Here is a 144179-nt window from a genome sequence, read left to right as displayed (position 1 = left end):
ATTTGTTTTACCAGGTGGCTACAGAAGTATCAAGGTGCTTATCTGAGCGGTAAAGGGTGAAGTAAAAAGATTAAGATTTGTATATTCTTTGGCTCAAAATGTGTAACATATCAGTTGATTTAATTACTTTTTTGCTTTCAATTGTGTTCCATGTTGCTTTATTTTTACATATAAACTCTAGACCTAAAAGAAAAAAAATGTCATCATGGAAAATCTGTAAGTACACTTATTAAAACCAGTATACACCCTATATAGGTTCTTCATCTGGCTGGTACGTGGGAAGTGTGTTCGGCTACGGCAGTTTCCAGACTTTTGATGGTTCCATGTACAGCAGCAACTCAATAGGCCAATACTTGCTGACACAGCTGACTACTGCAACGTCACAGACACTCAACATTAACATACTCAGGGTAAGTATTTATTGGTGGCCTTGTTAGGAGTCAGGAATTGGGTGGCTTTTTTGTGTAGGTAGCTTATCTGCAGACCTTGTTGCAAAATTATTTTCATTCCAGTGAATTTATAAAAGTTTGGTAATCTTATTTTCTGGAATGCTGACATTTCTTGTTTTAATTTATGAACTTCCATCTTCTGGTTTAGATATACTATACAAACGAAGTTTAGGGGGGTATATAGGAGTGAGCTTGTCAGTCAGGCTGTCTGTTGGTCTGTCTGTCCGTATTAATTATCAGCTCTCTAATTCAAGTTGTTTTCATCCGATCTTCACCAAACTTGGTCAGATGTTGTATCTAGATGATCTTTAGACCAAGTTTGAATATGGGTCATGGTGGGTCAAAAACTAGGTCACAGGGTCACTTAGTGCATTTGTTAAAATTCAGCATGGTGTCCGCTCTCTAGTTCAAGTAGTTTTCATCTGATCTTCACCAAACTTTGTCAGAAGATTTATCAAGATGATCTTAAGGCCATGTTCGAACATGGGCCATGCCAGATAAAAAAACTAGGTCATGGGGTCACGTAGTACATTTTACACATTCAGCATGGTGTCCGCTCTCTAATTCAAGTAGTTTACATCCGATCTTCACCAAACTTGGTCAGAAGTTGTATCAAGATGATGTGTAGGCCAAGTTCGAACATGGGCCATGCCGGGTCAAAAACTAGGTCACGGGGTCACTTAGTGCGTTTTAAACATTGAGCATGGTGTCTGGTGTTTTTTGTGAAGACAACATGCAAAATATTCTGTGTCAATGCGGCATGTAGGGGTATTCGTCATGTCTGTGACAAAGCTCTAGTTTTTCCAAACGTGAAGGGCTCTGGCCCCATTCCCAAAATATTATAGAAAGGTAAAGCCAGTGACTTTTAGAATAATTCAATTTTGAGTATGCATAGAAAGGTATAAGTTAATGCTTCAATAAATTTAATAGAGTTTGTCAGTTGATTTATCATCATTATAAAGTTAAGTTTATAAGCCTTATACTGTAGCTTACAGTTATTAATGTCAATTATTTTTGTTCATTTTTTGTGACATCTACAACAGAGGATCGCCATGCATAGCTTTCAAAATCAAGTAATTTCTGCATGGTGTATTGTGATTTTTCTTCTTTTTGATAAAATCTTGACATAAGGCAAGCATGTCATTTACACCTGTATGCAAGCATAGGTAATGATATATACCTCTGAAATGCAGCCAATAATGTATGGTTGTACTTTGTATTAAAAACCGTTAATTATAATCTTGATGCCTTGAAGAAGAAGTCTCATGTTGTGTAAATGTATCAGTACTTTCTAAGATAGGGGCAATTATTACATGTTTCAGGACCATTTTGATAATAACAAGGATTGTAAGCAAATTGCTGCTATTGTTCCATTTTTATAACAAAAAAGCAAACAATTTATGTAATATTGTTATACACTTTATAAGCGCTCATAATAGTTTTGAAGGAATGATTCGGTACAAGTTATTTACAATAAAATATAACTCATATTTTTTACCATCCATAACAAGGTAGAGGGAAGTTTACTTGTTTTATAATGTATGTCTTTCCTGTCTGTCTAGTTTGTTTGTATGGTCTTATTTTTCTAGTTTCTATGTTATGGGTGTATGTATTTACTTGTCTTTTCTTGTTGATGTCATAGTTATGATCCAAATGTCAGGCTTATATAATAATAATAAAAGATATGGAATTTAACTTAAAAGGTAGATAGATAGAAAGTGCAGTGCACAAAAAACACAACTCTGGTTTCGTAATTGCACAGTTATTAACCTTTTTAAATTTTCATGCAAACTTTTTTCCAGGCCTTATTTTGAAAATACATGAAATTTCATTTATGGGTAGCATGCTTTGAGAGTAAATGTTGTGCACAAGCATCGTAAAATTTAATTCTATAATTATAACAGTTATTGCCATTTTTAAAAACTTGTGACTGTTTTTTTTCCATTTTCCATAAAATGCAACCAATTCTTCAAATTCTAAAAATTCCCTTTGACAATTCAGCATGGAGGTACATCGGGCACAAAAAACACTATCCTAGTGTTTAAGTTAATTTTGAACATAGAGAAATCAGAGTCAGCATTTGTTTTACCTTTCACATATACACCATAACTCAAAAAAGTCTTTTCAACTTTTGTGAATTTTTTTAGATGTTCGGATCCAACGAAGCCCCAGTTGCCATCACCAGTGCCATAGGGTTCACAATCAATGGTGTTAATGTGGTGATACGAGCAGATGACATTGGCTCTTCTGGAACAGTCTACTACAACGACAAGGTTACAACAGTTGGAACAGGGATAATCCTAGCGCCTGAGGTTACACTCTACATGACCTCACTCTCAACTTACAGACTTGTCTCTGGGACAGACCTCTACCTTGACATCGACATGAAACAGAGCTACATGAATGTTTTCGTGAAAGCCAAACCCTCTATTTGCTCCACAGCAAAAGCTCTTTTGGGATCCTGTAACAACAACAAAGATAATGATTTTGTCACAAAATCTGGTGACCAACTAGCAGTAGGAAGCACGTCATTCCCTTTGACACAGAATAATGTTGAAAACACATTTGTAACATCGTGGCGGACCGATACCAACATATTTGAGAATGTGATACCAAATTATGATCCCTCTGGAGGGGACACCTGTCTGGAGGTCCATAGCAGTCCTCTCATGAGTGAAAAGCCTCAAACCCTCTTCACAGAGAATGCAATAACTGTTGAACTGTCTTTCTACCTGCAACAGATAATTGGTGAGGCAGCAACTATTTGGTCATACAAGAATCCAAATCAGAAGGTATTCTCGGCGCTTGTGACACGTGACAGATTCATTGCATATTCCATGTTTGACCAGACGAACCAAGAGACAAGGTACACTGTAGAGACAGTTCAAATAGAACTGCAAAAGTGGTACCAACTGTCCATCATCTGGTCAGGGGTAGAAAATACAGTGAGGATTGTCGTGGTAGGTGATGACAGATCCAGTAACAATGCCTTCAATGTGGATCCCAATATTAAAGGTGCATTTGCACCAGGCGGTTATCTCATGCTTGGTATGACACACAACAATGACCGCTTCCCATTTAGTGGCTACATAGACAATTTCAGAGTGTGGAAGAATGCGCGAAAGAATGATGACGTCATTACACAAGCATTTACTTACGTCTCAACAGCAACAGAAAGTGAGCTGGCGTTCTTATGGTTCTTCAATGAAGGCAATGGATATACAACAACTGACAGTGGAAATAGCCACATTCCATTAACCTGGGCGTCTGGTGGCTGGTCAAATGTTTCATGGACTGTTTGTACATACAAAATATATTCAATTTCAACTGCGAACATAAAAGATGTCATCCTTAAAGACGTTCCAGACACAACTGAGACATCTTGCACCACTATTATCAACAGTATTCCAGGAATTGGTGAGATTGCTGTAGGAGCTAAGAAAGTGTATTATGAACAATGCCTGATACAATCCATTCTAAAAAATAATACAGAGTCAGGTAAGGACATTCTTGGTCCTATTGCCGACACACTGGAGCCAAACAGAACCGATCCAAACTATCCAACAGCTCAGCTCTGCAACAAATACCCAGGCTACTCAAACTACTTTGGGCAATATTGTACCATTTACTGTGTGAAGAATGCAGGGGATTATAATCCTGATGATGGCCTGTGCCATTGCAGAGATTCCTTCTGGGGATTTGGTTGTGCAAAATCGTGTCCTTATGCTCGAAATCAGGTCTGTGGGGGCGGCGTATGTGACAAAGAAACCGGATCCTGTACATGCTCCTCAGAGAAATTCGACCCTGCAACAGGCTGTCAAACATGCTCTGAAGGATACATGGGCATCGACTGTTCTTCAGTAGCTGCTGTTTTCCCGAGTTCTCTAACTAAATACACAGCTTCATGCTTTGGTCAAGGAAACTGCCAAATGTTTGATGGACAAATGTTCCAGGTGACATCAGCTGGTGAATATCTGTTCTTCGAGGCACCCTCTGAATCCTTGAAGGTTTATGTGAGAATGCGACCATGTGGCTCATGCAAGACATGTATCCAGCAAGTGTGGTTTAGGTTGAATAACAATTACTTCACTGTTAAGGTTCCATTCATGGCCAGCCAACCTCTGATTCTTCAACAAGATGGTTCAGCTATTACAATGCTCAGTCTCTCGTCACATACGATCAACAGTCAAGCCACAATCACATGGATCGACAAAGTCACTTTGCAGTTCACCAAGGGATCTGTCAATGTGGATGTTACCTACATAGACTCCTCTTCCTACTTGTCTGTATCCGTTCACACAACTTGCACATCTACATCTTCATTCAAGGGAATGTTGGGAAATTGCAACAAGAACATGGACGATGACTTTAAAGATAGTTCTGGAAATAGCGTCCCATACACTGATGTCAGCAACGACGTAATTGATCACAAGTTTACACGATTTCTATCATTAGACAATTCTGTGACCAACAGGTTCATCTACGACGTATCCAGATATCAGTCTAACAGAAACAGTGGACATGTCTCGTGGCTATAGTATTTTCTTCAACGACAGTGGTTCGATGACAGCCAGAACAGTGGCCGATTCATTTGCAAACAAAAACGTTACAATAGAAGTGAAATTACAACTCATTAGTGATGATGGTTTAATAGCTGGGTACTACAAGTCTGGATCCAATAATAATTTTAGTTTATATCTGAACAATGGACAGCCAAGAATTTACATTTACGGACGTATTCATGCGGTAAATTATGATCTTGCAAGCAACACATGGTACCATATATTTGTAGCGTTTGACATCGGGAACAAACATATTGATGTAGCCATTTATTCTGCAAATACCCTTGCTCATTACCAGCAATTCATAAGCACAACATCTTTAACATTCCCACCTGAAGGCAACTTACTTCTTGGAACATGGGAAATGAGTCCTCCATTACAGTTTGGCAGCTTTGTAGGCCTTATTGGAGAGCTTCGAATATGGAACATATTCCTTGACAAAGTAAAGATTTATTCCCTTATAAGTAACCCAGGACTCACCGGAATGAATGGTCTCGCACTTCAATACAGTTTCTTAGAGGGCCTAGGAAAAACCACGTATGACTCAGTCACAGGGTTAAGCATGAAATTTTCAGACTTTGGTTCAAGTGCTTGGATAATCTCTGATAAAACAGGTGTGTCAATTAGTGATCTCCCATGTATGGCGCAGATAAATACTGAAAGAATTGCCGAATGTGAGCGAATGTTCCAGCTTCCAGTAGTCACACAGTCATGCAGTGGTCTTGGTCAGTTTGGATCAAGTTTCTTCCTTGATAGCTGCAAGAATGATGTAAGTTATGTCCCAGCACTGGCAACGTACTTGGATCTCTGTATCTCCATATTCAACCCTGTTCCCAGTCCCGTGGACCAGCTCTGTAATGACCCAGACAGTGAACATTACAACATACTGTGTGGCCACATGTGCATGCAGGGAACACCCACTAGGGACGGCTGTGTTTGTCATGAAGGTTTCTGGAACTGGAACTGTGATAAGGAGTGTCCTGACCGCACATCCAAAGGCAAACCTTGCTTTGGAAATGGAATCTGCTCTAAGACAAGTGGAAAATGTATCTGTAACACAGGATTTAATGAAACAGCAAACTGTCAAACATGTGCAAAGCCATATTCAGAACCAAATTGCCTATCATATGTAATTGACTTACCTGATCCGCCACCTATTGATCCAAAATTAATAACTGTAAATGTTACAACAACACCTACAACTCCTTTGAGTATTTCAACAATCAGTCCAACTGGTAGCACAGAATCAACATCTGCTACGTCAGTACCAGTCACACAAACGCCACAGTACGCCATCGAAATGAAATCTTGTTTGCTGCTTGGCAATATAGACATACTTCCATTCACAAATGAAGGATACAAACTTGTTCAAGCTAATGAATTCTATGTTCTACATCCAAAGACTTCAAACCAAGTAGAAGTTAAAATACGTACAGTTCAATGTGGAACTACCATCTGCATGAAGAGTTTATACATTCGCTACCAGACAGAAACTGTCATTATTGATGGTACTTCCTTGCATATCGGACAGAGAATCATGGTGAACGGTAAATACAGTCAGTCAGAAGCGCAGTACTTTATCATCAATGGATTGTCTCAACTGTCCATAACAGTGTCTGCCATTGGCACAAAGTTAGGGTACAGCCTGGACATGAACGTCATGTTTGATGCAAGGGGTTACATGGCAAGCATGGGAATTCAAACTAGCTGTCCACAGTGTACTTATAATACACTGTGCAATCCAAGAACAGATTTCATGAAGAACTATACTGTTGATGATCCATCCACCTTCCCAGAACTGATTGTTTCTGAGGAAAAGCAGACCCTACCAGGAAAAACCAATGAATCAACTAGCACTGCAAAAGAACAATTTACTTTCGGATCTGTTAAGAACACAACGGTTGATGATCAAGCTGATACTTCAAACACAGGGTACGTAAAACCAATTGTGTGCACTGGTGATTCGAAAACTGAAGTCGTCTCTTATGCTATTTATGACGTATTTGATCCATCACTAGAAACCAGATTCGAAATAAGCAGTTAGGCCTGAAGGAAATCTAAGCACGGGAGGCATATTCCAATACGTCCAGGATACAACACTAACAGTTTTCATAGAGAATAATGAAATAAAAGTACAAGCAGACAAAGAAATCATAAGTACTGGTGTAAAATGCATTGGTGGTGTTTATAATGACATAAGTCTTGTGTATGACCCAGCAACTGAGAAAATGACCTTGACACGTATCGGTCCATCAGTAGGAATGACAGACAACCCACCGCAACCAGGCACCATCCAGACTACCAGTTTTATTGTGTCAAAGGAATGTTTTAATGATGGTGGCCGAATATCTATAGGAAAACCTATTGGCCCTATGGATGCAACAGTTGGTGTCGCTTGCACAGGTTCCTTCAGTGGAAATGTAGATAACTTCAAAGTCTTTATTGATGGAAAATCAACACCATCGGTCTCCTACGATTTTGATAAAGTTATTGACGGCTCAGTTCTAGTGGACTCGTCAGGAAATGGCCATGACTTAAAGATAATCGATCCATACAATAAAGGAAATTCCAGCTTAACTCCATCTGTACTACCAGCTCCAGAAATAAAACCAGAAGTCAGTATTTCATATGAAAATGAAACTTCAAAACAAATAATTGTTGAATACTGCACTTCTCTGTTCACTAATATCAAAATACAATCGGAATGCAGCGGCCTGGGAGATTCGACAAGACAGGTCTTTAGTGACAAATGCACAGAGAAGTATCTGCGAGATGGAAAAGACAGTGCAGTGTATACTCTGGCATCTTACTTGGATCTTTGCTACAAACAGCTGAAGAACAAGACTGCAGAAGAAGGCACCACACGACTGCTGTGTTTCCTAAGACCAGACTTGGCTGGATATGTTGGAGAAAATTGTGATATTCCATGTGTTAATCCAGATATCTCAGATCCGACCACATGCTCATGCCGAGTTGGATATTTCGGCCCCAAGTGTGACCAAGTTTGTCCAGGTGGTGCAGACAACCCATGCAGCAATAACGGAAAATGTCACAATGTAACTGGCCTTTGCAGTTGCACAATTAACCGGGCAGGTGCTGACTGCTCACAATGTGCTTCAGGCTATTCTGGAGCTGATTGTTCGGTTACAACAATAACCCCACCAACGACATCAATAGTCAGCGGTTCCTTCTCTGGAAACAGCTATCTGAAAACTCCTGATGGTGCTGAAATCCAAGTAAACAATTATGACCAACCAGTGGTGCTGTACAACCACAGCAGTATGTTAATCGAAGTACAAAAGGGACCAACTGAAAACTACGAGAGTGGAGTTAAAGCAATTGCCTATTCAGCAGGTGGCACCAATGTAACCATCTATCCACATGACTCGGGAACTGTAAAAGTAAATGGTGAGATTGTTCCTTTAGGAACAGTTACTCTACCTGGCGGTTACCAATTGAATAAAACCAGCTTGGAAGTAATCACATGCACAGGGCCAAATAACTTCAAGTCAACAATTTTTTTGAATGATGATAGCATGAGCACCCAGCTATCAGTCTCCAAGACATCATGTAACCAGGCAACAGGACTACTGGGTTGCCAAACGTTCAGCCCCAGCGTCTGCGCAAGCACAGACATAGCTTGCATCATTCGAGCAGTTGGTCTTTCTAAGGCATCAACAACTTACAATATAACAGAGGAAGATATCAAGAAATACTTACAGCATTACAGTAAGCCATTTGAGAACACAGTATTCAAATCTGTTGGAGATGTTGAGGTCACTGCTGGATATGCATTAGAGGTGTCTAATCGAGGATCTGTCCAGTTACCACCATTTGATGCTGAAATGTTAAACTCCAACTCAACAACATATTCTTTTGAAACAAGAGCTAAATTTGAAACCAAAACTGATTGCACAGTTCTCAGTGTATCAAACCAGAACACCACGTTAGGAATCATAATGAAAAACGGCTATTACTATGTGAAGTATGGCGAGTTTGAATATCCAACAAACTGCCCTGTAACAAATAACACATGGACAAACGTTGGCCTCTCCATAGATCAGAAAACTGGTATTTGTTTGTTCCATGAAATCCATGATGGTGGAAACTCGATTTATAAACAAATTAACATGACACAGTCAATACTCATTTATGGACCGCCTGTGCAGGAGGGTGGCAAAACTGTCCTAGGCAAATGGCAGAATGTTCTCACAGGACTACCCTACATCTGTTTCCGAAGGGTCTACCTCACCAGTGATTGTGTATGATAGAGTTCTTATAACACCAACATTTAATCAGATCCATGACTATGAGAAGAATTTCAAAGCAAACGTAGATAATTCTACCTACCAGTCTACTACAAATAATGAACAAACATCAACTGCCTCTACTTCTACAAATAATGAACAAACATCACCTGCATCTACTTCAAACACTCCTGTTAAACCCATACTAGGTTACAACTTTGATGAAGGGTCTGACAAAACTATAAGTGATTTCTGTACAGGGCTTCCTGCTCAGACAGGCTTTGAAGGGACGTATACAAACGTGCCTAGCAATCCTAAAATAACAACAGATAGTGTTGTTGAACAAACAAATGGCAGATGTCATTCCTGGTCTGATTAATACAACATTACTGGCAATGTGCAAGAATATCAGTTCAACACTCGTATTAAACAAGTGCAGCAGTCTGATTTCTGAGACTGCATACAAGAACTGTCTCCAAATTGTCTCAAAGTCTACGTCTACTATGGCAATGGTCATGGGTGTAGCGTATGTGGCAGCTGTAAGTTGTAAAGAAGAGCTTGGCCTAACAGTTAATCCAGCTGATAATCTCTGCAACCGCTTTGGAGTTTCGTATCCTAACATAGGCGGTGAAAATTGTGATGTAGTTTGTAAATTTGGCCAGGTGGTGAAAGGCACATGTCTATGCAACGCCGGGTATTGGGGAAAAACTTGTGACCAAGAATGTCCTGGTGGTCACACAGCACCTTGCGGCAATCATGGACGATGTAATCAAACATCAGGTGTATGCCTTTGCGATCAAGAATGGAATGGAGATAGTAAATGCAGCTCTTGTACAAAGTTTTTCACCGGTGAAAATTGCGACCTCTTCAATTCCGATCCTGAAGTTGGGGTTGTTACAAGTCCAGCTACAGTAGGCAACTACAGCAAGCAGTGTTACCACATCATCATCAGGCAGTGGAACAACGCAATCTTCAGGTTCAGGATCCGGAACAACGCAATCTTCAGGTTCAGGATCTGGAACAACAAGCTCACCCAGTGGAACCACCGATGGTGATGATGACACAGTCACTGAAACACCCAACGTTACTACTGAATCTCCAGACGATGAAACCACCACGATCACCCAAGGCGGTTCTGGAGGTGGCTCTTCCGTCAAAAAAGTCAGGTGTGTCGCCAGGGGAAACAGTGGTTTTATACGCATGTTCAATACCAAAGGAAAGAAGATAAAGAAAACCTATAACAAGGCTGTTCTGCTGGAAATGACTGATCTAAGAGTTTTGGTAAGTTTGTTTGCCACCGATGCAAATAATGTAATGAAACAAACATTTAATAAGTAAAGTTGAAAATATTATGATTAATAATGATAATAAATTGCTGATAATTAAATTAATTTTAATACATTCTTGTCATTTTATGTTTGTCTTTTCTATGCAGATACGACAGAACAAGCTTAAGAGAAATGGGAAACGACGGCTAGTTGTGGACAAAGTGTTCATTACCTACAAGGACAAAACAGTAACATTTGAACTACAGAAGGGAACCACACTCCGTGGAAAGAAGAGCAAAATCCCACAATCCAAAATCTTAATCGGAAACAATAAACCAACAATCTGGAAACAGAAGACCATTATTGATAAAACATTAGGAAGTCTAATTTTGAAATCATTAAATGCAAAGACAATCTCTTTATCAGTTAGTCAACTTGGTTTCACAATGAAGGTCAAACGAGGAAACATTTTCTTCCAAGTTATCGTTCTTTTGAACAATGAAAAGTCTCAACATTTTGGTCTATGCAAGTGGGTGCCTTCTAACATGAATGAAATGATGTTTAGCCAGTACCAAACATATACGTCGTCATCTCCGATAGCCATAAAGGATCCTGGAACCAAGGTAAGCTGCTAATGCAAGAAACATTAATATTGAACTATACAATATGATAATGAGTATCAACATAGTTTTCGTTGAGACAGTGTATAATTCTTATTTAAAAAGTATCAAGTATGTTTGAAAAAATACCTAGCTACGTTTTACCTTAAAACCCTAAAGTGAGCATCTGTAAACCTAATTCATCATATTCAAACCTTTACCTCATAGATACACATTAAGATACGTTTGAAGTACCTAAGAAAATTAAATTAAATTTTAAAGTTTTATTACCACATTCAGGTTTTATAGCCTTATTGCAAACTCTTAGATATGGATGAGCAGTAAACAGCATAAAACCTGAACAGACTACGAGCAACCTGCAGGCTTTTCTAGTTTAATGCTGGTTGCATAATAGCCATTTTCACTTTTCTTCTGAGCGGAAAATAGTTAATGTAATTTAAAATGAACTTCCACTACTGTTTGCAGTGCACTCTATCAGCTGACTTCAGTAATGAGGATTACTTTGACGACTCTGACATAACCAACAAAGATTCGGGTTATGCACTGTGCTGCAACAATGCCAGTATGTACAAGTTTTGCTTTAGACATTTTTATGTTTAATGTTCTGTAGTAAACAATTTTGAAATACTGTATAAACAGGTCTCTTGGATTAAATTTAAGACTAGTTAATGTTTATATGAATTTCTATCATGATAATATTCCTGGAGCTTCATTATTCCTTAATTGTATATTTCATGATCATGGCAATTGTGATGGTGAAAACACATGTAAAAAACATGTAATTTTTTTTATTTGATTAGAAAAGGTATACTTTGCAAATATTGGTAATATATAGCAATGGCTGCAATTATTTTACACATTTACTTAGAACAATATTGATGAACTAATCAGGTAAACAATTTAGCATAAAAGCATGTATATAAACTCTGTTATGGATATTTTTTTACATTTTAGCTATAAATAGAATAAAAAACAATTTCTTTTACTTCAGATGTTGTTTCCAACAACTTCAAGCTGTTCAATGGCAAGGAAACCACAATAATGTTTTACTTGAAGACGTGTACGGGTTGTCATGGCGTTGTTTTCTCCTACAAAGTGGAGGAAAATGCTCCTATAAGTCTGGACTACATAGACAATGCCTTGGAAATATCACACGGACAGCAAGACACCTACAAGTCTAACATCAAACTTGATGACAACGTTTGGCATTTTGTAGCACTAACGTGGTCCAAGAGACTGAAAGAAATGAATCTCTTTGTGTTCAGAGAATCTACTGGCACTGTGCCTAAAGTGTATTCAATGAAACAATTCAAGAAGGAACCGTTTATGACCGGAGGTCAGCTATCTCTGGGAAAATTCCAGGTCAGCCAGGCAGAAAAGAAATGGAAGAAGGCAGACTCGTTTGTCGGCTGCTTTGATACTCTGGGATTCGCTGATGCGTATGTATTTTGACATTTTGTTTTTCGTTTGAATCTAATAATAAGGTTGGATGCAAATTTGAATCTACATTAAATGCCTTATACTTAAATGAAATAAGTCTCTTTACGATATTCAGGTCCATATATCTACTATTTCTTATAATCCTTGAATAGTTGATGATATAATTGTACATTTTATTTCAAATTGAATTCCAGTGCTGTGACTGTGGAGACGTTACAAGGCCTGTACAAACAGCACCCCAGCACAATTAAGACATACCTTAAGACCACAGGGTACCAATACTATGACTTTGATGAAGACCCATATGACAGTAAGTTGCCATGACGATACAAATCATTATTGTTAAAATTTGTTAACTTTTATGTTACATATAACAAAATAACATTTGAATATTCTTACTGTTTGACAAATCTATTAATATATTTGAGCCATGCTCTGTGAAAAGGGGGTTTAATGAATGTGCGTAAAGAGTCATCCCAGATTTGCTTGTGCAGTCCGCACAGGCTAATTAGGGACAACACTTTCCGCCTAACATGGATTTTTACTCATTAGAGACTTTCTTGAAACAAAAATATTGTAAAAGTGGAAGTGTCGTCCCTGATTAGCCTGTGTGGACTGCACAGGGTAATCTGAGATGACACTTTAAGCACGTGCATTAAACCCCCTTTTCACAGAACACAGTCCATATTTTAATGTTATACTTGGGCTTCTTTGATGGCATCTGTTACTGAAACATGATCTTGATTCAAATGATTTAATATAATTTATACAGATATTTTGTTAAATTATAATTGAACAATGGAACAGTTGGTGTTTGCTTCAATTCCTGTTTTTACAACACTTACCACAGAATGTTTGTTTTTGTATTTATACAATTTGAGCAATTCTTTCATAAATTAATATAAATACGTTAATATTTAAGCAGAAAATAGCTTCTGACATGTAGTATACCACTTACAATTTAGTGTTAAACATTAAGAGAGTATCAAGAAATCAATAAAACTTATTATTGGGTTATTTGTATGTTTAGTTGCACTTACAACAACTTATAACAAATATATATATTGTTATTAGCAAAAGGATATCTTCAAAATGATCTGACAACCACAGAAGTGAACTCCTTCTATGATGGTAAAGACTCCGGTCTAAAGCTTGAGAACAATGTGCCTCTACGCAACTGTTACCTACGTACATCAGATGCGCCCATCGCTGACACAGGCACTGAAGTTAATGATGCAAGCGCTCGTAAACGAAGATCAACCAGCGACGACATTGAATCAGATGATAGTAGACAGTCCATAGGGAGCCATTCTATATCGAGAAGAGCTGTGGTTTCCTATAATGTAAACACAATATGTGACAACATCTTTACATCCACCTCATCAAGTTCGCTGGCACGGTAAGTTTTTTGAGTATCACAATATGTTTCTATAATTTGTAAACATTTTATAATTGATAATGTAATACTACCGTCATTATGTGCAACTCTGCTCACTGTTAAATCAAATAAGCACCTATTTTATTCGATACATTTTCATATTATTTTTAGAATTTTTTTTTGACACTGTTTAACTTATGTTATTTAATATGTGAATTGCACCATCAGAAATATTGTCACAACTATTGTTGGTATCTTGTCTACTGTAACTGTTGTTATTATGTTTTGAAACTGAGTCGCTGCAACATAATGTATTCATTATGAAGATAGGTCATCTTTATTTCTTCACAGTCTGCTTTTTTTCAATCACCTGAATGTTATCTGTATTATTATGTCGATTGAATATTTGGTGTTTTCAGAACATGTGGAGTTAGCGCTATGTCTCCCACTCAGACAACTTCCCTCTGGGAATGCTATGATGCCAATGGCGATTCAGATGATATTGCAGACTCCATTGAAAGTTTCGCCACCCAGTGTCAAGATTCGCTGGGTTTGTCCTTTTTCCCAGCCAACCAGACTTGCAAAGAATTTGAAAACGTTTTTGATCTGTACCCTTACCTTGGCGAGAGCTGCGAACCTGAATGTAAATTTGGCCAAGTAACATCTTCAACAAGCGGATGTAAGTGTGACACCGGCTACTGGGGGACAACTTGTAGCTCAGTATGTCCTGGTGGATCATTGAATCCATGTAACGGATTTGGAACATGTGATACAACGTATGGCCTTTGTGATTGTCCCATTAGTCACATGGGCAGTTCAGACTGCACTGTGTGTTCTTCTGGTTGGTATGGTGACAATTGCCAACTCACCGACAATGGACAGATACCAAATACCAACGGTTACAGTCTCGTTGGGCAACTGGGCAGTGTGTATACACTGGATGGTATCACCTACACTATCAATACGCAGGGAGAGATCCTACTTCTAGCAATCTCAGATAATGTAATTTTCGAAGGAAAGTTTATAACATGCTACACAAATTATTCCTGTGCCAACTTCCTTGCAGCAAGGATCGGTGACAGCGCTAGTGGCCATATGACAATAACAGTGCAATCACAGAATAATTACAACTCAAAACCCATGGTCTATATAAATAATGTTCGCAACACTTTAGACAACACCCTATACTTCAAGGGATTAAAGGTATATAGATTAGACCAATTTGAAATCAAGATCGAAGTGAAAAATATTGGCAAATTTACAATCAGAAGTGTTGGTCAGTACCTGAACTTTCAATCAGAATTAAGCTATGGCTATGTTACCATGACCTCTGGACTTCTCAGTGGGAATGCAAGCAGCGTATTAAGTACACGGCTGTACCATTTTAACAGGGCCTACCGAAATTCCTTTGCAATTTGCAATCAAGCATCAAATATTTTGTCACCCTTACAAAGTGAGAGTGCATATACCCTCTCCCCTTCATCATTTAGCCAGAGTTACGCAAACGAGACAAGTTTTGATATTACGAGACATAGCATCACATCTTGTGATAACTTTATTCACTACCCGAACGAGGACTACAAACTTCAGAAACAAGGAGGTTATATATTGAAATTCAGTGACTCAATTCTTAATAAAGACTTTTCACTTGATCCAATGTACCCAGAAGTAACATTTGAAATGGTTGTGCGGCCAGAAACTTCAAATACAAGTGGCATTATTTTTGGGTTTACAAGCTCAGACAGTTTTGGCATCGTGATCTTTAATGATTCATTGCAAATCCATGTGTACACTAACAAGAGCACTACAATTTACGAAACAAATGTATACATAGATCCAGAATTATGGAACAAAATAGTATTTACATATAACTCAACCTCAGGCAGTTCAGTTATGTACACTATTGACGATGCTGGCGCAATCTCTTCATCTGGCGAAATGATTCTTAAAGCTAACATATTTACAGAATCAGGAACACTGTCAATCGGGCACTGGAGCATTCCTTCTAATGTTAATCAGTACAATATTGGTGAGGGCCTCAAAGGCGATATAGAAAACTTTATGATCTGGAACAACTTGATTGATGGCAGTCAAGTTTCGCAGCTCCACCAAATGAACCCAGCTCTTGCTGAAGGCAGTCTTATATACGCTCTCCTGTTTAATGAAGGTGAAGGCGAATCTACAACAGACAGTGTTAACAACAACAAAATTGTTCTTCCAAAATACCCCTATAAAGCTCCAGAATGGCACATATCAGATGTGTCCTACGTTGAGACAGATCTTTCCCACCAACTGTTTGCTTATTTCAAAAATTCAACATTAGAAACTTTTGCAAATACCCAATGTCAACAAGGGATATTCCAGCAATCTCCCTGCACAGGAGTTAACAACGCATCATTGGAATTCTATTATCTTAAATGCAGACAAGCAATATCAGCAACTTTGGATTTAACTTCGGGATATAACGTTGTTTTGGACGCATATGAAATGTGTATATCTCTCAATAATCAATCAACGGGATCAATAGTCAGTTACTGTGATTCAATCAGCAGTGAAGATAAATTCGGCTCATCATGTCCAACCACCTGTCCCTTTGGGCAAAAGTATGACAATGGCACATGCGTCTGCTCCAGTGGATACTATGGCACACTGTGTGACAGCGCATGTCCTGGGGGCTCTGAAAATCCATGCAATGGCCACGGAGATTGTCTATCGAATGGAACATGCAAGTGTTATTGGAACTGGGCTGGAGACACCAGCTGTGGAAGTTGCAGCAACATGGTAGGTCCAGAATGCACCATTCTGTCTACAACATCCCTTTCGAAAGATTCTGACAAGATAGCTGCTGTTTCTAGCAATGGCTTCTTCATGACCTTCGGTGGACAGCAGATATCATTCATCGGGTACATAGGTGTATTCGTTCTGTTTAAACAAACCCAGTTGGGAGTAGAAATTGATGTGTACCAAGTAAACTGTGAATATGGATCATGTGTAGCGGCCGTGTCGCTGCAGACTGCAACAAATAGTGTAGTTATTGCCCCTCAAGGACAGGGGTATGCTCCACAAATCTATATTGATGGACAAAAATACACAATGAGCAACAAGTCAGTAACTATAGGCAGCAACATTCGAATTGACCAATCATCTCTCACTGAAATTTCTGTTAAAGCCACAACCTTGGGTTCGGTTACCATGACAGTGTTGGTACAAGAACTGTTCTTGCAAGCTTCAGTACATGCTGTTCAATCAGTTTGTAATACTGCATGGGGAATATTTGGAAATTGTAGTTCATCCATGAGCTATGCGTCGATGACCGAAGATCAAATAAACGCACACATAGTCAGCAATTTCCGTCTAGATGACAGCATAATCCTTACTGCATTGGGTGTACCATCACAAAATTCTCCAACAACAATTGGGTTTGCTCTCAGTTTCAACCAGACCTCCATTCTGACAAAACCTGTAACCTATCCAGCAAACAAAGAATTTGGTAATAATGATTTTAGCATATCGTTATATTGGAAGCCATCTTCATTCGGAGGTTTCATAATTTCTTATGGAAAAGATACTTCTTTCACCATTCACAATTCTGCTCCACTTAAAATACAGTATGGTAACAAGATCGTCACTACCTCCACTATGCCAGAACAGAATGAGTGGAACCAACTTATTCTGACATTCAATTTGACAACAAACAATATAGATGTGTACCACTTCAGCATCGAGTCTCAGATAACTCATGGCATCGTTAACCTAGCGTGTCCCGGTATATTCCAGTCAGGTGGAACTGTTATGCTGGGTGAATACATTCCTGTACTGGAAACAAGCTACCGGTACAATGCAACTCCTTTTGTCGGATTGATTAATGAATTCTCAGTCTGGAACACACCCATTCCTCATACGTTAATTTATCAGGCACATATGCTAAACGTCAAAGTGTCTGGTTTTTCATCTGAACTGTCCATATTGGCCACCCTTACTGAGGGTGTAGGAACAGTAGCATTTGAGGATATTTATGGAAATAATCTGATGATGCCTAAATCACCCTGGACATCTCCAACCTGGATGACATCAGACCTTGAGTTGAAAAATGTCCGAGTGGTTGAGAAAGTACGATACACAACCAATGACATTGACCCAGTTGTTGAAACACTATGCACCACATTCTTTGAGGACACTGCTGTTCGCTCAAGTTGTCAACACATCTCCAATGTCATCAAGTGGTGGTACAAGAACAACTGTATGATAACAGCTTCCATCTCTGGTAATTCCTCTGACACAACCATGTCAATGGTGGACTTTGCTTCTGTGTGTAAAGTCACGGGAGGCGATGTGTCAAGCCTGTATGACAAGATAGCCAGCCTAAACGTCACACTCCCTGGATGGCTCAGTCAGAAATGTAGTGACTGTGCATTTGGTAATTCTGATGGGAATGGAAATTGCGTATGCCACTATGGATATTATGGTACAAAGTGTGATTCGGTATGCCCTGGGGGAGTGATTAGCCCTTGCAGTGGAAAGGGAGTTTGCGATACCAGTGGAGCATGTCAGTGCACAGGCAGGTTTAGCGGCGCCAGCTGCAGCACATGTCAGGAAGGATGGACCGGTAACGATTGCACGCTTCTGAAGCAAGCAGGATATGATCCCTTAGGTAACAATAGCAACATCCTTGTCGCACAGGTGAATCTTCTAGGACAAGTATTCATGTTTGATGGCACAGCAATCGACGTAACAGACCTTGGTTACTTCCGACTCATGATGGTACAGAGTTTAGATATTCATCTGTATGCAAGGTTCGCTGTTTGCTCCTCTCAAACACTCCTGCATTCCTGCCTAATTGGAGTTGTCATTGAACATCAAGGAAAGTCGTACTACATAAGCCATGAGGCCTACAACAGCATTGGGCCAAGTGTGGAGATAATGACTGAAGATTCACCATTGGTTTTGTACAATAAGTTAACTTTAGGAAATCTGCAAGTAAACTTGATGTCACAGACAACGCTGCAAATAAGTATAACAGGCTCTGCTATTGGTATAAAGATTTCATCTATAAGTGAACGTCTCCTTGTGACAATCTCTCTAACCAGAGTCGAATGGGATGCTCTACAGTCCGAACTAGATGGCATTGTAACATCATGCAAAACAGAGACGTCAATCACTTCAACACTGTGCAGTGGTGTAACAAGGCAGACAATATGTACAAACCAGCCTGTGCCTGCCAATTGTCAGCTTCCACATACATCAGAAACACTTTCTGTGTACTTACAAGACTCCAGTTATACAAATACAAACTTCATGAACATCATTGAGGAAATATACATTTCACCACTCTCAAAGAATTGCTATGAATTCAGCAAAGGCCAGGGCATATCTGTATCAGAAATGTCTCTACCCCAGACGGATTTCACCCTTGAACTGCATGTCAAGCCTAAAGCTAAGGGCGGTGTTCTATGGACATTTGATAATGGAAATGACTATGTGTTCTTACTCAACCATGACCTTACCAACCAGTTGGTTGTGCACACCAAATCAAAGAATTACTTCACCGGTCTACCACTTGTGATCAACGTTTGGAACCAGATCAGTGTGGCCTGGAGAAATGAGGCACAGATCATGGAGATCTATCTGCATGATAATTCAGGTGAGTGGCTATACTGTTCACATGTTACCATTGTTATATTTAGAAGTGCTTATGTTTGCATATTCCTAGAATGTTTTCTGCAAGTTTTTCTATAAGATTTGACAAAATTATGGTTTAGCAATCAAACTATAACTTTTGTGTATGTTTGATGATTCCTGTATTTAACTGCAAATATTTTTTGTTCTTTATGCAATGAAAATAGTTATTTCTAAGCAATTAATCTATATTAAGATCTGAACAATTGTTTTAATTGTTAATCTTATCTAATTTTAGTTTGTAAGTTTTGTTTTTGAGATGTATTGTCATTTCATTTAAGAAATCTGTACGTTTGTTGATTCCCTGTATGTTTATTGCAAATATTTCTCTCTTTATGTATTGGATAAAGGTATTGGTAAGCAACGGAACTGTATCAATACCACCTGACCAATCTGTAAAACATCAAAACCATACATTTTGAATATTTATATTTTTAGGCGTAGCAACAGCGTACGTGATCAAACTTGCCAACATATTTGGGTTACCAGGCACATTCACATTAGGACAAGCACCTGCTCATCTCTCATCAGCAGTGTCTGCTGGAGACTTTACGGGCCTTATTGATGAGGTCAGGGTATGGGACCGGACACACAATCCCAATGTCATCATCAGTAATTTCCGCATGCGGGTGGATAAAGAAACCGTGAACCTTATGAACAACTGGAACTTCAATGAAGGCACTGGACTAACCGCGTATGACAGGATTTCAAACAAGAACATGATGCCAGTGGACGTAGGAACGCCACCAAAATGGGTCAAATCAGACTTGGATCTCTCAGATAATGATGCTTTGGATGTCCCACAGATGACAACGACAGACAAAGAAAACGCTGAAGCGTTAACAGCAGCCAAAGCCACTTGTTCTAACCTAATCAGCTCATTCTCGCTTAACTCTATTTATTCAAGCATTTCAACTTTATCTGACGTGTTTGAGGCCTTGTGTGTTCAGGAAATAGTTTCCAGCAATGAAACCACACAAGCCGAAGTATTGCTGGCCAGCATGTCAGAGTTATACACAAGTATACATAATACAACTGATTCACCAATCGACTCCATGTGTAGTGATCTTACAGCAATAAGCACATACATTGGAGCCCAAGGTGCGAATTGCACGCAGTGTAATTTTGGGACAGTTAATGAGACAGGCGTTTGTGTTTGTCTAGAAAACAGCTGGGGAAGTACCTGCTCCAATTTCTGCCCAAGCGACAATGGTGGTCCTGCATGCAACAGCTTTGGCCTCTGCGACCAAACGTCAGGTCAGTGTCAGTGTCACCCCCGACATTACAGCACAGCTAACACTGTGGAAAACTTCTGGAGGAAATATCTCGCCAAAGAAAGCATAGTTACCCAGGCTCAGTACACATGTCAAACGTGCTCGGGAGAATGGACAGGGAAAGCGTGCGAGTTTGCCAAGGTTACCTCGAAATCAACCACGACTGTGACTGGAATGGTATATGGATCATACATCACTAACTTCTTGGGGATTCTGTTCATTCACGTGGTACCTGGTACATATGTGCTATTCAAGACAGACACTGTGGATGTCCAAGTTCTTTATATTCCATGTCCAGGGGACAACCTGTGTCGAAAGTTGACAGAAATGACTGTCGTTACTACGACAGGATCTGTACATATTCAGCATAACCCTGATGGTGGAAACCTCACCGTTCTCCTCAAAGAAGGCAGTAACTTGAAGGAAAGCATGCTCTATCCTGTTGAAAAGACTGAATTCAATATACATATAAAATGGACAGTTAATCCATATATAGAAATTGCAGTAGCTGGTTCATCATTTGTTCTTTATGACTCCCCACTCGGACTTGTCATCAATGCACACCTGCCTACCAGCCAAGGCAACACTAACAACGGTCTGCTGGGGAACTCTGGTCAGGACTGGATCAGTAACTTTAGGTGTCCAAATGAGGCAGATACTGTCACTGAAAACAGCATTACTTTGGACTATACTGGAAACTGTATAAGAAGTAAATACCAGCCGACAACAAGTGCCATCCATGACGAAAATGGTAAAGAAGCGCTGTCTTCAGGTGGTTATGCTCTGTACTTAACTAACAATGTGCAGTTTGAAGCTACCGGGCTAACTGTAGAACATGGAGCCAAGAAGCTCGCTCTCTCATTGTGGATGAAATATGAATCAGTCTCAATGAAACGCAGCACATCATCTTTCACTCTGATGTTAGTGGATGTTGGATCCAGTGAAATGGTATTCATGCTTGAGAATGACATCCTTATGTTTGAATGGGATGCCACATACAACACTGGCCTACAACTGAAGCCTGACACATGGTATTACTTGCTCTGGACTTGGTCATCTGTTACTGGTGAGGCATCTGTGTTTGTCGTCACATCAACGACGGTGGAGTCTGCAGACCCTATTGTTGGCACGATGAAACAAGGAGAGGCAGTGAATGTTGAAGAATTGAAAATAACTGCCTCAACGTACAATCCTGTCACCATAGATTGCCTAAGGATATGGAAAGCCAAGAAGACTGTGGACGCTGCGTACGAAGATAGCAAGTCCTACTGTGGTTCTACAGACGCAACCACTGACAGCCCCTTGATGATAGCTGTTCTGTTTGATGAAGGGAATGGAACTGAAGTGGAATTGACAACATATGGTTCTGATGGCAAGACAGTCTCTGGCAACATGATCATAAGTGTGACTGGTAAATAAAACAATTCTCTTTTTTTTTGGTCACATTTTAAAGAATATTTAAGATGTTAAGGAAAATACTGAATCTATGGCCATGTCTTCAAATTAAAAAAAAAGTCAAGTACAAGCATTAGCAAAAGCACACCTATCAGGTTTCTCTTTTTTAAACACTGTTTACAAAATGGTTATTACAATAACTAGCTAAATGCAATAATTAATTAGATATTAATTGCATACATTTCATTATATGACCATTATGCTTATTAAATTGTTAAAATCATTTGCCTCTTTTTGTAGTTGAGTAGCTTTTATTATTTGCGACATATTCCAGGCACAGACCTTACTCAACTGTGGAAGCCCTCTTCCATCCCAGTGGACAACAGGAACTCCCCAAGAACACTGACCACGTACAGTCGAACAACCAACGACGACTACAACACTGCTGCAACTATCTGTCTGGAAGTTGTCTCTAATGAGAACCTAACTGAACACTGTTCCTCTCTGCCAACTGGCGTCATAGATCACTACCTGGAGGCTTGCATAAGAGAATATAACAGGATCGGAGAGACAGAAGCTCAGACTATAATGCTTCGGTCACTGATTTTCTATTGCGGTACTGCTACCGAAACATCCCAGTGTAATTTCAAGGACTATTTCTACTTCTGTGATGACATGCCATCAGAAAGTTCAGGCTTCCCGCTATGGGTCATAGGAGTTGTCATAGGCATCGTTCTCTTAATTGCCATAATAATTGCAATAATCTGTTTCATTAAGCAAAAGAATAAGAAGAAAGAGGAAGATGAATTTATTGAAGTTGACCAGCAGTATAGGTTATTGAATAATCGAATAAGGAACACACGATTTAATCCATCACGACTGGGACATTCCGGGCAACGTGAAACATCTTTTGCGGGAAGTGAAAGTGCCTGGTCAGATTATGGTCGTGATTCACGCTTGTCCGTTGACTCCCATGACAGCTTAGCAAGCGTTGGTTCTCGGTTCTTTGAATCTCCGATTATGTTCATGAGTGACCCACCCACCAGCACGCAAGGATCTAGGGCATCGTCCCCGTCAAGTGGCTTCTTTGGGATGTTTGGTAAAAAAGCAGTTGCTCCAACTAAAAGCATTCTGGTCGAGACACCAAGTGACATGCCGGAACATTTCAAGAGTAAGAAAGACTTTTCACAAGCTGACACGAAGAAACCAACTTACAGCACCGTATCCAAACTGATAGGCCGCGCGAGACAGGAAGCTGTCCCAGAGTCTCCACACCCGACACCTGGTCCCGTCGGTCAACCAGTCCCACTTGGAACGCATGTACCAAGGTCAAGTCTCTTTGGAAAACAAGTTTCCAGTAAAGAATCGACCAGTCCCACACGAGATGCAGCAAGTCCTACCAGTAGACTGGGCAGCTTCTTTGGTTCTGACAGCAGAGCTGGTAGGCAGACTTCCATGTATTTGTGGCATGGCTCAAACTGACTTGATTTATCACAGGCTTGATTAATTGACAGATCCCTTGTGCCGAATTACTCCTAATTATTCCAGCATTGTTAACTCATAAACATATATACAAACACATCTGATAGTCCTTTAGAAATCATTAAAATTTCAATAAGAAATACTCAGAAAGTTAAACATTTTAGTAAGATATTCGACTTCTCTACATGGTCACTTTCAGAACTCAAGACTTTTGATACCTCAAGTATTTCTGTAACCCCAGAGCCACCAAGAATTAGACAGTATTTATTATCTTGTTTGTTTTTTTTAATGAAAATAACTCGCTTAAAGCTTTATGCAGTCAATTTTAAATGTTCTGCTGTTTGTTTCGTTTCAGACGTAAAAGGCAAAACAACTCCGAAACCAGGCTTCTCGCCAATGCCTAGTACCAACGCAAGTGCTCCTACAAGTATATTCGGTGTTTTCGGTGGCAATAATTCTCGTGAAACACCCAAACCAGTGTTTGGTAAACGAGAAACCTCCCCTGAGGCTCCAAGAACATCCCTAGAAACATCCACAAGAACCCAGCCGACGCACAACCCGATATTTGAGAGCCGCGAAACTTCCCCAATGAGCCGTATGTCAGTGGAAAGTGGCACTAGGTCGGGCCTGGATAAAATGCCGTCGCCATTTAAGCAGACCGTTGCCATTCCACGCTTGCCTCCACCCATGAACCTAAACTCCAGAAAAAAGAGGGATGAACAGTGAACACTGGACCTTATGAACTGAACTGGACTTGACATGAAAACTTGAACAAAAAGATTTACTTGAAGATAAAAGAATGGAAATTTATTGAAAGTTAAAGATATGAAATTGTTAAAAGAGAAATAACTTTTGAGAATGTTTATACTGAATATTTCTACATCAACAAATACATTTGAACATTAAATCATGAATGTTAAATATGCTTATTGTTTCTGTGATATAAATCTGTGATTTGTATGTATTTATGTATTTGTGTATTTTTCTGTGTTTTATACTGCTAATATACAATGATCTGTACTAATCATTAACACAGTTTTAATAAAACAAAATGCACCTTCGTCAAAAATTTAACAATACATGTTTGAAACAAAAAACAAAAAAGTTTTAAGTGTTTACAACTAAAAATGTCTTCAGTTAACAACTTTTATTATTGAAAATTCTCGGAAAAACATTTTTTTAAATCATATTTATGAAAAATTTTCCTCACAAAACATTTTTTAACTTTTATCTTCTGTATTAACAATTGTTTAATATTTGTAGAATTGTTTAATATATCTTATTTACTGTTGTTATGTTTTATCTCAAATCTGTTATTTGTAGATACAAGAATAGGAATTTATTAAAAGGTAAAGATATTATCTCATTAATTGACAAATAATTATTGTGAATGTTTTTGTTTAATTTCTACATAAACTATGTTAAAACATTGAATCATGAAGAACAAAAATATCAATTTGCTTATGTGATATAAATCTGTGATTTGTACGTATTTATGTACCGTGTATTCTTCTGTGTTTTATATTGCTAATATACAAGTATCTGTACTAATCATTAACAAAGTTTTCATATATAACAAAAAATTCTTCTTAAAAAAACAAAATTGAAAAAAAGTGTTATAACATTTTATTAATTCTTTTTATATGGAAACCATTTTTCTTTATTGAAATTTTTTTAACAAAACTTTTTTTTATTATTAAAATTCCCACTACAAAATGTTTTAGCAATCTGTTGTTATTACAATATAATGATATTATAAAAATTGTTTTATGTATCTTATTTACTGTTATGTTTGTCTCAAACTTTTGCTATCTTTCAAATAAAGTCTTAAATAAATATGTTGTTTTACTTTTTTTCTTACAAAAACTCATCAAAAACAAGTAATCGTTTAGAGTTAAACAAAATGCCTTAAAACATTGAGGCTTGCTTTATCATCAATTACATGTATATTTCTGGAAATGTCCAACAAAATGTACACAATTGTTATGAATGAATGCCTGTTTTGAATGAAAGCTTGCTCAATCATGTGCAAAAGCTATTGTAAACATTTAACCATATGATATAGACAGATGACAACAGGTTCACAATTAGACAATCAATTGAAAATACTCCTGATAAAAACAGAGGCAAAAGAGACTGGGTGCAGTTGTTAGTAATGCCAACTTGCATTCAACATTACACTTCGCATGATATCATGTATTCATCTTCATTGTACTCAAGTCTGCATTTAATACACTAATATTCAATAAATGAACATCAGTTGTGATGTCAACTAGGTTGATGAAGAAATTGGCGCTTTTACAAAGTTGAGCATTAACATAATAAAGTCATTCAATGATAAAGCTTTAACAGTTTCGTTTGTGTGTGTTGAAAACTTATTGAAAAAGGAAATCATTGCAATCTTGTGTTCTGTCAACATATACGCAACACATTGGTTTATTGAGAGAGTCAGTTTGTATAATCTACATTCTTAAGATTTGATAAACATTATTTTCAATGCACATCATTACATTTACATCCCTTAATGTATGGAATTGAAGCTTTGTCACCAACATGACTAAAACCCCGCACTACTTTGTCATCAACATTACTAAACACCCACACTGCTTTGTCACCAACATGACTAAACACCCGCACTACTTTGTCACCAACATTACTAAACACCCGCACTGCTTTGTCACCAACATGACTAAACACCCTACATTGCTTTGTCAGCTACATTCAAGGTCACAGTAATACACCCATTAATGTCTTAATCACTGGGAATGAAGTGTCCTGCAATTCTGCATTTATGGTGATGAAATGGCAGTTTCAATTTGATCGCTTGAGAAATGTGGCAGAAGTTAGCTCCACAAATTTACAACATTTATGCCTCCGAACCAAACCATCGAGAAAATGACCTACCGACAGAATGACGCCAATACACCCTTCAAAATTGTTATTTGCTGGTGTATTGAAAGATTTGATCAGCTGCAATGGTGGATACAATATTGCTGTTTATATTGTCCATCATGCTTAAGCAAGATAAAAATATGTAACGTGAATGGATACAAGTATCTCTGAATAACAATGAGAAAATTAATTTTTGTAGATGCAAATAAATTAATTTTAACATCATCTGTAAGCAATTCTGTACATGTTTATTTAAAAATATATATAGTTCTGAAGATTTAATGTTACCATCCTTGTAATTTTGCTAGCCATAAATCTCCAGCGCAAAATATCCATTATGTTATTCTGCATAATATAATAATATTACCAAATTGAAAATTTTGTATTCATCATCTCAATGGAAAATCCATGTCTTCATCAAAGAAAACATACCAAATTGATGTCCTGAGTATGGACCATAGCTAGACTCTCAATAAAAATGTGCATACCATTATTTTGGAACAACAATAAAACATCGAGTACCTCACCTTAGGGAACAACAATCAAACCATGAGTAACTCACCTGAGCTTAACAACAATAAAACCATGAGTCACACACCTGAGCTTAACAACAATAAAACAATGAGGAACTCACCTGAGGGAACAACAATAAAACCATGAGTCACTCACATGAGGGAACAACAATAAAACCATGAGTCACTCACCTGAGCTTAACAACAATAAAACCATGAGTCACTCACTCGAGTTGAACAACAATAAAACCATGAGTTGCTAACCTAAGCTGAACAACTATTTCCAAAGTTACAATGCTAAAAAACTCTTAAGGTGGCTGTTTTACAAGGATTTGGAGTAAATTAAGACATGAAAAACTGACAAACATAATCTGATACCAAAATACAAAAATAAACTTACTTGTACAAAAAAATAAGAGAAGCTAATTTATGGCAATTTTTAAGAATTATTATGCCATTATTATTTATGGCCATTTTGACCTTTGAACTCTTGAATTCTTTCGCATGACACGCTGTCCAATAACTGTGAACAAAGTTAATGTACAGAGTCATTTTAAAATCTCATAATGAATACATAACATAGTTATGGCACGGACAAGCTCATTTATGGCTTTTTTTTTACTTTTGAACTCCAAGTGTGACCTTGACTTTGGAGATATCTACGTAATTCTTTCGCATGATACACCTTCCAATGATTGTGAACAAAAAATGTACAGGGTAATTTTAAAATCTCACTATGAATGACATGGGCATGTTTTACCTTTGAGCTCAAAGTGTGACCTTGATGTTGCAGATATTGACGTAATTCTTTCATATGACACACTGTCCAATGATGGTGAACACTTGTGCCAAACGATTTTAAAAACCTCAAAATGGTCAACATAGTTACGGCCCAGAAAAGCTCATTTATGGCCACAAAACTATGGACAAAAATACTGATGGACCCTAGCATTCCTTGTATCCCCCTCCGACTTTGTCACAAGAGATTTACAAAATGGTGTTTAATGTATGTTCAATGTCTGCAATGCAAGTTCACTTTATTTATTATTACCAGTATTTTTTGGTTTGGGGGAATATCTTACAATATTAAGATACAAATTCATCAATTTGTGAACAGGCCTTTCAAGATAGCACGTTTGTTAAGTGTTTTGACTTTTAAAAACTCTTTTTTTACTAAATGGGAGTAGTTCAAAGTTTGATAAAAAGACAATTTGAATTTTTCTTTAAATATATTCTAAAACAAATGTATGCATTATATTTAGAAAAACAAAATTACACTCCTGACAAAGAAAATGAAAAAATTTTGGAAAAAATAATGACACACGTGTACGCTTTTCATATGTAATGTGGCAACTATGTAAACATGAATTACTAACATAGAATTTATAATACCTCTTATTTTTAAAACAATGACTGGTGCATGGTGGTGAAGATTGAAGATTCAAATGAAAAAGAAAGAAAGAATAAGTGTTAGTTCTTTATTTAATGCCAGTTCGAGTAATAATGGCAAGGATACATTAATATTGCACAATTTCAACAGACAAGTATATATTTCTGGACTATATACAGCCATATAAAAACAGATATACAAATTCAAAACTGCATTACAATACTTATCCTCAAAGAAACTGTATTAGGTCACACATTAAACAAAACATGTATACTTAAAGTACAGTAAATGTGAACAAAATTTTGATAAGAATTGAACCAATGAACAAACGATACCTTTGTGTTAGAAATGAACATATTTTTTGGTCTTCCACAACATAATTTAACAGCAGCAAGAAGCTTACCGCGTTTAATATTTTAAAAAGAGAAATGTGGAAATCCTTTGCTCCTTCCACTTTGAACATCATTCAACCAAATACAAAAAGAATTGGATACACAAATGAAGACAAATTGTTGCCCTCTTAGTGTTACCATTACCATGATCATGCGTTTCTGATTCACGCCTTCTGCACACTATCTTAATAATCTTAATATTTGAATAAAGTTCAATAAAAATCTTTAAAAAAAACATTGTGGCTCAAACTTTTGAAGTATGACATTGACATTCAGTCGGCATGTCTGACTATATATGTGCCTTCTGTTCATTATCTCACTGACCTTAACATTTTAGGCAAAAGTCATCAAGCAAAGGCTAAAGAGGATATAGAATGGACACAAAAATGATACAGAAAGACTTACCAACTGATGAATACATGTACAGGGATGGATGAATAGACAAATGGGATTCCTATATTAGCATCCCACTTGGAAAGGGTGGATTAAACATGTAAACAAATATGAGTTGTAACAAGTGTTTGAGCAAAATTAAGATAAAACAACCAGTTCATTTTAAACAATATTTAAGTATGAATATTGTATCTTATACTATTACAGTAACACAACAATATCCACAGAAGGCAATTAAATAACATGAAATAATATCAGTTTCTACAAAACCCTTGCAACAAATCTAAAGTTTACCAGTATTCACACAAATTATGAAAACATTGATGATTATGAATCCAATTGTAAAACTTCAATGAGCAATTATTATGTAATTACATTATCTGTTCGATTCCAAGTAAACACTTTTCAGCTTTCAATGAAACTACCATGAAAAAAACTCTGCCATAATTACAATGCGGGGAATCACGTGGTCAAATTTGAGAAAATATGGCCGCCGATGCCTCGAATTGATGGAGAAGTTGAGTCTTCAAACAGGTACATCTACCTTATTAACTATCATAGGGCCAACCGGAAGCGGTTTCAGCGAGTATCAACCGTTTTCCGCTGGTTGGTCTGAGTGTGGAGATAACTCATGGAATATTAGGAACTGTCAGGAAATCGCGAAATATTCCATGAGTTATACATATACCTTTCCAATCAATAGTGTGAACCTGAAATTATCCCATTGACGGATAAGAGGCAGTCGGTCAAGATGCATATATTACTTTTATGCCAATATTTTGAGAATGGATCTTCAGGTATGACTTTGAACTTTGAATCATGGACACAGCTACTATTTTTAGCGTGTGCTGTTGTTCACTGTGACGGCCCTCTTGAGGGCACCCAACATGCCCTCAGTCAATTGTGAACATTAGAGTTGGTTCATTTAAAAATTAATTGATGAATTTAGACGTTACAGTCAAAACAAGCTATGACCAATATGACCTTTAAAAATTACCTTGACCTTTGAGAAAGGGATATGAGTCTTCCACGCTACGCAGCATCTGAACATAGTGAACATTAATGGTAAGTTATTTTAAAGTTGCATATATAGATGCAGCCTCCATAAACATACGTGTGGTACAAAAACTTGACCTTTGACCTGTTAGTGTGAACTTGACATTAAAGCTGGTGAATTGGGTCTTGAACAAAACACATCGTTTTCAGTGTTTCATGATAATCATTTATTGTGACTTATTCAAAAATATAATCATAAAGGATTAACTTCCAGTCAAGACAAACTCATATGGACTACTGAGGACAAGCCTCTCTCACACTCACATACATTCAACCATTACAACAGCTATATCAAGCTTTACACAAACAGTCGAGGCATAAATAGATTTATAAAGATATCCCTTTAAAATACAGTTAAACAGTGTTATTGACATTTTGCCTGGCAGGCGATCGCTCCACCCACTTAGTAACATGGCCTTGCTGTTATAAAATCTAGACAGGCTAACTAACGCAATTATTTTAATTAAAAACATGATATTATTCAAATTAAATATTGCTAATATGACATTATAAATCCCAAATTGCCGTCATCCGAGTTAAGTCAACCCCATTGACACTGTTTAACCATCCTTCATTAACATCTTTTTCTTTTAAAGAAAATAAACAAAACTCATTGATAAAATGAGAATCTAGATATTCGGCTTGTCTGGAAAATTGCGGAGAGATCAATAGCAACTGGTGCACCTGATTTCTTGATTGCTGATTGGTCAATTAATATTAAGATAAGAACTTGATTGAAATGTGGCAAGATGTCAAATAACATGTGAAACAGTAGCAAGAGCAAAATAGGGTTGAAATTTAAGAAACAATTCAAGTAACAGAGTTTAATGTTCACGAGTATGTGTTTACAAATGTTTATTACTGAACAATGGAATGTGTTTAATAACATGATTTACATGGTGGCTAAAATGACTTATTTTTATTTCAAGCACATCTCACAAAAATTTTCTTTTTGCACTATGGTAGCCTTATATTTTAATATGTGATAGTTTCACATTCTGTGACAAATTTTCAATTATCTGAGCTCAATTTACAGATGTAATATTACAAGCCGGTTAGTACTAGTGAACAATTGTACTGAGCATGACAGCAAGTGACATTGACTGAGTCTTCATTGCTTTTCCACAAATTTGTGTAATTTGTCTCGATGCATGATAGGAACTACTTTCAAGATGGAGGCAAATACGCAAGAAATCTCTGTCCTTAGATGCACTTTGGTGTGCTCCGTAAATATTCTCTATATGAGTCTTGATCTTGGAAAACTGGGTTTAATGCATGCGCATTAAGTCTGCACAGGCTTATCACAGATGACACTTTCTGCTTGTATGGTATTTTTTGTGTGAATATCCAGTTTAGGCAGAAAGTGTTGTCTAAGATTATGGACTGCACCGGCTAATCTGGGACAAATCTTTACACACATACATTAAGCCCAGTTAGTCCATAAAGCAGCTAATATTTTTACAACTTGGGTCCACTCTTGTCAACTGTGACGGCCTTCTTGAGGCCTCCCTTGCTGAAGCCAGTGATGGAGCTGAGCAGGGCGCCCCGACCCCCAGTTGATGGAGGCTGGGCTGACATTGGTGGAAGTGGAGCTGGGCCAGGTGGCGCTGAAAAGCAGACAGAATAAACAATTTAACCCTTTGCCACTCAGATCCGCAGCTAGATGGGTTTTTAATTCCCTTAGAGAAACAAATTAAATTGAAGACCTATCTATTTAGATTCAAGTTTAAAAGGCTTTATTTTTAACTCTTTAATACTGATGACCAGCAAACAGACTGAACATCATGTGAGTTACCCGCAGACTGTTCTTGTTTTATGCAGGTTGCATATTGTCATTTTCACTTTGCTTCTGAGTGGAAAAGGTTTAACATATGCTGAGGGAACATAAATAATATAAATTACAAGGCCCTACCCGAGACCTAAAGGAGCTAGACTATTCTGAAAAAGTGCGAGCTTATTCATGAAGATGTGAACCACAAAAATGACTTCTACAGTATAAACATGTTGATTTTTTTTACATGCAACCAAGTTTTACAGCTCACGTGACCCAGTTGCAATCTTAGTTGAGATTTCATATATAGCGTCGACAACTTTTCAGTACATAGAATTTTCTATATCAACAGAGAGGTCATAAGAACAAGTGTTTTGACGAATTTTCATTTAGGCTGACTACTAGATATTTAACTTGGTTTTACTACAGCCATATAAGGAAACATGGCCTGCCCCATTGCATCCATGTTTTTAAACGGCCCAGAACCATTTTTGAACTCAGCCCAGATATCATTAGAACAAATGTTCTGACCAAGTTTCATCAAGATTGGACTATAAATATGTCTCCTAGAGTGTAAACAAGGTTTACAACAGCCATATAAGGAAAACTTCCCCGACCATTTGTGGCCATGTTTTTTTAACCAACTGTAATCATTTTCAAATTCATCAAAGATATATTTGGGACAGATGTTCTGACCAAGTTTAATGTAGATTGGAATAAAAATGTGACTTCTAGAGTGTTACAAAGATTTTACTAAAGCCATATAAAGAAACATGCCCAGCCCCAAGGCTACCATGTTTTTCACAAGACCAGAATCATTTTAATACTCATATAAGATATTATTAGAACTATTATACAAACTAAATTTCAAGAAATTGGGTAATAAATGTGACTTAAAAGGTGTAAACAAGGTTTTACTTTAGCCATATAAGGAATACTGCCACGCCTCCTGGTAGCCATGTTCTTCAACCAACTGGAACCATTTTCAAACTTGTCTAAGATATCATTGGGACACATGTTCTGACCAAGTTTCATGAAGATTGGACAATAAATGTGGCATCTAGAGTGTTAACAAGGCAAATGTTGATGGCGCAATATGCAAGATGCAGGCCATCAACTGACTTAAGGTGAAAATATAGGAACAAATATAGGAATTTTTGCATCAAAATATAGGAGGTTTGGGCTTGTTTAGGGATAAAATATAGCTATTTTACGGTAAAAAGTAATGTTCTAGAGATATGTAGAGAACTTCCTACTTACTTGTTTTCTGTCAATAATCATTAAATTCATGTTTTACTTAACAAAACAGTTCCTCATCTTCCCACCAAGGCAGATATGCTGATGCAGCAACACACTGTGGTCATCAATGTGGACACCTGAATTTTGTTTATTAAAATAGTTAACAATCAACAAAACACAAAACATTATTAAACATAGTTGTACAACCTATTGACATTACATAGAGTGCAACATCACATTGATAATGAAATTATTGAAACCGAAAACATGAATCACATACATGTAGTATCACATCATGGTATATAATATAAATTCTGTATTTTATGCACATTAAAATTTCTATACACTCTTCCATCAAACATTTTAAGGACATGAAAAAAACACTAAAACATCCTATATGATAAAATTTACATACAGAATATAAGATTGCTCTGGCAGCTTCTGCATATAAAAATATTTGAAATTGAACATCAACATATTTAATTGAACAAAATTGCACTGTGTTATTAATACCACTTGTAAAACAATCTAATCTCATTGGTATCAGACACACAATGGTAGATGCATATCTTAACCCTTTACCACAAAGATACCTATTTTCACGCATTGGTAGTCCCTAAAAAGTTATATTTCATTTAAGACCTTTCTTACTAGAATTAAGTTTTTAAGGTTTCATTTCCAACCTTAGATACGGATGAGCAGCAAACAGCATAAAACCTGAACTGACTGCAAGTTACTCACAGGCTATTCTGGTTTTAAGCTGTTTGCAAAAAACATTTTTACTTTGCATCGGAGTGGGAAAGGGTTAACTAGAAATGGCGCGGCAGAGGCTGACGCATATCCCCATGCCGCATGTTGTTAGTAAAATGAGTGAAAATCTCTGACCTCGCCCCACCCCAACCCCCATAACTTTTGACCCAGAGGTCAGATCAAAATTCCAAATAATGCACTGTTGCACATGTGCTCATAGCTACCATGTGTGTACATTTCAAGGTTCTAGTGCTAATAGTGTAAGAGATAGTGGCCAGGATGGACAGACGATGGAGATAACCACATAATTGTAGAAAGTGTGGGGATAAAAGCAAGAATAAGATGCTATGGTTTACATGACAAAATGACAATTAAACATCTCAATAATCTAAATTATTCTACAAGACTTCCAATGCCCTAAAATAATATTCAATATTCAAAAGAATTGGAACCCTGTAGATATGCTAAATTCCATCTAAGATCAGGAAGAGCATTAAATATCTCCTCAGCAGGGCATCCCTGGGGAAAGACCTGTTACAACTATTGGTAGGATTTGTTCTCACCTTTGAAATGATTTTTTTTGTTCATCAAAGGTGTCCATATAGATATCACAATGGTGTACAACAGCACTCCTGCAAGATGGTGATGCTTTGGAAGAGGAGGGACTGCTTTTTAAACTGTAAATTAAAATATCTAAAAGCAGTATTACTTCTTAAAAGTATTTATTTTAAAAGAGGAATTTTTTTCAGAACAATATATAGGAAAAATGTCAAGAATATAGGAAAATATAGGAAATATAGGAGGTTTTGAAAAATATAGGAAAATTCTCCAAAATAAAGGAAAATATAGGAATCAGTTGATGGCCTGAAGATGTACGACAGACGACTGATAAAAGGCGCTCACAAAGGCTCACCATGAGCATGCTTAGGTGAGCTTAAAACAGGACAATATGCTAAGCAATCCAATGTCTGATTCAGTATTTTAGTAAACTTTAAGCAGAACTATATTAAATCATAGCAGCTACACATATGCAATAGCTGTAATGTCAAAAGCACTAAACCACACCAATTTTAAACAACATCAACAAACAAAAGAAGTTTTAGTTAAAATTATTACAGGACTAAACAATGGGCCCTTATGTTATCTATAAAAATCTTAGAAACAAGAGATGTGTATGTCAGAAACACAATGCCCCTAATTGCGCCGCTGTGAAGCCTTATATTTGACCTTTGACCTTGAATGATTACCTTGACCTTTCACCTCTCAAAATGTGCAGCTCCATGAGATACACATGCATGCCAAATATCAAGTTGCTATCTTCAATATTGCACAAGTTTTTGCAAAAGTTTAACCAAGGTTAAAGTTTTGGAAGCCAAATATTTGACCTTTGACCTTGAAAGATGATCTTCACCTTGACCTTTCACTACTCAAAATGTGCAGCTTAACGAGATACACATGCATGCCAAAAATCAAGTTGCTATATTTAGTATTGTAAAAGTTATTGCAAAAGTTTAACCAAGGTTATTGCGTTCTGCATAAATGGACAATATTGATGAGTTGTCTCTGAAGAGAAGGACATGGTGTTCAACATTTTTTCTCTCAATATTTATTAAACAATTGATTTGCTTACAAAGATTTAAATTCACTAATATATCAACAGTATACAAGCTTTTAGGTGTTTCCCAAAATAGAGTTCCTTGAAGAAATTACGATCCTGTATGGAAGTAAAAGCAGTGTTGCAGTCTTTTTTAATGTTTTAAACAAAATATAAGGGTCTTGTTCTGTGAAAATAGGGTTTAAAGCATGTGCGTAAAGTGTGACACTTTCCGCTTAAATTTGATTTTTGCTAAGAAGAGACTTCATTTAAACATAAAATGTCATAAAAGCAGAAAGTGTCGTCCCTGATTAGCCTGTGCAGATTGCAAAGGCTAATCTGGGATGACACTTTATGCACTTGTGCATTATGCCCAGTTTTCTCAAAACACAACCCGTGAGATAAGAGATTCCAAGAGACTGCTTCAACCATCGCCAGATTTTTTTTAACTTTAGGTGGTGACCTTGTTTTTGAGTTAGTGTTATTGACTATTACTTCATCTGAATGATATTTCCTTTTCATGACAATCATTAAATGGGTTAAAGAGATATGAAGATATTGCAAAAATAATCAAGGACACACTAATAACCTTTGAGTGTGACCTTAACCTTTATTCAGTTTTTCTGACTCATACCTTCTCCACATCATCTTCATCACAGTACCTTTGTTGCCAAGTTTAAAAATCCTTCAATGGGTTAAGATCATAATTTCCAGCACTCACACAAAATAATGGCTCAAACATTTGGCCATGAGGCCTGACCTTTCCTTGAACTGGCATGACTGATTCATGCCTTCTGTCAATTGTCTCAATATTACATGTATTAACATCGTGGCAGAGTGTGTTGAAAATCCTTCACAGGGAAAATAAGAAATGGGAGCTCTAACTTTTGACCTTGTATTTTGACCTTGACCTTGAGCAGGCCTGTCTGAGTCGTGCCTTCAGAACTTCGCCTTATTGACGTCAACTACTAGTATATAGGCAAGTTTCATGAAAACCCTTTATTCTGTATAGAAAAGAGGGAGCAGACATAAAAAATAAAGTCTGTAATTTTTACCTTTAGGTATGCCCTTGAACTGGAAACAGCATGACAGACACATTCTATCTGCACATTGTCTCTATGCCTTTAACATTTAAGCCAATTTTGTGTTTGTTAAAATCCTTTAAAGTATATATGAGATATAGAGTAGACATGAAAATTGGGGCTCACACTTTTGATCTCAAAGTATAACAAGAGCCCCACAGTAAGAGACAGATGCCTCCCCCAAACACAGCATTGACACAGGATTTTGTGCAACAAAACTGACCATTAAAGTGAATCTTATCATATTAGTTTGACTTAGCCACTTAAATAAGTTTTTAATTGCCACAGATTTATGCACTTCTGTTAAATCATTATAGTAAATGGGTTGAGAATATTATAGTATTATAACTAGTGACATTGACCTTTGACCTATAGTGACCCCAATTTCGATAGGGGCCATAAAATGTCCAATTTCAATGCACATGGAATGTATCAAGCTAATCAGACAGACAGACATCCAGCAAAACAATAAACAGGAGGGCATAAAAAAAGGAAGTTGAATTGGCAAGACCAATTCATTCCTTCTGCATATCATCTCAAATCCCTTAACATTTGAAGCAAATTTTATGAAAATCTGTCATAAGTTAAAAAATTTAAAAAGTGCACACTCAAGTGTTACGGACAAACTGACAAATGTCATTCCTATAATCGCCCACTTACTGTGAGGTCATTCATAAAATGAGATGACACGGAATTTGTGCATTTATTTACATGGTTTATACAAACTATTAAAAACAAAATCAGTATTTTTTTCTATCAAAGTTTAGTTTTCTACAATATATATTATTTTTCTGTGTTAATACCAAATTACAGCAAAACAAAATGCTCATATTAATGTATTTTTAACACAGGTAAATACACTAGTTCATACATCCATACCTCATTGCAATATCAGTCTGCCCAGCATAACTGGTACACTTTTGATTTTGATAACCAAGGTGTTGCACACAAAGCCATAAAAATGTAATGTATATATAATGACTGTTAAAACTGTTAGAAGTAATCAGCATGCAGTTTAAAACGTGGTTACACAACAATAGAACAAGAGCACCGCATAGCGAGTGCCATCGCTTGGCTGTGGGTGCAGTTTTGAATAAATGAAAGCTTGTCAGAAGGTTTTTTTTTATATTAGAGGTCACAGTGACCTTGACCTTTGACCTAGTGACCCAAAAACGGGTGTGGCGTGTAGAACTCATCAACGTGCGGATACATATGAAGTTTCAAGTTGTAGGTGGAAGCACTTTGATTTTAGAGCCAATAATAAGGTTTTAGCACGACGCAGGCAAGCTGGCTATGACAATGCCATGGGTTTTCATCGAAAACATTCCAGCTAAATATTAATGTTAGTCAAGCAAACAAAACACAGAACAGTTAGTAAATAACCATGAGAAAACATTTGTGAGGAAAGTTTTAATTGATTTGAACATCAGAAAGCACTTTTTCAGCTCACCATTAAGGCTTTGACAATCAAAAGGTCCAGAAAATGCATGACAATTTGTTTTAAAATATAGTAAATTCTTGACCTTTCATACTCAATCTAAGATTTACAGAGGAAAATATTTTTTGTAAGTGTATAAGTGTTTGTCAAAATGTTTAAAGCCACAAAATCAAAGACTTGAGAATTGACGATTCCCAAACTTGTCACTGATTTAAAACAAAAATTGCATCGAATCTTAAATTTAGAAAAAAACATTTCTGATATTGGAATATGCTAAAAGTAATACACTTTATATGAAAAATATTGACTTGTATCAAACATGTTATTGCGTTAAACATGCTTTAAATAGACCAAGTCACAGTAGTCACAAATAACCACCGGCATAAAACGTTGTCATTGGCAACAATAATGCTACACAAATTAAAAGTAGAATAAAGGGCATTATTAAAGAAATTTGTAACTTAGAATACTAAAAATTGCCAATGCAGAGCTGAATAACCAGAGGAACAATAAATGCAAAATTTCACATCGTTAAGTGAAGAACTTCCCCACAGGAAATTTTCATTGCGTTTTTTTACAAAGGACAGGATTTTTTGTTTTAAAGCTTTAAAAATTAGTTCCGATATTTTACAAATTATTTTGTTCAGAAATTTATTGAGACATGTCTTAGAATCACAAAATTCTGGGAACAAACTCCTTGAAATATGATTATAATGTGTAGTTCTAGACACTTTCAATTAAAACGGTAGAGTTTAGTAAGAAAATTTGCTGATGATTCTGAACACACGACAAGCAGATAAAAATCATATGATAACTTTTAAATAAGAGAGAGGAGTTACTGAGACTAGAAAGACTTCTAAGTTACTGTAAAAGTTACATGTTAGAGAATACAGGCAGATACTTATACAAGACATCATTCACATCAAATGGCATGGCACATACATCAAAACACCAGCTATGAGTGACATTAGTTTAAGATAAGTATAGAGCGACTATCAGAAAGAATATGTTGCCTACATGCACATGCTGTTCACTAAGCCCCCAAGGCACCCATAAAGTAATTACTAGATAAAAACAAACAACATTTATAAGTGAGGGCGTATTGGTTATTCAGGTGTGATTACCTAAACGCAGCTAATAGGGGGACAAACATGTCTAGGATTCCACACCATCTGAAGTAACAGAGCACAATTATATTGCATACAAACACCGTAGTATACAATCCATAAAATAAAATTCCGCTGCATTTCCAACAGTCACTATTCAAACGGTATTAATTTTAGATTTCAGGTTTTAAACTTTCATATTATTGACTTCAGCTTCATATTATTATTTTTTTAACATGTTTATTTCATCAGTATTTTGTCATTTATATGTAAACACTATAAAGATGTTTATTAAAAACAACAACAGAGCTTAATCAGGACACCAACAATTTATTTTGCATTTGTGACATAATTTGTGCCGTTTACATGACACAATGGCATGGCATAAAAGAAAAAAAACAATATAAGGTGAGTATCAGATAAAGAAGAAGTTTTTCATGCTAAGCAGGATCGAAGCCTTTTAATTGCTAGGAAGCACTTGGGTTCTCATTCATTAAAAAGCCTTGCACGATAAACTGAATTTAAGCCTGGCTGTGAAAAAAAGGTTTAATTCATGTGCGTTAAGTGTCATCCAAGATAAGACTGTGCAGTCCGCACAAGCTAATCAAGGACGACACAAACCGCCTTTACTGGATTTTTGCTAAGAAGATACTTTCTTTGAACTTAAAATATCATAAAAGCAGAGAGTGTCGCCCTGATTAGACTCTGCACAGGCTAATCTAGGACTCTGCACAGGCTAATCTAGGATGACACTTTGAGCACATGCACATGCATTAAACCCCCTTTATCACAGAGCGAGGTTCATTTTTTACATGTCACACAGTATTCTCTTCACTCAAGGGCACTTCCAATGCAACACTTTAATAAACTGTATTTCCCAAACAGCTCAAGACATCAACTTGAATGTTCACACATTGTTTGAGAACGTTTTCTGACTCTTCTGAACTGGGTTTTGAAAGCAGGCTACTGATTATGTCTATGGCTCTATGGCTGAGTCTAATGCATCAAACAGTGCACAAAATAGATTATTATTAGTAGTAGTATTATTGCAAATCACACAACACAGACTTCTCATTTGTCTTATGCTCTCTTGCAGCAAGCACCATTATTACTTCTCAAGTCTTCAATAAGCAGTAGTTTTTCAAACATCATCACTTATTTGTTTAAGCAACAAGAACACTAAAATAATGTGATTTACAGACTTTGACTCTAACTAAGCAATGACTTATTAAAACACAATTACTAATAGTATACATGCAGAAACGTATAAAAGCAAATATAAGTCCCTTGTCTTCTTCTAGACTTGCAACAGGCAGTCCAAAATGCTTGGCTTAAACTCTCGCTACAGTTTCTAAAATTTGGCTACAAAAAAATCTATTTGGCGAAAATGTTGGCTACAGAATTTTTTTTGGCCAGGGGAAGCCCCGTGACTTAAATCTTTTTGAAGACTTGAAGGATCAGATCCTTAACATACAGACACCAAAACTACAGGTAACTGACCACTTATGTAGAAGGTTAGTGTCACATTATTTTAGTTGACAATCATAATCCATGCTCAGTTGTAGCAGATTAGTTTCATTCATGTTGGCCAATATGTTAAACAATTAATTGTAGTTTGTTTGTATCACTCTAATTGGTGTACAGTCTTATGGGTGTCTGCATACAATAATCGATGTATTTATAATCATACGGATATACATGTATATATGTGAACGAAATTTGTCTGTGGGTACATGCAAAGAGGAAAGGGCACATAATGCTGAGGTTTGTTGAACATCTGTGGACAAAAAGATCAATATCTGTGCCAAATAAAGCTGTGCCATGATGTATGGGCCCAAACACATAGATAATATAATTGTTCAGTATACGTATAGATAATATAATTGTTCAGTATACCTATGAACATGTGAAAAAAAAATCAAATAAAAAAAGCCTCTTTCTAGGAAAACTGGGCTTTATGCTGTGTTGTCCCAGATTAACCAGTGTACCCCATACAGGCTTATCAGGGATGACACTTTCTGACTAAACTGGCTCCAGAGACTCCCATTAAACAAAAAAATACCATCAAGAGGAAAGTGTCGTCCCTGATTAGCCTGTGTGGACTGCATACTAAGACCAGCATTAAGCCCAGTTTTCCCAGAATGGGATTCATATAATAATGATTTGGATCAAATGTTACCTGGTGGAGGTGGCGCCCGTGGGGCCCCAAGGTTGCTGGGAGGGGGTGGTGGGGGTGGGGCACCCAGGGGGGGTGCTGGTGCTGATGCCCCCTGGCTGTTGTTGCCGATGGCTGCAGCTGCTGCTCTCTCACTCTCCAGTGCTTTCTGTGATGGATGACATATCATGAAGAACCACTAGATGCATGCACACTCCTTACAACATCAGGCTACATCAAAGTGATCAGTTGTGCGCAAAATTAGGCCCCACAACATGTGCATTTCTGCCAAACTCTTTTCAGTTTATTAAATGCTGCCATTTTGTACAATTAGCAAATTTAAAAAACATAGCCATTATGTGGTGCCAAATATGTAGGCTTAACTAAAATGAATTGAAAAAAAAACTCTGCTTTTTTTAATCTCATGTGTGGCAATATTGACCATAAGGGAGCAAAGACAAATGATTTAATTTCACGCATTTTAAGGTGCAGCAAATCTGAAAAACATCTCATCAGTTTAATGTGGCCTTACTTTGCTGCTCTATAATGCTCACTCAAGTTTTTCAAAGTCATGACTTCAAATCTCACATGAGATGTGTATAGAAAAAAGTAAACATTTTTTCTTCATGATAATATTTAAAAAAAAAAGAGCATAGTTGCCAGATAAATATGTGCTTGAAAAGAGGTAATGAGCAAAAAAGTATAAAACACTTCTTTAATAAAGAGGAAAAACATTCAATTTGCTTCTTTAAGTGTATATCAGATACACCATTGCATGCAAAATCCAATCTTTTTTGCTTAAAGAAGGATATAAGACCAGAACTCGGGTTTTAGGACAAAACAATGACAGCAACTCTACGAGGAACAAATCAAATTGTGTTAACAATATAAGGAGTAAAGGTGCATAATCTTAAACAAAATATACATGGCTATTATGCACAAATTTTTGTTGCATAATCATCATTTCTTGTAAATTGTCCAATAAGTTACTATTTGTTGTTAAGGTGCTGTGCTATTAAACAATTCTAATAACCCCATGGGGTTTTATTTAAAAAATCAAAAGTTCTTAAAACTATTTAATGGCCAATTGATGAGGAAACTATTTTTAAATGAAAAACAGTTGAGTGGGGTTGGGTGGTGCAGCATATAACATATTTCAGTGAATTGGAATGGGGTTTTACAAGTAGTGTAAAAAACTGGACTGCAATATACTCACGCTTTTTGGACCCTAGTATCAAAATCAATACTTTAAATTTATTATATTTAAAAGTCGATGAACAGCAAACAATATAATAAACCTCTGCCATCTTTAAAGAACAGTTGGTTTGGGATGGCATGAGCCTAAAAAAAGCAAAGGTAGGTCAGTGAATTTTTTTTTCTTAATTTTATCAACATTAATATCTTGATGATTACACAAAAATTCTGTGTATAAATGAACCCATTCATTTTAGACCAGCCCTTAACATTTTTGAAGCAATTCAATTTTAAGAGAAAAAACTTGTCTTTAACAGCTAGTTGCAGAACAGCAATCTATAAAAAAAAGTGTGTTGCCAAAAGGAAGGATCATGAGTGTTAACACATGACTATGAACTTCTTCAAAAATCAATACCTTACACAAAAGATGGGGCAATTGGTCCCGTCGTTTGGGTTATCCCTACAAACAATTTTTCAACAATGGCTCTAACAAAAGTGACCACCATGTTTGTTAATAAAATTGATTGTGAATGCCTGTTATGAATTTGTTAAGCTCAAAATATGGATGACACATATACACTTGTGTAGATTTTTTTTTTCAAGATCTGGTTCTGTTTTCTTTTTGATATGCATTAAAACGATGCTCTAGTTTGACATCATACATAACATTTTTCTTGTAAATCACATCATGCAAACTTATTAACGAAACTTAACATTCTTCAGAGATAATGTGCACAAAATATTTCGCATGATAATATGATACTCTAAAACAATTAATTATTTGTGTAACACAAATACAATCTTCATCAGCTAGCTACTAGTACAAGGCTAAATTTGCATCCTCATGTAATGTTTTCAAGGTTGTATAACTACCCAAACACAAAATCAATTGTTTGCTTTGAACATTTGTCTTTGGTGACAGTGACGTGTCTTGTTTGCATAACAGTTGTCTATTGACATGTTGATAATGGGTTTCTGTCCCCAACTTGGTCAAACTTGATTCAAACTTGGACTAGATAAACTCCAGATTAATATTCTGACCAAGTTTCTTCAGGATTGAGTCATAATTGCTACCTCTATGCAAAAAAAAAAAATTATCAGTGAAAACAATGATGAGTCAAAATGCTATACAAAAATGTATGATATATGAAAAATGTGGTTTGGGAATTAGATAATAAATGAACAATTTGATATGTCAAAAAATATAATGCAATACAGTGGCTTCTGTAACATATATTTCAACTAGATGTTGTTGAATATTTCATAAATAAGTAAAGCAATTTGTGATACAGTGCTGGCCAAGAGTCAACAATACCTTTTTTGATTTTCTTCGTTCTTTCTTCACATCTTCTGACATGTGATACTCCTTTGCTTTTGAGACCTTTTCTTTCTTGTAAATCTGAAATCAACAGAGAGTCTACATTATTTCTGTTAAGGGCTTCAACAGGCACAAACCCAACACATCATTATTGAACTACCAAATATCAATGAAACTGGTGGATAATCCCCAAGGCGATTGATTGTATGCATGGGTATCCAAAAATAAGAAATATATAAATGACATTTCAGCAGACCAGATTGGCTTGTCACAATGTGTGAACTATAAATTGTTAAGAAAGCTGTCTAAAAATGATATTTAAATTGTTGAATCATTCCAGAGCTCTTCCACAGAAATAACATGTCTTACTTGACACAAAAGCTCATGCCCTGAACAAGAGTCTTGCACTTTGATAATATAATGTACAGCTTTTTCTGCATATATGCTTGTAAAACACCAAATTTAAGCATGAAACATCAAAGTAAAGTCAAGTTAAAAACATTTTTTTAAGTTTTAGTAACAGTGACATTGACCTGACTGGCCCCAAAGGCAACCCCAGCTAGGTCTGCATGTACATACCTTCACCCAGCTAGGTCTGCATGTATATACCTTCACACAGCTAGGTCTGCATGTACATACCTTCACCCAGCTAGGTCTGCATGTACATACCTTCACACAGCTAGGTCTGCATGTACATACCTTCACCCAGCTAGGTCTGCATGTACATACCTTCACACAGCTAGGTCTGCATGTACATACCTTCACACAGCTAGGTCTGCATGTACATACCTTCACCCAGCTAGGTCTGCATGTACATACCTTCACACAGCTAGGTCTGCATGTACATACCTTCACACAACTAGGTCTGCATGTACATACCTTCACCCCACCTAGGTCTGCATGTACAAACCTTCACACAGCTAGGTCTGCATGTACATACCTTCACCCCAGCTAGGTCTGCATGTACAAACCTTCACACAGCTAGGTCTGCATGTACATACCTTCACAAGGCAATCCCAGCTAGGTCTGCATGTACATACCTGGCAATCCCAGCTAGGTCTGCATGTACATACCTTCACCCCAGCTAGGTCTGCATGTATATACCTTTACACAGCTAGGTCTGCATGTACATACCTTCACGCAGCTAGGTCTGCATGTACATACCTTCACCCCAGCTAGGTCTGCATGTACATACCTTTACACAGCTAGGTCTGCATGTACATACCTTCACCCAGCTAGGTCTGCATGTACATACCTTCACCCCAGCTAGGTTTGCATGTGTATACCTTTACACAGCTAGGTCTGCATGTACATACCTTCACACAAAATAATACTAAAATTCCTCAATCCAAACTATAGTTATTCAAACCAATTCATTTATATGTTTTTAGCAACATTGACCTTGTACACAGTTAAATAAAAAAAATATCTCCATCCTAATGATCCTACCCTCTTCTGTTCCTCCCTGAGCCTGGCCTCAAACTCCTCCTTGGCCTTCCGCAGTGGCTCCTTCAGCTTACTGGGGATCTTCAGGTACGGCTTCTCCTGGGTGGTCAGACTGACGTCAGCAAACAGCCTGCAGCAGTAACTACACTTTGTGGTGCTTTTTAACCCTTTCCCTCCAAAGTGAAAATATCTATATGCAATTAGACTAAAACCAGAACAGCCTGCGAGTTATATACTCACAGTCTGTTCAGGTTTTTTGCTGTTTGCTGCTCATCAGCATCTTAGGACTGAAAATTAAGCCTGTAAAACTTGAAATTATTGTGAATGGTCTTTCATTTTATTAGATTTTCTGAGGATTGCAAACAGGTCACCATGCGTATTTGAGCGGGAAATTTTTAAAGATGGAATATCAATAAAATCGATGACATGCCATCCTTAAAATTGCAGCAATGTTTTAAAACTTAAGGAGCATCCTTCTTATTTCAGCTACATAATGTCTTGTAACCACATGGATGAAAACTGAAATAATCATACACTCACAAGTAAATTAATTTCTAGGTAAACTTTTAAAATGATAAAATCCTGGTTCTTTCTTTTTGTCATTAAATTAAGGGAGGGGGTGAAAGTTGGCTTCTGATGTACCATTCACTTAACAAAAATGTCTATCTACTTTTGGTGTGCTGCCATATACAGAGGACAAAAACGAATTTCTGCAACTTTGAAATAAGTTTTCCAAAAGATGTAAGTTTAAGTTTTGTGAAAATCTGCCAAAAACCAGAAAGAGAAGTTGTTTGAATGAACAAAAACAGACATTTAAACAGAGACTGTTTAAAACCTTATAACAAGCTGTGAAGATACATACGGATGAGTTAGAAGATTCTGCACAGAGGGGAGACCGTTTTTGCATGCTTCTGTTGTCAGTATAGATTCCAGCACTGACCCTGTAAGTTACAAAGGTAACACCATTACTTAGATAGATAGATTTATTTCAGTATATAAAATACATATGGCATGGTACATAACATAATTAAAAATTACTGCATAACTCGAAATACAAATATCACAGATCAGCTAAAAGACAGGAGCTTAAAAGCAATTAGAAAGCTATCATTTAGTAAAAAAATACATAAATATTGCTTCTTGTTATATCATTTAGAAAAAAATAATTGTTGCAACACATATTAAATACTATCATAGTGTACCAGGGCAAGTACTTAAATACCCAGGATAGCACAAAAAAGGAAATGTGAATTTCCTTATTTCCATTCCTATTTAAGATATATACATAAGCTGTTTGTGGCGGAATACCATTAGTTAACCCTTTCAGTGCGGGAACCGAATTTTGAAGGCCTTTGCAAACAGTTTGGATCCTGATGCAAACTGTTTGCAATTCTGATAGTATTCTTTGAAAAAAATCGAAGAAAATGCTAATTTTTGAAATTCAGCAGACGACATTTTAGCAGAAGACAAATTGCCCAGCATGCAAAGGGTTAAAATATTGAGTCAGCTGTAAAAGAACACCATCAGAATATATTTCCTAAATTTTTTGTGAAATAACACCATCAAAATAGTATTCGCCTACAGTCATTTGTGAAATAACACCACCAGAATAATTTGTGAAGTAACATTTCAGAACAGTCATTTGTGAAATAACACCACCAAAATAATTTGTGAAGTAACACTATCAGAAAGATTATCTCCTTCAGGATTTTGTGAAGAAACTCCATCTGAAAGGTTATCTTTTAAAGTCATATTTGAAGAAACTTAATCAAAAAAGTTATCTCCTTAAGTCATACTTGAAGTAACACCATCAGAAAAGTTATCTCCATGGGTCATACTTCAAGAAACTTCATCAAAAAAGTTGTATATCTCAGTAATTTGTGAAGAAAGTTATCACCTACGGACATTTATGAAATAACACCATCAAAAAGGAGATTATACAACTTACTATCATACCTATGTGGTAGTTAGTACCAGTGGTACTAGCTTACTCTAATAGTTAAGTAAACATACTAATATTAATTCAAGTAAGTGAAATTAATTTCACTTAAGTGTGCTTGTTTATATTAATATATAGAACAACTGCTTCTTATATGATAAAATGTTCCTCTCAAAACCACATTCTCATGGAAAATTTGCCATTTTTTGACTGTGTGTTAAAATGCCCTTTTTTTTAATGTACTGCGCCATGCCCCTTAGCCCTCCTGGGAAAAACATTATTAGCATGGCGGTCAGTTTACCACCTCACACTTTTCTTGAGATAACTGGGTTCAAGGGCACATCCCTATGTAAGTTACTGACAACTGCCCAAGTTGAATCATAGGTTGGGGTAGAACAGCAAAAGAAAGGATGACCTCTGTCAGCATAACTTATGTGGCCAGGCCAGGGATAGAACATGGAATTCTCTGATTTGTAGTCCAGCGCTCTACCTTCTTAGATAGCTAGCCAAATTTTAGCAAGTTTAGTCATGGAAATGATATACACAAAGATGTCCTTGACAACTGCCACCTTCATTTAAGAAAACAATCTGATCAAATAAAGCAATGTTTACAAACATATAAAGAATTTACCATGTTAATCATTTTTGTGGTGTTGCTATGCTTTTAGACAGATTTTCAACAATAATTTTGGTAACCCAAAATATTTTGGCACTGTAATTTCATTAAGAAACACAGTGAATCCTTTCCTACTTAGAAGTAAATAACAAATGGCTACATGAATATGTAATCAACCTAAAACCAGAATAGCCTGCAAGTAACTAAAAAAAGCCTTTAAAACTTAAATTAGAAAGAAAGTTCTTTAATTAAAATCTATTTTCAAAGATCACAAACACATCAAAGTGCGTATCTGAGTGGTTAAGGGTTTAAATAAGGTAGTTGCCCTTACGTAGTTGAGCAGGGCATTGTGGGGGAAAGTCATTACAGCTGTCAGCCATTAGTTCACTGCCAAATGTCATTTCATACAGGACGTGGCCGAAACAATACACATCCATCTGCTCTGTGGTCTGAAAGGAAATATACTGTCAGTTTTAACAGACAAATAGACATTTTAACAAGACAAAATAAAGAAAAATGATTAGAATACATATATCAAACAAAATGATGTTTGCAAATAAACTTGAAGGGTAAAGCTGAAAACCACTGTCTGCAAACCACAATCAACATCTTTGGGGTTATTGCTAAAATAATTATATCAGATATCAAAACAAATAAAGAAACAATAAGCAGATTAGACTAAGGTAAGTTCCAAAATCAATACTGCTAATACTGTATCAGAATTTTAAAGGTGGGCACATTTTTTTGCAGTTCAATGTTAAAGGTGAACTGTCGATTTTATAACGAAAAATGCATTTTTATAGATATGTATATTCTAAAACGAGTGGAATCATCAAGAGCTATGGCAAACAATATTGCGATACTAAAAAACGATGTTTTTGTTTTCCGTAAACCGCCCGGGTATTTCCGCCACCTACTTTGGTTGTGACGTCACAGGCACTCAACGCGCATGACTCGGATACACGTCCATTGTTATTACGAATCGAAGCGTGAACAAATCGCGCTTAATGTCAAATTTGACACTCAATAGATCTATCATGTTAGCATAATACAATTCTTTAACACAAGTTTTATTGAAATCGTGTGCTTTCTCTGTATTTTTTGCATGACAATCGTTATTCGATATGGTTCAGTGTGTTGCTTTCGGGTGCAAAGAACGTGAGGAAAAGGGAAAGAAGGTTTTTTTCCGCTTTGCGAAGGATGATGTTACTTGTAAGAAATGGATAAAGGCAGTAAATTCCAGGAGCCTATTCTAAAAGGAACCGGTAATTATGTTTCTAATGACTAATCTATGCTTGTTTATTTTGATATTCACAGTGCTAAATAATGTTAGTCCGATTAGTCAGCATATTATTACAAATGATTTCAAGACATTTGTATTAAAAAATGCGTTGACATCTGTTTAGAAAATAATGCACAATAGTCTCTGATGTTTATTTCAAATACTGGTCAGGCTAATACAAAGGAGAGGAAGCTGTACTGTAGAAATATTGTTTGACCTCTAGACTATAGTATTCTCACACATTGTTTTGTCAAACATTTGAATCCGCAAACAACTTATAAGTATTTCTTCACAATATTAACCATGCATTATATTTAAATAAATTATATTAAATCAATAACATAAAGGTGGTCTTATAAGCGCAGTGGTTGATATGTGTCCTTCTCAGCTAGGTGACCTGAGCTCAAGGCCATTTCCTGTATATTGTTGAGTAATGTCAGAGCTGTTGATGGTCAACATACAGGATGGATTAGGTTTTTCTGGATAATGAGCCTTCCACTCAGAACACATCCGCAAAAAATGGAAATCTTTCTGTACCAAGTAGCTGGAAAATGCTGCTTATATGATAATTCCAATTTCATCCACACTTTAACCCTTTGCATGCTGGGAATTTTGTCGTCTGCTAAAATGTTGTCTGCTAAATTTCTAAAATTAGCATTTTCTTCGATTTTTTTTCAAAGAATACTATCAAAACAGCAAACAGTTTGGATCCTGATGAGACGCCACGTTCTGTGGCGTCTCATCTGGATCCAAACTGTTTGCGCAGGCCTTCAAAATTCGGTTCCCGCACTGAAAGAGTTAAAAGTCTAGTCAGTTTATAAGCTATGCTGGGGCACACATGGGTTCGATCATGTACAGCCTTATGCCCAGTATGGATATGCCTAATTATTTTACCTTTTAATATATATTTTTCAAAATTTTCTTATATTTGTATGCATGTATGAATTAATGGCTTAGTGACAAACAATTAATTAAAACACTTCTCTTATTAATAAGGAAAAATAGGTTAATCAGTGGAACAGCTTTAAAACTGACAAAAACATTCCATTTGATAAATAAATAAGACTAGCTAACTCACCAACAATATTCAAAGTATAAAAATAATATTGGGCTTATTTCAATTACATTTCCATAAGATAAAAAAATTATGAGAGAATCCAAGTGCTGGTAAAACAATAATTATGTAAACTTTCTTATACTGATTTATTGAACAAAATAAAAAAAGTACTGTCTATTACACAGATGATTAAAAGACATTGTAAAAGTAAATTTGAATAGTATTAATAAAAATATTAATAGTATTTACTAACACCATTTAGCATGCTGTATTGAATTATTCAGATAAAAATGTAAATTGAGAAGGGTTTTGTGCATGGACTGTAATTATTTGTACAATTTATTATTTCTTAAACAATGAACAGCTTGGCATTTCTCTGAAATAATATTCTCTAGATTCAATTAAATATAACAAAGCACATGATTGCTTTCTTAGTTTCTTAAGTTTCACGAATGTCCATGGTTACCAGTCAAATTGACACCAGTTACCAGTGTTGTATATTAATCCATACAGAACTGTGTCATGGAGTTTATGGCTATTTGGTTGTTGAATAGCGCCTTATCTTTGGATATATCACAAGATTATGGTAGAACACAGTATGGTTTCAAGATAAAAGATTATTCCTAGCCCAATTAAATCAACAAACAATCATAAAATGTATTACTATCAGACCAGTGCCCTAGCTTAGCTAACCAAGGGGTGCAGTTCCAAGTCCACCCAAGGTCTCACTATGCCCTACACCATGCTCTTGTTTGGATTTTATCATATGATTATAAAGGAAGTTGTTTTTATCAATAAATTAATATAAATGTTCAAACTGAAACTAGTTTTATTTATAATAGAAATTGTGTTTTCAATTAACAATCATGTTATTAGAAATATTTACTTAGTAATTATAATGAAACACATGCTTTTATATTAAAAATATGCAAATGAGATAATATGGCTTTGTGCACTGAAGAGCTCTTTTAAGAATTAGCACCCTTCAATTTCAAAATCCAAAAAGGAAACTGATCAGACTATCCCCACTACCACTCAAAGGCTAATGATTGCAATATATCTGTCGCGTTCTGAGAAAACTAGGCATAATGCCTGTGCGTAAAGTGTGACTGTCGTCCCATATTAGCAGTCCGCACAGGCTAATTAGGGACAACACTTTCCGACTTAACAAGATTTTCAGAAAGAAGGGACTTCCTTTAAACAAAAAATACCATTCCAGCGGAAAGTGTCATCCCTGATTAGTCTGTGCGGACTGCACAGGCTAATCTGGGACAACACTTTACGCACCTGCATTATGCCCAGTTTCTCAGAGTGCGACTCATATTATTTCAAAGTTCAAAAGCATAGTTTGGCTTATATTAAGTGATATAAACATTTGTGTCATTCTGTCATTATTCTGTTTGAATTTATAAAAAGTAACATGAAAATTATTTGTAGGACCCATATTCATCATGTGTGGAAGAGTCTGTGAAGAAATGTCTTGTGAACAGTCGCCTGTTCGGATCAGTTATCCTGAATCACATTTTGATAATGTGTATTCGCAGTCATCACAGACATCTGAGGTTCGTAATAATGTCAATTAATAATTAGTTTGTTTAACAATCTCCAAACAATGTCAATTATTAATAAGTGTGTTTAATTATTTCCAAACAGCCTGTTTTTTATGTGATAGGAGTTACATATTTACATTGGCTTGAAAAAAAATCCTCTATTCTTGTGATATAGTTTTTATTCTTTATTTTCTGTTTCTATACATGGCTAAACTTTCTATTTTTTTATGCTCCCAAAGGGTTGCATATAGTTTTTGAACTGTCCATCAGTTCGTCAGTCTGTCAGTCTGTTAGTCCGTCCGAAAACTTTAAAATTGGTCATAACTTTAGCAATATTGAAGATAGCAACTTGATAATTGGCATGCATGTGTATCTTACGGAGCTGCACAATTTGAGTGGTGAAAGGTCAAGGTCAAGGCTATCCTTCAAGGTCAAATGTCAAATATATGCTTCAAAGTGGCGCAGCAGGGAGCATTGTGTTTTTATGAAAAATGCAAAATGTTAATCATTTCAGATGGTTGTATTTCGGCCAACAGAACATAAGGGATTCACTGTCAAACCACAGGGAAAGGACTCTCCTATCCTAAGTACAAGGCTGGACACCATGTGGTTAAAGCAGTTAAAGAGAATTGCACTTATGGTAATGTATTCATAATGAATTTTATTGTATAAATAATAACCACAGATAGCAATATTGAATTATCTTGTTGAAGAATTTTGTTTTTGCACATAAAAAAAATACATTACAGCTTAAAGAAATCACCTGAACTTGTCCAATATGTTGAAACAAAATTTAGAAATTATAATTCTAAAATCTGGTGATTATTCTCAATGTAAAACAACATTAAATGTATTTGCATGTTGAACTTGTTGAGTTTTTAGAATAATCTTGATACAAGTCTCTTTTTCTGAACAGATAGTGAAATTATCTAAAATATCAAAATAAATACATGAGTTTACATGCAATCTTTTATCAAAATGTTTGGTTTCTTAAAGCAATAGATTTCTGTAATACATGGTTGAAGACAACAATACAAAAAACATTCATTGTTTATTATTCTCTTATAAGAAGGAACAATTTATCAATAATTATAATTTATTTTAATATAACTTTCAGACTATGTTGATGAACTAATGGCAGAGCTGCTTAGGATGAAAGAGGAGTACAAGAGCGATGCCAATGCAAGTGCTGCCTCTGGCAACATTCTGTTTTCACCGCCACCCCTGTCTTCATCTGCAAACAGAATCCTGAAGTCAGAGGCTGTGCAGAACCATCGTTCGCGATTTAATTAGCGAACAGGGATGGAAATTAGTGGTTGCCCGTTTTGTTGTATAGTTATCTATTACTTTTAAAGAAAGTATTGGTTACACATGACACTACATGTACATAGTACTGGGCGCGTTGAGGCTTACGATGGGAAACCAAAAAACTATAGATGGTTGTCCATGTGGGCAACTAACTGTAAAACGTTAGTTTCCATCCCTGGCGAAGCAAAATCCAATGTATGAGTCGGACGGAAATCTCTGGCTGCCACAGTGCATGACGGAAGAGGTCGTCGGTCCTTCTTGCTCAGACGGTGCCAAATCCAACGAGCCAGTCTTCTATATGCAATGAATCTGTATACTCTGAAGTTATAAATGTATAAGGATACCATTATGATAAATATTAGTATGTTTAGTAAAACAAAGGTACTTTTCAACTTGACAATTACACAAGCCATGCTGTGGCAGATTCTTACTTAAGTTTACAGTTTAACAAACTTATTCAGCTTGAATATAATATTATATAATAATATTTTACTGAAAATATGTCAGAAATCAGATTTTGTAAGCAACTTCACATCATGTTGTAGCAGGTTGTTATTATAGTGTACTTTTTAAAAAATTAAACAGCTTGTATTTATATTTTTATTTCAAATGTTGAAAAATAATAATGAACTGGCATTTGTAAGTAACCAAAAATCATTGTATAGCAAATTGATACTTCATTTTACAATTAGATAACCCAGTCATCTTGTATACTCGCGTATTTTAATGTTGATTAAAATTGTTGTCTTTTTTATGTTATTTATCCACCGCCAGAGGCGGAGGGATATTGTTTTGGCGTTGTCCGTCCGGCCGGCACTTTTGTGTCCGGAGCCATATCTTGGAAGTGCTTTGGCGGATTTCATTGAAACTTGGTATGAGTATATATATGCATAAGAGGATGATGCACGCCAAATGGCATTGTACACCATCTGTTAAAAACAGAGTTATGGCCCTTTGTATCTTGAAAAAATGCTTTTTACTTTAGGCACTTTTGTTTCCGGAGCCATATCTTGGAAGTGCTTTGGTGGATTTCATTGAAACTTGGTTGAGTATATATATGCATTAGAGGATGATGCACGCCAAATGGCATTGTATACCATCTGTTAAAAACAGAGTTATGGCTCTTTGTATCTTGAAAAAATGCTTTTTACTGTATGCACTTTTGTGTCCGGAGCCATATCTTGGAAGTGCTTTGGCAGATTTCCTTGAAACTTGGTACGAGTATATATCCCCCGCCAGAGGCGGAGGGATATTGTTTGGCGTTGTCCGGCTGTCCGTCCGGCTGCCCGTCTGTCCGGCACTTTTGTGTCCGGAGCCATATCTTGGAAGTGCTTTTGCGGATTTCATTGAAACTTGGTATGAGTACATATATTGATAATAGGTTAATGCACGCCAAATGGCATTGTACACCATCTGATAATAACAGAGTTATGGCCCTTTGTATCTTCAAAAAAATGCTTTTTTAGTGTCAAATAAAGCACTTTTGTGTCCAGAAGTATATAGGCGGGGGATATCAATTCAACGAATTTGCTTGTTTTATTATTTGTATCAAAACATATTTACAGTATGAAATACAAATGACAAGTTCACACAAAACATTGTGTTATTTAATGTCTACAGTGTATTTTCTTTACAAACAATCTGTCCTGGTTTCATAAACATTTTTAATAATTAATGACAACTTACTCATGTATTGGTTCTTCATCACCGATGGGACCATTTACATCAAGGAACTCATAAAACGAAACATCAATGACATCTTGATGTAGACAGTTAGCTTTGAAGCCAGTGTGCTCAGTTATGCACTTTACCCCTGCCTCGTCCATCCTTTCCATCAGCTCTGGGTATTCTGTGCAGCATTTGCACTCAATCTGCACACGATATGGTGTGCAACATGAACATGCACACCTGAAAATAAAAGAAATACGTCGAATTGCAATACAGACATTCCTTCCTAATCAGAACAGGTTCAAGTATCCGTTCTAATTATAATAATTAGACCATACAACCTAGTCATATTCAACAAGCTTGTACTGTAGAATAACAATCAAAGAATTTTTTTATTTTTGCCGACACCTGCATGTAACAAAATTATATATTTACCAATCCGTATTCCCAACACGATGGTCGTCTTGGGCATCGGCAAAATTTTCCTCGCTGTCCGAGTCAGAATCAGAAAAATCTGATTGACTGTCACTAAATTCTGGCTCAAACATATACGGTTGAACGGAAAACTCATCGTAATCGCTATCATCTTCCATTTTTCAACATTTTTTATCTAAAGTTGCAAGATATAATACATCCGAAGCCATTTATTATGCCGGCTCGTAATTGAGTCGTTATTGAGTGCCTGTTACGTCACTTCCGGTTTGAATGAAAATGGCGAGAACATCGGAATGTGTGAAAAATCGCGACTTTGTTCTATTCGTTTTCGCTTATAACACCGTATTTGAAATGAAGTGAGGAGCGAAATAGTTTAGATATGCACTAAATTCGATAAATAAAGGTGTTTTACGGGTTTTTAAAACCGCGGCAGGTGAACTTTAACATTTTCAGGGCAAATTTTTGTTGGTTACTGACTCTGGAATCATCACAATGGCAAGCACCGTGTACAAGTAACCTATTGTAAAACAGGTATGATGATAGAAATTATTGACTTACAGAAGGTCTTAAGTTATTGAGGTGAACATATTGTGAAGTTTGAAATTCCCATTGAAATGTTTTACCAGAATACTTATAAGAGGGCGATATAAATACTTAAAATGTTCACTCATCATTGTGTATTCTATCTATTCCGTCTATAAATACAAATGATAGATTGTCACTATTATTCTATGTTTTAAAATGCATGCTGATATTAAAAATAATACATTATAAAAACTTACAAAACATCCACTTTTTTTAAGTAGGCTTATATCATGTTTCTAATTGACAGGTTGACAAGTGACGTTTTGCCAAGACATCCCTTACCGTAATCTGTTTGCAGTTATTACAAGGTGTAAACCATTTGCCTCTATCAGTCAGTTTTCACAAAGAGGTGTGGATAGCCTCTTTAGAATTATGCATGGTAAGTTTCAACATTGCATAGAACAAGGGACCAACACTTGTATTCCATTTATAGAGTTTTTAAATTATGGAATTGAAGACAGTCATTTCTAATCGAACTATACATTATTTTTCCAGGATTAAGAGTTGTGTTAGATTAAACACAGGTTTACAATGCTCCAGTTAAATACATTTTTCTATATACATTAATTCAACGTTTGAAAAAACAATACTGCATCAGTCAACTACCACCGCACCTGAATTTTCTTGAACTGTAGAATGTGTTGCCTGTGGTAACCAGGTAACCCTAGTAACCAACTCTCCAATTCCAGGACCTGAATTTGTCCTCCTATCACAACCAGGTTGCCAGTATGTAAATTACCTAAAACAGATACCTCATATGAAGTTCAAAGTTTGTACTTCTCTCTTTCTGATGCAACAGCATGGACAGTATATCATTGTTTCCCTATTGAAAATATAAAACTGATGGACCAAATAAGTTTAAAATCAGTGTACAAAATAGTTAACTAGAGCTTTGACATACACATTGTCACAAAGATTATTCCAAATCCACTTTGTCACAGGCATACATGTAGAAGCATAATTCACAATTCAATTCACATAAAATCATGTTGATCACTGCAAGTGACAATTGTGCCTTCAAGATGTACCATGGGTACACTTTCATGGTGGTGATATATTTAAAGATGCCATTCAATGGTTTTAGCAATTTAGAAGAGGTTTGCTAAACAAACTCAAAACAATGTATGCTTCTGGATCACAGAGCACAAAAGTGTCTTGCACATCAACACTTCATAATGGTGAAATAATTCAAGTTTCATTTGTTTGAGAAACGTAGAGGTCAAAAGTTTGATCAGCAAGCTCATGGCATTTTATCACATGCCATACCTTGTTTCCCATGTAATATAACCATTACGAATATTTTTTATCTTTAACATGTGCTATATACTTTTTAAGCGTTTTAATTGGCTTATTTTCGTTCGATTGACCAATCGCATTTTGTTATTTTGCTGAAATGACGTTGCAACCTCAAATGACGTCACGAAATGTAAACAACATTCAGGATTTATCATTATGTTTGAGTAAATATTTATTTAATTTGCTCATTTAAAAGCATGTGATAGAAAAGATCTGACACTCTTTGTCTTTCATACAATATTTTAATAAACTCGTCCAGGATTCATTAGTAAGTGAGCCTTTTAAATTCCTGAATAATAAAATATGGTATAATATGAAAACTCGTGCTAGATCCTATATATGCAATAAACTGATTGGACAAACAGAGTGACTCCTTCTGTAAGTCGAGGCTTAGAAAACAAAAAGCACGAGCCTTGGCAAGTGCTTTTTCGTTTTCGTGCCGAGCATGATAAACCTGATCTATAATCAACACTAATCTATTATTCTATTTATCCCACTTTTTATTTTGTAAACCTTTTTGTTTAAACAAAATTAGTTTGACTGGATAATTTTGCTGGATTTATGACGTCATTTCATCAAAATATTGACGTCATTTCCTGCTGTTGATTATAGATGATATTTAATCAACGGGGCTTTAATCAACCGAATTTGCTTTAAAAGTGGGATAAAAAACTTATTTCTACCATATTTTCAAATCAGAACTCTATGTAATTGTTTATTTACCTATAAATAGATCATCTTCTTAATTATAGAAAAATAGTTGCTGATTTTATACACACAGAACTAAGTCATTGACGGGAAACCCACTCATCAAACCCATTGACTAAAGAAGAATTTTAATGTCATTAAAACATGGTTGATTAATACAAAATCATGGAAAAATCTAAAAGCGTTATAAACACTGCTTTGTCCCTCTGAGGTGTGTGTGGCTTTTATATATCCATCCCATCAAAGTTACAAATCAGTGCTTATCAGCACATAAACAATCATAAATAACATGTTTATAATTATTAGATGCACTTGCAGTTGTAGACAGCACAGATTTGTACTGTTAATATACAAGATAAATAAATATTTCACTGATTCATATATACTACGAGTTGTTGTCTTCATGTTATTGTTGTCTTCTTCTTGTTCCTATACACTGTATATGTCGCTAATAACGTAATAATGACCTGCCAATCCTAATTGTTGCCTACATGAATCCATCAACAGGTTTTAACACAATATTAAACAATTATTGAAGGTTACAATATCTGATATCACTCAATGTATGTCTTGAAATAAACTGACTGTCTGATTAATTATTTTTTATTCAACATGTAAAAAAATGTAAACAAATATTAATCATATCTTGACAGTCACTAAAAACATTCATTAGAAATTATGATCTGCAGGAATTCTACCAATTTTACAATCTTACCAGAACACACTATTTATATGATTGATAATGTATAAATAATGCAACAGAATTATATTATTTGTCAAAAAAATACAAGTTTGTTTCTAAATTAACAATTTTTTTTTTAAATATTAAAATGTGCTCCTATGTTATTAAAAAAGCCTGAAATTATAATTAACATACATTTTGCTTGTGCAAAATAAAATCAAAATCAACAGAACTAATTCTTACCATATGGCAATCCTTTTTCATGTAACAACCGAAGAGTTTCTAAAATCTGACGCCCAAATGTTCTTACTGCATTCAAGTCCATCCTTGTAATTTTGACAGGTGCTGTGGCATATTTTTTTAAGAAATGGTTTTTTGGTTTACTCTTGCATATAATGTCTTTTAGAGTTCCCTTTTCACCAAATGGACGAATAACAAGACCTCCACTCTCGTTGGACATGGACAAAGATGGGGACATGATGTGAGGATGCTGAAAAATATATTTGATAACGTCTACAAAGCAGGGCTCGACATTAAAGGTAGTCCGACTGTCCGGGACAACCAAATTGTTAGTCCGGACAAGTAAATAAAGAATTTGCTAGTCCGACGGGACAAGTGGTCATTATTATTGTATAACTTAGAAACAATGCCTTTAAAGCCATTATTTCTGTGGAGATATCACTCAACTTTTCCAAGTATATTTTGTATACGTTTAATCGTCAAAGCCAGAGATATTCCGATAGTTCCATGTGATACATGTACTACACTTTACTGTTCACAAGGGAAGCAACCCTTAACATTTTTTTCTTTGCCAAGATAACAAGAATATTCTCCCTTGTAAAGAATATGCATTTTACGACACTGGTACACACCAATCTTACAGACAATTAACGTCGTGACGTCCTCTCTTTGTATAGAATGATTTATTTTTTTTAAATATCAGTTAAGTACTGTACATATACATCACTTTTAACATTTTCTGTTTGATGTTGGCAACACACAAGTTTTTGTCAGGTATTATGGCTTTGTATAATGTTTAAAAATCAATAATCTTGAGTTTTCCTGTTATTCTAGTCAGTTCTTTTTGTATTGAAATTGCCTACAATTATGTTTACATGTATTTTGAATGATTCAAGTCTTTATGATTTGAGCATTTTGTATTATTTTATTATTTTGCAAAGAACTGAGCAGAATAAGATATAATGGTCAGGACAAGTTGCTTTTTGGTCAGGACAAGTGAAATTATGTTCTACTTGTCCGACTGGACAAGTGGCTTCAAAAGTTAATGTGGAGCCCTGCAAAGTATTCTTGTGAGCATATTACTTGCATATTTTTCTAATGACAGGACACTTCACGTGTTATTATTTTCAGTTTCTGTGAAGTGTCTTTTAAAAAATATCATCTCATCCCTGATTGGTTAGCCTATAAATCTGAGGATTGCGGGCTCAAATGCAAGTGCCAGCACCATGTGTGGAGTTTGATTGTGCAATTCGCCACGCTCTTGGTAAATGAGGTTAACCCTTCAGGCCTTTACCACTTAGATACGTATTTTCACACATTTGTAGTCCCTTAGAAAGTTAAATTTAATTTAACAACTCTCTTACTAGATTCGAGTTTTTAAGGCTTCAACTCCAAACCTTAGATGCTGATGAGCAGCAAACAGCATAAAACTTGAACAGACACTGAGTTACTCTCAGACTGTTCTGGTTTTATGCTGTTTGCACATAGCCCTTTTCACTTCACTTCTAAGTGGGAAAGTGTTAGTGCATGTGTGTAAAGTGTCATCCCAGGTTAGCAGAGATTTGCAGTCCCCACAGGCAAATCAGGGGCATCACTTTCTGCACATGCAATAAACCCCATTTTCACAGAGCAAGGCCAAAATTATTTTTTTTAGCCAGTCTCCCCTTAAATTGAGACAATTAGGGCAGTTATTGGTTGCTGACATAAGTAAAGTATATAAATACAGGTAAACCAGCTTGAACAATGTATGAACATGCGACTTATTTTGAAACACGTAACTTTAGTCCTTACCAAAAATAGCAGACTATTACTGAAAAGGGCAAATGTCATGTGTTTTTGTTGTATGTTGGACAGCCTATCTAATTGATTAAAAAATAACAATACAGTATTTAAAAACATTCTTAAAAGCAGACAGTACACAAATATGCGTTTCTGCATTATTTCCTAAAGCTGGGCAAGAATACTCCGCTGGTCCTCAAATCCTGGTAATTATTGTTCATGGTTGAGCTAAACATTTTGGCCAGTTGTCTTACAGGCTTAGTGATTCTCTTGCTATTTATTCAACCCTTTACGTGAAAACATATATAAACAAGAGCACCGTATAACGGGTGCCACGCTTGGCTGCGAATGCTTGTCAGAAATATATTTTTTTTTTAGAGGTCACAGTGACCTTGACCTTTGACCTAGTGACCCAAAATGGGTGTGGCGTGTAGAACTCATCAAGGTGCATCTACATATGAAGTTTCAAAGTTGAAGGTGGAAGCACTTTGATTTTAGAGGCAATGTTAAGGTTTTTGTTTAAGTGTATATTAGAGGTCACAGTGACCTTGACCTTTGACCTAGTGACCCAAAAATGGGTGTGGCATGTTGAACTCATCAAGTTGCAACTACATATGAAGTTTCAAAAATGTAGGTGGAAGCACTTTGATTTCAGAGCCTATGTTAAAGTTTGATATTAGAAGTCACAGTGACCTTGACCTTTGACCTAGTGACCCAAAAACGGGTGTGGGGTGTACAATTAATCAAGGTGCATCTACATATGAAATTTCAAAGTTGTGGGTGGAAGCACTTTGATTTTAGAGCCAATATTAAGGTTTTAGCACGACGCCTACTGCGGACGAGCTGGCTATGACAATAGCTTGGGTTTTCTCCGAAAACAGCCTCACTAAAAATGAAGTAAAAAACATCTTTATCTTGTGTTACTTCATAACAAACACAATTAAGAACTCACATACTAATTAAAACAAAAAATAATAAACACACATTTTTTAACAAACCCTGCTTTTACATTGGACCAGTACATATCATAATAGGACAAGTTGATAACCACTGAAAGCTGTCCTATAAGACAAATGCCTTAAAATATCATGTTCATGCCCTGCCTTAAGAATGTTTGCGACCTTAAGACCGTGTGCCCTGCTCATACTTTGATATCACAGAGAAGATTCATGAGAGCCGACAGTTCCTTGTTTGGTAGATACCGGTAGGGACCAAACTCGTTCTGAAATGACAAACAAGTGATTACTCTGACTGACAGAGAAAAAGCTAGAAACTACTATTTATTTTATGCTTCCCCGTGGTCCATAGGAAAATATTAGGGGTTGAAGATTGTTTTTCCCAGTTTCAAATAGTTGAAAAAAATAGTGAAATTTTGCATCTTCTTTTTTCTATTGTGATGTGAAATGCTGGCATTATTTTGACGTCATGACAGTATTATTTCTGTAAAAAAATCAAAAAGCAGCCAGAGGATCAAAACAGAGAAACCATATAGTAGCTGAGTTTAGCACCATGCTATTTTGCTATGGATTTTTTATCTATCATAACACAAAAATCACATGTAAATTGCATAAAGCCTAGCCAACTCACCCATGACAGGATGTATCGCAGTTTGGGATCGTGTACTGGCTTCACAAGTATAAAGGACTTCCGGATTCGCCAACCTATCATGAACGCAGCAGAAGACACTGTTTTCATGCATAGCATTTCTCTGTGATTTTACTATATAAAAGGCAAACAACTCATACTTTAAATTAGGGTGTTGAGCCAAGTCATGCTTGATTCCTTGCTAAAAATCTGGCAAGTACAAAAAAAAAACAATAAAACAAAAATATTGCACAATCATGCCTTAAAAATTACTGTTTGCTTTCAAAGAAGCTAAGCAGAGGGAAATTTCTTTGAGCAGAGTGTCACAGGAAAGATGATCATGTCACGAACAAGATAAGAAAATGAATCATTTTAATTTGTTTTTTCAATGTCTGATTTTACATACGTAATTACATTTTAATCCAATGAACCCCTTTTTCTCTCAAAGGGCCCTTTCCCCTGTATGCAGAAAATTTGCACTGTTTTAAACATTTCATGTGCATAGAAATGTAAGCATTTTAAAGCACATCAAAATATTGACTTTTTTCCACTGGGAAAGGCCCATTTGCAATTAATGAACATGTACATTTTATTTTAAGGATTAACATTGCCGTATCATCTTATGTACAAATATTGTTGCCAAGAAACATTAACTGACAGATATATTTTAAGGTAATAATTGTCTCTTGATAATTTACTGGTAATCCAAAGCATTCATGTCTAAGATAATTTGTTGAAAAAATGAAATAAATATTGTTTCAAACAGACAAAACTGCAAGTAAACTCAATGTCAAAGCCAATGTTTACAAGGCTATAATTTGAATCAGTTAAATTGGTATCAGTCCTTAAAATCATACATGAATAACTTGAGAACCTATCAAAATTCAGGTAAATATTGAGCGTCTTGCAAAATTATCAGATAAACTACATGTAATAAACCTTAAAACTCATGCATCAATAAATTGTTTACATCTTGCAATCTAAAATCAAATGTGTCACTGGTTTTTTACCTAAAGGATTCTTTGTTTGATTTGCAAATGGGACCCAATTCATTCAATAATAAAAATAATTGAACAAAAAGAAGTTTTATCAAGTGTTAATAATTTTATGACGGACAAGTGTTACCTATATGGGTCTGGGATTCAACAACTAAATTAAAAAATGTTTTATGACTGACTAGTGTTACTTATATGGGTCAGGGGTTCAACTACTAAATTACAAAAGGTTTTATGTTTTACGACTGACAACATTTATCACTGAAAAATGTTACCTATGTGGGGCAGGGTACAACCAATATAAAACATCAAGTTTTATTACTGAAAGAGTTACAATTTTATGGCAGGGGATGACCTGCACTGTAAAGCATCAAGTTTAATAGTGTATACAACATGTTTTAAAGTATATGCATTATTTATCTCACAGCTAGCTCCTATATTTAGAGGCTGTTCTTATTTATTGCAGTAAGATTTTACAAAGCCACCCCATATACATTTTTTTATCTTATTTATCGGATAAGCAAACTCACGTTCCACTCTCCTTTGTTTGTCTTACCATAAAGCAACAAAAAAAACAAACAACTTATTTGATAAATCAGCCAGCGTCCCTTCTTTTGCAAACCAAGAGATTATCAAGTCTGATGACATTGGGGTATTCCCATGAAAATTGTTACCTATATGGGGCAGGGATTCTACCACTTCCCAGCTGGGCTCTGACCTCAGCACCATGGACACATGCTGCAGGGCCTCCTCTGTGAACACAGAAAGTAAATACATGTGCCTCGCTCTTTGACAAGGGAGTTTAATTCATGTGCCTCGCTCTGTGACAAGGGAGTTTAATTCATGTGCCTCGCTGTTGACAATAGAGTTTAATTCATGTGCCTCGCTCTGGACAAGGGAGTTTAATTCATGTGCCTCGCTCTGTGACAAGGGGAGTTTAATTCATGTGCCTCGCTGTGGACAAGGGAGTTTAATTCATGTGCCTCTCTCTGGACAAGGGAGTTTAATTCATGTGCCTTGCTCTGTGACAAGGGAGTTTAATTCATGTGCCTCGCTCTGTGACAAGAGAGTTTAATTCATGTGCCTCTCTCTGGACAAGGAAGTTTAATTCATGTGCCTTGCTCTGTGACAAGGGAGTTTAATTCATGTGCCTCGCTCTGGACAAGGGAGTTTAATTCATGTGCCTTGCTCTGTGACAAGGGAGTTTAATTCATGTGCCTTGCTCTGTGACAAGGGAGTTTAATTCATGTGCCTCGCTCTGTGACAAGGGAGTTTAATTCATGTGCCTTGCTCTGTGACAAGGGAGTTTAATTCACGTGCCTCGCTCTGTGACAAGGGAGTTTAATTCATGTCCCTTGCTCTGTGGACAAGGGAGTTTAATTCATGTGCCTCGCTCTGTGACAAGGGAGTTTAATTCATGTGCCTGGCTCTGTGACAAGGGAGTTTAATTCATGTGCCTCGCTCTGGACAAGGGAGTTTAATTCATGTGCCTCGCTGTGGACAAGGGAGTTTAATTCATGTGCCTCGCTGTGGACAAAGGAGTTTAATTCATGTGCCTCCCTCTGTGAGGGAGTTTAATTCATGTGCCTCGCTGTGGACAAAGGAGTTTAATTCATGTGCCTCCCTCTGTGACAAGGGAGTTTAAATCATGTGCCTCGCTCTGTGACAAGGGAGTTTAGTTCATGTACCTCGCTCTGTGACAAAGGAGTTTAATTCATGTGCCTCGCTATGTGATAAGGGAGTTTAATTCATGTGCCTCGCTCTGTGACAAGGGAGTTTAATTCATGTGCCTCGCTCTGTGACAAAGGAGTTTAATTCATGTGCCTCGCTCTGTGACAAGGGGAGTTTAATTCATGTGCCTCGCTGTGGACAAGGGAGTTTAATTCATGTGCCTCTCTCTGGACAAGGGAGTTTAATTCATGTGCCTTGCTCTGTGACAAGGGAGTTTAATTCATGTGCCTCGCTCTGTGACAAGAGAGTTTAATTCATGTGCCTCTCTCTGGACAAGGAAGTTTAATTCATGTGCCTTGCTCTGTGACAAGGGAGTTTAATTCATGTGCCTCGCTCTGGACAAGGGAGTTTAATTCATGTGCCTTGCTCTGTGACAAGGGAGTTTAATTCATGTGCCTTGCTCTGTGACAAGGGAGTTTAATTCATGTGCCTCGCTCTGTGACAAGGGAGTTTAATTCATGTGCCTTGCTCTGTGACAAGGGAGTTTAATTCACGTGCCTCGCTCTGTGACAAGGGAGTTTAATTCATGTCCCTTGCTCTGTGGACAAGGGAGTTTAATTCATGTGCCTCGCTCTGTGACAAGGGAGTTTAATTCATGTGCCTGGCTCTGTGACAAGGGAGTTTAATTCATGTGCCTCGCTCTGGACAAGGGAGTTTAATTCATGTGCCTCGCTGTGGACAAGGGAGTTTAATTCATGTGCCTCGCTGTGGACAAAGGAGTTTAATTCATGTGCCTCCCTCTGTGAGGGAGTTTAATTCATGTGCCTCGCTGTGGACAAAGGAGTTTAATTCATGTGCCTCCCTCTGTGACAAGGGAGTTTAAATCATGTGCCTCGCTCTGTGACAAGGGAGTTTAGTTCATGTACCTCGCTCTGTGACAAAGGAGTTTAATTCATGTGCCTCGCTATGTGATAAGGGAGTTTAATTCATGTGCCTCGCTCTGTGACAAGGGAGTTTAATTCATGTGCCTCGCTATGTGACAAAGGAGTTTAATTCATGTGCCTCTCATTGGAAAAGGGAGTTTAATTCATGTGCCTCGCTCTGTGACAATGGAGTTTAATTCATGTGCCTTGCTCTGTGACAAGGGAGTTTAATTCATCTGCCTCGCTCTGTGACAAGGGAGTTTAATTTATGTGCCTCGCTCTGTGACAAGGGAGTTTAATTCATGTGCCTCGCTCTGTGACAAGGGAGTTTAATTCATGTGCCTTGCTCTGTGACAAGGGAGTTTAATTCATGTGCCTCGCTCTGTGACAAGGGAGTTTAATTCATGTGCCTCGCTCTGGACAAGAAAGTTTAATCCATGTGCCTCTCTCTGGACAAGGGAGTTTAATTCATGTGCCTCGCTCTGTGACAAGAGAGTTTAATTCATGTGCCTTGCTCTGTGACAAGGGAGTTTAATTTATGTGCCTCGCTCTGTTACAAGGGAGTTCAATTCATGTGCCTCGCTCTGTGACAAGGGAGTTAAATTCATGTGCCTCGCTCTGTGACAAGGGAGTTTAATTCATGTGCCTCGCTCTGTGACAAGAGAGTTTAATTCATGTGCCTGGCTCTGTGACAAGGGAGTTTAATTCATGTGCCTCGCTCTGTGACAAGAGAGTTTAATTCATGTGCCTCGCTATGTGATAAGGGAGTTTAATTCATGTGCCTCGCTCTGTGACAAGGGAGTTTAATTCATCTGCCTCGCTCTGTGACAAGAGAGTTTAATTCATGTGCATAAAGAGTTGTCCCTAAAAAGCCAGTCCAGTCTGCAAAGGCTAATGAGGGACAATACTTTCTGGAATCTCATGTGCCTCGCTCTGTGATAAGGGAGTTTAATTCATGTGCCTCGCTCTGTGACAAGGGAGTTTAATTCATGTGCCTCGCTCTGTGACAAAGGAGTTTAATTCATGTGCCTCTCTTTGGACAAGGGAGTTTAATTCATGTGCCTCGCTCTGTGACAAGGGAGTTTAATTCATGTGCCTTGCTCTGTGACAAGGGAGTTTAATTCATCTGCCTCGCTCTGTGACAAGGGAGTTTAATTTATGTGCCTCGCTCTGTGACAAGGGAGTTTAATTCATGTGCCTCGCTCTGTGACAAGAGAGTTTAATTTATGTTCCTTGCTCTGTGACAAGGGAGTTTAATTCATGTGCCTCGCTCTGTGACAAGGGAGTTTAATTCATGTGCCTCGCTCTGGACAAGAAAGTTTAATTCATGTGCCTCTCTCTGGACAAGGGAGTTTAATTCATGTGCCTCGCTCTGTGACAAGGGAGTTTAATTCAAATGCCTTGCTCTGTGACAAGGGAGTTTAATTCATGTGCCTTGCTCGGTGACAAGGGAGTTTAATTCATGTGCCTCGCTCTGTGACAAGAGAGTTTAATTCATGTGCCTCGCTATGTGATAAGGGAGTTTAATTCATGTGCCTCGCTCTGTGACAAGGGAGTTTAATTCATGTGCCTCGCTCTGTGACAAGAGAGTTTAATTCATGTGCCTCGCTATGTGATAAGGGAGTTTAATTCATGTGCCTCGCTCTGTGACAAGAGAGTTTAATTCATGTGCCTCGCTATGTGACAAGGGAGTTTAATTCATGTGCCTCGCTCTGTGACAAGAGAGTTTAATTTATGTGCCTCGCTCTGTGACAAGGGAGTTTAATTCATGTGCCTCGCTCTGTGACAAGGGAGTTTAATTCATGTGCATAAAGAGTTGTCCCTAATAAGCCAGTCCAGTCTGCAAAGGCTAATGAGGGACAATACTTTCTGGAATCTCATGTGCCTCGCTCTGTGATAAGGGAGTTTAATTCATGTGCCTCGCTCTGTGACAAGGGAGTTTAATTCATGTGCATAAAGAGTTGTCCCTAATAAGCCAGTCCAGTCTGCAAAGGCTAATGAGGGACAATACTTTATGGAATCTTATGTTTAAAGGAAGCCTCCTTTACAAAAAAAATCCAGTCTAGGCGGAAAGTGTTGTCCCTGATAAGCCTGTGCAGACTACACAGGCTAATCCGGGATGACATTTTACGCACATCAAATTAACCCCATTTTCCCATAGTGAGGCTGACTCATGTATATAGGTTGAGTGCAGAACTGTTGTAACTTATGATAGACTTGTTCAGCAGACAAAACAGAATTACATTTAAAGGCATAGTTTATAAGCTTCTTTATTTGCCGCATGTTTCCAATCCTGTGTATTATATTTCTGTGTACTGGCACCCTGCTTTGGTCCCAGTGCAGAGAATCTTATCAGCTGGTGATCAATACACAGGTGCTGAGGAAACAGTGCAGGAAACCATGAATAGGGAACCATGGATAGGGAACCATGGATAGAAAAGCTGAGATTTAAATGGTTACATTTTATAATCGAACAAGCAAATTTGTTGTTATCCCTGTCAAATAAATGTTGTTTATTGATGGGTGCAAATCCCTTGATATAAATGAAACGGTATAATAATACAAACATATGTGTAAGGCAATTGTTTTTATGCATTAAAATTCTCCTCATTGATATTTATACGTCCACAAAGTTTCATGTTGAAATCAATAGGGGTCATCTGCGGGTCACGATCAATGTACCTATGAAGTGTCATGATCCTAGGCAAAAGCGTTCTTGAGTTATAATCCGAAAATCATTTTACTATTTCGGGTCACCGTGACCTTGACCTTGTGACCTCAAAATCAATAGGGGTCATCTGCAAGTCATGATCAATGTACCTATGAAGTTTCATGATCCTAGGCGTATGCGTTCTTGAGTTATCATCCGAAAACCATTTTACTATTTCGGGTCACCGTGACCTTGACCTTTGACATAGTGACCTCAAAATCAATAGGGGTCATCTGCGAGTCATGATCAATCTACCCATGAAGTTTCATGATCCTAGGCATATGCGTTCTTGAGCTATCATCCGGAAACCATTTTACTATTTCGGGTCACCGTGACCTTGACCTTTGACCTAGTGACCTCAAAATCAATAGGGGTCATCTGCAAGTCATGATCAATCTACCCATGAAGTTTCATGATCCTAGGCGTATGCGTTCTTGAGTTATCATTCAAAAACCATTTTACTATTTCTGGTCACAGTGACCTTGACCTTTCACCTAGTGACCTCAAAATCAATAAGGGTCATCAGCGAGTCATGATCAATGTACCTATGAAGTTTCATGATCCTAGGCCCAAGCGTTCTTGAGTTATCGTCTGACAACCACCTGGTGGACGGACTGACAGACCGACCGACCGACATGAGCAAAGCAATATACCCCCTCTTCTTCGAAGGGGGGCATAAAAATTTCAAAGGGCCATAACTCTGTGAAAAATCATCCAACCAAAACCTGCTGATAATATGCATATCTCCTCTTGGTAGTGAAGCTTCCCATAAAGTTTCATTGAATTCCGGTCATTAGTTGCTGAGAAATAGCCCAGACAAAAATTGCACTATATGTACAGTGGAAATGGAAAAATGGAAAATTTCAAAATTTCCATTAACTGTACATATAGTGCAATTCAGGGTTGCCTTAAACATGGACTCAATACTGTTGGGTAATTGTTATCTTTGCAACGCTTTCCAAATGATTTTTTTCAGGCGCCCTTGGGCTTATAGGTTTTTTTTTAATTTAACGTGTAAATTTACGTTCTGTGGTGCGTTATAATTCTAAGAAAAACAGTGTAAAGAGACGTCATTTGGTGCGCTATGACTCTTCAAGACCCCCCCCCCCCCCAGCTATAGTCATTTATAAAGATATTTTTAATAATTGTTTTTAACCTTTCCCGCTAAGAAAGTAACATCCTGACTCGAACAATTCCCCAATACATCAGTATCAACAAGACCCTATTACTGCGTACTTACTACTTTTCAAGTTGCTTTCATTACCTGATAATCCCATTTTTAAAAGCACATTCTGGTAAATATTGACCTTTTTTTCTCGGTATAAGTCATTTATAGATTTGATGAAATATATATATAATTTGCCACTGAACATGCATTAATCGCTTGACGTGGTGCGTGCTTGTTAATACAACGCTCGATACACCCACGCTTTTTATGCACAAGACGCGATGCTGTACATGCTGCATAATTTTTGCGCCCTTTTAATTGAGACAAAGGTCTGACAAAACAAATTAAATTATCAATGTTTGTTTGAAGCAAGAATCTGTTAACATAGAATTTACATTTACATTCGGAAGTGGGTTTCGGATTACAAATTTAATTATGCTCATCTGAGACTTCAAGAAAACATTAACAGTTTCGTAATGAATTCAACCATACTTTGTTAAAACGCATTACGAGTCAGGTGAATGTATTGACAGTATTATTTATGAAATTCACAACTTCAAGAGGATTACAGCCATCATCAGTCTTCTATGTAACTGGCCAAGATTTCTGTTGCAATTACATGTACTTCACGAGTCGTCTACATGATTTAACTGCAGGTAGTGCCTGCCTACTAGTGCTGTCGTTTAATCAAAGCGAACGCTCTTATTGGCCAATATTGAATTTCCAATACAGCGACGCTCGGCCCTTTAGATGGGTAAAGCGTTAGATGTAGTTGACAGAGGATCGTAAATCAGCTTTAAAATATTCAGCGATGTAGATATTGCTATGATCTTAAGAATGGCTTGTTGCAGTAACAGCCAAAATACAATGATCGGAAACTTTCAGGCGCCCCGCGGACTCTGATTTTGAAATTCATGCGCACCGGCGAGGGACCGTTAAATGGCCTGTGGAAAGCCCTGCTTTGGTATTAAGTATTAAAATACGAAATGGCAAAAGAACTATGCTAATTATCTAAAAATGAAAGAGCATGATTTAAATAGATTTAACTATGGTTGCCAAGCAAAACATAAACTTGAATTGTTTGTGTGAGTTATCTATTCAACAAAAAGTTAGTCAAGCAGTTGCACCTACCAAGGAAGTTGACTGAGTAGTTATCAGGATCAAAGAATCTCTTCACAGGCAAGCAGTTGGCCAATATAGGGCGCTTAAGCAGATCACTCACAAACGTCTGAAACAAAGGTAATTTAAGCAAAAAGAGAACAAACTTGTCTCCATTAAAATGATCAATGACATAACATCAGTTCACCCATGCGTTTTTTTCCCTATCCTATAGCAGATGGGGTAATTACGTGATAGTCAAGATGGCGACCTCCATGCTGAGACAGTTATTTTTCCCTGTTTTACACCCTTTATTACTTTTGTTTTAATTTTAAATGAAGCTCACTCTGCAGCCATATCAGTAAAAAGGTTTATATTTTATTAAAATTCCCTTTCTATCTAAACTTTACTACCCGCAATAGGATTTGTTGTATGTGTATCATGACAATCTCTGTCCGGCGTCTGTCAGTCATCGTGCAGAGTCCCTACCGCAATCAGATGGTCTTTGGCGAATGTATATGTCCCTGGGAAATACCTTAATTTTTGCCGTTACATGTACAATGAATCTGATGTCTCGCTATTGCCAAGTGATAACTGTTTGTAGATCGTCTGAACTTATTTTTAGCTCAACTCGATTCCTTCCCAGGCCCGACGTTGGGTAAAATTGTAAGTAAGATAAATCCGGATCTGCCAGAAGCTAAAAAACGACCCAGCGTCAGTGCGATCATCAGCCGGGCGCCAGCCCAATTAGCAGAAAAATACAGCGTTCGCTGCTCGGACAGTGATCAGTCTCTATTTGTTACTGAGGTATGATTGGAAACAGGCGATAATGCATACATGCACATACACTGAAAATCCATTTTGACAACTATATAGTTGGGCTCAAAACAAATTTAAGAAGAGGCAAACGTTTTTGATGCAAAACACTATTATAATACATAAGCAACTTGTCATTGAGACATTGCAGAATAATTATTATATTTATTGTTACAAAGCTGACATTTTTAAATTGTAAATGATGAAACAATTCATTTCTGCAAAATTAAATTCTTGTTCTGTTAAGGAAAAAACAGATGTAGGCAAATAGTTATTTTAATTGTCTATATACTTATTAATAACAAAAAAGAAAAGTTGAATGTTTATCAAATTGTAATGTTTGGAAAGATTTTAACTGAAATCTTTACTTGATTATTCATTTACTTAATAAACCAATTTAACAATAACCACATGTATCTTTCTCTGAATCACTCTACATATAAGCTTATGAGGCAAACATATAAGTTACATGAACCCCAATTAATTTATTATCAAAGATTCCACTTACCTGTAATGCTACTTGCCTCTCTGCAATAAACTCCCTGTTGAAGTTGCCGAATGCCTTCTTAGGCGGTAGGTTAAGGTCAATATTGGACATGCGGAGATCCGAGTCAAGATTCACAAAGTCTGTATAACGTTTTCTCAAAAGCCAGCACTGATCTACCAGCAGACCTCGTTGAACCTTCAGTGTGTATTCCTGCAAAGAAAATTAATAGACACACTTGCAATACATTCTTTTACAACTTTCAATCATATTCTGATAATTTGATGTAGCATTTGACAGTATGGTCCTATGTTTGGCAATCACAGATGTTTAAAAAAAAGAAAAAATACTTGTCAATAGTATATAATCGAATAACTATGAGACAACATTCTGTGATAAGTTTACATTTTTTTTGCAAGACTTGATCACTTGATTAAGTGTGCCTCTGTGGTCCTTCTCAGATATTCCCAAAAGTATATTAAGTCCACAGGATATCCGGTCCTATAAACTTAGATAACGTGCAGGATCGGAATGAAATTCATAGTCCTGACCGAAACATCAACGTACAAATGTATATGTTCCATTGTTACATTAGCAAATTTAAGTGTTATGTGATTTGGCAACAAATCAAGTGCTACGTTAAAACTTAGTGTTGGCTGTTTTCCTGAGCTGATAATTTGTATAGTTACATATTTGTTTTGATTAATTCACACCAGCCATAGTCTTTGTCTCAATTATAACCAGTTCTGACCTGTGTTGATGCACACTGTGTATCAATTATTCCTTTCAATAACAGACTAAGTGAGAGTATAAAGTATAGGCCCACAGTCTACATATCAAAGAATTTTATTATCTAGAACAACACGAAACATGAAAAAAAAACGTTCTTATCACCAAACGATTATTTAAATCTCAGAAATTGAGATATTTTTTGCTTTTGGCAAATTTGGCGAACGACAGTGGAAGCCATGCATCAAGTAACTGACTAAAAAGTATTGCAATAATGATAATTGGAAAAATGAAGTGGAAAATGAAAATAAACAACACAACAATAAAATATTGAAAACCGAACAATTACAAATCACAACATTCTCACAGAATTAGAAATAAAAAATATTTAAACCACAAAAAAACACAAAAAAATAATTATTAATAGAAAATTCCAGAAATGTATACTTCTATGCTTATTTATTTTAAAACCAATGTTTTCATGAATCTGATAGTAAAGTGTAATAGTGACAGAAAAATTTAAATAAAAATTAGCACAAAACACACATTAATTCTGGTTAAAATGACAACAAACTGGCCAAAAAGATACACAAAACAATTTACAAGCACTTGTAAACATAAATTTGAACACAAATGAACTGTTAATGCCCCGATTACATCGATCTGAGATGCAGAACAGGTTTTCGTTCAACTGAAAAAACACTTGCTCGAATTGGAGGAAGTGTTCTGATGCGCATGCAAATAACATATATCATGAATGTAAACACAAATACAAGGTCATGTTAAATGCTGGTATTTCATTTAAACTCGTTTTTTCTTTTCAAGTTTCAATTCTATGAAATAAATATTCTTTTTCTCTTGAATTTTTTCCCAGAAATTTGGACCGGCAACATAGTATTTTCATTCTGACCTGTCTTTAAAATGTCGGTCAATCCGATACTTTTGGGAATGTCTGCCTTCTGAAGATGTTATTTATAAACTTAAACTGTTATTTATTTAAAAGTTTAGTCTATATCATGTCTTTGTGTGTCTTTGAGTCTTTCTAAGAAGTATTTAATAGTCCTGTTCTTTGCAGACTGGTATAACGGCTCAGAAAAAGTTTGGATTAGCAAATAGTTGCAATAATTCAACTATCAGCTTTATAACCCAATGGGTTGCTGATAGTTGCAATGCGCTCTCTCTTGGCCATGGGTGCAAAATGTTATCAACAATCAAGGGTTAAGGAACACTGAAACTGCAAGAACTTATACAACTTTACCTATCTAAACCACAAACTCATCCAACTGGTACCATTAAAGCATGAAATAATTGATTTTATTGACTTAGGTTTTGTTTTGAACGCTGTATCCGCCATATTGGAAAATTAACCCAATATTGGTTAGGTCGCAGTACACCAATATTTTGCGCGTCGGGTTATGTGCTCCAGCCTATAAAGTCCATAAAGATGTGGTATTCGATACAGAATACACTGTTTCAAATTTAAACATAAACATGTCAGCGAGAAAAGTGTGTTGAAACATCGTCGTGTTTTTATAGGGTGCATGCAAAGGATGACATCCGTAGGTTGCCATTCAGGTAAATTTAACATGTTTATGAAGTTTATTCATTATTTCTCCCAATTTGTCTCGAACGACGTCTGTTTAGTGAAGCACGGATTCGCTGCGCTGAACTGCACCTATGTTTATGAAGGGGTGCATATGGACTGCCAGAGCCACCATACCAAAAATTATCAAAGGCTCTGGGAGTCCGTTTATATGGACTAGTAATGTAATATACAAACAGACATGTAAAATAATAATCGTATGTTCATTGTATAAAAAAATGAAAGAAAGTTATTATAAATCTATATGAAACAAGTCAGATTTGTTTCAAGCATTATTTATAAAAGCTGGATACTTACCACATGATCTTGTATTTTCTCTCCACTGTCAATATGACAAGAAAGTGGAACTGTGTCATCGATGGAGAGTTTTACTGCCTTCTGACCTTCGAATAACTTGTTAGCCATATGATTTGCATACAAATAAATCCGTTATAAAGTCATTGTTTGTTTGTGTTCTCGGTATATTTAAAGGTAACGTTAAAACTAAATTTAAAACTAAACGAAAGTATCAATTTTTCAGTGGGCGTACATTTTGCGGTAAATCAAGCCAATGTCGTAAATGCATGGTATTTACTAAATCCCGCACATGTAGTACAGTCGATTGGTGTATAACGGATAGCTTAGGACTTCGAGTCTTATTTCAACGTAAACACCATGCATTCAGTAATTAAACCATTAAACCTGGATAGACACATGTCTCTCCTATTGAAACATGCCAGCGGTTTTAAGTTTCCGAAAAAATGTTATTTGTTTACAGCGCGAATTTCATAGTACACTGATTCAGCCATTACCAGATCGCGTAGGTCTTAATCGGATTACGGGTGTATCGTGTTATTACTTGAAATTTGACACAGCATTTGTAAAAAAAAATAATTGCAATATATGTACATTTCCAGAAAGGAAATTCATTTCTGCGTTTAATAAGACCAAGTTCATGGAACTCGCTGCACAATTGATGAAGCAATGGCTGCTAAAATCGATGCACCCTATATTCGGGTCATTTTGAGTTGAATAACTTGTATATATATAGATTTGATAGTGAAAACTATGTTTTCAGGGAAATCGATTTTTAGTCATAATTTGATTATTTTTCATTAAAAATGATGTTTTCATTAATTAATATCATAGCCACACGCTAACCACATGTGTATTGGACAACTTCAATTGAGTTTATATTTATTTTGAGACAATCCCCACATTCCTGAATATGGGTCACCACATGTCCGTTATTCACTTAATCCCGAATTGCAGCTTTCATGCTTATTTTATATGGTACGCATCGATTTGGTTTCTGAGCATTCTTACTTTTGTAAAAGACACATAATATTAAAATATTACATCAATGAACATTATGTTTAATAAACAAAATCTGCAAAATTCAAGAAACCATTCGTCTGCACTTTTCCTGTCGTCACAAAAACGTTGCGTACATAACGTGACCTTGTTTTGCTTTCGAAAAAATAAACAGTTGTAAACATTGACGCACGTCAACAAAAACATGAATCGATTTTACAATTATAGGTTTGTTGTATTCAATTTATAGAAAACTATAAATCTTAACATAAATAAAAGTATTTTGCAAGAAACGTTTAACCTATCCGTTACTTACTAAAATCCGCTAGTGAGCCAATCGACTGTAAAGAATATTTAATTCATAGAATTTAAACTTGAAAAGAAAAAACAAGTTTAAATGAAATACCAGCAGTAAACATGACCTCGTATTTGTGTTTACATTCATGATATATGTTATTTGCATGCGCATCAGAACACTTCCTCCAATTCGAGCAAGTGTTTTTTCAGTTTAAGACAGAATTCAGTATAGAGTCATACGTCAAGTGTTCTACGATAAGTCGGGCACAACGTAGTGCCTTGGCAAAATTCCGCTGTGGCGTTGCACCTCTTCGTATAGAAACAGGACGATATGAAGGTGTACCAGAAAATGAACGATATTGTTTTATCTGTAAGACGTTTGTCGAAAGTGAAGAACATGCCCTAATGATGTGTCCGCTATAAGAAAATATACGATCCAATTTAACAGAACGTGCTCTTCTGGTAAACCAAAATTTCAACGCATTAAACCCAAGAGAGACAATGAACTTCTTGCTGTCAGATGACCGCATCATTAAACCCAGTGCCAACATGTCATGACATTTTAATGAAGCGACGCAACCACATGTATATATAATCCATTTAATGTGTGCGCATAGTCATTTTCGTATCAAATAATAATATACATTGTACTACACAAGTACAAAACTGTTTATAATGTACAAATTGAAATTTTCTCTTACTGTATTGTTTGATGATATATATTTTTATTTATTTTAAGAAAACTAATATTTTAAACCGAATCAGGATCTTTTTATATTTCTAACAGTTGTAATTTTTATTTATTTTAACACTTATCATTTTAAATCGAATTTCCTTAAGAACCTTTTTTTTATATTTCTAACAGATGTGAAAGATTCTATGATGTATATAATCGCTGAACACTTTTAGAATTTTTAGAACTATCGTCTCTCGTAACTCTTTAAGAGTGGTTTTGCACACACACACACACACACACACACACACACACACACACACACACACACACACACAACACACACACCACACACACCACACACACACACACACACACACACACACACACACACACACACACACACACACACACACACACACACACACCACACACACACACACACCACACACACACACACACACACACAACACACACACACACACATCACACACACACAACACACACACACACACACACAACACACACACACACACACACACACACACACACACACACACACACACACACATACACACACACACACACACACACACACACACACACACACACACACACACACACACACACACACACACACACACACACACACACACACACACACACACACACACACACACACACACACACACACACACACACACACCACACACACACACACACCACACACACACACACACACACACACACACACACACACACACACCACACACACACACACACACACACCACACACGCACGTTACATTGCGCATCAATTTAAGTCTTTTGTGTTTAGTCCATATGGTTTGAACGTCCTCAGTTTGCGCTTCCAAAGTTGTTCGATGGTCTTCCGGTACTCGTCGGTTCCATTTAATTTTTCGAGTCCCATAACCCGGAAGTCTGCGACGCTGTGGCCGTTTGTGTAGAAGTGCTCGGCTACCGGGTCGTTGTGTCGAGTCCGTATCCGGGACAGGTTAAGAAGATGTCGCTGGTACAGGGTAGCTCCCGTTTCTCCTACGTATACGAAGGTTTTACACCGTTCGCAGTGTACAGCGTAGACTACATTGGTGGATTTGCAGGTGACCTCGTTCCGCCCATTGTAGCTTTTGCCGGTGGTGTCACTGAACTTTTCAGCCTCCATCATGTATGGACAGATTGCGCACCTCTGTGCCCCATAAGGTCCGCTCCTGTTGTGAACTCGGAAAAACATCCGGTTGTGCTTTTTATGAACCAATATGTCTTGAAGGTTGCAGTCTCTTCTGAATGCTGCTAACGGGGGTTCAGGAAAAACGTTTTTCATATGATCTGAAATGTGGAGTGTTGGCAGGTGTTTCCGGAGGATATGGCCGACATTTGGTAGCGCTCTGGAGAAAGTGATAACGAGCGGTACCCTGGAAGTACTTTTGAAGGCACTTTCGTATGCAGCAGATTTTCTCGCTTCTTGCTATCAACTTTCTTCAGCTCTGTCTCGACGAATCGGCCATTGTATCCTCGCTTCTGTAGTTGCTCTTTTATCTCATCTCTGTTTTTTTTTTAGTCCGTCTCTTCCGAACATATTCTTTTCAGCCTCACACCTAAGCCGTACGGAACGGCCTTCTTCGTAGACTCGGTATGCGACGAGTCCATGTGCAGGTAGAGGTGCCGATCAGTTGGTTTGGTATATAGGTCTGAAACCAACCTTCCTTTTCGAATAGACGTCATGGTGTCTAGAAATTCGAGCTGCTCTGTGGAGTAGCGGAGCTCTAGCTGTATTCGTGGATGGATTTCATTTGCAACCGCATGGAATGTCTTTAGTGCCTCCAAACCATGTGTCCACCAGCCCCAAACATCATCAACAAACCGGAAGTAGGCTATTGGATGTTTATTTGAATTTGAAAATAAATCTGTCTCCCAGGCTCCCATGTAGGTCGATGCGTAATTCATTCCTAAGTGCGATCCTATAGCAGTTCCTTCATTTTGCATGTAGTGGTCTCCATTGAATGAAATGGTGTTGTTATTTAGAACAGTGTCCATCATTGTGATCATGTCGTTGGTTGGTACTTCCGGTTGCACTCGCCGATTGAGAGCTTCAAATACTGCAGCACGGGCTTCTTCTCTTGGTACGCTGGGGTAAAGAGCCTTTACATCCAAACAAAATATGATGGTACCGTCTGGTAACGGCTGCTGTATCTGTGTTATTTTGTTTAGGAAGTCGGTTGTGTCTCTCACATACGACGGAAGTGACGTCACATGATCACGTAATTCATTCTCCACTATTTCCGCCATCTTCTCTGTCGGGTGATTGCGGTCGTTTACAATAGTGCGGAGAGGCATCCCAGGTTTATGAAGCTTCGGGTTGCCCTGAAGCTTACCGGAAGTTCCACCGCCGCTGGTGAGATTCCTTTTAAGGTCACTGTCGATCGACCCCTTATTGTATAGGGTATCGGCCACTTTCTTCACTTTGTTTTCCACAATCCTTGTTTTATCATCCGTCACCGGGACGTATGTCTCACTGTCCGACATTTCACACTTCAGCTTCTTGACATAGTCTTCCCTGTCCATTATCACTATCCCCGACCCCTTGTCGGCAGGGCGAATTACTATGTCATCGTCGTGGAGTAATTCTTTGATTGCCTGTTCTTCCGATTTGCTTAGATTATATTTAAATTTTCGTTTCAATCCGCAAATGATGTCGTCTTTGACCGCTTGTATATATGTGTCCAGCCATTTGTCGCGACCAGCCTTTGGAGTCCACGTCGAGGTCTTCTTTTTGTATTGATGCTCAATTTCCCTGGTTCTATGTTCAGCGTCTTTTGAATAGAAATATTCTTTTAAGCGCATACGGCGTTCCCACGCTGACAAGTCTGTAAGTAATTTTCCTTTGTCTATTGTTTTTCTAGTCGGTATGAACTTCAGTCCTTTCGACAGCAGGGATATCTGAGCATCAGTTAACGTCTTCTTTGACAGGTTGGTAACAACACTCATTTTGTTTTCGTCAAGTTGCCATCGCTTTGTTTCATGCAGCTTATGTGTACATCGTAATTACCATCAATATAGTTCTTGTAAGTGGATTCGTTGTCCAGCATGTGATTAGTTACAGAAGTTCTTACAAGTAATGTTTTGTACTGTTTTTTTTGTGTTTTATGTACAAAAGTGAGACGTTAATAAACTATTCTGTCTGTCTGTAGTAATCGTCGTTTTCTAAGGGAGCTAGTCAAAACGACCCCAGGTCAAAACGTTCTCTAGGCTAAACGAGTCAAAATGTCCCGAAAAGTCAGTTTTAAAGTCGGTCAAAACGGCCCCAATGTGTAACTAAAAACTTTGTTCAATATTGTATTTATTTGACGATATACATGTTACATAATCAAACATAAAAATTAAAGAGAACGAGATATATGAGTAAGAATATGAGTTATTTCTGTGTTTATCAGAATGAGTTAATTCTCTTTTTATCAATTTGTTTCCAATAGTTGTCAAACATAATAATTGACAAGAAAGAACAAAAATGAGATATATGAGTAAGAATATGAGTTATTTCTGTGTTTATCAGAATAAGTTAATTCTCTTCGTATCAAATACTTTACAATAGCTAAAAATGTATAAAAACGCAAATCTAAGTCGATATCTGAATTGATATCGTTACATAAATAACATCATAACACATCCATTTTTTATCGATCAAGACCGGCAATGTTGAAATATCATCCTAATTCACTATTCACTATTTCTTCTGGTCTCTTGGTAACCACTGTTTTGTAGAAAGTACTTGAGTAACCCACTCGTCGACAGCGTCCCGGCAATGTATCTATAAAAAAAGAGTTAGAAGTTAAACCCATGAAACATTTCTTTAAACCATTTTGAACGAATAAGTTACAAAAATATACGAGTTCTTGTTGACGAACGGAATATCGCTTAATGAAATACTGTTATAAACAAACGCAAAATTGTATTTTGATATCTTATACACCACACACTTGGGACTTGTTCCTCACTGAACACCGCCATATGGTTGTTGCATTCCTTCGTTCCTGTATGTTTGTGTTTGTTCATGTTACCGTTTTCTACGGCAAAAATTCATTAAACGTTTTTATTTCGTGAATCCATCGGTTGTTAAGTTCCATAGTTTATTAACATCAACTTGTAAATTTGAAATATTTAACGTGTGTAAATATGTTAAGGAAGCATTATCTGTACGAAATGCTATTTTAAATAATACCACTGAATTATAGTTTGACTTTCTTCAAAGAAGTGTATGTATCACTTTGCAGTCACTGATAGTATTTGTAATACATTGTCCTTACTGTCTTTAACATTATTATGTTTCTCCTTGTCAAAATCGTTGTTTATCTCGGTTCTTATTTTGTTTAGAAATGTCATTTCATTGAATTTAGTTCTGAAATGTCATTTTACTTACTAACATATATACATCATTATATTGATTTGGTTACCTACTATAGTATAAGGATACGTGACATTACTTTATTTATAATTATATGCATTAAAGACGATGTACTTATGTATAAGTCTTAATAAACTGTCTGTTCTGTTCTGTTCTATGTAAAAAAACATCGCAGTAAGTAATTATTGTCATAACCAGGGACCTATGTATAGGTCCCTGTCATAACGGTTAAAATGATAAATTACCAGATATACCGGTATTAACTTTATTTGAATCTTGCAATCTAATTTATTAATATCAGTATAAAACACCTTTCACGCGTGACAAACATTTAAGTAAAACTTATTATTAATTAACATACCAATTAACTTTAGTTGAATAATAAATGACAATTTATTAAAGTAGGTGGTAGATAACACCTATCATACCTATTACACATACAGATATATTACCCGTGAAATATACCGACCGCAAGTGTTAAAGAGACGTTTAAAGTGACAACCGTATATTCAGATAATTAAAATTAGACATTATTGCCATGATTTATACTTATAAATAAATAAATTGATAATAAATATATAAATTATATTTTAAACTAAATAAAAGTTAAGAATTGTTATAAATTAGTTATTTACCAAATTTTTGTATCAACGGAACATAACTGTATCAATTTTTTACGGACACATACCTTTACAACATATGAATATCCATGTGAAATGCATCACCTAGATATGCACCTATTACACTAATTTATTTATTTAACATTCTAGGTCAAGCGCATATAACAATATCACAATACATAAACGCATAAAAACTTAGTTACACAACTGTTATTATGACAGCTGTAGTTAGCAAATAAAATATAAATATTTAAATAAATTCAAATCAATATATATTATAACAGTTATAAAAATAGTTATCAATTGTAATGCAATATTTGACCTATGAATAACCCATTAAGCTGAAAGCTTATTTCCAATGGGGTCCATTAAAAGTCACATTAAGCATCGTTCATATCGTCGATTATTATATTGAGTTTGAACATAAACTAAAAAAGAATACACATATGTAGAGCTATATTTATAATTACTAGAAATCTGAATATCAAATGATATAATGGATACTCGCTTACCTGATTGCATGTTCTTTGTTGCCATTTGTCACATAGGTAACAAGAAATTCCTTGTTGTCGCGGTAGAACTGCTAACGCACACTCGATACACTTATCTTCCATCATCAGTATATGCAGATTATGCTCAACAGTTTGCTTTAAATAATACATCTTTAGCTAGTTTAATTCCTTTAAAGTAAACTTCATCAACGACTTCAAATGTGATCAAAAGTAATCAACTTACTTATGATTGTGATAAAACTTTGATATCATTATAAATATAATTACAATTAAATACGTTTCTAAAGATACATAATTATCATAACTAACTTACGCTCATTCATCTACTCTCGCATGCAAACAAATTATTTTTAATTAAGTACCGACGCAATCAGTTATTTGTGAGATAGTAAAACGATTAAGAATTACAAAACGAAACGACGCAATCAATGTTTGTATGTAATGGTTGTATGTGTGTTAAATAAACTAAATCCTTTAAAGTTGACATTTCAGATTTAATTAACAAAATAACGAATTTATTTAAAAAAAACCCACCAGGAATATCATTCTAAGCACGGAGTGTATATTGATAGAAGATGAATCGAGTATTTGACCCTTACTGTAGTAAATTCAATCTTATGCAAAAACTATTCATCCGATTTTATTGGTTTATACGTTATCTTGTTGCTTATTAATTCCTCTTTCAAAAAAAAAACGTTTAGTATATTCCCGTTGTTATTAATGGATTTATAGCGAGTTAAACACAAGAAATACACATTTTATGTTTTACCACCGCGCGTTTTAACGTGTTGTGGCTATCGATCTTTTACAACTAACGTACAGCGAAGCGCCGAGGTTATACATTTTGATGTACCCACACACGTCTTTTGTTAAGTTATAGTTTCATTTCTCGGCCGATTTTGACAAATTATATATCATTAGAAAGCTTACGTTACGTAGTAAACAGATATATAAATATATATTAAGTTTTTCTTCTGATTTCGACAGCCCGGCGAGTTATAACTTAACTTTTGCAAATATCATACCGTTTTGGAGTTTTAGAATCTAGATTTACGGTTGACATGTTCGTACTTAATACCAATTTGTAGCGTTTATATTTGGAGTTCAGTTTTAAAAAGAACATCTTGCTTAGGAGAATAGAATTCTGTATACGATAGAAAAAAAATGTTTAAAAACGAAAGTAATTAAGGAATGAAGGCGGAAAAAAGTAGCGCGTGCCTAACGCACTGAACTGATGCTATGGTCTTGGCGATTATGCTTTTGTTTAGAAACCGGCCATTGAATTTCCTTTGCCATATTATTATATTTTTATGGAATATATTGTAGTATTTTGTTCACGAAACATATCAATAAAGCTTATTATAAATGAATCTTAATAAATTAACAATTTCAGCTCTTGTTTATAACACAGAAAGGGTGTTAAATTTATGATGAAACAGCGCATATAGCGGACCCTCTCGATATTATTCGGCTTTGCATGCATACTTGAAATAAAATTGGTGTCAAAAAAATTCATCGTTTGCTGTTTATTATCAGCGAGGTAATTATGTATAATTATTTGAAATGTTATTTACCTAAATTATCAATTTATTAAAGATTCTTGAAAATCGGTGTTACGCGGGTCATTTCGTATTTTGCCATCAACTATTCAAAATCAGATTTTTTTTCACCGGGACGATGACGGCTTAGATTTAGACAGGCAGACAGATAGTTTATTCAGACTTATACAACAGTACATCGTCTTCAACTCAAATATATAAATTATTTTAGACGAATTGTAAGGTGATTACACATATAGCAGTGATGATTCTGAGAATGTTGCCATGTTTCTTATCCGTGTAATCTAGAGTCTGTGGTTTGAGCATTTTTATCGCGGTGTTCAATAAAAGATATCTCAATAATCTTGTTTATTGATAGATCTGTGGTTTTATTACCCCTGTGTTCAGCACAAACCAATTATCTCGTTATGATCAGATACTGTGCCGACCAATACTAAATAACACTATGGTGTCATACGCCACACAGGGACCTATACTTGTATATTGGTCCCTAACTACAGGTGGCAATGTCTGGTCAGTTTACACGTTTTGTGATACCTCCATGTCTTCTCGTGGTATTAGTGGTCATTTCTTGGAGTAATGTAACGCCAAATACTAAATTTTGCGTTTATAAGATATGTAGCGCATTGAAAACATTTATAGTCATCTGCCCATACAGATTGCCATAAACTAAATACTGTATAGATGTCAGCCAGCTTAATCATAATAATTATAAGTGCTTAATACCTATACATGTACATTTTAAACATTTAAAAAAACTAATACTTAACATTTAACGTATTTAGCGGGTACCGGTAAAAAATTCCGTAATTTCGTAGTCCTATAAAGAGTGTATGGTAGTGTACGGAACAACATGATTAAAAACAGCATTCTCATTTGACCACAACGGGGTTAAATAATCTTTCCGAAAAATACAAATAATACAGAGTTTTAATTAAGAATTCTATATATTTATAACTCTGATAACTTATAAAGATATTTCAATATACATGCATAGACAGTTGACCGTGATTTTCAAGAATCTTTAAATAATTTTAATTAATTGATAATTTATGGTTAATAACCTTTCATATAATTTGACATAATTACCTTTTTGATAATAAACAACAAACGATGAATGTTTTGACACCCATCATATTTGAAGTATGCAAAGCCGAAAAATATCAAGAGGGTCCGCTATATACGCTGTTTCATCATAAAATTAACACCCTTTCTTTGTTATAATCAAGAGCTGAAATCGTTAATTTATTAAGCTTCATTAATACTTAGCTTTATTGATATGTCTCTAGAACAAAATATTTCAATATATTTCATAAAAAATATAATAATCATGGCAAAGGAAATTCAATGACCGGTATCTAAACAAAAGCATAATCGCCAAGACCTTAGCTTCAGTTCGGTTCGTTATGACCGCGCGCTACTTTCTTCCGCCTTAATTCCTTACTTGCTTTCATTTTTAGACCATTTTTTTCTCTATCATATACAGAATTCTATTCTCCTAAGCAAGATGTTATTTTTAAAACTGAACTCCAAATATAAACGCTACAAATCGGTATAAAGTACGAACATGTCAACCGTAAATCTAAATTCTAAAACTCCAAAACGGTATGATATTTGCATAAGTTAAAGTTATAACTCGCCGGGCTGCCGAAATCAGAAGAAAAACTTAATATATTTTATATATCTGAAAACTACGTTACGTAAGCTTTCTAATGATATATAATTTGTCAAAATCGGCTTAGAAATGAAACTATAATTTAACAAAATACGTGAGTGGGTACATCAAATGTATAACCTCGGCGCTTCGATAAAAGATCGATAGTTACGACACGGTCACGTGACTTAGACACAACAAGATATTTGGCGTAACAGTCCCGTTTCTTATCCGTGTAATCTAGAGTCCGTGTTCTAAGATAGAGCATATAACAGAAGTACATTTAATATATATGTTTTTCTTTTCTCCTCCTTCCGATTTTCGAGTATGGCCGTTTTGACCAACTTAAAATCTGACTTTGGATTGTTTTGACCAAAGTGGGGCCGTTTCGACAAAATTTGGGGACGTTTGGACCAACTGTTGGGTCGAATTAACTAGAGGACGTTTTGACCTGAGGCCGTTTTGACTGTAAACCGTTTGCGACTACTATCGCCCAAATAGCACAAGCCGTCAGGTAGTGTTTTATTTCGAACTAAGACTCTGTAAAAACCTTAGAAAGCTATGGTCTGAATCTTGCCAGACGTGTCAATCTGTTACATACGTATGCTGTTAGACAGATTTTGCGCGTTGAGGACGGTAATACGAATACTGTGGGTTTTATCCAGGGCCGTACGCAGAATTTTTTACTGAGGGAAGGGGGAACCGCTGAGGGTATGATAGGAGTCTCTTTTCCCTATTTTTTTTTCATTTGGCGCTAATCAAGGTTAATTTTAATGGTTATAAACCTTTATTTGTGATATAAAAATAAGAAGTAAATAAGCACCTTGCTGAAGTTAGCAACCACCGCACCTACCTAATTAAGGGGAGATAAGTTTTTTGTATATTCACGAAAACCGACCCCACTCAAAGACCTATATATAAGATTATGTATTATAGGTCTTTGCCCCACTGTAGGTTGCCAAAATACGCGTCAATTATCCTCGTTGAAAACGTATTTTTAGCAAATAAAAAGTACATGGATTTAATAGAACGATGAACAAACTTGAAGAATTTGACCAACATATTTCGCGATCGCGTTGATTTCTTTGCCGATTTTTTTATAGTAAGTTTTCATTTTGAATTATTTATTTGTATTACGAATTCTAAGTATTTAATGGTTTTATTTAGAAGAAAATTTATACTTTACATAATAAAAAATAAAAATCTGAAATATTTTGCGCGTATATGTAATGTTCGCTATTTTATAATTACCTGGTAAAACACAACAAGGGAGGTAACTGTTACATTGTAAACAAACAACAACAACAACTTGGCTGTAATACTTGAGAAGTTTATTGGTTTGTTTAATAATATAATTATAATACTTACACCTGTGTATCTTTTTTTATTTGTTTGAACCCATTGAAGTTGTTTTTGTGTAAACATTAAGGATAACAATCGAATATAACTACGATTTGTACCAAACTTCATTCGTACCAAATTTCATTTATTTTAAATAATTATTGAAAATAACATTGATACAGATAGTCGTACCTATTGATTGAAATTTTGTATATTTTATAGATTACACAGTCACTAATGAACTATAAGTGAAGACCTGTATGAGTATCATATGATTCTGAAGGAACTGATGGCAGTTATAGAGGTACAGACACTTGCAAGCAAGGGGAAAGCAAGGATTACTTGAGAAAATCGTTTTATTAATAGTTTAACAATTTGTACAAGTGCTATGTTTTAAAAGCAATACAATTTATGTAATATATATTTTTGGAAGGTATAATTATTTTATATTCTTTAAAAGATATAAGATTATTAATTTAATTAAATGAGCAAATAAGATATTGATTTGATCATAACATTCACACATAAATATGGCATATTTAAGATGAAAGGAAATTTTTTAACGCATTGACTTGTTTGTGTTTGACATGAAACAATAACTTGTTTGTATATAAAATAAAATATCATACACATTTTCATACTGTTTAAAGTAACTATATACAATGTACAACTAATAACTATAAATAAATACATGTGTTTTAATACATTTATTACAATGTTATAATACTTTTTTTAAAATAAAGATTTCAGATTCAGACGAAACTTTGCCGCCATCTGACAAAGAAACACAGCCACCTCTGGAGGAATGTGGTCAGGAAGTTGAATGGTCCCAGTCGCCATTAGGATATTTTGTAAGTCAAGGTGAAGGTAAACATGATAAATAGTGTCAAGTGATTTTTATCAGGACTACATTTTTATGCCCCCAAAGGTGGGCATCTAGTGATTGCATTTCCGTCTGTATGTCCGTCATACTTTTTCAAATGTCTGCTTTGAGGTTATATTTTACTTTTTACATAGAATGTCAATGGAGAAGGATTAGCAGATTGCAGATTGTAAGCCATCATCCAAGTTATAAGACTACTTCAATGTTCACTTAATTTTCATCAACACACAGCAATAACAGTATTGTGGTCTTATTGGAGCAATTAAGCACTGAAATGGATAAACATTTTTCACATTAACATGATATACTAAATGCGTTTTTCATTCTTTCTAACTATCGTCAACAAACGTTAAACTAACAGTTCAATATGTTAAATAATTCAAAATAAGGTTATGGTTGTTTTTCAATGTCATTGTTTGCAAATACATGTATTTGGTAATCATATAGTATTGCTTATACATATTTCATCTCTATCATTAGGGCCACGTTTTTCGGAGAAAAAGTGGGAATATTGTGGTGATGTGCGTCTGTCCGTCCGTCCTGGCCACCTGCTCCTCCTACACTATTAGCACTAGAACCTTGAAACGTACATAAGTGGTAGCTATGAGCATATGTGCGACAGTGATAGTGACGAAATTTTGATCTGACCCCTGGGTCAAAAGTTATGGGACGGGGCCGGGTCAGAGATTTTCACTCATTTTGATCAAATTGATACTGAGCCTCTCGTATGACAATACGGTCAATCTCAACTATGCATGGCCCCATTACCAACCCTGGGGCGCCCCGACCACATAGGCCACGCCCACGTACGTATGCTAACCATGATATCTATTTTCTGCACTACTGTTAACTGGTATTGCAATAGGTTTTGAAAACAATTAATACATTTTGATAAAAAAAACAACATGAAAAACTAGAACACTTAAAGTTCTTGATCATATATAAGTCGTTTTCCACCTGCCACTTTTAAGTAATGCATTATTTGCAGTAAACACTGAATTGTAACATGTTTTGTTGTAAAATTGCAAATTTTAAGGTAGCGCATCCATAATGATTTCCCGCGATTTCTTTGAAGATTGAAGAGTTAATGTAAAGTTGCCGTGGCCGAGTGGTTAAGGCGATTGATTAGGTTCGAATCCTGCCGACAACGCATACTTTTTGCGATGCGTTTTATTTCTTTTCTAACATAATTTGATTTAATGTAGCATATAAGCTATGTTTATTATACCCATGTTTTTTGGAGAAAAAGTGGGGATATTGTGGTGATGTGCGTCTGTCCGTCCGTCCGTCTGTCCGTCCTGTCCACCTGCTCCTCCTACACTATAAGCAATAGATCTTGAAACTACATACATGGTAGCTATTACCATATGCGACGGTGACAGTGACGGAATTTTGATCTGACCCCTGGGTCAAAAGTTATGGGGGTTGGGATGGGTCCGGGTCAGAGATTTTTACTCATTTTTAAGGTTATTTTACATTAACTTCTTCATTTCTGCACCGATTTACTTCAAATTGATACTGAGCCTCTCTTATGACAATACGGTCAATCTCAACTATGCAAGGCCCAATTACCAACCCTGGGGCGCCCCGGCAACATAGGCCACGCCAAACCAAAATTGCCTTTTACTATAATTTCTTCATTTCTACACCGATTCACTTCAAATTGATACCGAACCTCTCTTATGACAATACAGTCAATCTCAGCTATGCATGGCCCCATTACCAACTTTAGGGCACCCCGCCCACATAGGCTACGCCCACATAGGCCACGCCCACCCAAAATTGCCTTTTACTATAATTTCTTCATTTCTTCACCGATTCACTTCAAATTGATACTGAACCTCTCTTATGACAATACGGTCAATCTCAGCTATGCATGGCCACATTAGCAACTCTAGGGCACCCTGCCCAAATAGGCCACGCCCAAATTGGCCACGCCCACCAAAAATTGCCTTTTACTATAATTTCCTCATTTCTACACCGATTCACTTCAAATTGATACTGAACCTCTCTTATGACACTGATGACAATATGGTCAATCTCAGCTATGCATGGCCCCATTACCAACCCTGAGGCGCCCCGCCCACATAGGCCACGCCCACCCAAAGTTGCCTTTTACAATAACTTCTTCATTTCTACACCGATTCACTTCACTTTGATATACGACCTCTCTACGTACGGTTAATCTCAACTATGCATGGCCCCATTACCAACCCTGGGGCGCTACGGCCATAATAGGCCACACCCGCCCAAAATTGTCTTTATCCCCACGCTTTTTGAAAAGCGTGGGGATATTGTGGTTATCACCGCCGTCCGTCTGTCTGTCCGTCGGTCCTGGCCACTATCTCCTCCTACAATATTAGCACTAGAACCTTGAAACTTACACACATGGTAGCTATGAGCATATGCGCGACCCTGCACTATTTGGAATTTTGATCTGACCCCTGGGTCAAAAGTTATGGGGGTTGGGATGGGGCCTGGTCAGAGATTTTTACTAATTTTTTAAGGTTATTTTACTATAATTTATTTATTTTTTATCTTCATTTCTACACCAATTGTCTTCAAATTGATACTGAACCTCTCTAATGATAATACGGTCAATCTCAACTATGCATGGCCCCATTACCAACCCTGGGGAGCCCCGCCCACATAGGCCACGCCCACCCAAAATTGCCTTTTACAATAATTACTTCATTTCTACACCGATTCTTTTCAAATTGATACTGAACCTCTCTTATGACAATATGGTCAATCTCCGCTATGCATGGCCCCATTACCAACCGTGAGGCGCCCCGCCCACATAGGCCACGCCCACCAAAAATGCCTTTTACTATAACTTCTTTATTTCTACACCGATTCACTTCAAATTGATACTGAACCTCTCTTATGAAAATACGGTCAATCTCAACTATGCATGGCCCCATTACCAACCCTGGGGCGCCCCGCCCACATAGCCCACGCCCACCCAAAATTGCCTTTTACTATAATTTCCTTATTTCTACACCGATTCACTTCAAATTGATACTGAACCTCTCTTATGAAAATACGGTCAATCTCAACTTTGCATGGCCCCATTCCCAACCCTGGGGCACCCCGCCCACATAGGCCACGCCCACCCAAAATTGCCTTTTACTATAATTTCCTTATTTCTACACCGATTCACTTCTAATTGATACTGAACCTCTCTTATAACAATACAGTCAATCTCAGCTATGCATGGCCTCATTACCAACCCTAGGGCACCCCGCCCACATAGGCCACGCCCACATAGGCCATGCCCGCCCCAAATTGCCTTTTACTATAATTTCTTCATTTCTTCACCGATTCACTTCAAATTGATACTGAACCTCTCTTATGACAATACGGTCAATCTCAGGTATGCATGGCCCCATTAGCAACCCAAGGGCACCCCGCCCAAATAGGCCACGTCCACATAGGCCAGGCCCACCCAAAATTGCCTTTTACTATAATTTCTTCATTTCTACACCGATTCACTTCAAATTGATACTGAACCTCTCTTATGACACTGATGACAATATGGTCAATCTCAGCTATGCATGGCCCCATTAACAACCCTGAGGCGCCCTTCCCACATAGGCCACGCCCACCCAAAATTGCCTTTTACTATAACTTCTTCATTTCTACACCGATTCACTTCACATTGATACTGGACCTCTCTACTTACGGGTAATCTCAACTATGCATAACCCCATTACCAACCCTGGGGCGCTACGCCCATAATAGGCCACACCCGCCCAAAATTGTCTTTATCCCCACGCTTTTTGAAAAGCGTGGGGATATTGTGGTTATCTCCGCCGTCCGTCCGTCTGTCCGTCTGTCCTGGCCACTATCTCCTCCTACACTATTAGCACTAGAACCTTGAAACTTACACACATGGTAGCTATGAGCATATGAGCGACCCTGCACTATTTGGAATTTTGATCTGACCCCTGGGTCAAAAGTTATGGGGGTTGGGATGGGGCCGGGTCAGAGATTTTTACTAATTTTTTAAGGTTATTTTATTATAATTTATTTATTTTTTATCTTCATTTCTACACCGATTGTCTTCAAATTGATACTTAACCTTTCTAATGACAATACGGTCAATCTCAACTATGCATGGCCCCATTACCAACCCTGGGGCGCCCCGCCCACATAGGCCACGCCCACCCAAAATTGCCTTTTACTATAACTTCTTCATTTCTACACCGATTCACTTCAAATTGATACTGAACCTCTCTTATGACAATACGGTCAATCTCAACTATGCATGGCCCTATAGCCCACGCCCACCCAAAATTGCCTTTTACTATTATTTCCTTATTTCTACACCGATTCACTTCAAATTGATACTGAACCTCTCTTATTACAATACAGTCAATCTCAACTATGCATGGCCCCATTACCAACCCTGTGGCGCCCAGCCCACATTGGCCACGCCCACCTAAAATTGCCTTTTACTATTATTTCTTCATTTCTACACCGATTCACTTCTAATTGATACTGAACTTCTTTTATGACAATACGGTCAATCTCAACTATGCATGGCCCCATTACCAACCCTGGGGCGCCCCTGGGTCAAACATGCGGCGTGGAGATACGCGTCGGCCTCTGCCGCGCCATTACAAATTGTATTTAAATGAATCTAAACGTGTTGAATGTTTATTTCATTTTCAATATTTGTCATCTAAATTAATGCAGCAGTACTGTGGGACAAAGTGAAACCATGTATTTTTTATTTTTTATCTCTATTTTAGGATTGTTATTTTTAAATTCCATCCTATGGTGATCGGAGACTAAGAAAACAGTGTAGACAAATCAGGAATTATGATATATGTAGTGCATATTATTTACATTAGTATTTTCACAGTCCCAATTTTCGAATTATGTACACAATGTTATTATTTAAACAAAAAATTATATGAGCCTCAATCTGGGAAAATGAGCTTTATGCATATAGTGTCCTCCCAGATTAGCCTGTGCATAAAGTGTCCTCCCAGATTAGCCTGTGCATAAAGTGTCCTCCCAGATTAGCCTGTGCATAAAGTGTCCTCCCAGATTAGCCTGTGCATAATTCTTCCAGATTAGCCTGTGCATAAAGTATCCTACCAGATTAGCATGTGCATAAAGTGTCCTCCCAGATTAGCCTGTGGAGTCCGCAATGGCTCATCAGGCACGACAATTTCTACCTAAACGTGATTTTTGTAAAGGGGAGAGATCTTTAAACGAAAAATACAATAAAAGCGGAAAGCGTCTTCCCTGATTAGCATGTGCTATTTATTGTACATATATAACCATTTGAAAAAAAGGTTTCCTTATACCTTATACACATTTATAACATATGACAATAAACAAATGTGAACAATTCACATTTTGATATAGATTTCATAACTCACACATGATTAACGCTCATATAGTTTAAAACAGCAACAAAAATATATTCATGCAGATAATCATTTTAATGAGAAAAACTCCAATAAAATATTAAGAAAATGTACGTGTTCTCTGGTTCGTATCGCAAAGCCGAATGAATATTCCACGAGCATATTTGCCCGCCAAAACAATACACTGAGCGACCCCTACAGGAGACTTTCTTATGCATAGGAAAATCATTTTCCTCTAATTCGCTGCGCTCGAACTAGGAAAATTATACTTCCTTATACCTTATACGTCTCCTAAATAAACAACAAACACAACGATATAAATTGAAAATACAGCTTGTATTTTGGTATCTATGCGTACGACCAGATGAACGAAAAGTTCGGGCAAACATAGCTAAAAATTGATTGACAAGTTTTCTATAAACCAAACAAAAATCAAACGTTTATAAACCAAGTGATTTAGAAACAATCAGTCTAGAATTCATATCATCTTTCACATATCCATCTTTTGCACTTTCACTAGTCCAGCGACCATGTCTTTTAAACAGTCTATCTCTTACACCGCTGTTTGCAGCAGATGTAGCTCCGCCTGATCTCAAAGAGTGCAAAACAGAGCTCGCAATATCTGACACATGCGGTTGAAAAGCCTTAATAAACTGCTCGCGTAAGCTTGTATAAGACATAGCTTTCATGACTTTTCTTGGTTTAAAACCGGTTTTAGTCTTAGACAAATTGCAAAATATATAATCGTCTCCCTTCAAATTTGCCCATTCAATGTACTTCTGTAGATTTGTGTAAGGACACAATACAGTTCCCGATTTAGCAATTGGTATCAATGACCCATCTCTATACTTGTCAGTTTTACTCGACTCAACAAAAACTAAACTATGACCTTGAAGGATGACCTTCACTTTAACTTTTTACCACTCAAAATGTGCAGCTCCATGAGATACACATGCATGCCAATTATCAAGTTGCTATCTTCAATATTGCAAAAGTTATTGGCCAATGTCAAAGTTTTTGGACGACGCGGGCAGCGGACGACAAGCTGGCTATGACAATACCTCGGGTTTTCTTCTAAAACAGCCGAGCTAAAAACATATCATGGATTTTTGCTTTTCTTAGCCAATATGCTATTTTTGCTAATAGCTAACATATCATGAGGATTTTTTCATCATATGCTGGTTTTTTTTATGTATATAAATTATTCAGATTACCTTTTAGATTGTCTGTAAACATCTGCAGTCACGCCCTCAATTGATACTTTAGGGATGATGGTCAGCACCTGACATTGTCATTAATCCATTTAAAAAGTTTCCTTCACCAAAGATGTAAAGTTCAAATAAAAATTGATATGGGATCTAGTTAGAGTAAAAAAGAAAAAAAGAACAGACCAACATATTTACCTCATTGCCGGAAAAAGGCTGATAGATTGTTGACAGTTAAATGTTCAAGAACTTAATCCATATTAAAGCGGGTATATACGATTTTGTCAAATATTTATGAATTTATATAAACTGTGTAAAAAACTTATTATATATATATTTCAATATAAATTAAAATAAAAGTTAAGAAGAACATGTGTCGAAAAATGCGAAATAAGCCAGATATTTAATTCTGAAATTGAAAACGGCTGTACAGTCGAATTCGCCAGCATGTATACCATACATGTACGATGTGCATCTAAACTTAGTTTAACGGTTTATTTGAATTCCTGCAACGATATCTATTCATACGACACACGAACACTATCTCCGATCCTAATACAAAGACGAATGCTTCGGTTATTGTAGGAAAATATGTACGTCACTATCGGCTCGGGGCGCTAATTTGTCTTTGCTGCATTTTATGAAATTCGGCTTTAATGTATAATTTTTCTTGCCTATATTGTGTTATTGTAACATATTTTATCAATATATTACAATTAAACACATATAAAAAAATCGTATATACCCGCTTTAATATTAGTATAACTATAAAAATTTAATAGTTGCATTTTAAAATACAATTCAATATGTGTGACTTTACTGTCAATGAGGATTTATAGGCTTAGCAATTTGCAATATAGTATGGAATGAACATAAATGAATAGGAATAAATTTATAACAACCTTTTCTTCAAGTGGTGTCAATTTATCTGGCGCAGGTCCACCGCCAGTTTGTCCCACTTCCTTCTTCAATTTTCTTTCTTTTGCCTTTGTGGCACTCTAATAATTATGACATTTATTTTCAATGACACATATACAACGTATATTTATGTAGTCGTATTTTATGCATGGTGCCTTTACGATTTCGTTGATGAAACGGAATTTATGTAAAGTCGTAAACGACTACATAAATCTCGATACGTAATTTACGATCGTATACAAATCGTAAATATTGATGAAACAGCCCCCTGGTGTGCCATGTTTATCCGGGGCTGGTGGCAATATATCGGGGGGTGTAGTTTAGCTAGTATCTTTAAAGAATTTAAATAACTGATCGATATTCGGGCTTTAATTTACTTTTTTTATTTTATTTATATAGTTTAAAAGATTCAAATGTTCTTTTGGTTTCGAGGCATTCATTGACCGTAACTTATTTGCTACAGTATATTTATGTTTGTTTATGAACGTATTGAGCACGTGTATATAGTGGCGGCTGGCCGATTCTAGGCTATGTTTATTTAGTTGGGATTTGTGTAATTGGTTAGCTTTCCGTGCGTGGTTGTATTTACTTCTTGCCTTGTGGCATTGAGGCCCAAACCATGGTTTTGGTGCAACTTTAAAATTGGAAGTTTTACGTGGTTGTTTATTAATTTGCCGTGGGAACGATTCACGCGCAAACTGTTGGAAAAGATTTGAGATTTTATTCGTAATTGTGTTTAAAAATGTTTGTATGTCATTATTTGGGCGGTTATTCAGCAGCTCTTTTCATTTACTTGTGTATTGTCTTTATTGGATACAAAATCGTTTAGTTTATTAGGATTCCATTAAGGGGGCGGGGGGCGGGGTATGTTTGTAGTGTTTGTTTCTGTGGTCGGGATTAGGGTAACATCAAAGGGTAGATTTACTGTGATAGATAACAGGCTATGGCCATCTGATAAAAGTCCGTCAACGTCAATTATCTCGAACTCGTTTACATTATTAAGTAAATTGATGGACAAAAGGGGAAAGTCAATCACCGAGACATTTCTAAAAGTATGTTTCCTAATATTTGAGTCCTTACCAAAGCGACCATTCATAATAACTATGTTATTAAACTTTCATATTTTTAATAATTTATGTCCCGTGTATGGGTTAATATTTGTGAAGGGTTAGACGTGTTCATCGTGCATTCGTCAATTTGAAAGTGTTGGGATAAAAAGTTATCAAAGTCGGTGTAATCGGGTAAATGGGATGTGTAACCATTAAAGTCGCCAGTTTAAAGAGTATTTTCGAATTGTGTGCATGTATTATTGATTTCATTTTCTAGTAGGAATAGTTCATCATCATTGTGGAATCTTGATTGTTCTGGGGGTATATACACATTACCTATAACGAAATTTTCTTGCCCATTACCTATTTTAAGCCAAAAAATGTACTCATATTTAGAGTCTAGTTGTGTTATATTTAGCTTATTCATAATTTTTTTTTATATAAAATATCACAAACCGCCTGATTTTCGCTTGTAATTTTCTAGCCGCGGCTTAGATAAAAACGTATAATTAGGGATATCGATTATGTCAAATTTATCAATTTTTAGCTCCACTGGCCAAAGGCCAGCGGGGCTTATGTCATGGTCCTGTGTCCGTCGTGTGTGCGTGCGTGCGTGCGTGCGTTAACTTTTTCTTAAAACATCTTCTTCTCCTAAACTACTGGTCCAATTCTGATGAAATTTCTCAGGAATGTTCCTGTGGTGAACCTCTTTCAAATTTGTTCAAATGATGCCCCTGGGGTCAAATTTGACTTTGCCCCTGGGGGTCAAAAAATTGAAAATTTGCTTATATAAGGCCTATTTTGTGCAAACTTTATAAATCTTCTTGTCAAGAACCATTGGGCCTAGGGCTACCAAACTTGGTATGTAGTGACATTTTATAGTCCTCTACCAAGTTTGTTCAAATTATGCACTTGGGGTCAAATTTGACCCTGCCCCGGGGGGTCAAAAAATTGAAAATTTGCTTATATAAGGCCTATTTTGTGAAAACTTTTTATATCTTCTTGTCCATAACCATTGGGCATAGGGCTACCATATTTTGTATGTAGTGACATCTAATAGTCCTCTACCAAGTTTGTTCAAATTATGCCCCTTGGGGGTCAAATTTGACCCCGCCCTGGGGGGTCAAAAAATCGAAAATTTGCTTATATAAGTCCTATTTTGTGCAAACTTTAAAAATCTTCTAGTCCATAACCGTATGGCATAGGGCTACCAAATTTGGAATGTAATGACATCTTATAGTCCTCTACCAAGTTTGTTCAAATTAAGCCCCTGGGATCAAATTTGACCGTTCCCCAGGGGTCACAAAATTGAACATATGCTTATATTGGGCCCGTTTTGTGCAAACTATAAAAATCTTCTTGTCCATAACAATTGGGCCTATTTCTATCAAATTTGGTAGGTTGTGACATCTAATAGTTCTCTACTTAGTTTTTTCAAATTATGCCCCTGGGAACAAATTTGACCTTGCCCCAGGGGTCACAAAAATGAACATATGCTTAAATAAGGCCTATTTTGTGCAAACTTCAAACATCTTCTTGTTCTTAATTATAGAGCCTAGGGCTACTAAATTTGGTATGTTGTGATATCTAATAGTTCTCTACCAAATTTGTTCAAATTATTCCCCAGGGCTCAAATTTGACCCTGTCCCGGGAGGTCACAAAACTGAACATATGACGTTTACCAGGGGAGATTACTGCGGCCGTGTAGCTGTGACCAACAACAACAACAACATCTTGTAAACATGAGATAAAACCCTGTCATTTAGTGCCATTTTAGATCAGACGGTGACTGCTTACATAGGAATTGAAGTAAGAACATGTGTTCTGAATTTTTTTCTTATAAACTGAAAAAAGTCGGGATTTATTTAAATATGTCGAAAGTGACCATATATCCGGATAAAAAAAAATCGGATGACATGTTTATTTAATGCCTTTTTTGTAGTGTTTAAACCAGTTTAATAATATCTTATTGATTTTAAAACACAACTTCCATGAATATAATTATTTCCATAAAAGTCAATATATGATTCTGCATTGTAAACTCAAACTTTGTATCCAAGAGAAGGTGTTGGAATTAATGAAGTGCAATGTTCTTAACTGTCTATATGCTGCTTTTTAATAACTAATGATTCATTGTTCCATTTGTGAATTGTGATTCATGAATTGTGGAGATATGATTGTCAATTGCTCAACGATCTATATAAACTTCTGATCATTTTATAATTTTCTAAATATAAGTTATGAATTGATCTTAGAAGTCATATGTATTACTTAAATAAATAATAAATTTATAAATATAAGAAATAATCTTTAGATTATCATAATATTCTCAGGCCTGTTGGTCTAAGGGATGTGTGGGTTGTTAATTATATGTATGCCCATCTTCGAAGAAGTGGATGTTTATTGTTTTGCACTTGTCGGTCCGTCCGTCATCCGTATGTCCGTCCACCAGATGGTTTCTGGATGATAACTCAAGAACGCTTAGGCCTAGGATCATGACACTTCAAAGGTACATTGATCATGACTCGCAGATGACCCCTGCTGATTTTGAAGTCACTAGGTCAAAGGTCAAGGTCACGGTGACCCGAAATAGTAAAATGTTTTCCGGATGATAACTCAAGAACGCTTATGCCTATGATCATGAAACTTGATAGGTACATTGATCATGACTCGCAGATGAACCCTATTGATTTTCAGGTCACTAGGTCAAAGGTCAAGGTCACGGTGACCGGAAATAGTAAAATGGTTTCCGGATGATAAATCAAGAACGTTTTATGCCTAGGATCATGAAACTTCATAGTTGCATTGATCATGATTCGCAGATGACCCCTATTGATTCTCAGGTGAAAGGTCAAGGTCACTGTGACCCGAAATAGTAAAATGTTTTCTGGATGATAACTCAAGAACGCTTATTCCTAGGATCATGAAACTTCATAGGTACATGGATCATGACTCGCAGATTACCCCTATTGATTTTCAGGTCACTAGGTCAAAGGTCACGGTGACTAAACTTAGAAAAATGGTTTCCGGATTATAACTCAAGAACACTTACGCCTAGGATCACGAAACTTCATAGGTACATTTATCATGACTCGCAGATGACCCCTATTGACTTTCAGGTCACTAGGTCAAAGGTCAAGGTCACGGTGACTTCACACAAAAAAATGGTTTCCGGATGATAACTAAAGAAAGCTAACGCCTAGGATCATGAAACTTCATAGGTACATTAAGCATGACTCACAGATGGACCCCTATTGATTTTCAGGTCACTAGGTCAAAGGTCAAGGTCACAGTGCCAAAAATGTATTCACGCAATGGCTGCCACTTCAACTGACAGCCCATATGGGGGGCATGCATGTTTTACAAACAGCCCTTGTTTGAGATGATTCTTTACAAAGAAAGATGCTACTATTGTATTTGTTATAAATGTGTGAAAGGCTCTAAGAACGAACCAGAGATTATTAACCCTTTACCAAACACCAACAGGATTTTACGGGTTTATAGCTGACGACTTTATAAAAAATTATGATAAAATGAGAAATTGCTCAAGATGAGCAATTTCTTCTTTTATCACAATTATTTCTACCCTACCTGATTATTTCCTTAACATTCCATTACAATGTAATTGTCGTCTGGAACCTTTTTCAAATTGGGAAAGTCCAAAATGTGTAGTTTGGTAAAGGGTTAAAGCATTTTGATTCCTACGGGTCTTGTGAATCTGTTTCAAATCAAATGCGTATATTTGATCTTCAGCATCTAAAAATATGTGAAATAGAAAGAACGACAATATCTTTTGGAGAGATAAATGTACCTACGTTATAAGCAATTGGACTGTGCTTCAAAGGAACAATTCACAGGCTTTTTAGTCTGTTTAGTTAACACGGTAGTAACTTTTTCCACATATAAAAATGTTCACCCTTCCAACTTTAAGCTCCCAATGGGACGAGGGATAGACAGAGAAAGTCACATGCTTGAGTACATTTCAACCCATGCGCATTGCGCGTTTTTTTTTTGCATAAAAAACAGTGGAGCGAAACAGGGCCATCATGGCCCTCTTGTTGTTTCTTGGGTGCACACTATATCATATTTTGAAGTTAATTCATGAAATTCTGGATAATTTGATTTTGTTTTCAGACCACATACATTAAATGATCCTATCGTGAAATTAAAACGTTTGTCAGGCATATTATAATACATATTCAAATTCAAGTTTGATTTTGTAGTTTCATGAGATGGCGCGTGTTCAGCCGAGACTGCGTCACTGTCCGAAGAAAGGGGGAGTGCTTAATCAACATTTTCACAACGAGTTTAAGACGAGGAGCATGGCAAATAAACACAGTTAACACAAAAAGTCACGTTCCCGGTGTGTCACTAAACAACAGTCGTAGTGTGGTTGTCAATCACCGTGTTTCCGGTCGCTTGTCTTGGAGATGTTGCCGGGAACGCTTTTGACATAACTGGGTGGACCTGCATCAGGTATCCGGGCTGTTTCGATGGTAATTTGGTGGGTGAGGGGACGCTTTTTTACCGCGAGTATTGGGTGCTGCTGGAGCCTTTCCGTTGGGGCGACGTGGCGTGTCGGTTCGGACCTCCGGTTCCTCGATAGCTGTGTCCGATTCATCATCGTTTGAGGCTGATTGTACCTCTTGAACAGATTTGGATTCCTTTGGGGGCTCCGTGCTTTGTAGCGGTTGTTGAGTGTCAACACTGATGGCATGATCTGCAGTGATTTTCTGGAAGCGTTGATCAATGCGGGAGGCAACGTCGGAGTTTCTGGAACCGCGCAATACACTATGCCAATCGGGGAACAAGTTCCTGATAACCTCGCCGTGAACAGATAATGCCGCCGGGAATAGCATCTTCACGTTCTTGCTGCCGTATTTGTCACGAGCCGCCTTGAGATCAGGCCACAGATCCTTGCGTGCTTCACTTATCTCACGTGGATAGTCTCGCAATATTCCGAAGTGTGTGATTTTCAACAGTTTTGCACTGTCCATGATTTCATTGACATAGCGAAGGTCAGACACTGTAACAAGTATCGCCCGACCACAAGTGGTTCCTTGTGAACGGGAAACGATGCGCCGGCCAATTCTCCTGGCTTCAACTAAACTGTGTAGAGCAAGATTCATATTGAGTTTGCTTGTCAGGAACTCTCGGATCGTTTAGACACAATCATCCGTACCAACAAACTCGGGGAATCCATTAAAAACAAGGTTGTTACGGAGGGAGCGGGCTTCAATGTCAAGACTTTTGTATTCAAGGAGTCGAAGACGGGCCTCTGTGACGTCATGGACTGCTTTTGAGTGATAAAGACTGTTATTTAAACAATCCAATTTGTAGTTCATAGCATAATTTGTTGATATCATGTCAAGAAGACGGTTTAACTTATGCTCCATGTTCATATTTTCTAACTGCGCACGGGATGTGGCGGAAAACTGGGGGTCACTTTGATGTGGGTGGGGTGAACACGGTATCGACGAGTCACTTGTAGCACGTCTCTTTCGCTTTAAGTCTTATGTTCTCCAATCACTTGAGATGGCCAAAGGGGCATATTTACCTGTGAAGCGATTTGCCATTATTAAATTCGAAAAAAACAAGGTTTTATTAATAAAATAGCTGTCTTTTGTGAACTGCGATGTAAACAACGTCCTCCATTACCCAAGGGAGCTTACTGTTTCTAAAGTTATTAAAAAAATATCTCGTATGTATCTCGTGTAACGTAATTTCATTTAAACTCTAGATTTTGTGATAGCCTTTTGTCCGTCGTCTGTTATGCGTCGTCAACTTTTGCCTTGTTAACACTGAAGGATCCATATTTTTTTCATGACACATGGTCAGATGATTTGTAATACTGATATCTGTGCCGGGTTCGTAAATGATTATGTCTGTTAAAAATATGGCTGCAAGGTGACGGGATATTTTTCTTTATATGGCTATAGTAAAACCTTGAAACTCTCTACAAGTCACATTTAGTCTATTCTTAACCAAACTTGGCATGTTAAATTATGATATCTCGGCTAAATTTCAAAAACTGTTCTCGTTCCTTAATATGGTCATCCGGGAGGGGGGGCTAATTGCCACATTCATTGGTCAATCTACATTAAATTTGGTTGGACAATTTGTTCCAATCAACTCTGGGTAATGTAAACTATTAAAGGTCAATAGATCAAGTAAAAAAAGCATGTTTATACCGAAAAAGTCACTTGCATTGTCTAGTCTTCATGAACATCGGTAGAACATTTGTTCTAACAAAATCTCAGCCGAGTTCAAAAATAACAATTGGTCAGGAAATTAAATATTTATGTTTTTATTCCCGCCAAAAAATAAATCGGAGTCTCCGTCCGTCTGTCCGCCCGTTTGTGCGTCCGTCCTTCCGTCCGAAACTTTGTCCAGAGCATACGTCCAAATCTATTCAATAGATTTACTTTAAACTTAGAATATAAACAGATGGCAACAAGGAGGAGTGCAGTGACCAAGAACCATAACTCTATCTACCTTGGTTTTTGAATTATCTCCCCTTTTATATAATTTTTAAGTAAATTTTTGTCCGGAGCATAACTCCAAATTTACTGAAGGGATTAACTTGAAACTTTAAATAAAAACAGATGGCAAGTAAAAGAAGTGCAGTGACAAAGATAACACTATCTACCTTAGTTTTTGAATTAATTCCCTTTATTCAATTTCAAAGTAAATTTTTGTCCGGAGCATAACTCTAAATCTACTGGAGGAATTGTCTTGAAACATTAAATATAAACAAATGGCAAGTAGGAGAAACGCAGTGACTCAGAACCATTACTCTATCTATCTTAGTTTTTGAATAATCTTCCTCTTTTTAATTTCAAAGTAAATTTTTTGTCCAAAAAAAAACTCTAAATCTACTGAAGGGATTTACTTGAAACTTAAAATATAAGCAGATGCCATCATGGCAAGTAGGAGAAGTGCAGTGACAAAGAACTATAACTCTATCAACCTTAGTTTTTGAATTATTTCCCTTTATTTAATTTCAAAGTAAATTTTTGTCCGGAGCATTACTCTGTATATACTGAAGGGATTTACTTGAAACTAGAAATATAAACATATGGCAACTAGTAGAAGTGCAGTGAACACGTACCACAACTCTATCGGCCGTTTTTAATTACCTCCCTTTTTTCATTTCCATATATTTTTGTTTCTACAGCATTACTCCAACACTACATAACTAATTTATCCTTGAAATATAAATAGATGACACAGGTGCCATGTTTTACAAATATTATTCTACTCTCTAAAACAAATTTTCTCAAACAAGCAAACACATTTCAGCGGGAATTTTTGCACTACTGTGGCAAGCTCTTGTTTAAAGTACTTTCATTATTCTGGTCTCTTCCTTGTGATACTAGTTCAGTTCCCAAGGATCTCAGGTAAGCGCCTTAGGGCCCATGGACCTTTTAATGGTAGACTAACAGTAAAACAAAACAGAGGATATTTTCAGATTTGAATATTGGTATTTTACAGGTCTTAAACTTTAACTGTAATGTATTGCAGATTCGTTTTGTTTCAAAGGTCATCTGAAAAATTTACTTAAAAGATATTTTCGTATTATAATACCATATAAATATTGTACAAATCTGTATGTTGATAAGTTTAAAATGCTAATTTTCCTCTTACATGGCCTTGTATTTCAAGATAGAATATTTTCCTTCCCAGAGGAAAGAGGTCTGGGTTTGAATCCCAGTGGGGGCTTCAGAGGATGATTAATTTTTAGAAAAATGATTATATTTGCTCAACTTTGTCCTTAACTTAACCAAACAACTCTGAAAATTTCTATAAATGAATAAGGTTTCTGAAAATTTAATTATGCAAGAAACATTTATAAATTAAGGGTACAATAAGACAGCAAACTTAGAATAGACATCATTTTGAGTTTTTTGGTATCAATTGAACATACAAAGGAGAAATTATTCGGTTTAAATATCATCAATACAAAAGCCTGTTTTTTGTACAGCGTTTGGTTTTTCGAATAGATATGACAAAATAGACATAATTGTGTACTGGAATTTGTCCGGCGAGTTGAATTGTATATACCATTTCCCTGCGAGAAATTTTAAAAAGACATTTATTTCTCACAAAATGAGCTTGAAAAGTAAACAACAACGGGGTTTGATTTTACATTCATATAATTTTTGTCAAGGTACTTCTTCCCCGTACCCCGGGTACTTTGAAGACTACTTCACCAGACACCAATTTAAAATGATAATTTTGGGTACCCCGGTATACTTACAGGCACTCCAATCCTTCATAATAAAATGATTTAGTACCCACATTTGTTCAAGAAAACTTTTCGTACCCAATTTTTTGTCGTACCCACATTTTTTTCTTACCCACAATGTTTGTTCGCAAATTTTGTTTCGCTCCTAAATTATTTTTGGCATAAATTTCTCGTACCCAAAATTTTCGTACCCATTTTTTTCGTACCCATATTTTTCAGACCAAACATTTTTATTTACCCGAATTTATTTGTACATAATTTTTTCGTACCCACATTTTCTTCGTAACCAAAATGTTCATACCCACAGTTTTTTTCGTACCCAAAATTTTCGCTCTCACATTTTTTTACCCAAAATTTTCGTACCCTATTTTCTAGTTCCCACTCATTCCATCCCGCGAAACCCTTAAGGTGTAGCAACTCTAGTATTTAATCAGATAGTTTGGCTTTTAGTTTTAACACGTCCGGTTCTATTTTCTCGAAAAGTTTTGCGACAGTGTCGTCTAATGTTTGTTCACACATAGAGCACGTGCAATGCCCCCCTTGCCATTGCCAGAGACAGGCCCGGAAGTGGTGAATGACGGCGTCCTCCGCGCTCGCCCAATAACTGCAACGGTAAAATACAAAATTAACAATGAAATACCACAACGAAACCACTAGTTAAATGATAAGCATAAAATAATATTACCCTATTGCTTAATTGCATGACTATATGTCTTCTTTTTTTTCCTCAAAAGCTTTTATCAATAGGTTAAGCTTGAATACAAAATAAAGACTGTTTCTTATTCCTTGATTTTAATAATAATAATAATCCATAACCGGGCCTTAATGCACTAAGAAAAGGGTTAAAACATTATCAAAATGTGATATCAATTGCTCATAGAAGGCTCTCTCAAATACCTTTGACATAACAGGTAAAAGACTCACTGGTCTGTAGTTACTTTTATCTAAAATACTGTTTTTCTTATGAATCGGTACAATTTGAATTTTTTTGTTACCTGGGAAAATTGATTGATCTATACATCTATTTATCATATCTGTAAGTGGTTGGGTAACAACAGGTGAAGCTATTTTAAGCATTTTAACTGAGATATTATCACACCCTGTTGCGTTTTTGGTACTCATTTTTTCTATTTGTTTAAAAACACAATTTTCAGAAACAGGCTTAAAAACTAACTTATCATCTTTAATACATATGATTTTTTATCACATGATACATTGCTATCACCTATATTTTTTGCAACATTTATGTAAAAGTCATTGAAAACATTGCTTATCTCTTCCTTGTCAGATATCAAAACATCATTCTCACTAAGTACAAAATTCTTTTGAAAAGTATTATTTGTTAAAAAAGGGTAAGGCCAGTATTTTTTAATTTTCTGTTTTACGGGAAATTTTTCAAAAAAATTGAGTCGGGGGGGATAAATAAAAATAAAAGCATGAAAAGTGAGCAGTCTACCAAAATAATAAAAATAAAACTGTCTTAACCGATAATTTTTTTTTTATTTTAGAAAATTTAAAATTCAGCCAATTTAACCATATGTATACTTGCATTAACCTTTACGTGTTTTATATATATCTCATTACACTGTTGTAGAAGCTTTTATAATAATAGTAAACATATGTTTATATATATATTTATAGGTAAACGCACCTTTCGCATGTATTATACTATATTGCTTTAATAGGGACTATTGAACACGCCAGGTGTGTAGTGTAGTGTAGTGATCATTACACTTTTGTTGAGTGTATATCATATGTATGTTTATAACAAATATAGCATGCATTTGACTTTAATAAAAAAGACTTGAACACGTTTTACATTGTTTAATAGCTTTAACAAGCAACTTTGTAACTTTCATCCATGGGTGGAATATGCACACTAAAAATACTCTTTAATATACAACAGACTTGCTTTATATCATAGCTTTAACAACCAACTTTGTAACTTTCATCCATGGGTGGAATATGCACACTAAAAATACTCTTTAATATACAACAGACTTGCTTTATATCATAGCTTTAACAACCAACTTTGTAACATTTATCCATGGGTGGAATATGCACACTAAAAAATAATACGATAATTTGTATCAATCATGAGAAAAAAAAGAGCCAGTAACAGGAAAATGGACCTTAGGACGATTGCGACCGTTTTGGCTCCAAAAGAGCAGTCTGATAAGGATCCAAACTTGAACTGATCTTGTTCCAAACTTTGGGTAGTGAAAGTTCTAGTGCATAAAATGTGAATATTTCATTTAAGAAACCGAGAGTTATACAGTTTAATATGAAAACATGTGCTGCATTTCATTTTCTTATGCAGAGAGTTTATAGTGTTTATATATATAAAGTGAACACAAAATACATGTATGTAACGTTCATATCCATTCATATCCATGATCAAGAAAACTATCAATATAATAATGGCTTAAACAACATACATATTAATTTTCACCATGTCCTAAATTAACAAAACAATACAAACACGATGACTTACAAGGAACTCAATATATGATACCATACAACAGTTTGTGTTGCAATCGTGCTTCCACCTATATCTCCCACATATAAACATCTCTGAATTCGTAACATCTAAATAATAAAATTTGAAATACAAATGCAACAAGTGTTCCGCAGTGGGAGACATATGCTCCGAATCGTGGCCTTGACCGTGACCTTGACCTAGTGACCTTAAAATTAATAAGGGGTCATCTGCCAGTCATAATCAATGTACCTATGAAATTTCATGATCCTAGGCCTAAGCATTCTTGTGATATCATCCTGAAACCATTTGGTGGACGGACGGACCGACCGACGGACCGACCGACATGTGCAAAACAGTATACCCCCTCTTCTTCGAAGGGGGCATAATAATCATCAAAAATCATTTTTTTGAAAACAACATGTTTGATGACCACAATACATCTCACAAAACAAAATCAATATCGAAATGTATTTAACGTTTGTATTTGTAAATGTCACTTTACATGAGTGCAAAAATTATCCTAGAAAATCCAGAGAGTAAAAGGTTGGACATTTATAATAATTGCATGCACATGTGTAACAATTTCACAATCGGTTTGATTGGTAACATGTACTATTTTTAAATATTAAGAATAATAAGAGAATATGGAAAAAAAGTTTTTAAGTAACAATGACCCAGCTGGCCCAAAATGCAATTCATGGCTAGGTACCTGTTGTTGGCCGAAAACCTTAACTTTAATGTCTAAGTACAAAAAGTACAATATTAAATGGGCATACTTCTGCTAAATGGCAGGTTTGATATATATTAAAGGCCTTGGAGTGTTTCTTATCATGGTGATCTCGAAAACATGTATACAGTGTTAAGTATGCAATTCTAAATGTATGACTTTAGAAGAAACAAACATATAACTGTTGCAGGCAGTACAAGTACAAAAAGAGGAATAATTGTGCAAAATTGGTGGATTGAGTTAAGTTTGTATATGATGTGATTTCTAGTGCATCGCGCATGGCAATTCTTTAAAGTGACCTGATAAAAGATATGAGCAACTTCATTTGTCATACATGCGAACAACAAAGACACAGATAAGCCTGTGTATTCACACTGTCTAATCAGCGTATTTTTTGCCACTGCATCATTACTATAGAAATTAGTACAAAATTACAAATTTATTTGTTTGCATAGTCGACATTACTTGTCGTGAAATGCTGCCTTATATTGTGAAAATAGGGGATATAACTTCGAGTTGTATATGCTTTTATCAAGTGCTATTATCTAAAAGTTTCCTTTTATTTGTTTTGTTATAAACTTTTCTCATTGTGATATCGCAATTTTCATTGACTTAGTTAAGATTATTTACTATATATTTATTGTATACATTCAATATTTGCATGTACAATGCGTATTTATATACTCCATAACTTTGATTTCTATTGATTGTTGTAATTGTTGTTTGGCGAAATAAATTTATATTTTCATATCTCACTTTTTTACACCCTTTATATACTATGCACGAATCAGATTTCCAACCACGACGAAACATAAACCAGACTGCAAATTCCGTGACAACGACTACACGAGCCAGTCTAAAGGCTAGAAATTTCGGAATCTGCACGTAGATCAATAATAAATCCATATATTTATGTGTCATAACAGCCGTACGGCTAGACAATCTCCATATGAACAGCTATACGAATAGAGCCGTATGACTAGCCTCTTGTCTACCAGTACGGGGCCGTACGGCTAGCCTCTTGTCTACCCGTACGGGGCCATACGACTAGCCACTGCCAATAAAAAAAGCATGTTAAATTAGTTAATTTGCTACTGTTGTGAAATAAGGTCACTTCCAACAGCCTTGCTGTTGGGCTAGCTTTTTAGCGACGTAGTTTAGGTGTCGGACTACCACTCTGGAGGTCGTGGGTTCAATCCCCGGCTTGAGCTCAGTATTTTCACAATAATGGCGACGAGGCAAAAAAGAACTGTGAATGCGGGAATGGGTCTGAGCTGTTTAATGGTTTCTGGGAGGGCCATGCGGATGCAAGACATGCTGTAGCGGGCGTGTCTGGGCCTTGAAACATTAAAAGGGGGAGAAGTGTAGTGAAATAAGGTCACTTCCAACAGCCATGCTGTTGGGCTAGCTCTTTAGCGACGTAGTTAAAGTGTCGGACTACCACTCTGGAGGTCATGGGTTCAATCCCCGGCTTGAGCTCAGTATTTTCACAATACTACTGTGTCAAGAAAAAATAATGAAAAAATTGGAATTCATAGGTTTGGATACTATACGCCTTTTCTGGTGACTTTGACCGACATATGAACATTCGGAACCAATGTTATTTTCTTCAGAAGCTGTGTTGCATACGTTTTGCTAAATGAAAAATATATATGGGTGGGTGGGGAATGGAATTATTGATGCAAGTACATGTGGTCCAGTACTCATGTTCATCATAAAGAAACGTAAAGTAGTACTTCTTGGACATTTTTGGGATGTTAATGTTTATCAATAAAATATTACAGGATCTACATTTTAATAAATATGCATGTTTATTAAACCTACCGGTTGATTGTGTAGACATAGCGATGTACATGACATCATGGTTTGTTAAGGGAGTGCCAATGGCCTAACGTCTCCGATTTCAACTCCCTAGGTTTTCTGTCGGGGTTACCTCACCCTTAGCCTTTGCCGATCCAACGACAAACCACAAGGCAGTGGTTTCCTACTTAACCCTGTAGGCGGGGAACCTTATATCCCTGGGAACACAGGGGCCATTTTACCCTTTGGCTGGGGGTCTGTTCATGGGCATCAGGGCATTTCCATACGCCGGTGGGCCTGGCATGCCGCATTTCTGGGGGCAGACCACCTCCGAGTCCTTGTAGTTCAGCCTGAGGCCGCGAGGTACTCAGTTGACGTGTGTCGCCACTAGGAGGCACTACATAGGACTTGTCTGTAGAGAGGCTATGTACTGGCAGTGAAGACTTACGCACTTCAGCTTCATTTTCGCGCAGGGCTAGCCAGCGGTATAGGCTGAAAGCGAAGGTGACAAGCACGCAGGGCCCAACACTACACACAAGACGCATCAACAGACCATTTGACCATTTTTTTTAAAAATACAGACTGGCCCCGTCACCGACCTGTCCGTGTGGCACAGAAGACCAAACAGCTGAACACATCCTCCAAAGATGTAAACGTCACGACCAGGAGCGAGCTACAAAGTGGCCCCAGGACACAACCCTCCATCAGAAACTTTATGGAGACGTGGATGACCTGAGACGGACCACATCATTTATCGAAGAAACTGGTGTGATCGTGTAGAGCGAACGCCAAGAAGAAGAAGAAGAAGATTAAACCTACCCAAAAATTTTCAACACATCGAATGTTATAGATGGCGACACCTCTGCATCGTCTGCAAAAAACGCTAGTTATTTTTAAATTTGTATTACTTAATATGGGAATGATGTCAACGATTCTGTTCAGAAAATTTATTTTTCTTATTGAGATAGTTTCAGTTCCGTTTTAATTATTTTAAATTTGAAATACGCTACGTTTGTCTCATTGTTGTTTAAATCCGCCATTTCCGAAATGCAATATAAAAATCATTTGTTAAGTACTCACCGATTGGCTAATAGCGTGTGGTATTGGCTGCAATAGCCAATGAAAATCGCTGACGCTTTACATGTCGACTGCGCACAACGAAACAACCCGTATTATAAAAACAAATTTTGAACAACACTTTCGGCAAACTGCGAATTTTTATTTTTAGTTTAGGATAAAATACCAGGTCGGCGGGTGATATGTAAATAAAAAAAACGAAAATGACTTTTATTTTTATTTGTATTTGTCGAAAAATAGGGTCGGTCGCTCCCGTAAAACAGAAAATTAAAAAATGCTGGCCTAACACTTTTATAATATGATTGCATGTCAACCATTGTGCACTAGAGTGAGATTGCATTGTCAGAATTGAAATTAATCGTTAACTTTAGTCAGTTTGAATTGCTAGCTCCGGTCGCTAAGTTCATATTTGCATGGTAACCATTGTATTCTAACGTCAAATTGCATTATAACCATTGGGCACTACAGTACGTTTGTATGACAACTAAGGTTTAATAACACGGCAACTAATGCACACAAAAATATCGATTTGATTGCAAACATTTTTCAATAAAATCAAATAAAATCGCAACCATTGTGCACGCACGTAAGCTGGCATGGCATCAATAACAAAATAGATAATCGAATGCACGGAAACTACAATAAGATTACATGGCAATGGATTTGCTCAATGTTCAGATTGCTAAGCAGCCAGTATTAAAGTAAAAACTACATAATTCTTGGTTTCGTATACATCATATTACCTTTTGAACCCGGCCTTGACGTAAAATTCGTGTGTGTGCAATCCGCCAGAATACACCCGATCAGGCATGGTCACGTGCTTCACCCGGTCATTCCAAGGGCGCGTGCTGTTCAAGTACTGTCCTACCTTGAATTGCGAGCCAGTGCTCTTCAAGTTCGGTGAGATAATGTGAATTTTCACGAGAAACGTGACGCCCGCGGCGTCGGGATATTTAGCGAACAATTCGTCCTGCAAGTACACATTAAATTAATGTTAACTTTGTGCTGTGCCGTCAAAAAATCTTAAAACACATGATCGCATCTTATTTTAATGTCACTAGTCTGTCCATTCCATATCTAAATAGTATTAAAGTTGCTGATTATGATCGTCTTGTATCAGTTCAGCAGAGATAGTCACTTGCATGTTCATCAAAGAATAATCTTTGGCGGACATATTTCTACAACTGGAGGGAAGACTGCATACCAAAATTGACATCCACGGCAGTCCCCGGTTGGATATAAGGTTCTCATCCGTGTCCACAAGAGCGAGATAACGGTATCCACGCAGGCGCGCCAGGCAATCAACTATCGTAATTTGTTCATCATTCCATGATTGATAGGTATTCTCACCGGTCACATGGTTAATTTGGTCTGCGTCAATGACATGTAAAAAATATGAGCAAAATGTTGATGAAGGTAAAACGGTCATAGACCGCAATTTCCTTTGACACTATTTTTCCACAAAGTATCAGTTCTTTGAAGCAGTATTTTTAATCTATTTTTATATAGATTTAAGCCAATATATTTACGCACATTGACCTTCGATAGGGCCTAATGCTATAACTCTCTATGGTGTGCAACGGCATTATTTCTTCGCAAAAGAACATTTATCAAAAAAGGTAAAATCTATATATTTTCTATGATAGATCGAATGACCCAAGCACATTAGCAATAAATAAGTATCGTAAAATACACTTCTTTGTCTGATACCAGGATAGAACCTTGTCTAAAAACCTCGTGACTAATTTTAGGCATCGAATACTTTTTAATTGACTAAGAAAAATGAATAAATCGAACAGTATTTATTAACAAAAACATGCTTAACCATCGGTTGGGTATGCGAAGGGAACTGTATCAGCCATTCCGAGCGCACGGTAGTGCTGCAGTACCCGAGTCGCCTCATGGTTCAAGTCATGAGTGAACAGGAGCACCTTGGTGACGCCCAGCCGTCGATGCAGCTCGAACCAGCTGAGCAGGTCGTCTGCTGCCTTGCTGCCGTAGGCGATCTGAAAATTGGAAGTCCTAACGATAAAGTTGATAATTTAGTCATATGTGCATACGCCATATAAAACAGTGATGGTAGGTTCGATCTAAGCCATGATTCTTTAAAATCTTTCAAAACAAACAGGATCGATAGTGTGCGTTTTCAAAAACAACGCCTTTGATGCCTGAATGTGTAATAGATGGGATTGTACTTTACCAAGCTGCGATGTATGCCGAGTCAGACATTTAAAGACCTGTTTCTAGAAACAAGCCTATGTAGGAGCGTTAACAATAACAAGTAAACGTTAAAGCATCCTGTGATTATGCTTTCGGTATTACATCATTTATAATGATTCCAGTAATCATAGATAATTATAAACTGCGTAAATTCATGGATTAGAGCAGGCAAACAATCTTACCTGAGAACAAACGGCGATCTCGTTTTTGTGCGCATGCGCGAATGTCACGGGTAGGTACCAGTCGAATAAGCTATGGCACTCCTTATTGTGGCCCTCTAGGGTTGCAACTTCTGGTAGCTCTCCGAATCGGGAGGTAAGGTTGGAGCAGACAAACTGCATGGCCGACATGTTCGACAAAAGATTCGACCATATGATCCTGGTCGCCGGCACCGACTGCACTTCACCGGATGTAAACCGCACACAGCACTTGTACGTATTGTTGATTAGATTTTTATTCTCCCATCCCACGATGTCGATCGTGTCCCAGATATGTTCAGACGATGAGTTTCCGGCGACGGCAGAGAAAAGGACGATATTGTTGTCAAAGTGTCGGACCTTTTTTAAAGGGGGTTTGAACAGATCTTTACCTTCGCCAATTAATTTCGGGTCCGGTGTATCAATGGTCAATTCAAACATGTCTCGATGCATCTGAAATCAAATAGATTTGTACGAATTTGTACTGGAATTTGGACAAAATCAACATATTCGTTGGTAGTAAACAAGACCATATTGCCCAGCAAACATGCGTCGTCAATACAACGTCAGGTTATGGTCGGATTTTGGTTGGCTGGTTATCAACCAAATGCCAACGTTGATACAACGTTTAAATACTAACATCAATACAACGTCAGTAATCAACGTTGTACCAACATTATATATTGGTAAAAGTTAACCTTAAATGACGATCACCCAACCGGTGTGGTTTAAACCATTCCAAATATGAAAGAAGGGGCAAATAGCTTGTAAACATAAGTTTACCTCCCTCCGTATAAGACTGCCAATTAACTTGGATGACACTGGACGTTTGGGCTAGGGAAGCTAACTTTTACATTATAAGGACATACAGTTATTACATGCGCGCGGATCGTTACCAAACTAATGCATTATTCAAGACTGCATTGACATAATTCGCGTTTTGTGAGTTGCAATCTGTCAAAGTAAACTAGATGAAATTTATATCTTCCATGAATAATGAAAAAAAAAAAAATCAATAATGATCATTTTAAACGTTGGTGTAAATACAATTGCAAGTGCATTTTAATAATAAAATGAAATATATAGTACTTATACATTACTGTTGTTGATTTTAAAGGGGCCTTTCCACAGATTTTGGCATGTTTTGATGTTTGTCATAAAATGCTTTATATTGATAAATGTAAACATTAAATCAAAACGGCTCCAGTAAAAAATCAAGAATAAAATTTAAAAAAAGGAAAAAAAAAACAGTAGCCCTAAGCAGGGCTCAAACCAGTGACCCCCGGAGTCCTGGAGTAAAAATCAATCAGGCCGCTCGGCCATCCTGCCAGGTATTTATTAGCGACTTATTTTATACATTATATATGCAATCTTCGTAGTTTCACAAAATTAAACGACAACAACATAACTCTCCAAATTATTCAATCGTTTCGCGTTGCAACGCTTTATAATTTTCAGTTTTTTAAATCGTCAAAAGATGCATTTAATGGCTATATTAGATCATGTTAAATGTTCAGTATAACTGTTTCCTCACAAAGATCATAACTAAAACGAAAATTTGCGAATCTGAAACAACTTTTTTCAATGTTGTCAATTTACCAAAGCGTGAAAAGATCCCTTTAAGGTCTCAAAAAGTATATATATTTCGTTCTTACAAAGTATTAATAAACATAACAACAATAAGTGAAGTCGACGTCTTTCAGTGACGCAACGTTGTTTGGCGGAACAAAGGGAGTTATACATTTTATTACACATAATATCACACACTATACGATGATAGGTTAAAAACATATTAGAAATAATATAATGTATAATTTTTCCAATTTAAACATTTCTATACACCGTAATTATACGTACGTTCATGAATTCCGTGCCTTCCAATGGGTTGAGGTAGTAGTGCCATTGATTTTCAATGTCATTAGCGCTTTTTAAATACAGCCGGTATATAAACACTGCCCACACGACCAGGGGCAACGAAACGAACAACTTGGCACACAGTCGACAACTTTTTATAAGCATTTTGGCCCAGGTGGTATACTAGAACATGCAAATATAAACTCGCCGTAATCATGTTTGCTCAGGTTAACATGCTAATTAACGCTCGCAGTGAGTATTATACTGGAACATATAAGAACACAGTCACACTGGCCATATTTGCACAGGTTAATAATGAAACATATACAGACTTACTTGCCGTGAGTAGCATGAACCAACAAGGGAGGCAACCCGTTATGTCACAATTTGGCAGTGTATAAAAAATGGTACTTAATTATATCGCTTAACATGGGTCTAAATTACTTTTAAAAGCTATTTTCTGATTGGATGAAACAGTCCGAAATCATCCAATGAATAAAGTCGAGATATTTATCTTGCGGAGCATGCAATGCCATGCCGCATGCAAGCCATTTAGAAAGTAAATATCGTAAATCAAAAAGTTGTATGTTATTTTTCGCGGTCATAGACTGTGTTCCCGGCTGAAAACGATGGCATATTACTTTTAAATCATTAATGTATTAGTTTTTAGCAAGAAAGAGGTAGAATATTTGTGTAAAACATAAGAATTTTTATTTAAATTTGTGTCTGCTACAATTTAACGAGCGGTTACGGAAATTACCGATTGTACAGATGTATCGACAGACATGCAAAACGAAAAAATAGCTTGCATGTTTCAAGTTTATCAGCGTTGAAATCACCTATTAATCAAATGAGAATCGAAATTATTAAAATATAAACCAGTAATGTTCATTAACACCAAAATCTTTGGGCACAACCATCATATTTTTGGAAACCGCGACGTATTGTTTTTCGGAAACCGACGATCGGTAATTTCCGTAACAATATGGAAAATTTCATTACTGACAAGTTTTGTTTCTAATGTTTTTCTCAAATATTCTACCACAAAATTATTGTATACCATTACACAAATGAATAACAAGTAATAATTCCTTGATTTTGGGAAGGGCACTGTCTATAAATGTTTGTAAATACGCATTAAGCCTAAACTTAAGTGCACACAATATTGAAAAATAAATCATAATTCAAGTGTAGTCAAGTGTTCGTTCCATCCAATATATTCATTCATCCACATTGCTCAGTCACTCAATTATAATGGAAATTATTACGAATATCTTATAAAACTTGCATATTTATTTTTATCTTTAGACTTCCATTTCATAAATGATTTTTTTTTGATAAACGTCGTCAATTGTATATAGATTTCTCTATAGTTTGAAAAACATTTAGGCAAACATTACTCATGTAAGATAAAATGCAAATAATTAATAAAATATTCCCTTTATATCAGTAATTTGGTTTATCGGTCAATAAAAATATCACTTTGAACATTGAATTATTTAAAAGTAATAACACACATTAAATTTTCTCCGAACAAATGATTCATCACGCATATAACAGATTGATAGGAAGATATGAACAAATCAAGTTTGCTAGGTTGCCCGCCTAGAGTGGTCCTGTTAGTATGGACGTACTTGATATCTAAATGTATTAGCCTTTGGGTGTTGTAAAGACATAACATATTTTATGAAATGTCTCAAAGTGTAGAATTATTTTGCATTTAGTAAAAGAAAGGCAACATATTACCCTTAAGTGGCTGACAAGATCTTGTGGCTGAATACGAATAAAAAGAGGCATTATGCTTCTTGAGAATAAAAGTAAACATCATTATATATGAATTTTCTGATCAAAAGTATTTTTTAGTGAATAGGGGAAATACATTTTCAAGAATAAACAATATAATCATAAATGTTTTGGTGAAGTGCTTCATAGTATTATCATAGTACCAGTTTTGGTCTAAAAATCCAAAAACATTTTTTAAATTTCATAACCCCTTGTTGCCAAAAAAAATCATGAAAAATAGAATTTTCAGAGTAACCTATTTAAAAAAAAATAAAAAATGCTTTATTAGACCCTAGATATTATTTTTGCAACATTTTTTCGTCAATTACATATGTTAAAAAAAATATTGTTTCATGCTACTCATGGTACCGTTTTGTTGTCAGAAAATTAATAACATTTTTTTTTAAATGCGTTACCCCATGTTACCAAAAAATTCATAAAAAATATAATTTTCAAAGAAATCCTTAAAAAAAAACCTTCTTAAACCTTAAATATTACTCCTGCAAGCATTTTACATCAATTATTTATGTTTGAAAAAATCATTGGTTCATGCTACCGTGAGCATGTTCAACCAAGTTATATATATGTGTCGAGCTCTTTTACACAAACGGCCACAGCGTCGCGGACTTCCGGTTCATGGGACTTGAAAAATTAAATGGATCGGACGAGTACCTGAAGACTATTGAACAACTTTGGAAGCGTAAACTGAGGACGTTCAAACCATATGGACTTAACACAAAGGACTAATAAACATGGCGCGCAATGTAACGTTCAATAACATAACGTCACTTCCGCTAAACATGATATGCTTCACAAATAAATGCCGCTGAAGTAGACCGAGAGGTCGAAAGCTACGGCAAATTTAATAAAAGCGTTTTATTATATATATATATTGAATTTACATTAATAAATACTTGATTAACAATAAATTACACACACACAGACACATAATTGCTAAAAAAACAAATTATCCGCTTGATTATAGGAACATTCTTATTTCGATTTCAAAGAAAAAGCCGTCATGATAAAAATTATTTATCCCCAATAAATATCTTCTGTCTTCAATTATTTCAGAAGCCTCTCATGATATTCGTGAGGCACATGTTAAACACGTACATTAAACGTAAAATCCTCTTTCATCTTAGCAATCGAAAGCATGTTTTGTGAGGCTGACATTATTTGTCGATAAAAATTTAGATAATGATGACTTGTCGTACATGTATAGCTATATTTAAACGTTTATTATAAATTAATTGTTTGTTGTTTTGTTATTGATTTGAGAAATGGAAACAGTGTATATATCGATGCTACAAATGTATTCAATATAATTTTTATGACAGCTTTCTAAAATATATATTGTTATTGTTGTAAAACGAGAAACTTAGAGAGAAGGTTCAAAGGCCAAAATCATATTATGAATATTCAAAAAATATAATTGGATATAGAATAAGCGATGTAATCCATCTTTGTGTATGATGTGTGTGTACGCGCGTGCGTGTGTGCGTGCGTGCTCGCGTGCACACACACGCACATCCCCCCCACACACACACCACACGCACACAAATACACACATAACAAGAGAAAACAGATAAGAACAGCATATAAACATAGCAATTTAAATATACACTAATGATATAAGAATACATAGCAGAATGCCGCATGATTAAACACCTATACGCACGTTTATAGAGACCGAGTTTTAGTTTAAATACTTTGATATTATTTATTCGCCTAGAATATGTCTTAAAGGAAAAGGATGCTTCACGCGGACATAGAACGCAGGGATTCATTTGAACATAAAAGTCTACGAAGACTACTCTGTATCTCCTATGCACAACTGGCATCTCCTACTGGCGTCCGTCAAACGACGAAAGCTGGCTTGGTTTTGGGCATGTCACTAGGCACTACTCCCTGTACAAGACTGTTGTTCAGAGCATGCTAGATGGAGGTCAACGTAAGAAGAAAAGCTAAATGGAAAAGGTAAAAGGTTGGACATCTTCCAATGCATGAAGTACGCTCAGCTCCACACCACATACCTGACTGGAGGAGGATTTCTGTATAGTCGTCCATCATTTACCTCCTTTGCCCAACGGCCAAACAGGTCAAGGGATTGATGATGATGGTGCCAGTACAATAGTTTTACAAGGAAAATGATAGCGAAATGACAAAGAGTTTTACTATTGGCTCACTCACTACCTAAGAGAAAAAGGAAAAAGGAATACTCCACTTATTTGTCTTGATTATAATCTGGACCTTTTTTAAACGGAGAGATAGTTTCCCCAATCAGAATCGTATCTACTGAACTTCAATTTTGGCAGAGAAGTCAAGAGTCGATCTTTTACCCGAGGTATCTAGATTAAAAGGTCAAATGAATACACTCTTTCAATTGCATATGTTTTGAGCAAGTGTTTTTTATTTCATAACGACGATACATCTTACACTCCCTAACCAATATAAAGAAGTGAAACTCCAGCTGCTGGAGCAGTATTAAATTTTCATTAAAAACAATTAGTTGGTCCTTTATTTAAGGCAAGTGACCGATTGCCCAAACAGTACAAAACAGCACAATACAGCACAATACAAACCAACATAAACACAAAATATGAATAAAGCTGGGGTCACCGCCTTGGAACGGTCAATGCAAAGCATTGAGGGTTTAAACCTGGTTATAGAGCGCTCAACCTCACACTTGGCCCAGCAATATTCATAATACATTTAAGTGTAAATAAAATTTAACGTCATAGCATTGTAACTCAAATTAAACAATAATAAAAGGGAATTAAAACGCATTCAATTTAATTACTATTTAATTACTCAATTGCATTGAAGATACAAGAGTAACAGAATTACAACTTTTTGACGAACGATCAAATAAAACTATTAACAATTGTCAACTACATTCCTTCTTTATAGAAAAGATTTGAAAATATAGAATCATAGAGTTAATATCTCAGATAATCATCGCGCAAATACAGGAAGAAGCAGCAATAATGGGTGTAAAAATTCCATATTACATAGCTTGGTTGTTTATGTGACTGCTAAACAAATAAAAAATAATTAAATCAAACAAGAAACGCCCATCAGAGAGAAAATATAAATAAAATGGAACGTTATAAACCCAATGACCTATGCATGTAGATTACAACTGGGAAAGTCGGTCGTATGACGTCACAAAAATCCATAATGACATAATGACGTGAACAAATTCCAAGGGCAGTACTAAATAAAAATATTAATAGGGCTGTGCTACTAATAAAACAAGTTTAGGTGATTTAATATTAAGAAACAAATGAATAAAAATGGTAATTCCATTAAAGCGACATTATTGGAATCAAACAGTATATAGGTGTTTTGACAACTGAAGACAGAAATGATTTGATGTACGATTTGAGTCCAAATGTAGTTTACATGCAGATTTGTTCATACGACACAATGACACAATTTTATTAAGCATCAAATGTTTCCGAAATGATGAGTTCATAAGTATAATAGAAAACGATATAAATCACAGAGGAAATGTCAACAGCAAACTTCGAATCGGAGAAGGTATATACAAAGACGTATTTCCTCGGAATGTAAAATACCAAATTTTTCAGGCAATTTCAATATCGTTAGGACGATAAGGGGAAAGAATAATCTTATGAAAAAGTATTTCGTTAGTGTGAAAGAACAAGAAGCTCAAGTACTCTGTTGGGAAAAAACGGAACAATTTGACAAAAAGCTCACAAGGCTTTTTTTTATAATTATTTTATTTAACAATATACAAGTACATAATTAACATACCCATATTTGTATAAACATGCATATAAGGCATGCACAAAGATACATTCTTCTTATCAAGATAGATAAGTTCGATATTACAAGTAACTCATATTTTTTACATTTTAACATTTAGCACAGTGCAAAACCTTGTGTAAGATTTTGTACATTTACAAAACAAAAATAACATAAGGTTGTAGGAGAATTTCACATCACGTTTGAAAAGGAGTAGTAGCTTTTACATAGGCTTCATATTCACTTAAGCAAAACTTAGAAAACAAAGCAATATAAACATGTAAGATGCCTTCAACATTATAACGCAAGGTTACTAGGTAGGACAACATTTTGACAAATTTTGTTTAGAAATTAAATAGTGCTGTTTAAAAAGATACATCGTTGAGTAAGCTCTACGAGGTAACGTAGGCAACTGCGATGTATGTATTATGGCAATGAAAAGGTAAAAGATAAACAGAGTAAAACCGGCATTAGACAGCATTCACAGCGAAAGTCAAATGGAATATTGTCGGTCGTTTAAGTTTGCGTGATTGGTTTGGGATGTAGAAGAAAAAAACAACACGCACGAACAAACAACAACAACAAAGGGATAGTTTGATGAGGAAGATAGTTGAAACGAGTGTTAATTATTCATCAGTTCTTTTAAAAGGACTATGAACTTGAATAGTAAACGATGCCTAGTCTCACTTGTTTTGTAATGCTTTCCCAGTATCGGTAGACCGTCCAGGATAATGCTAGACATATCTACTTGACGCGTTCGTCTTTCACTTTTCATATACGCTTTATAGATGGTGAAGCATATTCCACTTAAAATAGTGTTTATGTCGTGATATGCTGCATATTGTGTTTTGTAACCTATGGGTATGTTATGTAAGGTGTTCATGGGTTTATTTAGTCCTATGCTCTTAAATATGCAATTAACATGATTCCAGAATTGGGTAACGAAAGGACATTCTAGGAAAAAGTGCTCGGAAGTTTCTACCTCTTGGCAAAATAAGCAGCATGGGGAGTTATATATATTCCATTTGAAAAGATTTTCATTTGTGGGTATAATGCGGTATAATATCTTGTATTTAAGTTGTCGAACTTTTGTATTCACTATTAATTTGAGTATAGTAAATTATATTGATTGCCAGTTTATTTGTTGGTTAAACCTTGTTTCCCAATACTTATGCTGATAGGGTGATGTTAACTGTTTGTTATAAATATGGACCTAATATCTTTATTACTTAGGGCCTTTTAGTCGAGGTTTTTGTTATAAGGGTTTGTAGTTTTAATTTTTACGCTTGATTTAATTGATTTGTCTGATTTAACTATTTCCTTCCATTGTGTAGGTATGGGTAATTTAAGTATATTTGTCTCTGCTAACCAGTTTCGTTTTGATTTTAGTTTTTGTAAGATAACTGTTTCTGAGACATTCGACCCAATTAGCGAACATAAAGCATTTTATTTTGTTTTTAATAAATGTGTTACCCTACAATATTTGGGATCTTATATCAATAAACGTTTCAGGTTTTAATTTCGGTTTTATATTGTTTAATTCAATGTAGATGTTTATAAGGTCTGTGAAGAAAGGTGGAAGTTTCTTTTGAACACAAGGTAATGATTTTAACGAATCTAGGTTCATTTTAAAGATTAATTTGTCATTTCCATATTGGTTTAAAAATAGCTTTGGGATAATTTTCCAATTTGCCATTTAATTTGAAACATTTAGAATAAACTTCAAAGTCAGGCATATCTATACCACCTTCAAGCTTCTTGCCAATTAATATAGATCGCTTTATCTTTTCAGGTTTTTTATTCCATAAAAACTTGAAAAGCATTGAGTTGATTTCGTTAAGTCTTTGTTTAGGAGTAAATATGTATTGTACGAAATAAGCTAACTTTGGTAACAATAATGATTTGATTACCGTTACCTTTACGATGATGGTTAAATTTCGTTTGCAAAATTCATTTATTAGGGTTTTGCAATCAGGATTTTTTTCCCAGTTAAGGACTTCGCATTCGTCTCGGTTTATTCCAAAAACAGTACCAAGAGCCTTCACGGTGGGTTTGAATATAACATTGTGTATTTTGATAATTGAGTTGATTTAAGATTTACCAATTAACATGCCCTCTGTTTTATTTTTATTAAGTTTTAAACCTGACACCTTTCCAAAATGATTGTCTATTTTTAGTACGCTTTTGATTTCATGAGTATCTCTAAGGAATATAGTTGTGTCATCGGCTAGTTGTGTTAGTTTTATTTGTGTATTTTTGGATTTAATGTGTATACCTTGGACTTCGTCACTTCCTCTAATGTTATTTGCAAGTACCTCGGCGACAATAATGAATAATAACGATGATAGTGGACATCCTTGTCTAATTCTCCTAGTTACTTTGTACAAATCTGACATCCAGCCATTATTTGTGACCAAAGAGAAAATATTTGTGTATAATGTCTTGACCCAATTAATAAAGCCTTGTTAAAAACCAAACCTTTTTAGTGTTTCTACCATGAGATTCCATTCTACAGTGTCAAATGCTTTTTTAAAGTCTAAAAATATTATCGCGCCATTTATGTCAAACATATTCGCATAGTCGATTATATCTTGGATCTGGCGTATATTGCATCCAATAAATCTATTTTTAATAAAACCTTGTTGATCTAAACTAATTATTTTGGCAATACTTTCTGTAAACGTTGTGCAAGTACTTTTGCTAATAATTTATAATCCGTGTTAAGTAGTGATATAGGACGCCAATTTTCCAGGTTTTCAGGGTCACCTTTTTTTGTAAAGTAATGAGAATATGCACTGTTTTTGTGATCTTGCTAATTCACCGCTGGCACTGCATTCTAATATGCAGTTAAAACGAAGTGGTGATATTTTTGTCCAAAATGTTTTGTAAAATTCGACGGATATTCTGTCTAGGCCAGGGATTTTATTAAGCTTCATAGAATTTAGAGCATCAGTCAATTCATTTAATGATATATTACCTTCGCATAGGTTAGCGTCATTATCTGATAGTGTGTGTGCAAAAGGCGAGTTATTTAAATCAGACTCTATCGCTTGACTATCAGCAGCGCAAGATTTATAAAGTGTTTCATAGAATTTAACTTCGTATTTTAAAATTTAATGCAAGTTGAATATAATATTGTGTTCAGTGCGTAATGATGTTATAAGTTTTTTGTTTTGTCGCGATTTTTCTATACCTAAAAATATTTTGTATTACGCTCGCCTTCTACTATAAATTGCAGTCTAGAACGTATGCGTGCTCCTGTCGCTTTAAGGTCATATATTAGTTTTATTTCGTTTTCAAGTTCAACTATAGATGAATTATCATGTTGGGTGTTCGAGTTTTGAATGAGAAGGTTATTCAGTTGTTTCTCGAGGAAAGCCAGTTTATCGTGGCGTTCGCGCGCTTTTGATTTCGAGTAGTGAATTGAAGCCTGCTTTACTTCGTACTTGCATATTTCCCAAATAATGGTACTATTTGACATATTTAAATTCGAGCAGTCATCAATTACTTTGTTTATCAATTTTATGTAGTCTGTATCTGATAGAAGTGAGTTATTGAGTTTCCAGAATCATCAAATTGCCATGTGATCCGTTGTCTTGATTATTGCTGGTCTAATATCGGTTGAAAATACTTTAGGGATAATGTTTGAATCTATAAGCCAAAAATCAATTCGACTCATTTCAGTTTTGTTGTTTCTTCGCCATGTGTAATGCAGTTTTGAGGGATTAAGCTCTCGCCAGATATCCGTTAGTTTATTGTTTTTAATTAGATTTTTAAAATGCGTGTTAAGTGTGATTTTACTTTGTGATAAAGATTTCCTATCTATTTTATCATTTATTTCGTCAAAGTCTCCGCCTATCATCTTTATTCCTTGTGCATTTTGAATTAATAGTTCAGATAAAGTGTCAAAGAAAATATTCCGCGATTTCTAATCGTTGGTGCGTATACGTTAAGGAATGTATATACATTATTTTTAATGTCGATGCTCATTAAGATATATCTTCCCTGTGTATCACTTGTTATGTCAAGGACTTCAGATTGTAATTGCTTTTTAATTAAAATTGAGACCCCCTTACTGTAATGTTCACCGTATGAATGATACATGTTCCATTCTGAAAAATCCTAAATTAATAAACAGTTTAAATCTTGTGAAAAATGGGTCTCTTGTTTAAATGCAATGTCCATGCTTTGGCAAAGTAAATACTGATTTACTCTAGCACGTTTTGAGCGATCTCTTAATCCTTGGGCATTAAGAGAAATAATATGTAATACTGGTAACGCGCTCATAAAACGAGAAATAATTGTTTTTTTCGTTTCCGTTTCATCCTAAATGAAAATAAGTAACATAGAGAAATGCTAAGTGACAGCTTAAAGTGTAGGGGTAGGACTATTATCTGCATAGTGTAAAACAGTAATAACATGAAAAATTGACAAGCCATTATTGCTCGTTGAAGTGCATGAAAAGCACGTAAAGGTCGTTGGGATGAAATCTGGTTGAAAGAATAAACCGTACATAAACCTTTACACCTGAGGCGTTCATTTGAAGTATGACCTAGCAGATTATGGATGACGTATGTTTTCCTTACCCATGATAAAATTAAGTTCAAAGCTGGTTGTAACCGCATACAATTAGGGCACAAAAATTTGATCCGTGCATGTGATACTTGCAAAATGTGATCTTCACTATGATCACTAGTCGTTAATGCTATTAAAGACGTGTAATGGCCCTATTCCACTACGAAAACAAGCCCACGATTCGCTACGATTTCTCACATTTATTGAATCGGGAAGACTCGTGACAGTCTGCGATTCAGTTACGACAGTGGTACGATTGAGCTACGACGAATCGTGGGGTTCGGTTGAAGTCTTGCGAATAGGGTCGCGACATCACTACGATGTGTAAAAATCTACTGCGACTGTACTGCGAACGATGCAGATCGGTCACGACTAAGCTAGGACCTCACCGAACGCACACATGAATTCGGCGCTAATATCTACTGATATTGATTCTAACACGGCAAGCGACTTGTTTTCTATAGACAAAGAAGGAAATAAAGTGTGGGTTATTCTGCAATAAATTATGGGCGGAGCTTAATGTTTCGAAAAAAGTCCCGAATAAATAAAGAAAATATTGCAGTAAAATGCACGTGCTTAAATCCCGCTCTTAAAGAAATGTAAAAAATGTAGCACGTATATAAATGTAATGAAACAACAAATTGTTTATTTGGTGATAAGTGGCATGACCACGCCTGCTTACACATGTGACGTCATTTAGTTTCTATGAGTGTTGTTCTCAATGAAAGTGACGTAATTTGCAAAATATTTATGAATGAAAACGACGTCAAATGTTTGTACAATTCAATGACGTCACTAAATAGTGAACTTTGTACTAAGAAGGGCGGAGTATTGAAAAATATAGTTCACGTCCAAAAGCTTGAAGCAAATCAATCAGAATCGTGTAAGAATAGAAATAATATTTTTCTATGATGGCTTGTTGTCGAATAACCCACAGAAAGGCGTATAGATTCGTGTTATCAAAGCACTCGTGCTCCGCATTCGTGATTTAATTCCTACGCATCTATACTCCTTACTGTGGGTTATTCGACAACAAAACATGATGGAAAAATATTATTTCTTTCTCATTCTTAACAAAATCGTAACGGTTTCGTAACTAAATCGCGAGAATCTTAGCGGGCTCGCAACTCAATCGGGGTGAACTCTTGAGAGTCTTGACAAATTCGTAAATGATTCGTAGACAGATCACGTGATCACCGATTTCCCGATTGAGTCACGAATTACCTAAGATTCCATTACGACGCCCAAGAACGCACTACGACAATGTTACGAGTCAACTGCGATTAAATTCAGTCTTGGAGGTCTTGGTCAAATTTTAAACACGTTTAAAAACTGGCCGCGAGTTTTGGGAGCTCACGACTCGCCCGCGACTAGCTACGAATGAGTTAGGACCTTCGCCGAATGAGCTACGAAAGTCCCCGACCTCAAAATATTGGAAATCGGGACAGATCGCGGAGAATCGGGTCGTAGTGGAATACCCCTATTACTATGAAAAAATTTTGGTAATAACATTTTGCATGTTTCTTGTAGTGTGTGTGAAGGCTGTCTTGTTTGCCACAAGGCTTAATTGAAGTGTTCTGTAGTTCAGAGTAGCAGTTTTTCTGCAAAATGTTTGCGGTATATTAAGAGGATTCAGATTGAATATTGTTGGGTTTGCTTCATATATTAACATTGTAGATATAGCGTCCCGCTTTATTTTTCTGCATGAACATATTTGTTCTTATAAGCCTTTTATGCGTGTACATCATATACAATAGTCTGGATTTCGACGTGAAGCCAGAAATGTGATTCCAAACCCAATCTTCAAATGAGAACATTACCTTGATTGCTTTTCCTCAACAAAGTGCTTAAAGTAGTCTAAAACAATATAAAACACAATCTAATGATGCTCATGATGCTGCTGCTGCTTTCTGATGATGGTGATGATTATGATGACGACGACGACGGCGGCGCGACGACGACGATGGCGGCGACGACCACGATGATGATGATGATGATGATGATAATGATTATGATTATAATCATGATGATCATGATAATGATGCTGCTGCTTCTGCTTCTACTGCTGCTGCTGCTGTTGATTATGATTATTCCGATGATAAAAATTATGACTTTAATTTATAAAATAAAAGCAAAAACACATTAAAATAGCTGAATCTTACATTGCGTAGTAATATTAATTGTGATCTTTCCCGTTTACGGAACTCGAAATAGTCCTTAAGAATTCCACGCAAAAGAAGAGAAAAAAGACAAAATATCGCTATACGCCTCGATTCAAATTTAATCAGCGTACCAAAAGTTACACATTCAAGTAGAACACAGACGGTTGTGTTCAAACTACAATTCTGGTTTCATCACTGTAGAATACCGAAAACAAAAATGGCTGCCATTTTGAAATTTACAAAATGCCTAGAAACCTACGTGAAGTTGTGTAGATCTTCTAACCATGTTTATTTTCGTAAAGTTTAATTTGCTTCCATGACGAGTTAAAATTCTGGACACATTTCTTCATCGCCATCCATCTTTTCCATTTTAACGCACTGGATGCAAGCAGGCAATTCTTTGTGAATAGACATTCTTTGATCGACTCACAAAGGAACGACTTATTCATCAAAGAAATTACCCTTTTAACTCAACATCGATTTCCTTTGAATAGTTAAAGAACAATTCACTGATACTTTTCTTAAATTTAATCCATCAATTGTTCAACAAAACATCGCGTTATTTGAGTGTTTACGATGGATTATTTAGAGGATAATACACGGCTGAGATGGGCCGAGCAGTGATAATCGGCCCGCAGGGGGCATAACCCTGGTTTGCGACCTGGGGCCGATTATCACACCAAATAAAACGTTACTTACCAAGAGCTTTCTGAGGACCGAATGCTCAACAGTCTTTCTCATTTAAGTTGACGCAGGGATTTGAGTTTTACAAGGTTAACAACAACAAAGCAATTCGTGTATGGATCATTAACATCATTCTTCAAATGAAGTCTCGTGAAATCATCCATCTGAAAATACAAATAAAATTATGGTGTATATGAGTGTTGTGTGCAATGTGGAAAGATAAGATTTATATTTAAAGAGTACAGGTGGCATCAAAATCCCAATCGGTGGGAGCTGCCGTGGTTGTTCGGGATGAGCACACACGTCAATGTCATGTACAAATTAAAATACGTTTATGGCGCATACGAGGTAACAGTTTCCGTAAAAGTAGTGTAATCAATATATTAAAATTGATTACAATGAAAGTATATTATGCTGTTTATGACGTTTACCAGTATAGTGTGAAAAAGCTAGGAGATCTAATTTCTTGGCGTGATACCTCACACAGAAGGTTTTGATAAAATACGTTCGGAAACAGTAAAATCGTTGAGTTGGAAGTGATAATATTTGTGTTGATACTGTTCAATTCACACAATTAAGGACCACCTTCAATACCACATCAATTAAATACGCACACTATAATTTCTTATCATTATAAAACAAATCATCGTTTGAATTATTGCCCAAGGTACTATGTGTGCAATTGAAATCATACAACGAATGTTGGGCGGGGGAATGACCTTTCCGACTTTTCCACAAACACGTTAAAAACAATGGCAGTTTATAAGGTAGATTCCAATTAAAATGCCGCTGGGATAAGTTGAAAGAACTGATTGACCTCAAATACCGTCCGGATAAACAAACAAATAAACTTCTGTAAAGGTAGTGTAATCAATATATTTAAATGTAGTACAATGAAAGTATTTTATGGTGTTTATACTGTTTACTAGTATAGTATACAATTAGCCAGTAGAGCTTATTTCTTGGCGTGATACCTTACACCGGAAGGTTTTGATTAAATAACTAGTAACATCGTTGTGTTTGAAGTGGTGTTATTTATGTGGATACATTTCAGTTTATTATATTAATTGATACTATCAACACCACATAAATTAAATAAACACATGATTATTTGTGCTCACAATAGAACAAATCGTTTGATCTATATTGCCCGAGGTAATATGAGTGAAATTAACATCATACAACGAATTTTGGAAGTGGGAATGTTCTTTTCCGACTTTTCCACAAACAAGTTAAATATGATGACAGTTTAAAAGGTAGATTTCTAATGAAAATGCCAATGAAATAAGTTGAGATAACGGACTGATTGATATCAAATACCGTCCTGAAAGAATAACAATGTCTAACTAATAGAAATTTAGTAATATATACGAATACAACTATCATGACTACTAATAATAACACCAATAATGTCTCCGATGTAAATCACAGTTTGATTAATAATACCGGGAGAACTATGAACATGCCAATTTCATCATACAACGAATTTGGGAAAATGAGGAATCCAAAAAATAGTGTGGCGAAAGTTTATTAAGTGTACATTAACACGGAAAATGTCATTGATGGAAAGGAAATAATATAATGAAAGACAGTAATAAATATATAAAAATAACAAAACGTCTAATTAATAATGCATACATCATTTATTGTAATACGGTATCCATCGATACCATTCCTAACAAATTAATGTTAAAACCTTATATGCTGAGCAATACTTATAAAAGAATAAAATCTAGATATATGCTGTCTATCATTAGGATAAGTAACCATTTAAACATTGAACTAATAAACTGTATCGGAAATCGAGTCAACTACAGTGGCACCAGTGAACCGCGAAGTTTTAACTGTGCAGCTTTAAACTGGTAAAGGTGACGTGCCATCCGGAAAATGATGCCAAAATTATATTGTTTGTGTGAATAAACACTTATATTTGTTACATGCATTGTAATGGAAACAATTATACTCAAACATTATCTAATAGATGTAACCATTGATAAAAAGAAATTACCCAGTTAAGACAAATCAATACAGTTGGAAAAATCCATGCATATGACTATGTAATGTATGATGACCATATTCATTAATACAAACTATGTATCCTTTAACGGGCTCCAAAATTTCTATAAATCAGTTTATTGTAAATCCTTATTTTAATACAAAGTCATTCAATGCTCCTTTTTAATAAATAATGTATGCACTTAGATACCTTCAATAAAAAAAAGTTCCACTTAAGGTGCTATTGTAATGAAATATTAAGGTCTGAAGGTATTAGAAGTGGTAAAGCTAAGAACATCTGTTTTATTTTCATTTAACCTTATTCATCTAACATTTTATTCATTATACCTTAAAAGAATTGCTTCATTTTCGCTTTCACATGAAGCTCTTTAAGTGTTCTATGAAATTTAGATGTTAAATTTAATTTCACTGTCTGATTTAACATTATCAAAGCTCTACCTGTATAAGGTGAGCATAATATGAAATATTGTTTTAAATTAACACAAAATTGGCTTACTGTCAATTATGAGGAGCAATATATTGTCATGTATTTTTTCCAAGACTGTATTTTATTGTGTTCTTTCTTAAATGGCCCCTTTTTCATGCTTTCTGTTTTTGATAACATCGCAAACATAACACCTGATGATACTTGATTTAAGAAAAAAATTGTCTTAATGGGATATATATGAAGAGTTTTTTTCCTTTGCTGTGTACATCCAAAATGTATATATTCTTCATGTATGATAGTGTTAGCATTGTACTTTGATACACCATCTTACACATATAACAAGATTGTTATCGATTTTTTAGTAAATGCTACCAACACATGTATAAGTTTGTTACTAGTCTATGTCAATTATACGTTATTGCTATGCACTTATGATCACAGGAAAATAACAATTATCTTCCATAAGAATTATAACAGTAGTACATTTAGTGATTTTTGTACAGTTATTCTTTTCTTAATAACATTGCATAAGCCTATAAGATTTTTATATAAATAAAATCATTATTCATTTCTTAATAACATTGTAATAGCTTATATCTGCATTTAAAACAAAGAGCGTATGAGGCGACACAAATCTAATACATGTTGTTAGTTAAAAATTAAATCTACTTAATAAATTTTAATAACATTATATTTATTGATATCTGCTCTAAAAATATTACGAAAAATACTTTATTTAAACATAATTATTCGAAAAATAATTCTGACATTAACTATTTACTGATTGCATATGTCTGTTTATATCTGTAATGTTTATTTTATTAATTCTGGTCTAATATTCTTTGCAAACTTTGAAAAGGCATTCGATTCACTTGATCATTCGTTTATGTTCGCTTTCTTCGAAAATATGAACTACGGTAATAGTCTCATTAAATTGGTTTAACTATTCTATACCGACATTAATAGTATAATTACTAACAATGGTTTCTTCTCAAACAGCTTTAACATTGAACGAGGGGTTCGACAAAGGTGTCCACTTTCATCATCGCTATTTATTATATCCTAGTACCTTTCACATCATATCCAATCAAAAAAACATAAATGACATATCAATAGAACCTGACGAAGAAATTAAACAGTCCCTATTTGCTGACGATGCAACTTATTTTTTAAATGACAATTACGATTCTCTCCATAACCTAATAGAGTCACTAACCCTTTTCGGAATGACATCAGGTCTTAAACTTAACAAAAGTAAATGTAGTGTTCTACGAGTAAGTAAATTAAAACAAAGTAATGTTCATTATAAAAAAGAAATGACATTGAACAGGACATCCGATGAAGCCACCACGTTAGGTATTACATTTACAAATAATGAAAATGATACAATTCTAAAAAAACATACTGCCTAAATTACAAAAATTAAAAACACCGTAAACTTACACTAATCGGAAAAAACACAGTATTAAAAACGTTTGCACTTCTTAAATTAATTTAGGTATTAACAGATCTCCCAAATCCACCAAATGACATTATAAACGATATAAATTCAACAATATTTAATTTCGTATGGGACGATAAACCTGACAAAATTAAACGAACTCAGTTAATTCATTCCGTAGAAAATGGAGGTATCAAATAAACAAATATTGACTCATTCGTGAATGCAATCAAATGCAGCTGGGTTAAAATATACTTAGATAGTACCAATACGAGTAAATGGAAACTATTCTACCAGAAGATTAAAAAAAAATATGGCGATTCCTGAAATTTTGAATGTAGCATCAGCAATAGTATCTTACATGAAATTTCAAAAGAAAACATATTTCTATCTAATGTTCTATCAGCATAGAGTAATTTTACTCATAACCTAGAAACTCAAACTAATAGTAAAACTTTTTTTTGAAACAATTAAGACATAACTTCAAACAATAAGACGTTTTTCTATAAAGATTGGTTTGAACGAAGCATAAAATACGTCGACCAATTATACGACTACAGAACCAAGGACTTTTACTCCTTTGATAATATATGTTACATATACGGAATACCCTTAAGTAATTTCCTGAAGTACTACACATTAATAAAAAACATACCTATACATATTAAATCAATAATAAATACAAATAACACACCATGTACTCAAACAACATTTTTAGAAAACATACTTGCAAGACAAAACAAAACGAACAAAATATTTTACACACTACAAATTAAAAACCCTAAAGAAAACTCCAAAATCCAAAATAAATGGCAAGTATTTTTTCGAGAACAAAAACTTAATTGGAAACACATAATTATCATGCCATATAAAGCAACTATTGAAAGCACCCTGAGAAATTTTCAATATAAATACGTCCATAGAATTATAGCTACAAATAAACATCTCTTTAAATGCAAATGATCTATCTCTAATTTATGTTACTTCTGCGGTGAAAACATCGAAACAATAGAGCATCTTTTTTGGGAGTGCAAAGACATCCAGCCTATTTGGAACCAGTTAGCATCCTTTCTTGAACAACAACAACTAAGCGTTAAACTATCCTATTTAAGTGTAAGTTTCGGAATTAACTCATTTAAATCATTTGAAGGTAATAATATTGTGAATTTTATTCTTATATTGATGAAATATTTTATCTTTAACATGAAGTGCAGAAAACAAATACCAAATTTTAATTGTTTTATCCATAGTCTTGAACTTAAAATTAAGATTAAGAAAGAAATAGCCCTCAGTAATGACAAATTGAAGAAGTGATCTTTGATATTTGTGGTTAACATTTCTTTACACGATCGTTTCAAATTTATCTTTGAAAAAAAAGCATTGAGATAAAGAAAGGGGCATACATGTTCAGAAAAATGGATTCGATGATTTATTTCTGTATTTCATTCAAATTTACTTGAAAATAAACGGCTTATAAAATGTCATGCCATTTAAGTGAGACTATTTTTTTCCTCGGGCTCAACGGCGATGACAGAATTACTTCTTGCCATCGGAAACAATCCCTTTCTCTCTTAATCCGAATACTGTCACCAGCTGAATATACTTGGCTGCTTTGAGATACAGCACAAGGTGGTCCGCCAATTTGCCCCACACAAGTTTATCGTTTCAACTTTCATATGTAGCAATGAACCACATGCATAACATGTGATAATTACATCATTATATCTACAAATATACTAGTGCAGAATTTTGTCAGAATTTTGACTTTTTATTAGGGATGGGACCGAATATTGGAATATTCGAAAATCGGCAAAATATTCGAATCCAAAATTCATATTCAAATATTCTATTTTTAGGCAAAGATACTTCTAGAAAAGTTATAAGTACATTGACAACAACAAGTTTGAATTATGTGCAGAGGACTTTCCTGATTTGGATAACATCTGCCATCAATGAACGAGCTGATAATTGGTAAACGGGAGGGTATGAGGAGAGGAACCAATCGCCAATTTACTTTAAATTTTTACTGATGCAGTATGTACAACCTATTTTCTGATAATCAGTCGAAAACGAAAATTAATGTTTGTGAAACATGAATGTGTATCGATAAGCATTCAAGTTGTTTGATATACAAAATCCGTGTTTTGACAGGTCTTTTAACCTCAGATGGTATAATACTCAGTATCTTTTGACTTTATTCGGCCGAATTGGCTTTTAATTCAGTGCGACACATCTATCAATTTCTATAAGCAACCCATATCATTAAACACCATGGTGTGAATGCCTGATAAAATCAATAATTTTCCGATAAAGCGCTGATAAGGTGTCAAAAACAACACTGGTGCACTCGAGTTGTAGAAGTAGATGTTTTGGGGGAGCAACAACGGGATAAGTGTGATAGTATTTTTTAGCAAGACATACCTCGACTAGCGAATTTTAATGAGATTTCATAGAACGTACGTCGTGTTTTACGAATGTCCCGACAAACTGTCTGATATCAGGACGCCGGGCCAAATACCCCAAAGCGGGAATATCCCACTGTGATCGGGACGTATGCTATGTTTGTTTTGTATGTTTTATCCATATATTACATCAATTCTTATCTAATTCGAATATAGTTACTAAAATATTTACCAATTAAATCTTCGTGGTTCTTAATTCTAAGAATTATGCAACAATGAAGAAATCCACAAGTCATAAGGCAAAACAAAAACGTAAAACGCACTGAAAAATGATACTTTTGTTGATCAAAACAAAGTATTTTAAGAGAATAATTTATTCCTGGCTTTTTGAAATATCAGGTAAATGTGAAATTATTTACTAAATTATTCTACTTTTTAGAAAACGCAACTCTTCGTCGGTTTATGGTGCATGAATATTGTGTTTCTGATTACAAACAATTTGGAAACTAATACAGTCATACGTGCAGCTCTCTGGCGTCATCGTCATCAACGGTCAGGTTATGTTTAGTATCAGCAGCAAAGGTGCAATTAATGGAAATAGAATTGCAAAAACTTCTCTTAATTTTGTTGAACACAGAACTGCCGGCTGGCACTTAATTTTAAAAGTTGGTTTGTCCTATTACGCCCAAATCGAAGAACGATTCTGTAATAAATGCATGGATACGCACAAAATGTCTTCCGACATGAAACTCTGAAACTCTTTGTCTCCTTGCCTAAAACTACCGATTTCAAAGCCGCTACCGCTACACAAGCGTAGATTTATCATAATCGTTTCTTCCATAAATTCAATAATTAGATTAATGTGTGATTCATTTAGTTATGTCATTCTGATATGAGGAGTAGCTGTCCTTTTAGGCATGAACGCGATACGATAGTGTTATTAACAATCAAATCTTAAACAACGTACGTGGAAAGCATATATTTGTGTATGGCTTAACCTACGTTTGTTTTTGACCAACTGATCTAAAAATGATCTCGAAAGTTGCATTGGTCAGGTTGAAGGGTATTGCATTAGACCATGTGTAATCGTTGCCTAGATGTTGCACGAGTATCTGCAATATAATCAAGTAAACGGAATAAAAAATGTAATCAATAACGGATTGTTTGCAAAACGATACATGAATAAGCATGTGTATTGTAAGCGTGTACATTTAGAAATGAGATCTCCTACCAAGAAACATTTGGCATCATACATACCGGCAAAACAAAAAGTGAAATTCGGTATTAGCAATTTTCCTCATGGTATACAACATTGTCAACCTCAGGTCTATATGCGAAAGCTTGGCAGGAGCAAGGGTTATCACTTGCGGTAGACACTTGCACAGTGATAGTGCGAAAGGTACTGATATTTCATGGGCCCAAAATGCTCGCATAAGAACGCAAACAAGAAATAAATGATACCGGCTTTATTAAAGTCAAAAGGAATTGTTTGATCGTGTGATACTCATTTTTTCCCTGTAATACCAAAATTCATATATAGTTTATTATATTCTAAAATAGCGACATAGCGGCAATACATATAAAGGAAACTATATTTTGATGTTTGATGGTTCCAAACACATTAACTGTGTTCCTGTTCTTATTTGTTTAAAATCAACAGCTGTATATCATGAAATAAGAAATATGTCACACACAGTAACTTTAAGAAAGATAACCCTTACAGAAATCTAAGGACTCTGGCTACCTATAGCGGTTACCTAGCTGAAACCTAGCAGCTACTCAGCCGCTACCTGTAGCAGCTGACTAGCGGCTAGGTAGTATTTCGCATGAAAATTAGTTGTCCAGCTACTCAGTAGTGGTTTTGTAGCGGCTTCCTTTTCTGGCTACCTTTTGGCTACCTGTTCTGGCTACGTAGCGGCTACCTGTTTTGGCTACCTGTTTTGGCTACCTTTTCTGGCTACCTAGTAGCGGCTTCATAGCGGCTACTTTTTCTGGCTACCTTTCTGCTACCTAGTAGCGGCTATTTGTTTGTCTATAAATAGAACTGACCTTGAGTACATGGATACAATAATAGCAACTGGGGTAATTCAAAATTGTAAACAGATAATTTACAATTTTTTCAAATTAAACAAATTTTGAATTCCAAATATAAGGCAAAAACGGTATCAGAATTTATACTCATAAATTACAATCAAACTTTAAGATGACAATAACCATAAAACATCATATAACTCATCAAGGTGCAGCTACATCAAAGTTGTTAGTGGATACAATGTTACGGTTTAAGCACGACGCGGACGGCAGACGCCGGACGACGAGCTGGTTAAGACGATACCTCGGGTTTTATTAAAAAACTGCCGAGCTGAAAACAATTAAATCAACAAAAAAAAAAATTAAAAAAAATAATTGGTCTTTCTTGTACAAGAAGTAACGAAAATAAAACACGTCGCCAGCCACAGAATGACAGGCTTTGCATAGAGGCTAGTTTTGTCCAAGTCTTCAACACACTGACATTTTCCTTTAAACTTTCTGGCGCATATTTGAGAATATTGAAAACGATGCACTGCCTCCGGGTCTTTTTTGGTGTGAGGTATAATGCTCACATGTGCTATACAGAATAAAAAGTCATGAAAAGGTCTATAGTAAATAGTTATTTACATTAAAACTATAATACAAGTGAATCTATAATCACTATACATTGGGATCTGACAACAGGAAATGGACTGAAATGTCTGCTTTTGTTAGGCTAACCCTGCATGGTGATTGGTCTGATATTGTTCTGTAGGACAACTGTCTGGGGCAAGTTAAACAAGACAAAATAACTTTTTAAAATTTAAATTAGCCCGAAAAATAAGATACTACCCAAAAGGGATTGTTATACATAATAACAAGCAAATACTTACATAATACTCATTGAATGTACAGTTAGTACAAGCCCAGAACCTTAAAGGCAGAATACACTTCTGCTGTTTGAAGCTTTTTTCAAGCATTCGGTCGTGGATGCCCACTCAAGTTGAATTTTGCCATATGGGGGATATTTATCACCCTGAAATCAGTCTGTATATTACAAAAGTTACACACAAAAACTCAATGTATAAGCATCTGCATTGCATATGTTTTATTAGCACAGCAGATAACATTTTTGTAGTTTTTGATTTTTTTTAAATAAAAATAACCAGACTTATTCTGCAAGCGAATAATTTCAGGTAGAACGTCGACATCGAATCTCAACCAAAATACAATAAAAATGCAACAATTACTACACGCATACAAATTTCACACGATGTATACATTACTTGATAGTCATTGACAATAGTATGATCCAGAACTTTTGACAGCAAATTATGTCCGATAATAACCGAAATTGTCTTGAAGAATTGCAAAAACACCATCGGTTGCTATTTGTCTGAAGTGGCAAGGAAAAAAATTATGTTTTTCTAACCATACCGACGCATGAATTATAATGTTCTGTTTTACTCCAACTATTGTAATGACTTTTTCAATACAATGTTCATGTTGTCTTTAAATAATATTATACAAAAACTATTAAAACTTTTGTTAAATTATTCTAAATGAAATATAGTCGCCATATTGCTTTAGATATCAAAATCACTCTGTTAACATTCGCCGATTGGTCAATCATAAAATATCAACCAATAAAACAAATCGTACTGCCAAAATCTCAGATCTAAAAATGACTGATCCCGTGACATGACCGTTGTTGATTAAAAAATACGGTCATCATGATCGATAGAAATTTTTAACTCTTTGAACAATATAGGGTTATATATGCATATTTTGCTTTTTGCGAACATTTATTTATGAAAAATCACTCGCAGCACTCGTTACGCTGAACAGCTTACATTTGAATCTGTATCGGCATGGTCGACTTGCTCTTTGCTCCTGTCGCCACCATCATTAGTTTGTTGTCTAGCCTCAATGTTTAATTCTTCAAGAAGTTTGTGAATCCGTATGTCTCCTTTAACAGCATTCCAAATTATGTCTTCTCTCTTGCGTCTAAACAAAATAGGTCTGGTGTGAAATAGAACTGTAGAGACATGAACAACGAAGGTTGTCAGCAGATATCCATTTGTTCATGAGATGCGATGTGATTACGTACTACGAATAGATGTGATGGTAAATTGCTGAAATACACAACAGCTTGAATTACTATTTTGACAATACAATGAAAATGTAACAACTATTGATGGTTTAAACTTATAACAAAATGGTAAAATTCTTATTAATATATATAATATTAACAAAATAATTATTATCAATCCTATACTAAATATATATATACTACTTATACATTTCGAAGTGAATAAATAAAAATACTATTCATAAAAACCAAAAATACGAAGTGGTACGAAACAATTGAGCACCAAACATTTATGACAAAATCTACGAAATGCGAAGGCCCTAATTGAATTTGATAATATATCGATAGAAAACATAATAAACAACTATATTAATATAAGATTCATAATCAACTTACAACGTGGGGCTATGAATGACTGTTTTAATTAAGAAAACAAAGAAGTTTCTTCCAAACGACATGTGCGAGCGAATACAGCACCCAAAGTTAATCTAACAAAAAGAAAAATAGGACAACATGCACACTTAAAAAGCGCAACGGGTTCCGATACAAGAACTCTACACGTATTTTGTGTTAAAAATAAGAATCTATATTCAAGCCTTGTTTAAAAGCGCATTGTAATGATCTATGCCATCCTGCTAAAGGCATGCACACGTTTAACAGTTGAATGTTATCTTAAAAAAACGTTAAAAATGCGTTAACAAACTAAAAATATCATTACATTTTTACCTCCAACTTTTTTAGGCAATCACGGCATCATGTTTACCAAAGCCTGGGCATATTGCGATCACATTTTGTCCAACCGCATATGCAGAATAATTGCTACTAAGAAAGACAATATTGCCTAACTTCAGAACACTTCCACTTATAGAAACATCATTTATCCAAATAAAAAGTCAAAGTTGGTTAGCCATTGCATAATATATTTCAAACACCCTTGTGCCTAAATGGCGGCAAAAAAGAGACTTTCGCTTGTATAATGACGTCATTGCGTCAAAAAAGACGTCATTTCATAGTACAAAAATGACGGGAATATTAGAAATTTGTGCCAAATTCGTAAACAACCAATCGGATATTGACAGAACCGCCCTTATCGTCATTTTTGGATTATATCACCGTTACCGCAATGCATACGAACACTCACGAATGACCATTCGTGAAATGCTGTAACACACACTCCATCGACTATTTATAATTATTTCACCAATAACTCGTTGAAAAAGGTTTTATAAATAGTTTTAACTGAATAAAATATTTTTGACAAATAATTGATTCACATCGAGGCATTTCCAGCAAAATGGCCATCGATTGTGTTATTGCAATTCTTCAACACAATTTCGGTAATTATCGGACATAATTTGATGTCAAATATTGACGTTCTTGATTACATTATTGTCGAGAATTATCAAGTTATGTATACAGCGTGTGGAATGTGTATGCGCGCAGTAATTATTGCATTTTTGTATTTTGGTTGAGAATCGTTCTGTGTCCTTTCATCATGCATCCTCTGTTGTCAACATTTATTACGTAACCTGTGTATTCATCCATGTAGTTACAATTAATTTTTAGATGATCATTAAGAAAGCATTTTGGGCTGCGACTACTTTGGGAAGAGTTATGGTCCTTTGTCTGTTTTTCCAACATATAATACAGAATTCTATTAAGCTGTTGTTTAAACTGGGTGGATCTCGCTCACACGTTCACAGTTGAATGTCTTCAATGTGTAGATGATTGTAAAAAACGTTTATTGGCTACAATTTTGGCAGAATTAAAGCCTTTTTCTGTTATCCCAATATATATTCAGTCCCAAACTTCTTTGTTTGTAATTCCCCTTTAACAACCTGATAAATCTCAATCAAAGTTATGAAATCTTAACAACCTTGATGTGCAGATAGTAATGAAGAACGGAATTTTAGTTTTACAAATTTCTGGCATAATTATGGCCCTTGGTCCTTTCTTTTATCATACAATATATTTTGACGTTGTGTCTTCATCCAGAAATTTCAACTGCTATCATGAAATTTTATTTAAGTTTAGCATACAGAGCAAAATGATTATTGATGATATAAAAATAAGTAAAATAGTGTTGTGTGTAATGTTAAATGAAACCTGTAAAATGATGAAACAACCACATCTTGTTATTTATAAAACCTTACAGCTATTTTGGAATTACAAGACAAATCTCAAAAGAACTCCAAAAATACACTTTAAAACATACACTTTTAATAAATATCAAATTGTTTAGCTTTAAGTTTTAACACGTCCGGTTCTATTTTCTTGAAAAGTTTCGCGACAGTATCGTCGAAACTTTGATCACATCTGGAGCACGTGCAAGGCCTCTCTCGCCAATCCATGCGACAGGCCCGGAAGTGGTGAATGACGGCGTCATCCGTGCTCGCCCAGCGTTTGCAACGGTTAAATACAAAATTAACAATGAAATACTACAACAAATCAATACTGAAAGTTAATCCTAAAATAATGTTCGTGGTATGCTAAATTGAATGTACATGATGTTTATGGGGAACATCAAAAGAACGCTCCCACAGTGGGGATCGAACCCGTGACGGTTTATTATGGCTTATTTTCATAAGAAGTAAGCATTTATGTACAAGAAACCAAGTTACTCTCCATAACATTACTTCATAGATACCATACTGTATTTCATAGGTTTTAGTGACATGTCAAACATTGAAACCGTGATCTTAATTGTGATTTATTCGTTGTAACTTCGGAAAATATTTGAAAATACTTGAATGGTCATCAAATTTCTACTCTGTCAATCTGGTGTATGTCGTAAAATCAATAATTTAGTAGCGTGCAAAGTTATATTATTGTACTTCAACCTAGCGATCAACGAAGTTGATGTAAGTTCTGCTTTGATGTGTTGTAATCTCAATCATATATACACTCATTTTAGTCAGTATGGATGTATATTTAATTCGGGTCCAATCGTGGTCGATCGAAGCAGGTAATCCTGGAGTATTTAACTGGTACGTATACATTAATGTCACACTAATTCGGGGAACCTGATTATAACAGTACATAGAGTCGATCGCAGTTAATATATACACACACAACTTCAATTTATTTGATGATCTATTGCGACCACATATCTCATATCTGAAGTCAATATCATTTTGTGATATATTTACACCATTCGGGTCCAGTCGTGTCTCTTACCGATGAAATCATCGGTTCAATCTTTAAATATATTGCAATCACAAACGAGAAAACAACAACATAGCCATCATCTTATGAGAGTAAAAGGTATCACCGTGTTATTGTGCCGTTTTATGATACAATTTAGTTCTAGTACTAAGTATGTCAAGAGTTACATTTCCGTCAAAGACAAAGTTGCACTATAAATATCGATAATAATGGTAAGATGATAAATAAAATATAAAACCTTTCACAAAAGGTACGTCATTAAGCAATGCTTTTCGTCTAATAAATATGATATATTTATACAAATATCACTTATCTGTTCATCAGCAAAACTTCACCACAACACAACTATCAGGGTATACGAACCAACCGCTCACTGCAAATACGAGGACATTGAACAGTTTTATGAAGAATAAAAGCGCATCATAGTCAAGGTCCCAAAGAAAGATATCCTTATTGTCCAAGGCGACTGAAACGCCGAAGTAAGACTATACGATTACATAGACAAATACATAGAAAAAGGCCAGGGTTAGTAGGTAGATTGTGAAAAGAAGAGATCAGCGACAGATGTGTGACACTTCTTGAGATGGCTAGAAGCCACCAACCCACTCTAGCCAACACGCTGCAACCACACAAACTCTCAATAATATCGACCCGGGATGCTGCAAACGGGCAGGTACACAACCAGATTGATTTCATTCTGGCGCAGCAACGGTTCAAGTCCAGCATAACCAAGGTGAACGCAAGAACGTTTCCTGGCGCTGACATCGGCACTGACCATGACTTAGTGCTCACCACCATCAAGCTAAAGTTAAAGAACAAGGGAATAACAAAGAACCCCCTCGCGTTAGATTTGACTTGGATAAATTGAAAGATCCAGGAATAGCAGAGGTATTTCAAGCACATATAGGTGGCACGTTTGGAGCATTGAACATTTTAAACATGGTCATCGACACCGTTTGCAATTACATCAAGGATGTCCTTTTGTCATTCTGAAGGAGAACTTGGGAGAAAGAAAACAAAACAAATCATAGGTGGCGACGAACATCATGGGCCTATGTGACAAAAGAAGAGAGCTGAGGCATGCGAAGTACACCAGCCTGGGCTCTAAGACAGTTACCAGAAAACGAACAAGGAGGTTATGAAGAAGATGAGAGGCCAAGAAGGAATTGATTTAGGAATAATGTATCATCATCGACAAAGTGATTACCACAGGCAGCAGTAAAAATGCCTACATCACCCTAAAGACCCTCATTGAGACCAGTCAGCCACAGGCCAGTGTTATATCAGACGCTTACGGGAATCCCCTAACCGAGAGAGCTGCAGTCCTTAACGATTAGGTGCAAACTGCAGTGACCTCTACAACTATCCGCTCCAACAAGTCTCCAATCTCCGGGAATGGATAACGTCCCTTCCGAGCTGATAAAGCACAGCGGAGAGGCAACGAATGCAGCATTGACGGCACTCTACCAAAAGGTCATAGAGGAGAAGAAGTGGCCCAAGGATTGGACCCTGTCAATGGTCAATCCCTTACCGAAAAAGGCCAACCCCCAAGTTGTGCGAGATTTACCGCACCATCAGTCTAATAAGTCATCTCAGCAGTCATGCTACGCATCATCCTTAATCGATTGAAAATTATGAATGTGGAACTGCTGACAAAGGAGCAGGCTTTATTTTGAGCTGGACGGAGCACAATGGAACGAAGATTCAACTGCAGAATAATCATTAAGAAACAAAAACGTGACCTCATCCACAACTTCCTTGACTTTGAGAAAGCTTTCGACCTCGTGTGTCTTGATTGCCTCTTCATTTTGAGCTGGGCGGAGCCATGAGTGCCTTGTTCTTTTTCGACCTTACAAACAACAAAAACGTGCAAACGTAAAACGAATAAGTTTCCTATTTATCTTTGTTTGTGGCCGCTCCTTAACAACCTCTAAGATCCATACAGGTAGTTGGCTGATAATAAATTATGATCTCTATAATGCGACATTGTTTTTGTATGTTCTTTCTTAATAATATTTCTTAATGTTATGGTATTCTGGAATAGCCCACAAACATTGTTTTGTCATTTAAGTTATTCAACTTCATCCAACCTATTTTTTAAAACTTTTTTTATGAAATATGTATTTACAAATATCACACTTATCTGGTTCCGGTCTAAAATGTTAACACGTACACAAAAATGAAATCTATGAAATAAAATAAACGCGAGTGATCTGAGTGAATGTGGATTGTCTAAAATGGAGGGATTATATTAATATGGACTATTTCACGAGAGACAAGTAGTAAGCTTTTGTTTAAAGTGTTCTAGATGATATTTTTGATTTTCTTTTCCACCCGCCTAACTTTCGCGCGGGTGGGGTAGCATACTATTTATATTATATAGACATATAGACAGCAATCTTAAACTTATCAAAAGCTGATAAACAAGTTCTATCCTGTCAGCTGTCTACCTGATCCGTGCGGTGAACTCGTCGCGCATGACCGGATCGCCTAATCGTCATATCGCCTAATTGAGAATAAAGAAGTGTCATAGTGTCAAATAAACCGTAAACCACTTATACGTCCTCGAAAAAAAAACCTAATGCAGCCTAATAACTATAATTATAATGAGCAAAAGGCAACACTCATCCAAAGCTAGCGAGAGCAACGCTAGTTTATGTGAAGTACCAGTCTTCGAAACACAAATCACAAATAAACAAAACAAGAAAAACAAAAAGAGCAGTAAAAATCGAAAACAGAACAGGACAAAATAAACCAAAAAAGCATGACTTACTTTGTGCAAAGCGGTGCGT

At 35.9% G+C, this 144179-nt stretch overlaps 6 protein-coding genes and 3 long non-coding RNA genes across 12 annotated transcripts in view; 5 read left to right on the top strand and 4 right to left on the bottom strand.

The window, feature by feature from the left end:
- LOC127877097 (fibrillin-1-like) overlaps window positions 1-4987 on the top strand; it is a 59291-nt gene extending 54304 nt beyond the window's left edge. Inside the window, exons 24-25 of the mRNA XM_052422747.1 lie at window positions 256-410; window positions 2597-4987. Of these exons, the coding sequence (XP_052278707.1) occupies window positions 256-410; window positions 2597-4987 (2546 nt within the window). The remainder of the gene's footprint in view (window positions 1-255; window positions 411-2596) is intronic.
- Window positions 4988-10404: 5417 nt separating this feature from the next.
- Window positions 10405-25627, top strand: LOC127877091 (uncharacterized). Its single transcript, XM_052422733.1, has 10 exons — window positions 10405-10539; window positions 10694-11149; window positions 11612-11708; window positions 12138-12585; window positions 12781-12896; window positions 13661-13985; window positions 14384-19605; window positions 20079-22325; window positions 22644-23750; window positions 24147-25627. Exons 1-10 carry the CDS (start codon window positions 10459-10461, stop codon window positions 24515-24517), a joined length of 10470 nt encoding a protein of 3489 aa, XP_052278693.1. The 5' UTR covers window positions 10405-10458; the 3' UTR covers window positions 24518-25627.
- Window positions 25628-28659: 3032 nt separating this feature from the next.
- Window positions 28660-75013, bottom strand: LOC127877074 (PX domain-containing protein kinase-like protein). 2 transcript variants are annotated; one of them, XM_052422708.1, is made up of 15 exons: window positions 74743-75013; window positions 72138-72326; window positions 70847-70943; window positions 63918-63995; window positions 62252-62325; window positions 61812-61886; window positions 58889-59135; window positions 56574-56698; window positions 48406-48523; window positions 46382-46460; window positions 45523-45649; window positions 44071-44154; window positions 41586-41730; window positions 39425-39472; window positions 31895-32033 (listed from the first exon to the last, which is right to left on the bottom strand). In XM_052422708.1, exons 1-14 carry the CDS (start codon window positions 74848-74850, stop codon window positions 39456-39458), a joined length of 1563 nt encoding a protein of 520 aa, XP_052278668.1. In that variant the 5' UTR covers window positions 74851-75013; the 3' UTR covers window positions 31895-32033; window positions 39425-39455. The 2 variants fall into 2 exon arrangements, with proteins under 2 accessions (XP_052278660.1, XP_052278668.1); XM_052422700.1 differs by lacking the exon at window positions 39425-39472 and having other exon boundaries at window positions 28660-32033.
- LOC127877087 (uncharacterized) lies at window positions 49012-54867 on the top strand. The gene is made up of 4 exons (XM_052422720.1): window positions 49012-49339; window positions 51851-51975; window positions 52478-52603; window positions 53081-54867. The coding sequence occupies exons 1-4, from the start codon at window positions 49294-49296 to the stop codon at window positions 53096-53098; spliced, it is 315 nt and encodes a 104-aa protein (XP_052278680.1). The 5' UTR covers window positions 49012-49293; the 3' UTR covers window positions 53099-54867.
- A 3269-nt stretch (window positions 75014-78282) lies between the features above and the next one.
- LOC127867850 (uncharacterized) lies at window positions 78283-79713 on the bottom strand. The gene is made up of 2 exons (XM_052409360.1): window positions 78962-79713; window positions 78283-78853 (listed from the first exon to the last, which is right to left on the bottom strand). Exons 1-2 carry the CDS (start codon window positions 79711-79713, stop codon window positions 78283-78285), a joined length of 1323 nt encoding a protein of 440 aa, XP_052265320.1.
- A 407-nt stretch (window positions 79714-80120) lies between these two features.
- Window positions 80121-82867, bottom strand: LOC127877070 (uncharacterized). Its single transcript, XR_008048239.1, has 3 exons — window positions 82573-82867; window positions 82260-82394; window positions 80121-80533 (listed from the first exon to the last, which is right to left on the bottom strand). It is a non-coding gene; the product is annotated as an uncharacterized LOC127877070 (long non-coding RNA).
- A 3061-nt stretch (window positions 82868-85928) lies between these two features.
- Window positions 85929-88322, top strand: LOC127877061 (uncharacterized). Of its 3 annotated transcripts, none has more exons than XR_008048236.1 (3): window positions 85929-85986; window positions 87036-87664; window positions 88177-88322. It is a non-coding gene; the product is annotated as an uncharacterized LOC127877061 (long non-coding RNA). The 3 variants fall into 3 exon arrangements; XR_008048237.1 differs by having other exon boundaries at window positions 85970-86108; XR_008048238.1 differs by lacking the exon at window positions 85929-85986 and adding an exon at window positions 85993-86183.
- A 9341-nt stretch (window positions 88323-97663) lies between these two features.
- Window positions 97664-101640, top strand: LOC127877071 (uncharacterized). Its single transcript, XR_008048240.1, has 2 exons — window positions 97664-98061; window positions 100476-101640. It is a non-coding gene; the product is annotated as an uncharacterized LOC127877071 (long non-coding RNA).
- A 3116-nt stretch (window positions 101641-104756) lies between these two features.
- LOC127867788 (uncharacterized) lies at window positions 104757-115201 on the bottom strand. The gene is made up of 6 exons (XM_052409278.1): window positions 114861-115201; window positions 112989-113456; window positions 112412-112592; window positions 111791-111957; window positions 111330-111556; window positions 104757-105104 (listed from the first exon to the last, which is right to left on the bottom strand). Exons 1-6 carry the CDS (start codon window positions 115020-115022, stop codon window positions 104927-104929), a joined length of 1383 nt encoding a protein of 460 aa, XP_052265238.1. The 5' UTR covers window positions 115023-115201; the 3' UTR covers window positions 104757-104926.
- Window positions 115202-144179: the final 28978 nt, after the last annotated feature.

This window comes from Dreissena polymorpha, chromosome 1, assembly GCF_020536995.1.
Source record: "Dreissena polymorpha isolate Duluth1 chromosome 1, UMN_Dpol_1.0, whole genome shotgun sequence".
Classification (NCBI taxonomy): Eukaryota; Metazoa; Mollusca; class Bivalvia; order Myida; family Dreissenidae; genus Dreissena; species Dreissena polymorpha.
This window is presented reverse-complemented; position numbering and strand designations above follow the sequence as displayed.

Coding starts and splice junctions, on each gene's coding strand:
- LOC127877091 (XM_052422733.1), top strand. CDS start 10,459: ATGTTCAATACCAAAGGAAAGAAGATAAAGAAAACCTATAACAAGGCT. Junction 12,586..12,780: donor ACTCTGGGATTCGCTGATGC/GTATGTATTTTG, acceptor ATTGAATTCCAG/TGCTGTGACTGTGGAGACGT. Junction 19,606..20,078: donor CTATCTGCATGATAATTCAG/GTGAGTGGCTAT, acceptor TTATATTTTTAG/GCGTAGCAACAGCGTACGTG.
- LOC127867788 (XM_052409278.1), bottom strand. CDS start 115,022: ATGCTTATAAAAAGTTGTCGACTGTGTGCCAAGTTGTTCGTTTCGTTG. Junction 113,457..114,860: donor AAGGCACGGAATTCATGAAC/GTACGTATAATT, acceptor ATTTGATTTCAG/ATGCATCGAGACATGTTTGA. Junction 111,557..111,790: donor TGCCGTGGATGTCAATTTTG/GTATGCAGTCTT, acceptor GTGTACTTGCAG/GACGAATTGTTCGCTAAATA.
- LOC127877074 (XM_052422700.1), bottom strand. CDS start 74,850: ATGGCTAACAAGTTATTCGAAGGTCAGAAGGCAGTAAAACTCTCCATC. Junction 56,699..58,888: donor TGAAAAAGGATTGCCATATG/GTAAGAATTAGT, acceptor TATCTGTTTTAG/GTAATTTACATACTGGCAAC. Junction 44,155..45,522: donor TCAGGGAGGAACAGAAGAGG/GTAGGATCATTA, acceptor TGTTGATTTCAG/ATTTACAAGAAAGAAAAGGT.
- LOC127867850 (XM_052409360.1), bottom strand. CDS start 79,713: ATGAGTGTTGTTACCAACCTGTCAAAGAAGACGTTAACTGATGCTCAG. Junction 78,854..78,961: donor CATGTGACGTCACTTCCGTC/GTATGTGAGAGA, acceptor TCTTTACCCCAG/CGTACCAAGAGAAGAAGCCC.
- LOC127877087 (XM_052422720.1), top strand. CDS start 49,294: ATGGATAAAGGCAGTAAATTCCAGGAGCCTATTCTAAAAGGAACCG. Junction 49,340..51,850: donor GCCTATTCTAAAAGGAACCG/GTAATTATGTTT, acceptor AATTATTTGTAG/GACCCATATTCATCATGTGT. Junction 51,976..52,477: donor AGTCATCACAGACATCTGAG/GTTCGTAATAAT, acceptor TAATCATTTCAG/ATGGTTGTATTTCGGCCAAC.